This window comes from Podarcis cretensis (genome assembly GCF_951804945.1).
Source record: "Podarcis cretensis genome assembly, chromosome: 3".
Classification (NCBI taxonomy): domain Eukaryota; kingdom Metazoa; phylum Chordata; class Lepidosauria; order Squamata; family Lacertidae; genus Podarcis; species Podarcis cretensis.
Window position 1 is genome coordinate 61,893,961 of NC_137172.1, and position 144,179 is coordinate 62,038,139.

At 42.9% G+C, this 144,179-nt stretch overlaps 3 protein-coding genes and 1 long non-coding RNA gene across 5 annotated transcripts; 2 read left to right on the top strand and 2 right to left on the bottom strand.

Moving 5' to 3' along the window:
- Positions 1-12,551: 12,551 nt before the first annotated feature.
- VTA1 (vesicle trafficking 1) lies at positions 12,552-44,000 on the bottom strand. Of its 2 annotated transcripts, none has more exons than XM_079970975.1 (8): positions 43,066-44,000; positions 35,496-35,590; positions 33,030-33,157; positions 32,633-32,708; positions 22,957-23,062; positions 21,401-21,568; positions 19,426-19,506; positions 12,552-13,665 (listed from the first exon to the last, which is right to left on the bottom strand). In XM_079970975.1, exons 1-8 carry the CDS (start codon positions 43,184-43,186, stop codon positions 13,520-13,522), a joined length of 921 nt encoding a protein of 306 aa, XP_079827101.1. In that variant the 5' UTR covers positions 43,187-44,000; the 3' UTR covers positions 12,552-13,519. The 2 variants fall into 2 exon arrangements, with proteins under 2 accessions (XP_079827101.1, XP_079827102.1); XM_079970976.1 differs by having other exon boundaries at positions 42,874-43,132.
- A 5,346-nt stretch (positions 44,001-49,346) lies between these two features.
- Positions 49,347-54,630, bottom strand: GJE1 (gap junction protein epsilon 1). Its single transcript, XM_079968357.1, has 3 exons — positions 54,540-54,630; positions 51,793-51,975; positions 49,347-49,861 (listed from the first exon to the last, which is right to left on the bottom strand). The coding sequence occupies exons 1-3, from the start codon at positions 54,576-54,578 to the stop codon at positions 49,466-49,468; spliced, it is 618 nt and encodes a 205-aa protein (XP_079824483.1). The 5' UTR covers positions 54,579-54,630; the 3' UTR covers positions 49,347-49,465.
- Positions 54,631-58,518: 3,888 nt separating this feature from the next.
- On the top strand, positions 58,519-76,194 carry NMBR (neuromedin B receptor). The gene is made up of 3 exons (XM_079970972.1): positions 58,519-59,395; positions 70,351-70,699; positions 73,661-76,194. The coding sequence occupies exons 1-3, from the start codon at positions 58,947-58,949 to the stop codon at positions 74,057-74,059; spliced, it is 1,197 nt and encodes a 398-aa protein (XP_079827098.1). The 5' UTR covers positions 58,519-58,946; the 3' UTR covers positions 74,060-76,194.
- Positions 76,195-84,218: 8,024 nt separating this feature from the next.
- LOC307213483 lies at positions 84,219-89,525 on the top strand. The gene is made up of 2 exons (XR_013837536.1): positions 84,219-84,308; positions 89,319-89,525. It is a non-coding gene; the product is annotated as an uncharacterized lncRNA (long non-coding RNA).
- The last annotated feature ends 54,654 nt before the right edge of the window (positions 89,526-144,179 follow it).

Consider the following 144,179-nt stretch of genomic DNA (forward strand, 5'->3'; position numbering starts at 1 on the left):
GTAGGATTCTTGTGGGAGCCTAATGCAAAAGATGGGTTCGGGTAACACCCCCCCTGCTGTGATCTTGCATGGACTCAAAGAAATAGATTCCCCCTTCCCACCACCATAAAAGACAGACTTAATTATAGCAGCATATGGATATGAGCTTGATTTTTTTTTATGTTGAATTCATAAAACATAAATTAGTTCCAGCTACTACTGTTACAGCGGGCAACATTTTTACTCCAGACATATTCAACAGTGGAGAACACAGTTTGGTCAAAGCTATATGTATATGTGAGACACTGGTCAGTATCGTGCAGACTTTCAAGCTTCCAGAAGACATTAAAATTTTTTTATTGATTTATTTACATTGGAAGATTTGTACCCCCCCCTCCAAAGTTTGCTTCTGAATCCCAGTTGCTGTAAACCACAGCAGGGGAAATGGCTCTTGTGTTCAGGTCCTGCTTGTGGGGTTCCTATAGGCATGGTCTGTAGGTTGGTCACTGTGGGAACAGGATGCTAGACTAGATGGGCCACTGGCTTGACCCAGTAGCTTTCTCTTATATTCCAGGGTGACGTGATATATTCAATATATAATAAAAGACAGTAGTACAATGGTTTCTGGTAAAGCTGTGCTTCCCCCTTGGCTCTCTAACATTCCAGCTGCCACTCTGCAACTGAATGTCTTGGCCTAGACTGGACTGTTGAAGCAGCAGATGTTAAGACCAGGGCTTTCTCAGTGAGTTACTTCTGCTAACAACTTCAAGTTTCTAGCTGTCTGGCAGATTGAACTGAATGTACTTTGAGGCAAGTCCCAACAGTACATACAGTCCCAAGAGCAACACTAGAGAGGAGTCGGACAGTCCAAGGGTCAAATACAGATTCAGGTCCGATGCAATGAGAAAGGTTCGAAGTCAAGTCATGAAGCCAGATTCCCATCTCTGAAGATGATCCAGAGTTGAATCCTAGGGTCAGTCCCAAAATCACAGTCCAGTTTGCTCAGCTGGACACAGAGTCCTCTGCCTTTCTTCTCTTTTATTCCTCCCAGTATTACTGGGGAAACCCCATGGGAAGAAGGCTCAGAGCCAGGGGATTGGTGGTGGGATGGTGATGAGTGGTCAGAGGGAAAAGACTGGGAGGAGGTATTGGAAGCTGAAGAGGTAACAGGACTTAGTGAGGAGGTGGAGTCTGTGGAGAGAGCAGTCCAGATTCAGAGGAAGAAACTGAAGCAGGAGAGAAGGGAGGCCAAGAGGCAGAGATGAGTCTGGCTGGAACAAGCTCTCCTCTCCTCTGGTCTACTAGAACCGAGAGGCATGAAGAGGGCACAGGAGAAGCTAGCTCCACACAGGCGCAGTTTCAAATTGCTTGGGAGAAACCCTGGGGAGGAGGGGACTTGGGCAGCTGTGGGGAGGCAGGGACCTTCAATCTCAGCACCTGCTTCATAGGGGCAAGGCCTGCTGGAAATGACTTGCTGTGCTCATTAGGCATGACCCTCTTTTGCAGATCCTGTTTGTGCTAATAAATAGTTAACTCCAACTTGCTTGTGTGATTTACTGTTGTCTCTCTTCTGTCACTAGGCATTTCTAGTTTGGCCTCCAGTCTGAGCAGGCCCTTCCCTTTCCACAGCTTGCCACAATGCCCCTGTGTCACATCTTGGGAAGGAGGCAGCAGCAGCATGGTTGACTTGTTTCATGCTGATGCTGCCATATCTTCTCATTTTGACCAGCCCATTTGCATTGTACACGTTCTCTCATTCAAGGCACCATAAGATCAGGTGTGCAATACATGGAATCAGTGCTGTTTTCAATACTGGGTGAGTAGCCTTTTTTCTTAGCTATCTGACTGTCTATGGGATTAATTTCCAAAATCAGCAGCCATTGCTTTCCCAGATATTTGTACATCTGCTTGACGTGCAATTCCTTAGTCCCCATTTTCCACATCAGCCAAATATTTTTGTTGTTGTTGTTGTCAACTCTACCTCCTTTGGCGTCTACTATGGTACTTTATGCCAAGTCAAATTACCACATGAATGGATTGTGCAAAATTTTGTGGCTTTTTCCATTCTGCTTTCCAACAGATTCTCCATGAAAACTTGAAGCCATCTATTTTACAAAAGATGGGCAGCATGAACCAGTCCATTCCATTCCAGAACAAATTCATGTGAAGGTTTTTTGTTTGTTCGTTTGTTTGCAAAAGCCTGGACCTGGAAGGTTTCAGCAACTAACATTATCTTCCTGGGCAAGATATTTTAAGTGGATCATTTCTGACCAAATCCAACACTCTTGGATGAAACTGATTTTCTGGATCCATTTCAATCAGGTTCAGGGCTGGTTTTCGTGCAGAAACTGCACTGGTCACCCTATCAGATGACCCTTGCTAGGAAAGAGACAGGGGTGTTGTATGATCCTGTTAATCCTGCTGTGTCTCTCAGCAACTTTTGACACCACCTACCATGGTATCCTTCTAGACAGGTCTAAGCTAGAGGTTGGCTAGCAGTTTCTGGGCGATTCTACTGCTCTCTGGGTGGCTGATTCTATAAGGTGGCACCATTTCTACTCATCTCCTAAGAACATAAGTTGAGTCTGCTGGATCAGACCAATGGCCCATCTAGTCCATCATCCTGTTCTCACAGTAGCCAGTCAAATGCCTGCTGGAAGCCTGCAAGCAGGACATGAGTACAACAGAACTCTCCCCACTTGTGGTCCCCAGATATTGGTTTTCAGTGGCATACTGGCTCCAAAAATGGAGGCAGAACATAGCTATCATAGCTTATAGCTGCTGATAGTCTTGTCCTCCACTGATTTGTCTAATTCTCCTTGGTGTTATGCTTTGGTGTCCCAGGGTGATATATTTTTATTTTCCATGCTGGGAACGTTTGGCCCATGGACACAATTTTGCCCACCAAGTCTCCCCATTTGGCCTTCAAGGCCGTTTTGGTGAAGCCATGCCCATCTACCCACTATATAAACAAAATAACAGGTAAGGATGTGGCAAGGCTGAAAGGAAGTTTCTAGGCAATGCCTAGCTGATCTTCAGTTCTTACAATACACAGTGAAAGGAAGTCCTGACAATCAGCTGATAAACTTGCTTATTTTATTTTTATTTAATAAAATGCATATACCGCTTGGTAGTAAAAAGTAAAAAGGTGAAGGACCCCTAGACAGGTAAGTCCAGTCAAAGGTGACTATGGGGTTGCGGCGCTCATCTCACTTTCAGGCCAAGGGAACTGGTGTTTGTCCACAGACAGCTTTCCGGGTCATGTGGCCAGCATGACTAAGCCGCTTCTGGCAGTTGGTACCTATTTATCTACTTGCATTGGCATGCTTTTGAATGGCTTGGTAGTAATAGAATGTCTAAGTGGCGAATGGCAAGTTGGTGGCCCCACTCATTTGTCATACTTGGTGTGTGGGTAGGTGGGGTAGGTGTAAGGATCTGTTATATTGGCTGGATCCATTTTTGTACCCCTGATCTACATGAAACTGTTGAATGAGATCATTCAGAGATTTGGAAAGGAGTGCTGTTAATATGTAGATAACACCTATGCATTTCATACATCTATAGACTGGGACATGGTCTGTTTGGCAGATTAAAATGGTGGGCGTCCAACATGGATGGGAGCTGATCTTTGTTCCCGTTCAGAAGAGGCACTGCTGCCTGTTGCCCAAGGGCTTGCCAGGGGAGGGCTGTAAGACATGGCATGGCCCATTCAGGCCATTGAGAGGCTCTTTGAAGCCCCTGGGGCCCTCAACCAACCATTGGCACCAACCATTGGCACATGATCACCAAGTTAAATAAGCCATGTAGCTTGATAAAAATCCTCAATTTTGATTCAAGCCATACATGGACACTGCTGAATTCCCTGAGAAACTGTAAATCAGTAGCGTCATGCTGGAGTTTCCATTTGAAGTTCTTTGGTTGAAAGAGGACCACTGTAAGGTCAGCTGCAGGGTGTCCTGGTAAGTTGAAATGGTCTCCTACTGGCTTCTGGATATTGCCATTTCTGATGCCAGTGTTGTGTCTATATGCTATTCTGCGTAGACACTGTCCTGTTTGTTGTACATAGGCTGCAGAAGGACATTGATGGCAGGTGATGGCATATATTGCACTGGAAGTGTGATGGCCTGGGATTCGGATTCAGATGCTGAACCTGAGGAATCCCAGCCTACACAGGATTCCCCGCCTCCAGAACCAGCTGAGCCGGGGCTGGGGCATGAGCCTAAAGGGTCCTCACCTGTGCTGGATCCTCAGGTGCACACACCAGCTGAGTCTGCTCTGGCTCCTGAGGTGATGGAGGACCCATTGCCTGCAGGTGCTCCACTCTCAGCCCCGTCAGAGGAAGCTGAGGTTGCCTCTGGGTCCAGTAACCCTCCAGCCTCTCCTGAGCTGCAGAGGCTCAGGGCAGAGAGGCGGAAAGAACTAAGTTCCCACATGAGGAGTGCTCGCCTCTAGGTTAGGAGAGGCAAGTCTCCTGAGGATTGGGGCCGCCCTATGCCTCAGGACAGATAAAAGCCAGCCAGCCCCAGTCCGAAGTTGCGGGAGCAACATTGTTGGTAGCCAGTTCCTGCCTGAACCTTGTCCTGCTTTGCTGCCAGAGCTCCTGACCTCACCCAACTCCCGGCCCTGCACCCAGCCTCAGCTTTGACGGACTGCCTCCATATTGCACCTTCGACCTTGGACTGGACTCGGACCTTGCCTCTTGCTTAACCCATGGGACCAGCACAGGAAGGGAGGCAATCCATGAAAAGCAGAACCATGAATTAGGGAGTAAATTGTGTTCAGGAGTTATTCACCAAGCATACTTCCATGAGTGGATTCAGTTAATTCTGTGTCTTGAAAACATTCTACAGGAGTTGCTGCTGAAATGACAACTAATTTGCAGCTGTCATAAAGGAAAAAACGCACTATGATTAGATACCACCCCTCTGCCCCCAAATATAAGGCCTTCTGACCTAGGTCCTTTTACTTGGTACAGTAAGTTTGAAAAAGAGAAGTGTCAAAAGTGTGATTTGACAGAGTCCACATAGAGACAATATCTAAGTAGCCTGTATACTCAAATCTATTGCCCATGTTTAAAACATAGAGTCTTGGGCAGTTCTCTCAGAAGCACCAAAACATTTCCTGCAATAGTTCAGGTTTTTTTTGGAGAGTGATCTTAAAGCATTATTTATGGATGTAATTATTCAAATTATTATTAACAGACTCTGAGTGGAATGTGGTATAAACTCAGTTCCACTTCCAGATTGAGAAAGCTGTTAATATTCCGGGCCAGTCTTGGAAGCAAAAAAGGAATGCTTTGCAGCTTGCTCAAAGTGTAATCAAATGATGATACCCAAAAGGCTTCCCTCTCTTTCCCGTTACTCACTTCTGTCAAATGTTAACACTTCAAAACACAAGAGCTACTTTGTTGTATCAGATGAAAGATCCATCTAGTCCAACATTCTACAGTAGTCACTGCCCCAGGGAAGTGGATGAGCAGGGCATGATGGGGGCTGCAATCTGCTCTGATTGTGGGAGGTTAAGGGAGGGGTAGTACATCATGCTCCTTCTGGTCCCCACGTGCACTCAGCTCTCACCTGTGGCTCTTGGAGGCTGTCAGTATGTGACTGTGGCCACACCCTGGAAAATGGCTTTGACTGGCCAGCTAAGCCAGGTGCGAGTAGCCAATGGGCCTCAAACCCTCAGCGAGCTGAGGACTTCCCCTGCATGCAAAGATAGGGTCCAGTGCATTGAGTGGACGAGACCAACAGTGGGTCCAACAGTCAATAAGGTGGTTTTTGCATGTGCTGTAGAGGGCAGTGAGGGGCACACATTGGCAATCCTATTAATTTATTTAAGCCATTTATATCCCACCCTTCATCTAAAGTGCTCAGGGAAATAGCAAGGCTTAAGAAAAGAGAAATCAAAGCACAACATCGCAATAAAGCAATCTTGTTTTTGGCAAAATAACCCCACTGTTCAACAGAAGTCAAAGATCTTATTACTGACGGAAGAAGGAGGTCTTTAGCTGACACTGAAATACAGTCAATGTTGGTGCCAGCTCAACATCTGATAATAGTAGGGGGGGATGCAGGGGTGTCATTGCTGAGAAGACCCTGTAAGCCTCCTTTTTGCTAAGCTCAATTTTACTGCTTATAAGTTTAAATGAAATATTTGGAGTATTTGCATCTTTCTTCCTGCCCACACTCCTCTTGATAGCTGTCTGCGTAAAAGTATTTGGATGCAACATGTCTATGATGTTCCGCATCTCTATCCCCAAAAAGCCAATTTTATTTTTCTATAGGATTTAGTAAAATTACACCATGGACAAGTGAGGCTCTGGGATGTGTGCCATGCTTCTTTCGTCCTTATGTGTCATTTATCATGCTGAAGTTTCAAAGGATATAGCCTCTGTTTTCTATTATTCCCGACGAGACACAAACAGCCACTATACTGAACAGAACTGCATTTCAGCTGACACTTTGAACAATTTACAGGACATCTTCATCTTATTATAAAGTCCACATGACAGAAAATAAGTGGAGCATCTCATTAAAAAAACCAAAGGAGAAAAAAGCAACCAGTGAGCAGGAAGGAAGAGGATCCTCGTTTCTTGATGAAACAAATGAGTGCTAGGCAGTGAGAGAACTTTGATTGCAGTGCTAGGCACCCCTTTTAACAACCATCTCTGCTTTGAAAGTTTTCAGGAGAGACAAGAGTTATAGGCTTGCAAAGTATGCATACAGTTAAGGCTCCTCAGGTCTTAGGGGTCCCCTGTTATTGGTACACATGGTTAACTAAGAGGATACCTTCAAAATGTGACTACAAGCAAGAAATTGCCATTGCTGAAGTCCAGTATTTCAGTTTGTTGCATTGTTTTCACTCTTCATTTCTCCAGCTTCCTGATTGAAGATCCATTTGAGCCATGAAGCTTTTCCTTCTTTTGCATGGACCGTGCTGATCCACACTCAGGAGTGAATTTGCTATTAGTAGACGGGATGGATTTTTAAAAGGTAAAACTTCAGCATTTTGTCTTTGCTGAGATCCACAGCAATAAACATAAAATCTAATCGTTTAACTTATTCCAGTCTTCCCTTTTCCGGCCAATGAATTTAGGATTCTAAGTCCTGGCAAGCATGAAGAATGACACAACACCCAGGGCAGCAAAGCCACTTGCGCATTTTTTTTCCTGCTGAATCATTTCAGATTGGTTGTTTGCAATGCAAGGAGTATAAGGAAGGAACCTCTCCATCACCCAAATCCAGACTGGCTTGCCTAAGGGAGGGCTGCTTCATGTTTGATATTTTAGCACGATGTGATTGTACAAAGGGAAAGTTTTCTACTGGGAAACTCTTCAGGCTGGCTCAAGGCATTTTGCTGCCTGAGGCGGAGCAACACATACACAGCACTCTATGAGATCACCTAAGGCAGAAAATTTACAGTGCATATGATTATTGCATACTGTGTTTTAAGGAATTTTGTACAACACCATAGGAGGGGAATTGTGCCTTGAAATGTGATTTATAAAGCATTTAATAAATAAAATATAAATTGTGCAGGTGCCTCCCTCCCTCCCTGAAGTACACTAATGATATATTAAATCGCTAGCAACCTGTTGCCCTTTTTTGTGACACCTTATAATAATAATAATAATAATAATAATAATTTATTATTTATACCCCGCCCATCTGGCTGGGCCTCCCCAGCCACTCTGGGCGGCTTCCATAAAAACCAAAAATACAGTAAAATATCACACGTTAAAAACTTCCCTAAACAGGGCTGCCTTAAGATGTCTTCTGAATGTCAGGTAGTTGTTTATCGCTTTGACATCTGCTGGAAGGGCGTTCCACAGGGCGGGCGCCACTACCGAGAAGGCCCTCTGCCTGGTTCCCTGTAGCTTTACTTCTCGCAATGAGGGAACCGCTAGAAGGCCCTCGGCGCTGGACCTCAGCGTCCGGGCTGAATGATGGGGGTGGAGACACTCCTTCAGGTATACTGGACCGAGGCCGTTTAGGGCTTTAAAGGTCAGCACCAACACTTTGAATTGTGCTCGGAAACGTACTGGGAGCCAATGTAGGTTTTTCAAGACCGGTGTTATGTGGTCTCGGCGGCCGCCCCCAGTCACCAGTCTAGCTGCCGCGTTCTGGATTAGTTGTAGTTTCCGAGTCACCTTCAAAGGTAGCCCCACGTAGAGTGCATTGCAGTAGTCCAAGTGGGAGATAACCAGAGCATGCACCACTCTGGCGAGACAGTCCGCAGGCAGATAGGGTCTCAGCCTATGTACCAGATGGAGCTGGTAAACAGCTGCCCTGGACACAGATTTGACCTGTGCCTCCATGGACAGCTGTGAGTCCAAAATGACTCCCAGGCTGCGCACCTGGTCCTTCAGGGGCACAGTTACCCCATTCAGGACCAGGGAATCCTCCACACCTGCCCGCCTCCTGTCTCCCAAAAACAATACTTCTGTCTTGTCAGGATTCAACCTCAATCTTAAAAAATAGTTGCCTGAGGCAGCTGCTTTCATCTGTCCAGAGCTCTCCGCATTGTGAGAATAAAACCTTTTCTTTTTGCTTCCTGTCATGCACTCTCTTGCAGATTCCGAGATCATTCCTCAGGATTGAGCATCTGTATGTAAGAAGCTGCAGCAAATTGCTTTGACATGCACTTTTTTATTGTTGCACTCTAATTAAATATATCCATGTGCAGGCCCCTTGATCAGGGTGGGGGGAGAATTAGTGGACTAAGGGAAAGTCCTGGAGCTTGGGCATCTTAAAGTCATAGAACTGTAAAGGGAAGGGACCCCAAGGGTCATCTAGTCCAACCTCCTACAATGCAGGAATTCAGCACATGGTAATCCATCAAATTTGCAGCACTGTCTACATGTGACACACAAGAGAGATGTAATTTGGTACAGCTTGGGAATTACAGGTGCAAGACTATTAACATTATCGGAGACTGCATCCTGTTAATTTTAATGGAGCAGAACAGCAAGCTAGCTGGGCAGAATGCACTGCAAGATCTGGTGCTGGGTTTTCATGCACCGGAGAGAGTGAGGGAGAGCACTAACAGGAATCCTCAAACCTCTGCAAATTTTGGAGCAAATGTCTTCAACCTCCTTGCTATTGAAATTTTCTTTATACTCTTTATACAGACTTTAATTCACAGCTCCGCTTTGCTATGGCTCTTTGGAATGAAGAAAGCCAAGGCTATGGGTTTAAGTATCAGGAAGTAAAACCAAAATGTTTTGACATTTGATGTGAAAATAAACCGCTCCAAATTCTTTCTCCTGTTTGTTGTGTGCAAACAGAATAGCTCGCAGATAATGGGCAAGTGAAATTGGTTCACAAGATATTCTGTTTCATCCTGAAACAGGTGTGCATTTTGTGTCATCCAACAAACGGCATCCTTTTAGACAAGTCCCCCAGCAATAAGCAGCACCTGTGCACTTGGTAGGAAATCAAATGACACAACCACCTGGTGCCCATTCCATGTTAAAGACATTAATGGGGCCAGACAAGGAGGCAGGTGGCTACCATCTGATAGCATCATCCAGGCACATCCACTGGCTTCTGCCTGTTGACTTAATCCCCTAACTTCAGCCTTCCCACTTCCATGAGTTTCTTCTATTCATGAGTACAAAGGTAACACCACTGGAGGACGGCTAGATGAATCTGTAGGGGGTACCACTCTGGGTTAAACCAAGTGAGTGCCAGGGGGGAGTGTGGAACTTTCAAGGAAAAGGTGCTAAATAAAGAAGCCTGTTCTACTTAAAAGGTCAGAGTTCAAGGTCTTAAATGACAATCCCTGGAAGATTCCATGGGCAGAAGCAGCTTTTTGGTAAGCACAGCTCTGCTTCTGTGACTGGAAGCTTCTGTGAACGGAGCAAAAGAGATAGGAGCCAAGCCTTAACCTCCAGCACTCCCACAGAGCTTTCAACTGGCTACTGCACTTAAGTGCTCGAGAAGCAGTTGTATATCACTGGCAAAAACATTTCATTTTAGAGAGTTTTCCATGTTCAACTAACGCCAGAGAAAGTTGGAGGACGTAGTCTTCTCTATTTTTGGAATCTGCAAGTGTTCCAGGTTTTATTTGGATGAAAAATACTACAGACGTTTCTCCTGGCTTTGCTAAGCTGAGTAAAACTTGAACCTCCACACACAAAGAGAAAAGAGGATTCCCAAGTGAGTTCTTTGAAAGATGCTTACAGTTCAGGAAAGCTGAACCCAAGAAACGGATTATCTGTGCATACGTGTGTACGTGCGTGTGTGCAGCAACAATTAAAACACAGGTCTTTATCATTGCAGCAATGTATATATTTAACAAAATCAAGGTCATTCCTTGATGGGAAACATAATTCCTTATTTATGCATTAGGTCAGGAACAGCCAAAATGGTGTTTTTTTCAGTGTCCAGGGGCTATAACTCCCATAATTCCTGGACACTGAGCATGATGACTAGGGTAATAATACCCCAGCGCCGGTGAAGAGAAGGGCTCTCTGAGGTTGAATTCAATCTACTGCATAATGTAGGGGTATACAATATGGTGCCCTCCAGGTATTATTGGACTACAACTCCCATTTTTCTTTTCAACAGCCATCCTCAGTCCAAGCTGCCCTTGAGGATTCCCTGACTCTCTGAAGCAGGGGGCAGGTGGACTTTTTTGGCTCTATGGGCCAGACCCTTTTCAGGATCTGCCTCATGGGCCAAATGTCCAAGGTGGGCAGGGCTGTGAACTTGTTAAAAACCCTTTGTGTTCCACTTGAAGCGGGAAGACTCACAAAGGCTTTTGCAAGCCCCTTTCTGCCTCTTTTAAGCTCTTGATCTCTGCGGCCAAGTGCTTTAAGGCAGTTGTCATGCTTCTGTTGAAAAGCACGGGGATTCATAAAGATTCAAAGTGTTTGAAACCCTCCTCCTCCCTTAAAGAGTGGGGAGGCTGCTGTTTAAAGCAGTCCACATGCTTCCATTGGGAGTGCAGGAACTGTCTTAAAGCATCAAAGGGCCCATTTGAAGCAGCTTTCCCCCTCCTTTAAAGGGACAGGGAGACTGTTTTGAATGGTGCTTTGCGCTGCTTCTCCTGTAAGCAATAAAACAATAAACAGGATGGTAATACAATGTCTACTGCAATAGACATAAGGCAACTGTCTGTAAATAAACATCCATAAAAATGGCAGAAGTAGCTTCTTTCCCAAATCAGTTTTATCTTAAACAATGGCAAACACAGTAAATAAAGAGTTTACTTGTTATATGTCAGTGGTTCAGTTCTCATTTCTTCTCTTTCCAAAATAGATCTTGAACAATTGCAAACACAGTAATAAAGAGTCCACTTGTGATTTACCAGTGTTTCAGTGCTCAGATTTTGTTCCGGTGATCCTCCGTTTTGTCACTAGATACCTTGGTCATCGAGCCGACAAAATCTATTGTAACAGAATTCCACTGAATTAACAAGTAGAATAAGGAAAATTAAAATTAAAAATCAAAATGAGGAAAATCAATGTATTTTTAATTTTTTAGATATTTAGCGACAAAACGTTGGATTATCGGAACGACACCTGAGCACTGAACCACTAGTATATCACAAGAGGACCCTTTATTACTTGGATCTCCTATAAGAGAGCAGGCAGCAGCAGTGGCAGTGATTGGTAGAAGTGGAAGACTCTCTCATCTTCCCACCATCCATCCTTAAAGAAGGCACACACACACATGTGCTCATCAGCTGAGGCTTTTTTTAAAAGAATTGCGTGCTGGATCAGGCCAGTGGCCCCATCTAGTCCAGCATCCTATCCTCACACCTGGGTTTCCAGCAACTGGTATTCAGAAGCATATTGCCTCCAACAGTGGTGGCAGAACATAACCATCAGGGTTAATAGCCACTGATAGTCTTATCCTCCATGAATGTTTCTTTTTCTTTTTTGCATGGTCAAGTGATGGATAAAAGAATGGACAAGCCTGCTCCCTCCCAGCACATGGATGTTCTTCCTGCATGTGCAAATGATTGCTGAGTTCAAACATATTGTGGATTGGTTCTAGTTTAATGGAGTCTAAACACCTTGTGGAATATAAATGTCTGAATATATTGGGAATGTCTAGTATAATATACACTGATAGATTTAACTCAATATCCTGCTTCCAGGCAAGATTCCAGGTAAGATTGCAGTTCTAGCCTTGAGCTGATTATTCCTTTCAAAAAGTTATTAAGCTTCTAAGTCTGAACCTGGTACTCTGAACCTGGATCAACCAAAATGATCAAGGGTTGATGCCTCCATTCAACAGCCACTGAGTGGATCCTATGGGGTGGTGCATCAGGCATGGAGGAGAGCAGTGGTGACAGGCCTACAGTCTCTTGGGAAGATGCAGCCATTGATCAAGTAGGTCGCCTTTTGTGCGATTTCCCAACTTGCCTGCCCAATGTCCCACCTGGCAACTGAAGAAAGCTTTGGGCCATCCAATCCAATTCATGCTGATCTGTGGCTGTGTGTACCTGACTCATCCAAGGCCCTCCGAGTACACCTGATCTGAATCGGGCCTCAGCTGAATCCGATGCACCCCCTATCCCATTATGTAGAAAATACGCAGGTCTAAAACTAAGACTAGCAATTTAGTGCATTTGATACTAAAAGGCTTTTATTCCTTATTAAACAAGCATAGACACCTGTTAACATTATATGAATAATTCAACACCACATGTAAAGGGTGCAAGATGCTTTAATGGAGTCTACAATCTACTATTAGTTGAAAACTTAAATTTATGTAGCAATTTCCCCATCTGGCTACAGATGCAAATAAAAATACCCCCAAACCCAAATAACAGCAAATCCAGATACTTCGTTGTAGCAATGGCCTCTTTCTAAGATTCAGAACACAAATAGTCTCGAAGTTCAGGATGCAGCCGGCTTTTGGACTTCAGACACATCTTTCCTTTGATTCCTTTTATCTTCATACATGAAATAAACCGTACAAAGGGGAAAGAAACCAGAAACAAAGTACAGCATAGAGCTTTGATGAGTGCTGGAATCACACAGCATTAAGATGCTTTTGCCTCGAGTATCTTTAAAGCTCCCTACACCTTTCCAGTCCTCAAAAAAGCCTCCTTCTGCCTCTTTTTGGCATATCACAATCTTATGGTAGAATGCTCCAAAATCATCACCTGAACTTTAAAACCCTTCTGCATTTCCAAATTATTTTATTTTATACTTCAGACAAATTCCAAACGCACTAACTCCCCCTTTTCATTTTAAAATAAATAAAAATTAAATGTATTTTTTTTTTAGTAGCTCAAATGTTGGGGCATTCTGCAACATTGGACAAGAAATGCCTCAAATTTGGCATCTCGTGCTCAAACCACAGTCCCCAGATGGTTCTTGTTTCTCTGCCAATAAATGAAGACAGGCTGTAGTTCCAGACTAGACTACAGAAAGATCTGATAACAGAGACACAGATTTTGTTTTCTTGTCACAGAAATCAAAAGCTTTTGTGCAACCGTGTTTCCCCGACAGGCTGAAGGTAGGAGTAATGGACTGTTCAAGTTTTCGAAGCGCAAGTCATGAATCCGGCGGACAAAGGCATCATTCTCTGCCTGTAGTCAGTAACTTGAGGGCTTTCTGTAGATTTTGCACAGCAGTGCTCACATCTTCATATTGCAAAGCACTGCCAGCATATTTGCAATATTTCTGGGCCTTGGCAAAGTCTTCGGGACTCAAACGAATTTCCCCTGTGAAAATCAAGAGAGAGGATTAAGAATCAAGGCCACTACATTATGCACATATTTACTTAACCACTTGAAATGCTTTGGAAATATCAATGGTGAATGCTAAAGTTGTCTGATACCCTTTATGAGTAAGCCAATACTTTGAGAGAGATTTGCCCTTTATCTGAAGCCACTAAGGAAAGCTTTTAAAAACGCCACTCAGTTAAGGGTAATCATGTTACAATGTGCACAAAAACAAGGACAATGTCTCATGCGTTAACCTTACATTTCCTTCCCTCCCGCTCCAGCCTGGAACACAAACTAAGGCCATTCATGCCGCCTTGGTGTAATTTGTCTAGATACGGGAACATCCCCTGTTACAAGATACACCCATTCCTTGATGCAAGATATTCACACCGTCACATTTCTGTCCTCAGGTTAAACAGTGTCAAATATGTACTTAATGCAGCAGCAATTTAATATAGAATGATATACTTCTGCCTATTTGTATTAAAAGAAAATGTCAGGGAGGTGCTCACTTGTAATAAAATGATACAAGTTCTCCAGACTTAGAGCAAACTTGTGAAAGTTTGTTACAGTTAATGTCTCAACAAAGTACGATACAAAGCAGAAGAGGAAAGGTGGAATAAATCCTCTGGCCTGTTTTGTCAGAGTGGTATTTAGCCATTTTTTTAAAAAAAAGTTTGCTTCATTTTGTTTGCGTCATTGTTAAGTAAATCGCCTTGGGCTGATGCTTGCCTGAATGAAGATGGCATATTAAGTGGTTAGTGGCAAAGAAACAAGCCTACATAAATAAGCTAAAGTAAGAAACAGCAGATTCCTGACTTTGGATCACAAATCCCCTAACTTAACTATTAGCTGAGCTACTACAACAACACAAAATGTTCACAAATCTGCCAACAGAATGCCAACAAATGCTGCCATGTCTGAGGCTGCATTAACAGGAACAAAGGCAAACAAACCAAAGGAGTAGGCGGAGGGAAAAATCTGTTTATCTTTTATGATGTTCTGTGGTCAGGGAGACCAAGAGGGTATAGTGAAGTATATTCTGCATACTGATTTACAGAACAATCTTAAGGTGGTGGTAGATTTGAAGGTAGAGAAATTGCCACTTCTGAAGCTCGGCCAACTCATGCCAAAAGACGTGTGTGGATTTTCTGTCGTTTGTTTTCCCCCATTCAGCCTTTTAAAATTCCTCCCTTCGATGTTAATGGGAGGGAAAATAACTATGCGTGTCCCAGGACTACAGTACTTTTGGGGAACAAGGAAGCTTTGGACTGGTGGACCAAGGCCTTCCAAGATGCAGCCCAGGAGAAATGCTCCATTTTGGGCCCTCTGTCTATGCAGCACCAGCAAAGATAGAGAGAACACTTCCCGCTAAACCGGGGAGGCTGCCATCAATGGACCTCCCCCTCTCCACTGGAAAACAGCTTCCAGCAGCCCCTTCAGCTGTTGCTCCTGGAAGTTTAAGATTTATTCCTTACACTAACCCACTAGAGTTTTATTTGATTTGTAGCTTGCCCCATTCCAAAGGCTTAAGATGAGTAATAGCATGTTAAAACACCTTTACAAATCCTGAATTTCAGCAGTTATATTGCCCTAGTCCTAGCCACCAGCTGAAAGAGTATCTCACACAGCTTTTGGAAGATCCTCATATTTGAGCTTTGGTAAGTCTCCAAGGGAAAGAATATTCTACTCATATTGAAGAACGCCCCCTGAGAGGATGACTCAGCACCTCTCTGTATGCCCTTAGTTCAAAACTGGCACATGTTTTGAAAATTTAAGGCAGCAATCCCAGTCAATCTTGAGAGGTTATGACAGAACATAAAGAACCAGAAGCAGTATGTTCTAGCTGCAAGTCTCCAGTATTATGTACACATGTGTTTTTATCATATTGTGTTTAATTTATTATTGCTATTTGCCTTGGAGGATCTGTGTTGCACTCAAAGGCAGGTCAAAATGTTTTATAAAAAATAAATAGTATTTTGTATGTACAGACTACACCCAGGAAACTGCTTCAAATGTGGTAGAAAATTTTATACATACAGTTTACAATTTAAAGCTATGCCCTCCACCAAACTAATCATGCCAACAAACTGACCAGTTAAATTTATGTCAGTTCACCATCTTTTGTTTGACCACAGACAAATATTGGTAAATATTTCAAAAATCCATGATGCATATGGTACTCAAAGAATTGGCCTGTTGTCTACTTAGGCCAGCCGCCTTTAAAAACTGGTGTTTCTTATTTCAATAATTGCTGTATTTTGCTAAACATCACAATCCTAGGCATGTTTACTCAGATACAAGTCCAATGAGTCCACCTGAGGTTTAGGGGGCATTCCTAATCCTGAATACTGCCTGGTGGGACTGAACAGAGTTGTGGAACAATGGCTGTGCAAAATGGCTGAGGTGGGGAAGAATAGGCATGCCAGCCTGGAGTTGGTGCAGTGATTGGGCCCAATGCTGTTACTTGATAACAGCAGGAAAGGCTCAGGATCCAATGGATCCCCAGCTGGCATGCTTAGTATACTCTGTTTCGGGGCTTGTTGCTGGTTGCTGCCAGCAGGGATCCCACAGGTGGCACTGTTTTCTGCCCCAGCGTTCTGCTGGCAGAAGGGAAAGGTGTGTGCCACACTGGTGTCACCCTGTAGATAGTGGCTGGTAGATGCCAGCAGGGCTGGGAGGAGATATACCTCTGTTTAATTCAAACTCACTCACCACTCCCTTGACTGGGGGGGTTGGTTGGGTTGCTCTGGTACTCAGTAGTTAAGAGTGTTTGGGACTGCAGACTTGCTCGTGAAGTTTGTTCAGAGTAGCCTTTCTGAAGCTTGGGTCTCTAGATGTTGTTGGACTACAACTCCCATCATTGCTAGCCAGCATGGTCGGTGGTCAGGGATGATGGGAGTTGTAGTTCAAGAACACCTGGGGACCCAAGGTTGAGAGAAGCTTGTCTGGAGTGTTGTCTAGGATTCAATTTTAGAACAGCTGTTCAGCAGAGGCATCAATCCTGCCTGGTCAAGGGTGCTGCTTTGAGAAAGAGCACCCCATTAAATTGACACATGCATGTTGAATTAGGGTTTTTGAAAACCCTAAACAAACATTAGCCCTACCCTTGAACTAATTTGGGACAGGATCCAGGGTGGAACAGGATTTCCCCAGGTCATCCTAGGGTGGGTTAGCCAAATTCAGAATTCACACATTAAGGCCACAGGGCAAATGCATGGACTATAAACTAGCCATTCTATCAGAGCATTAAATGTTACACTAATTATTGTGTAAAATACTCAATCACTGTCAAATAGACCAAGTTCAATGCTGAATACACAGGACTTATATTACTTTCCTAATTTAAAATACTAACACAGTTCCAACTGTGACGTGCACAAACTGATGACTGTTCAAGTTCACATTTAACATTTAGTCAATAGTGACCTCTCCTCCTTTTGAAAAACACAGCAAGAACAAATTACCCCAAAGACCATCTTGAGGACATTTTGTTTTTTCATATTATGATGCCAAAAGCAACTTGAAAATCATTCTTTTAGAAAACAGCCATCAGTCCAGTATTCAATTGATTTTCTGGAACAAAGCCTAAATTAACCAATCTAATCTTATTTTTACAGTACCTACTCTATTACATGTTCTGTTGGCAACAGGCCTTATTTATTATTATTGAGGCCCACTTCAGATACCATTATAGCAACATTTCAGGAAAGGGTTTATAATATTTGTAAATGAAAGGGAGAGAAAACTGGAGTTATTTCAAAAAAATGAACATTTAGAAAGTTAGCTTACATGCTAGCTGCTTTTAAATCTGCATCATTTGAAAGGACTAAATTCTGAAATACCAAAAATATTGACACATGGGTGAAGCTGTGCTTTATGCAGCCTGAAAGAAGCCAGACTCTCTTCAAATCCAAGGATAATATTGGTATAGTAGTTATATTCATTACTTGAAATGTGACAGTGCAGAGTTAACTTCCACCAAATATGAATCTTTCAGCTAGGCAGTTAAGGACCCGATATGGAAACTGAAAATGCATTTAGATCAGGGATAAAGAAATTAGGCTAACAAGGAAGGAAAGCTTTTTAAAATGAAAACTGGTGTCTGACAAAACTTGTATCTGTTTAAAAACTGGCTTCACACTTGCTCCTCTGAGATTACAGAATTTGCTTGAAAAGCATACTTTTATTCCAAAACAGTAGTTATGTTTATCTGTGGCTGCAAACAGAGTCATGTGGTACCTTAATTATTTTTTAAAAAATTGCTGGGACATAAGCTTTTGAAGCTACAACCCACGTCATCTGATCCATTAAGAGAATTGCGTGCATTGTCTCAAGTGGTAGATGCACAAATCCAGATCAATACCTGCTATCCAATGCCCTTTTGCAAACCCAGTTCCTGATTTGCCAGGTACACATAATGTTTGTATAGTCCATATACATCCATGCCTGTGACCTTCACTCCAGCTCCATCACCCTCAAATGACCCCGCCCTCCTTTTGCTGCCTCTTCTGCTTGGAACTGCATCCCAGGACACTCTTTCAAATCCCATCTGTTCAGCGATGCCGTTAGCACAACCCCCTAAATACTCTACTGTAACCAAGCCTAAGTACATGTAACTGAAATAAGGCATTCTTTTCCTGCTTACCACTGTCTTTACTTTCCTCCCTTTCTGTTCCTCTGTATCAAATTATAGCCTGTAAACTTTATGGGAAGGGACATGCCTTTTGTGCTGTGTAAAAGCACTGTGAGCATTGATGGTACAATAGCAATAATTACTGCATTATCACATTGAATAAGAACACACAAGGGTATATTGCTGAAGGTGCTTTGCACAAGGAGAAACAAAAACTACTTCCTATTGGTGAATGGGAGATTATGGAGTGGGTTTCAGATTGTAGAACTCAGCACGTAACAGTATATATATATGGAACTCAAGTGCAAGGGATTGCGTGCCAATTACAAAAATGATTGCAGCAGTAGTTCTTGTATAGCTAGACAACCCTAGGCCCCCAAATCACATCTGTCTGCCAATGCATTATTTTGTCAGCACATTATTGCTGGACAGCTTTACGCCACACCCACAGAATGGCTGTTCTTGGAGAAAGGTTAGTAGAGAAACTCTGCGGCACATAATTTCACCAGCCCTAGTTTCCTAGTCAAACAAAAATAATGACAACACAGTATCAACAGTCTGATTCTGGTTAATAACTTGGCAAATTAAACATTTAGTATGATCTAGCAGGCAGACAATGCAAAGTTGATAGGCCGATTCTTATGCCTGTACAATAGGGCAGCCTTTAACCTATACTTAACCGTGGTTAAAGGAAGAATTTTAGCCTCAGCCAATTTTTCAGAGCTGGCGCCCTTCATCCTCTCCTCATTTTTATAGTCTACAGGACACAGAGGCTTGTTCTGAGAAAGTATTAGAAAACATACTCCTCAGTTAGCTGTAAAATTACCGAATATCCAAGGTCTACAGTGGTGGGGGTGGTTATATTTCTTAAAAAAATTGCTTTCACATATTATTATTCCTGCAAGGCCACTTTCATAACACATTACCTCTCAGGCACAAGCTGGAATGTCTAGTCCAAAGAGTATTTTCAGTTACGTGGGCAAGACTTTTGCTACTGGACTCAGCAAGACTTGCTTTCAAGTAAATAGATGTGCTTCTAGCTTTAGGTATGAAACTCTGTTTTAACGCAGGCTGCACCCAATCCTTTTTGAATTATGCAGATCACAGGGGGTGGGGCTTACCTGTAGGTTGGACATTATAAAGCGAAGGATCTACTATGGGAATATTCTGAGGTGTGGGTTGAATTGTACTGCTTGTTACACCTGTGAGTAACAAAAAAGGGAGTTGTATATTTATATCAACATTTGCAAATCATTCGTCTTCCTATTTGACTTCACAGATTCTCTGTGAGGATATTATGTTCCAGACCATTTTGGAATAATAGCCCCATGTAGATATCTTAATACCAGCCTTCTGGGATTCATAAAAATAACACATGGTAGGTGCACACGACATTCTGTGGTGAACAAGTTTATAGAACTAAGTACAAGTGACCATCTGAGCAGCCTTCCTTTGGCTCCATAAGGGTCAGAAATACCTGGTCTGAGACCACTTTACTGTGTTAAAAGAAAATTGGAAAGAAATTAAGAGATCCTCTTTGTTAAAACCTAAGTGAATGTTTTAAAAAGCCACAACAACCTTCTTACCAACTCACAATGCTAATAGTGTGAGCCCAAGCATATTTACTCAGAAGAAATCCCACTTCTCAGCTGTGCTTACTCCTAAGTAAGTGTGCGTTAGTGTTTATATATGGGCATTTCAAATTTTCCATCCCTAAATTTGTTTAAACATACAAAGTCAAGATGATGTTATTTTATTTTTTCAGACGTACCAGTGTTTAATTTAACCTTGCTTTTGGCTACTGCAAACCTTCCGATTACATTTCCCCCAAGAAAATCCACATCTCTGTTGCCAAACCTTTCCTTTCATATGTATAAAAGAAAAAGAAAAAATAGGACCTGTAGGCCAAGATGCAAAGAGTTACTTTCTTTAAGCATGGCTAAGGTCTTGGGTGTGGCCAGTAGGATTTGTGAGTTTTTCCTCTATGAACAGGAAAACCTCTTGTCCTATCACAATCCATTTCTTAAAAGTCTACCGAGTTGCAGCTTTCTGTGCAGCATGAGCAGCTGCTGTTCAAAAAATACAATGTGTGCAGAAATAGTTGCAGAGGTCTTTGGATCCAAAATATTCAATTTAAATGTCAGTATACCACACCCCGCGGGTGGCGCTGTGGGTAAAAGCCTCAGCGCCTAGGGCTTGCCGATCGAAAGGTCGGCGGTTCGAATCCCCGCGGCGGGGTGCGCTCCCGCTGCTCGGTCCCAGCGCCTGCCAACCTAGCAGTTCGAAAGCACCCCCGGGTGCAAGTAGATAAATAGGGACCACTTACTGGTGGGAAGGTAAACGGCGTTTCCGTGTGCTGCGCTGGCTCGCCAGATGCAGCTTTGTCACGCTGGCCACGTGACCCGGAAGTGTCTCCGGACAGCGCTGGCCCCCGGCCTCTTGAGTGAGATGGGCGCACAACCCCAGAGTCTGTCAAGACTGGCCCGTACGGGCAGGGGTACCTTTACCTTTACCTTTATACCACACCCCAAATACATACAAACTTTTTGCCTCTGATTGTTCTTGTGGTTACCTTTGCTTAATTGATAACCTAATTTTATTTTATGGCAGAGGATTAATAGGCAAGCAAGAAAATTATTATAGCCCAGTAACATAAAGTTGAATTGGAAAAAAAATATTGTGAAAACATCTATAACTAATATGGTGTCATATATTATTTTATATAATATCATTGCTCTTTTAATTTTATACTGGTCAACTTCACTTAAGCTTTAAATTACAGCCGTACCTTGGAAGTTGAAAGGAATCCATTCTGGAAGTCTGTTCAACTTCCAAAATGTTCAAAAACCAAAGCATGGCTTTTGATTGGCTGCAGGATGGTCCTGCAGCCAATTGGAAGCTGCGGAAGCCCCATTGGATGTTCGGCTTCCAAGGCAATGTTCGCAAACTGGAACAGTCACTTCCTGGTTTGTGACGTTCAGGAGCCAAAATGTTCGGGAATTAAGCTGTTCGACTTCCAAGGTACGACTGTATTACACATTTGACGAAATCTAACAAATGAGACTAATGGGTCTGAACATATGTAAAGAACATTACCTGTGCTATGAGGCACTTCAGCGGGAGTGTTAGCTGGAGCATGCGCACCGGGTGGGATTTGTATGCCCGTGTAGTTGCTTGTGGGCACATCGCTTGATTCAAACGCAGAAGGTGAGTGAGATCCTGGGTTCAATGGAGCAGGGGACCCAACCTCTTCATTTTCATCATCTTGTAGGTAAAGAACAGAGGCATGTTGATTTTCCCCACCCCATTAAACAGCAGTGAAATTACTTGCAAATTTATACGTATTTCATACCACTGCCTGCAAATCAATGTATTCTAGTCTAACCTACTTTACAAGATCACTGGGAAGATAGACAAAAGAACCACCCTGGAAGATTATATGCTCCATTACATGTAGAAGAGTGTGAAGGCAAGGTTTAGGCTAACAGATGACTTGAGGTACAGAGGATCAACATTCATCATCTGCACCAAAAACACTCTCTAACACTGCACTATGAAAGACTAATATCACTATGATTATTTTAATTGAACATATATCCCCAGGGAATAAGATGCTATGCTAGGGCATAGCGAAGTGCTTCAGTAAGCCCTAGAACAAAACCAGATATAGAATGCCATGTCACAGTGCAAATATTTACAATATGGTTTTCAAGAATTACAGGGAGAATAACACTTTTAGAAAACATGGAATTTTGTCAAGATACAGAAAGTTAGTTTCATTCTGTTTCAAGACTGACTTTTTCCACTTGCAGAAGAGAGAAAAAAGTGAGCAAGCAGAAAGGAATGGGGGAAGTCTCCAGTACACTTAAACAATGCTGCTTTTCTTTCCCAAATGCACAAAGCAAGAATTATGAGACGTTCTTTGGGTATTTTGGAGTACAAATACATTTCCATGCGAACTTTGGCACTAAAGAGACCCTAAACCTTCTGGGTTATGTGACACGTAAAATGGAACTACTGTATATCAACAGCCTTTAAATATGATTTTACCAGTTGTTATCCTACAGATAAAGTAAAAATAGAACATTAAGCACAACAGCAAAAAAGAAAACAGGTAATCTAGAGTATTTTAAATATCAATGCTATTTTTTTTAAAAAAGGAGTAAACATTCAGACACAGGTCTATGGTCAAAAATGTTTTCCAAGACAGCAAAGACAACCGTCTAATAATTCTAACAGAATATTTTTAATGCTATTAAAATTAAATGTGCAAAACACTCAGCAGTTTTCTCTCAAGCCAAGAAAATCAATGAAACCAGCCAAGATAATGTAGCTAGGGCCAACTAGAGTCTAAACAGATGCAATCATTAACAAGAGAGGAAAGGATGGCAACCCTCCTCTTCTGCATTGCCCAGCATATGCAATAAAAGAAAACTAAGTGGAAGATTAATATTTCTCAGTCATATTAGCACCTTTGCATCTACTGACCTAAACACTGGAAAGTGGGACTGACTGAAATTACATTGAATAATTATGCAGAATTGCTGCTTATACATCTTCTTGCATCATTTAAATGTAAATGATTTTACATTTGATTTTAAAGATAAATCAAAACTATAAGCAATATTCGATATCACAAAATAGTTACTCACATTCCCCTTCCATTCCAGTAGGTCCAGACTGTGGTGTTTCTCCATTCTTTAGACAGTTATGAATATATGCTGCCTTCCACCTGGCATATTTTCTGTGCTGAACATTCTACAAAATAAAGCAAGACGTTTATTATTAAATTATTTGATTTCTTAGTATGGGGAAGCTTGGGGCTGCACAATAATACAAGGAAAAGAAAGTTTTAAACTAAATATTTAGAGTTATACTACTTTGTTAGAACTCACCGGTACAAATCCTTCTGATAGACCACCTTATTCATGCTTTCCACAGAAATGGATTTTTATTTCTTTAATTAATTTAAGGCATTTTATATTCCAACTTTCCGGCAAAAGTGTTAAAGGAAACACAAAAAGGAACAGTTGTTCTTACCATAAATGGTACTTGTTCAAAGATTACCAGGAGTCTCCAAGCGGGTAGTGCTTGGAGCTCGGAGACAGGAAACACCCACATTCAACAGAAAACCTTCTACAGGTTCCTCATTTGAGAATAATAGTTCCTGTTTTCAGATGGAGACTGTGGCTACTGTGCCTGAAGCAAGGCCCTTGCACAGGAAGCAGATATTCTCATAGAGCTGGGCTACTATGGAGGGGTGGGGGCAGACTGGAGCAAGGGACCACAGCCACACCCTGTTGTCAGCAACAGGGCCACTGCTGTTTACCAAGAAAGCCCCTCCACAGGTGCCTTGGGAAGTTTCCTCCTCAGGGTTGTTTGCAGATAAAAATGGCGGCCACGGCAGAGGCAGACAATTCCAGTGACTAGGAACTGACTATGGCTACTGAGTATGGCCCACACCCTTGCTAGGCCTTTAGTTTAATAGGTGGTGCTTTGGATTGTGAAGCTGGCAAGGTGTTGCTCACTGTGAGGGCTGTAGGCATTAAAAAAGCCATTTTTGTCCGCCAGGAGTGGGGAGAGAAAAGACGGGGAGGGCAAAAATGGTTTGTTTGTTTGACAACTGTTAAACAATGAAAGAGAATATAACAGGGGAGGACAGAGAGAGCAAATAATCGGGAAAATATTCTGTTAGGATAAAGAGGTAACTAGCAGGAGGTGCTCCAAACTGATACAGGAAACATACTGAGCCTAAATAGGAGGGGAGGTGTTCCCTGTCTCTGAGCTGCAAGGGAGCCAGCATTACTTGCCTGGACACCTCTGCCATCCACGAGATAACCAAATCTATGCAATATGAACATAACATCACAAAACAGCAAATACCAGAATGCAAAAATACAGAAATACAATACAGCAAAGAGCTTCGGAAAATCATTTCTCCTCTTCCTTCTTGTAAGACATTAAAAACTGATTGAGTGTTGAACACTGGACAGACTAACTGTCAGGGATGCTGTAGATGCCTCCTGCACTGCAGATTCTGTATTGAGCAGTTGGATCCCATTATCTCAATGTTTCCTATTTAGACTCACAGTCAAAGGCTCAATCCAGTATAACTTAGAAATGGCTGCCAATGGGATTTCTCTATACCTAGTGTTTCCTGGATAGTGTATTTTTCCTACATTTCAAAACAAATGTCAAAGCACATTTTATAAAACCAGAAACTTTATAACTTTGGTCTTTGTTGATTGCTTCTTGATGTTTCTAATCTGTTGTTGTTTAGTCATTTAGTCGTGTCCGACTCTTCGTGACCCCATGGACCAGAGCACGCCAGGCACTTCTGTCTTCCACTGTCTCCCGCAGTTTGGTCAGACTCATGTTTGTAGCTTCAAGAACACTGTACAACCAACACGTCCTCTGTCGTCCCCTTCTCCTTGTGCCCTCCATCTTTCCCAACATCAGGGTCTTTTCCAAGGAGTCTTCTCTTCTCATGAGGTGGCCAAAGTATTGGAGCCTCAGCTTCACGATCTGTCCTTCCAGTGAGCACTCAGGGCTGATTTCCTTAAGAATGGATGCGTTTGATCTTCTTGCAGTCCACGGGACTCTCAAGAGTCTCCTCCACCACCATAATTCAAAAGCATCAATTCTTTGGCGATCAGCCTTCTTTATGGTCCAGCTCTCACTTCCATACATCACTACTGGGAAAACCATGGCTTTAACTATACGGACCTTTGTTGGTAAGGTGATGTCTCTGCTTTTTAAGATGCTGTCTAGGTTTGCCATCGCCTTTCTCCCAAGGAGCAGGCGTCTTTTAATTTCGTGACTGCTGTCACCATCTGCAGTGATCATGGAGCCCAAGAAAGTAAAATCTCTCACTGCCTCCATTTCTTCCCCTTCTATTTGCCAGGAGGTGATGGGCCCAGTGGCCATGATCTTCTTCTTTTTTATGTTGAGCTTCGGACCATATTTTGCGCTCTCCTCTTTCACCCTCATTAAAAGGTTCTTTAATTCCTCCTCACTTTCTGCCATCAAGGTTGTATCGTCTGCATATCTGAGGTTGTTGCTATTTCTTCTGGCAATCATAATTCCGGCTTGTGATTCATCAAGCGCAGCCTTTCGCATGATGAATTCTGCATATAAGTTAAATAAGCAGGGAGACAATATACAGCCTTGCCATACTCCTTTCCCAATTTTGAACCAATCAGTTGTTCCATATCCAGTTCTAACTGTAGCTTCTTGTCCCACACAGAGATTTCTCAGGAGACAGATGAGGTGATCAGGCACTCCCATTTCTTTAAGAACTTGCCATAGTTTGCTGTGGTCGACACAGTCAAAGGCTTTTGCATAGTCAATGAAGCAAAAGTAGATGTCTTTCTGGAACTCTCTAGCTTTCTCCATAATCCAGCGCATGTTTGCAATTTGGTCTCTGGTTCCTCTGCCTCTTCTAAACCCAGCTTGCACTTCTGGGAGTTCTCGGTCCATATACTGCTTGAGCCTTCCTTGTAGAATTTTAAGCATAACCTTGCTAGCGTGTGAAATGAGTGCAATTGTGCGGTAGTTGGAGCATTCTGTGGCACTGCCCTTCTTTGGGATTGGGGTGTAGACTGATCTTCTCCAATCCTCTGGCCACTGCTGAGTTTTCCAAACTTGCTGGCATATTGAGTGTAGCACCTTAACAGCATCATCTTTTAAAATTTTAAGTAGTTCAGCTGGAATACCATCACTTCCACTGGCCTTGTTATTTGCAGTGCTTTCTAAGGCCCATTTGACTTCACTCTCCAGGATGTCTGGCTCAAGGTCAGCAACCACACTACCTGGGGTGTACGAGCCATCCATATCTTTCTGGTATAATTCCTCTGTGTATTCTTGCCACCTCTTCTTGATGTCTTCTGCTTCTGTTAGGTTCTTACCACTTTTGTCCTTTATTATGGTAATCTTTGTACAAAATGTCCCTTTCATATCTCCAATTTTCTTGAACAGATCTCTGGTTCTTCCAATTCTGTTGTTTTCCTCTATTTCTTTGCACTGCTCGTTTAAGAAGGTCTTCTTGTCTCTCCTTGCTATTTTTTGGAAATCTGCATTCAATTTCCTGTATCTTTCACTATCTCCCTCGCATTTTGCTTGCCTTCTCTCCTCCGCTATTTGTAAGGCCTCGTTGGACAGCCACTTTGCTTTCTTGCATTTCCTTTTCATTGGGATGGTTTTCGTTGCTGCCTCCTGTATAATGTTGCGAGCCTCCATCCATAGTTCTTAAGGCACTCTGTCCACCAAATCTAAATCCTTAAACCTGTTCCTCACTTCCACTGTGTATTCATAAGGGATTTGACTTAGATTGTATCTTACCGGCCCAGTGGTTTTTCCTACTTTCTTCAGTTTAAGCTTGAATTTTGCTATAAGAAACTGATGATCTGAGCCACAGTCCGCTCCAGGTCTTGTTTTTGCTGACTGTATAGAGCTTCTCCATCTTTGGCTGCAGAGAATATAATCAATCTGATTTCGATGCTGCCCATCTGGTGATGTCCATGTGTAGAGTCGTCTCTTGTGTTGTTGGGAAAGAGTGTTTGTGATGACCAGCTTGTTCTCTTGGCAGAACTCTATTAGCCTTTGCCCTGCTTCGTTTTGAACTCCAAGACCAAACTTGCCAGTTGTTCCTTTTATCTCTTGACTCCCTACTTTAGCATTCCAATCCCCTATAATGAAAAGAACATCCTTCTTTGGTGTCACTTCTATAAGGTGTTGCAAGTCTTCATAGAATTGGTCAATTTCAGTTTCTCCAGCACTAGTGGTTGGTGCATAAACTTGGATTACTGTGATGTTAAAAGGTCTGCCTTGGATTCGTATCGAGATCATTCTATCATTTTTGAGATTGCATCCCAATACAGCTTTTGCCACTCTTTTGTTGACTATGAGGGCCACTCCATTTCTTTTACGGGATTCTTGCCCACAGTAGTAGATATGATGGTCATCTGAACTGAATTCGCCCATTCCCGTCCATTTTAGTTCACTGATGCCCAGGATGTCAATATTTATTCTTGCCATCTCATTTTTGACCACCTCCAACTTACCCATGTTCATGGTTCTTACATTCCAGGTTCCTATGCAATATTTTTCTTTACAGCATTGGACTTTCCTTTCGCTTCCAGGCATATCCGCAACTGAGCGTCCTTTCGGCTTTGGCCCAGCCACTTCATCAGCTCTGGATCTACTTGTACTTGTCCTCCGCTCTTCCTCAGTAGCATGTTGGACGCCTTCCGACCTGAGGGGCTCATCTTCCAGCGTCATAACTTTTATATGCCTTTTGTCTTTGTCCATGGAGTTTTCTTGGCAGGGATACTGGAGTGGCTTGCCGGTTCCAGGTGGATCACGTTTGGTCAAAACTCTCCACTATGACCTGTCAATCTTGGGTGGCCCTGCACAGCATAGCTCATGGCTTCTCTGAGTTATTCAAGCCCCTTCGCCACGGCAAGGCAGTGATCCATGAAGGGGTCTAGCATGGGCCTATTCTATAGAGACATTTTCTGTGGCTAGAAGAGCAATTTACCACATAAAATACTTCCTTATATAAAAATTATAAAATGAGTTTTAGTGTTAAAGTCCATGGAGGGTGCTTAATAACTTGTACAGGAGAGGGTTGCTAGAATTTAAGTGCTAGGATCTGGATGTGAAGAGACAATGTTTCTGGTATGTTTTCTGAAGAAATAACTTTGGTATTAATGCCTGCCAAAAGAGATTGCATGTTTTAGAAGAAACCTATAGACTCCTGAGCCTACAGATTTTTCTAAAACATGCAATCTGCAAGTGACAGCATAATACAAGCCATGAAAAGACGAAATAGACTGGTCCATCTTGTATTTATATCCCATGATGCTTCAACAACTAGATAACTTACTGCTTGTCTGTCTATACTGATTTCACAAAAAATGATTGCAGCCTTGGTGATCAAAGACATCTTGATTGTGGTGCTTGATGTACAATAGTTCTTTCATTCATGCTGCAGTCACCAAGTGTTGAGCACGTATGTACAAACAAAGTCCTTGGTGCCTTCCACATAAACATCTGGAACATCCTTCGGGTTTATACTTGTCAGTGCAATTGTTGCTTTTAGCAATATTGTTGCACTTATTGGCTTAGAACCAGAGAAGAACTGGCAGAAGGTGGCCGGGGGGGGGGGGGATCTAAAGTGCTGGGAAAGAAACTAGCTAGAATTGTGAGTTGCTAAAAGTGTGACTGGGGGAAAAAATGCATAGACACCAATTTCAGGGCTTCATTCTTTATCAAGACAATATGTTCTTCAGCCTCCCAAATCTTCAGTACAAATGAGAAACAGCCTACAGGACTTGTTTGAAAATCGTAACTTCACATGTTTTTATTTAAAGAGGCTCCCACTTAGGGAAGGTGCCTTTGCCCCATTTTCAATTATCGTCTCCTCCTTTTGCATCACAGCCCACCCCATTCAGGAACTGTTTCTTCACTCCTAAGAGAGGCTTTTTGGGGTGCAGGCTGCCAGCACGAGAAAAAACACCTTTTTCTATACCCCTTACACTGGTTCCTCTCTAGGTCTAAGTCTCTTAAATAACAGCATACTTGTGAAGTACTTTTTCTTAAATGACTGCCATAGGTTGGTTGGCTTGTTTCACACTCTGACTCAACACTTGGGAAGCTGAAATAGGTACTGCTTTGATAAAGCACGATAGAATGAGCTCCTGAGATGGGCTTTCCTGCATCCCCGCCCCCCATTAATACCTTCAGCAACTACTAATTTCTTCTGGCTATATAGTTGTTTTTTAGTTCAGCACTTTAGGGCTTGCAACATACTGCTAGCTATCCAATAATCAACACTGGACACAAGGAAAACATTTCTGAACCTTCCCTCTCTTTTCTCTTTGCTCTCAGTGTTCTGTAGCACTTAATACTGAAGCTTATTAGTTTTCTCTAATTTCTACTCTCCATGAGCTGGTTCTTTCCAAAATACGTCTTAACAGGAAACAGTCACAATAACAGGAATGCAGTCTAGTTCTTACGGATGCTGGGTTATTTGCTCCTTGGAACATTTGTAGCTGCTGAGGAGGGAAGGTCATGACTTTGAATCTCAATGGGAATCATCCCTCTAACCTCAGGGAGGCACTGAATGAAGAGACTAGTTTACTGATACATATTTTCTGAATGTGCAAAATAATGTTACGATTTAGCTATTTTACAAGCATGTACTATAAATTATCTGCAATAGGCAGTATTCTACCACCAAAACATTTTCTAGCGGGAAATTATTACAATGTACTTATGCTAACCATTTTGATTTCTTACTCTGGTTTTTGTAAAGATATGTTAGGATTTTCATTAAAAAACAAAGGCTCTTCAATCTCAGAGCTGCAGGCCTTTTTCATAAATTACAGCAAGTTCATGTATCCTGCTTCTGGGATGTGAATTACTTTAACATGGGTTTAACTAATTTTATAGTCATTCCAGAACCCCTTTGACAAGCTTTGAAATTCGCCTACTCCAACTTTATGAATTTTATACTTCTGTACAAGGCTTTCAACATTTCTGACATATTTTTTCATCCGGGCCTCTTAATTTTGACCATTTTGCACAATTCCTTCAAATTTATTTACCGAAGGACATGCCAGAAAATGGAACATCTTGTTTAGAATTTATCTGTTCCAGCATGCCTCGGATTAAACCTCCTGGTGAACATGTGTAAGCAAGAGAAATTAACTAGGGAGCTGGCACACATCTTTATTTTAAAGTAGTCTTCATGATGGTTTCCATTTCCCCCTTTTATTAGGCATACTTAACTCTAATCCTGTTCAGCCAAAATAAAGAGTCTTTGTTTAAATAAGAAATCTGCCTTGAGAAGTTGCTCAAATTATATTTACCCCAGTTATTTAAAACCAGGGAGGGGTCGCTTAATAGGCACAAGTTGCATGCAAGCCTCCAAACCCTCCTTTTACAATCACTGAGATCTTCCAGCAAAAGTGTGGCTAAAAAAAATTATTTTGCTTTGTTTAAAAAAAACATGCCTAGAGCATGATCCGACACATCTGCCATTCTTAACATACAATCTACTTAGCTGCCATGTTTTTCCTGGATCTCTAGGCCCTTTCATCAACTAAATCTACCACTTTGCACAAGGCAGTAACAGCCTTTTACCTTAAGTACCCAAGGCTTATTGTACAATATATGATATCTGGATCTTCATCACCTTTTTAAGAGTTAGTGTCTCAAATGGGACCTTCTAGAGACTAGTCCTAATGGTGACCAATGGTTATGAAATGATCCTATTTCTGATATAAGTAGAAGAAGAAGAAAAAGAAAAAGAAGAAGAGTAGTAGTAGTAGTAGTTTGGATTTGATATCCCGCCTTTCACTCCCTTTAAGGAGTCTCAAAGCGGCTAACATTCTCCTTTCCCTTCCTCCCCCACAACAAACACTCTGTGAGGTGAGTGGGGCTGAGAGACTTCAAAGAAGTGTGACTGGCCCAAGGTCACCCAGCAGCTGCATGTGGAGGAGCGGAGACGCGAACCCGGTTCCCCAGATTAGGAGACTACCGCTCTTAACCACTACACCACACTGGCTCTCTAAGTAACAGGCTTACAGGCTTAACGGCAGTGAATGGCTATGGCATATTATTTTTAAAAACACTCATTACATTTCTCCTAAAATATTTAAAGCTTTATGGGTCTAATTCTTCTGAAGACAAGCAGTTTTTAATGGGGGAACAGAAGTAGATGGCAGTAAAAAGAAGTATCTTAGTTTCTCTTCCCAATACTCCCCCAACTATTCCCTGGGGCAACCAATAGTGCAGCCATACTGTTGAACACACTACTGCACTTTGGCCCTTTCTTTTCTTATGCAAATTTCATTTATTGTCAATAATGCTAGTCCAGGTTAGATATAAGGCCCTCTAGTCCCAGCGCAAGATCCCACTGTTTGTTCCCAGTTCCTGAATCACAAGTGTATTTTACGTCTGTATTGTTCCTTGCAGAGGACTAATGAGATATATTTCTCAGTGATCCAATAGCTATTAAGAAGTGCATTCCACTCCATTACAATTCATTTTCACATATAAGTAGTGTAAGATCAACTACAGGACAATCAAAACGCCCGTACAATTTTAATGTTTATTTGGAAGGCCTTCCTCCTTGAGATACACGTCCTCCTTGCTTTGACTAGACATCAGCTGAAGTAATTTCTGTTTACCTAAGTTTTTACAAATGAAGTCAGATGGGTTAAACCAATCTGAAGCTGTTAGGTATTATGCGTGTTTTTACTGCCCTCATCATATGGACATATTCTAGTTCTATTTGGTTATTTATGTTTATTTATTAGATGTATCTTGCTGTTCTATTCTTTATACATTGCCCTGGGCTCTGCAAGATGGAAGGAAAATTCACAAATGCAATAGATAAACAAACAATACAGAATACAAGACCATTTCCTAAATACCCTGCCCCCGCCCCTGTTGTCTTGAGTCCTTCAGGGCTAAAGCAACACCTAAATAAATATAAAATTATACCTGGTTAGAGAAACGAGGGTGTTTGCCTTAAAATCAAAGCTAGTATGAATTGAGATCTTGGTTTAGTTGATCATAGTTATATTTTTCAAAAATAACTGGATTCTCAGCCACCTACTTAAGATCTTTAATTTCTTTTGAAAAAGCAAAATAGTATCATTAAGAACTGAAATTTTCATTTTGATCCACTTCATTTAGTTCCTTAATTCCGTCACTTCCTCTGATTTTATATACCAAATGAGAAGTGTGTAGAATGCTGGTTTTCTTCTTTCCCTCACTTTAAACCATCTGAATGCTGCTAACTCTGAATGCTAAACTCTGCTGCTTTTCAGTTCTATTCAATGCTACTGTAAAAACTGCAATTAGCAGCTGTTATTCTGTGAAGAAAATAGTAAACTGGGATCCTAAGAACTGTGCAAGTTCTGTGCAGCCAAGTGGACTTCATGGCTTCTGTTTCTCAAACTGCTGCTCCCAAAGTCATATAGCAAACTTGTGCGTAACTCAGAAAACTTCCAAAGGCATTTTGTAATCCAAAGATCTGCTCTTCAAAGTCAAAAATCCTACTGGCATTCCTGAACCTGAGGCAAAATAATTATGGATCCTGGACTATATTCTAACACAGAAAAGCAACAATACAGAAAAAACTACCTTGTGACTATGTGCAACAGAAGCAAATGGAACAAGTTAGTCACAGCTAACTGAAGTCCTATTGCTCTGAATGAGATTTAGTCACGACTAAGTTTAGGTGGACTAGAAACAAAAATCTGTTTCTCTATTTCATGCAATTAATGACATATACTGCTTAACCGTGTAACTTACCTCATCTGTTAGTTCTCCAAACACAGTCAGGACATCTATTAGAAGACTTGCGGTATAAAAAGACTTGATCATATTTCTGGAGGGGGGGGGGAGGAAACAATTTGAGTTTCTCAGTAAGATTAAAAACAAAACAAAAATGAATATTTTTTAGGTATTTGCATGTGAAAGAAGGCATTACTTTACCACAGAGGACAACAGATGGCCACCCCACTCCCCAATGCTTACACCTCTTTCTGCAACCTTGATCATTCAGACCAACAGATCTTCTGTATCATATAAATAAATGAGCATACGCTGGTCAATTGTTTTATATTTAACTGCAAGGTTACTTTGCTTCTATTTTATATTTATTTCAATTAGGTGTTACCGTCTACATTGCCTCTTTCCCCCCACTTACTTGTGAAATTGCCCAGCTCGGTCTTCATTATCTGCATAAAGAAACATTTTCAGTGCATAATTCTCCACATGGGCACAGCCAACTATTTCCTGAGTAATAGCTTCATTATCACCCAACTGCTTCTTTGTCTGAGAAAATTTAAAGATATATTTAGTTATTTACTAGGCCAGAGAAATGAAACTGCAAGGGCATATTCTAGATTCTTAATTCTCAAAGGTATAGCCTGAAGCCACCAACACAGCTGCAAGCACTCTCGGATTCAATCATGCTACTGTATGTCTTCAATGAGAAAACAAGACTAACTCTGTTCTCTAAACATCTTTCCTGTCAATATAAGTTAGCCATATGTTTGCATGTTCCCTCTGCTTCCCTGTGCTGTGGAGGGTGCCGATATAGAGATTTTCTATTAGTCCTTGATTTAGCATCCAGTAAATTGGTAAATTGGCTATGCCACCTCAGAGAGTAGGTAAGAACTTGCATATCTGAATGCTCTTCCATACAGAAAAATTCCTCCACAAAGAAAGGAAGCTGTTAAGAGAAGAGTTCTAGCCTAGACGATTCCTTGACATGCTAGTTTTCTGTTTATAGAAAACTATAATTTTTTCCTTGGGAAAGCTTTCTACTATTTGATCCTTGATCTACATACAACATACACACGGTTCTCTTAGCTCAGTGAGAACCATTAAACTTGTTGCCCTTTTCTCACTCATTGTTCTTATAGCTAACCGAGCCCCATGCCATATCTATCTATCTATCTATCTATCTATCTATCTAAATTCATATACCACCCTTCATCTGAAGATCTCAGGGCTGTTCACAAGATAAAAGCACAAAAAGTTACAATAACCCCTCATCCCCCATTTGATCTGGCTATATTTCTGCCACTATCTGAACAAATTACTCCTGACACAGGGAGGCCACCAAGAAGAGACTTCTGGTACTTGCTGCAACTCTTTTAAGTGTTGCTAACCATGTAGATCAACATTATCAAGTGTTATTGGCAGAAACTTAGTGGTGATGTGTAACACACACTCATTCCAAATTTCTTATGTGGGAGAGCTCCTCACAGCATTAAGCAAATATTTTTATTTGTGCAATCTATTCGGTGGGGGGGCATGTGGAGTGTTGGGGAATATATTTTTAGCAACTGAATATACATTGCAAACTAAGGAATGAAGCACATGCTACAAAGGAAGCAGTGCTTGTAAAGCACCATGCAGTCACCAACTACCAGTCATCACCATTTATCCTCACTCTGGATTTTTTTTATTGCCTAATGTTTTAAAACTTTAATCCATTACCATGAAAACTAGGAACCTTAAAAAAAATAGAAGCAAAACATATTCAGGATTTTCAAACAACAACATACTGTGCCACAGAGTCAGACTGTGGCTAAGCTGCCACAGTTCAGATTTCTAAAAGTTCTACGACACTTTTGCCTCCCTAACCCGCACTTAATAAAACTTTGTATAAAGAGTCAACACTATATAACTCATAACCTGTGTCACAGGCAGGGAAGGTCAATAGGACTCAATAGTTGCCTCCTGTAATTCAGATTGCAACATTTAATATGAATAAAGAGCTAATGAAATGAGAGTCCCTGATTCAACCTAACTGCTCTAGTGACCTGAAGATTTACGGTAATGCTTAGTCAAGCAGTGCATTGCGATTCAAAGACCTCATTTCAAAGATGTTACAGAGTACAAGAAGCTTCAGGTTTCCTAATAAAATCAGCAAAGTAAATAACACTGTTACAGTTACAACAGGTGGATTTAGGGCTCCTGAATAGACTTACTGTTGGCATTTAAAGAAACCTTAGTTTCGTCTTACAAAACAAAAACCAAGGATATTAGACTACCCTTATATTTCCTGAGCTGCCAAGAGTGTACAGAAAACATTGGGAGGGCAGTCTATTTTGCAAGTAGTACAGAAACAAAATTTAGAGGCCAGACATCTATAAACTGGCAGCACACAGTGGATAGTTTAGATCACATTCTGTTTCTTTGAATTAAGGATTGGGAACATGTCATGGCCTCATGTACTTCATATTCATCCCTTGCCTCTTCCCTTGTTTATCAAGGATGCAAAGGAGGCAGCACACACTCCCATAGCCCTATACTAACCAGAGTTACTCTGAATCAAATCTCACTGGTTTCAATGAGACTTTCTTGTAATATTGAAGCATCAATACTCCAAACGATGGTTTGTAGGATAATCGAAACTGAGCCAGAATGTGTAACAATAATACAGGAATTATGTGAGATATCTAACAGTCAAATTTAAACCTTACTGCAGTAAACAATACTATCAACATACAATGCTATATTAGGCCATTTAACTGTGCACTGCATTTGTTAAGTGTGTTCTTGTGGAACATTCACTAGCATTATGGTCAATTTATTCTCCGTGAAATCTTCTTTATATACAAGTGCCAAAAATTAACAATACAGCAACAAAACTACTTACAGCTTCAAGTTGATCCATGAGCTTGCATAAAAATTTGCGACACTCTGGGTTTTTACTATCAATCTTCATACCTGTCTGCATAGCATACAAACGGCCTGTAAAAAATAAAGCTTAATGAATGTCACTAATAAATACAGTGGTACCTCGGGTTACATACGCTTCAGGTTACATATGCTTCAGGTTACAGACTCCACTAACCCAGAAATATTACCTCTGGTTAAGAACTTTGCTTCAGGATGAGAACAGAAATCGCGTGGTGGCGGTGCGGCAGCAGCGGGAGGCCCCATTAGCTAAAGTGGTGCTTCAGGGTAAGAACAGTTTCAGGTTAAGAACAGACCTCCAGAACGAATTAAGTTCTTAACCAGAGGTACCACTGTACTATCTCCTGTACCTCAGTGAGATTTAAAAGCAAAACAGGGACCTGAATCCAAACAACTGTGCAACTAGTTTTGCTTCCCCATGGGCTTTCAGCATATATTTCTCAACACAAAAGCTCTTCTCAACCCATCCGTTGTGTGTCATGTTGCATGGCAAACTTCTGAAGCTGGAAGGATCTTCCAAAACAGTTTGTGTGACAGCCTGCTGTTTGCTCAAGGGAACAAATAAAAACCCCAGTGGAAATGCCCGAATCCTAGAGCATATCTAATGAAGCTATTTGTATCCCAGCCATGTTCTCAGTAGATGTTCCAAATTTATGGAATGCCCTACTTCTGGAAGGTTAGCTGAAACATCCTGAGTAGGACAAAGTGAAAAAAAGAAATGGAGGGGGTGAGCAAGTGAAGCAGTCAGTGAGAGTAGGACAAAAAGAGGGCAGGCAACACTGTGAAGTATACTGAGCTGCCTAGCTTTCTCAAGGAGTATTTTTCACCCTCTCTTCTCAATTCAGATCACTCCAAAGTGGCCAAAGCAGGTGACTGAAGTATGCTCCATACCTCACATGGTACTACTATCTGTAGTGCTACCACCACTCATCTTTGTTCAGCTGCTGCTGAAGAAACTCTTCAAGATAGTGGCAAATGACTGGAGTGACAGTTTCCGCTGGCATGATTTTGAACAAGAAATGAAACTATGCTCAGGGATGATGTAAAGAAATGAAATTATGCCCAGGGATGATGAATATACGCAGTGCCTCAGAAAATATAAGCCGAAACCACGGGTGTTTCAACTTTAAAATACTTTACAAAACCTACTTTGTATTTACGAAGTAAAATCAGGAGGACTGATTTCAAACCAGCATGTTTTTCTAAAAAATATGTTTTGGCAACTTAAAGACAAACTTTTGCATTCAGCCACATTTCCTAGGAGCAATAATAATAATAAATAATAAAATACCATAGAAAAAGGAGCTGCTCTGGACTCCAATGTATAAAAATTAGCCTGAGTAGAACACAGTACTAATACAATGGATCTAAAACTCAACATTAAAATTTAAACCATTTTAAGAAATCAGTTTTTATTTCTACTTAAGTTATCTGTTAACCACTCTTCAGCTGTAGTTCCCAAAGCAGTTTAGAGAAGTCACAAACTCATAAAAAGATATAATAAATCACAGAGAGAACAGTCATACCTCGGGTTACAGCCGCTTCAGGTTGCGATTTTTCAGGTTGCGGACCACCGAAACCCGGAAGTACCGGAATGGGTTACTTCTGGGTTTTGGTGGTCACGCATGCGCAGAAGCGCCGAATCGCAACCCGCGCGTGCACAGACGCGGGTTGTGAATGTGCATCCCGCATGGATCACATTCGCAACCCGAGCGTCTACTGTTGTTTAAAATTCCAGCATTAGACAATAAAGCCTTAGTAAATACGATTGTCACCTGGCACTCAAAAGAAAATAAAGATGGCACCAGGTAAGTGAATTCCTAAGGTATGCCATAAATTGAAAAGGCCTTATCTCTCATCACTGCCTTACTTCAGCTGCTGGGGTGGGGTTTGGACTTAGAGCAGCATCTTTGATGTGATCTTGAAGTCAAGATAGGTTCATTTGAGAGCAGGCGAGGGTTACCTTTAAGGTACTTGTTCCCAAGCCATTCCTTTTAAACATTCCAAAACAATAGCATTTTAAGTAATTGTTACAAAACATGATTTTGTTTTGGGGGAAAAAACCACCCAACAATTAAGAAGTGCTTGCATGCAAAACAAAGTATTGTACAAAATCAAAACACTGAAAATTGAAAAAAGCTTTAAAATACACATGCTTATTACTTAAGAAATAATAATAATAATAATAATAATAATAATAATAATAATAATAATAATCTTATAGCCAGCATATACTGTGCTTGCTTGCTCTCAGACCATTCTTGGCTTCATTTAATGTTAAAACAAAGGTTACAGAATGTTTGTCAATCTAGTCATTCAACTGTGTTTCACTTGACTGTGTTCCAATATTGTGAGAGACATGAACACTTGGCAAGCGCATGTTCAAAAGCAAACAATATATATCTCAATTTGCTACTCAAGCACTGAAGTGGCAAGATTAAACATCTTAACTAGTATGCTCTGCATTAGTGACCAGCGGGTTAAAAAGAAATGTTATACAACAAACATTGTCAAACCCTTGTTTTGTCATGGCAATATTTTTTAATGAATTTATTAACATTAGTACGTGTTAGCCACAGATTCACTTTGACAACTATTTGCAGCTTCCAAAACATAACCTTCATTGAAATCCTCATATTGGGAGTGCTTTGGAACAAGTGGCACAGCAGTCATGATCCTAGCAAGCAATCTAGGTTTGGCCAATGTCATAAAATTTGATTTTTAAGAACTAAGATCTCAAGATCTATGTGCTGCTTTAGTAATGTGCTGATACTGCCAACGTGTGGAAAGCTGTTCCAACTGCTGCTAAAGAGTTTACACACACTGAACACTAAAAGAAAGTCTGAGAGAAATCACAACAATCTGGATAGATTTTATCTTTTAACAGTTGGCTGACAAGTTCTTAAAACAGTTTATTTCCCAAATGAGCAAACATAATTCTAGAGAATAAACATAAGTAATGAATAATGAAACAAATCTGATGCACACTTGTTCCTGGATTATTTTCTGCCCTGCCGGGTTGGTGGTGCAGAGAAACATTTTCACAACTCACTGTAACTTAAAACCTGAAGTCATCAACTTATCAACTCCAAGGGTGAACTACATTGCACACAAAAATTGCCAAAAATGACAGCGCCTCCTGACGATCTCCTTCTGGATGTCCCTCTCCAAAACATCTAATACAAGTTATGCAGTAACTTCAGACCATTACAATGCCTCTTTCTACATTCACACTCTACATCACTGGAGTCAGTTCCAGAGGCTAGGAAACAAAACGTAATGCCTTCAAGACACAGGGTACATTGAAACTCACAGGGGGTTTCATTTGTTTCTCCCGGATCCGTCCCCCTACATTCTTGAGGGATGGAGATCAAGTGACGCCCAAACAATGAGCACCCCCACCCAATATGTGAACACAAGCCCTTTCTGCGCACAATGGGTTTTCTCTATATCTGTTACTTTATCTACCGTATTTTTCGCCCTATAGGACACACTTTTTCCCCTCCAAAAATGAAGGGGAAATCTGGGTGCGTCCTATGGGGCAAATGCAGGCTTTCGCTGAAGCTTGGAGAGCGAGAGGGGTGGGTGCGCACCGACCCCTCTCGCTCTCCAGGCTTCAGGAAGACATCCGCAGCCTAGGCAGCCCTGCGGGAGTTCCCGCAGGGATGTCTAGGCTGCGAATAGCAGCCTGCTTCCCGGAGCGTCGGGCGCCCTGAAAGCAGAGCGCCTGGCGCTTCGGGAACACATCTGCAGCCTAGATGAACCCAAGAGAATGCAAAAGGCAAACCACAACTACTGACAGTAATGACTCATGATCTGAAAAATGACACACAGTCACTTGAAAAATCAGAAGGTCTGCTCTTGCAGCACTTACATTAAGCTAGGGGTGTCCAAACTTTTTTCAAAGACAGCCAGATTTGATGAAGTAAACATGCATTTTTTTAGGATTGAAGTTGTTGAGGGGCCAGATTAAACTGACCGGCGGGCCAGATTAGGCCCCCGATATGGACTTTGGACATGCCTGCATTAAGCCAAGTGCTTTATTTTTACACAGAAAAAAACACCAATTTAATAAGTTCATTAGCAACAATGAATGGATGCTAATTACAAATATAATGTAAGGCAAGCTTGGCAGTGTCAGGGAGTACAGCTGTGTTTACTAAATAAAAGTAAAATAAGCATCCTAAGCTAGATCACTATCTAGGACATTATAACATTTTCCAAAGCCAAAATGCACATTTTCCTGTGCAAATTGTTCTGACTGAAGATTTTCCAGAAAACTCTTATCACAAAGCTACAATTCCCATAGTTCCCTGTGAAGAGGGACTGATCATTAAACCATTTTGAGAATTGCAGCTCTGTGAGGAAATAGGGGTCTCCTAGCAATTCTCTGCACCCTTAACAAAACTACAGTGCTATCAAAATGCTTTAAGCATACAGTGTGAATGTGGCCACAGAATAATGGAGTCTAAACTGGCAGTAGCTAAGCAGGAAAAAGATCTTTGGGTTGCTGCTCAATGAAAATGTTGATTCGGTGGGTGGCAGCTATGAAAAAGGCAAAGTTTGGCTATAATTGCCCCCTCCCAGCAACCACCACTCAGGCTGCTTGGTTCTCCAGTTCAGTCCCACTTGTCTAGCAGCAAAAACTTGCACAACTGGTTTCAGGGTAAAGGCACTCTTTTCTCTATTTGCTCATCTTCTGATAGCCACTTCACTAGTTCTGAACAGCAGTAATTAATCACATGAATTGTGACCTGAGTAGAAAACAATGGAAATATATTGTTATCAATTCAGTAGCTCTAAAAATCAATCTGCACAGCCCTTAATCAAGTCACAGGGATATAATGGATTAGTATGAAAATTGTATTTTTACATTTCCAGCTTCTGCAACCAGCTCATTTTTCTTCTATCATGTAGTGTTCTGAACAAAATTTGCTTTAGAAAAATTTCCTAGCACAGTGAACTCTCATATAATCTATTAAAAAGTGGAAAGTATATAACATTGAACACAATGAGTACCATAGCACAATACCACCTCCTTTCCCATACAGCCCTAACCATTATAGCTACTGCAACCCCATACCTACTTAAGTGAGTAATCCTTGTCAAACTCAACTTCAAAGGAGACACATAAAGAATTCCACTATAAATATAATTCGAAGAACAGTGTAACTATAGTTAAGCATGCAATGGAACCAAGTTCTACAGTTCTGGAGCAGCCACTCAAAACAAAGTATACGTCTATCAACATACCAAAGAACTGTAAATATGAAGAATGTGCTGATCTTAGAAAATGTACTGAAATGCTGGGCAGGGATAGAGATGTAGTTTCCAGAAAATTTGAAGTAATGAAAAGAAGGACTCATTTTTTTCCAGGCGAAGTCCCCCCTCCCCAGTAAAAGAAAATGCATATGCAATACTTGCTTTCTTCTTGAAGCAAAGCTTACTTTGCTATTTTAAGACCATGAAATGTATTATAACAATGTAAGACTGTACTGGTGCGTGTTCTCAATTTTGGGGGGAAATAACATATATGCTAACAGATACACCTGTTAGAGAAGGAGCTGCTAAACTCTAAAGCACTCAAACATATTTTTCCAGTTGAGCAAATGTGGTGGGTAGGAGGGGATTGAAGTTGAAAATAGAATCAACCAACTATCAAAAAACAAAGGAAGTTTTTAGTATCTTGGCTCTGAGATAGTATGCAGATTATGGTATTATCAAACATAGCCTCAGAAACTCACATGAGATCTAAAGGACATCCCAGTGTCCTGGGTTCATCAAGTGTAGTTTGGGGGTGCTCCTGGCTCCAGTACCGTCACTGGAGGTATAGGTGGCTCCAGCTCCAGCTGTTCCTGGACAAGGAATGGCTGGCCACAGTTATTCACACCCTAGATAACTTCCTGGTTCATGTACTCATGTAGCCCATGCACTCCACATGGGGCTGCCCATGAAGACATGTCTGGAAACTGGTGCAGAATGCAGTGGCAAGGACACAAAGAGGAACCACTGGCTAGATGCACATTAAAGCAGTTTTTAAAAGATCTAGAATGGTTGCCAGTTTGCTTCTGGCCCCAATTTGAGATGCTTGTTTATTATTATTATTTATTACATTTGCTAGTTGCCTTATACAAAATCTCAATGTGACTTAAGATAAAATATACACAAAAACAATTTAAACCCAGACAATTTTAAAGCAGTGTACCACACAAAAACTCTACTATTCTTATCTAATGACACAATAAAAAGGAGAAGTCCTTTTTGAGCACTACCACAAAGGCACAGCTTAGTTACGAAAGGCCTGAGTGAATAAAGCTCCTGCAGCCAATCGGAAGCCGCACCTTGGTTTTCAAACAGCTGGACAATCAAGGTACGACTGTACTCACAAACACACAATGAGAAGCACACAACCACTTTGCGTTTTAACACTTGTATGGCGCCTTAAGAGTGTTCAAAGTGTGTGTGTCCCCAATGACATCTGCATCAGCCCTGAAAGGAAGGGGAGGAAGAAAGAAAGACAACTGTTGATTCCCACCCAGGACCGGATTTAGGTTTGATGAGGCCCTAAGCTACTGAAGGTAAAGGGGCCCTTTATATGTCCAGCTGTCCTTTGTCAACAACAAATTGTCACGGTTTTTTTTTGTTTGTTTTTTTGAGTTGAATATATGCTATATGGTAATTTATGGACCAAATAGGTATTTAAAGCCATTTGTACATAACAAAATATGTATTTTATCAAAGTAATTGTTGAACTGCAATACAATTAAGAAGTATATTAATAGTGAAATACAATTAAGAAGTATATTAATAGTGAGATAATTATTAAGCTCTAACTTAAAATGATTTTTGATTCAAAACAAACTTAATAATGCAAACACATTGGCATTTGTCAATAACAAAAGTTCTTTTAGAAACACAATTTACAAAGACTTCTAATGTAGTCTCTAGAAACTTGCTATAACATGAAATAATTTGGGGGGGCCCCCAAGAGAGTGGGGCCCTAAGCTTGTTTAGCTTATTTTGTATGTAAATCCGGCACTGCAGCTGGGACACTGGAGGCTTGTCTGGGGCTGTGAATTGTGGGTGGACCTTGAACCAAAAGCTTCTTCACTCAGGACGTCGCAGTGCACACCCCCCCCCCCCCCGCGGCCACCCACCCTGTGGCAGCAGGTCGCCCATGAGCACGCGCATTTAGACGGCAGGATGGGCGGGGTGGCTGCCACGTGACAAGGAAGGCGGAGGCGAGGGGTGTGACTCCCCCCAGGCCCCTCCCGCAGAGGCTGCCAGGTTCGAAGTGGGCGGGGCCCCACAGGGCCTTTTGAGGCCCCTCCACTTACAATAATAGGCCACCACAGGCTCCCGCTTGTCGAGCTCCTGCGCGGTTCTCAGGAAGTGCTGGATGGGCTTGAACTGCGGGGGGAGCGGCGGGAGGCCCGAGGCCGCCATAGCGCTATGGACTCAACCCAAAGCAGGTAGCTCGCTAGCGAAAACCACCAGCGCCGCCGCCGCCGCCGTTACTACTAATCAACCTTTGTAAAGCCCAGTCAGTTCCGCTTCCGGCGCGGCGACACAAGGAGGGGCCCGGCCCCGCTTCGCGCATGCGGACTGGGGCGGAACAACGCGAGACCCGCGGCGTGGCTGCAGCGACATCTCGCGAGCGGGCGAGCTGGAGCAAAGCAAAGGGGCTGCAGGAGGAGCTTCCGGAGAAACTTCCGGTTCCCCTTTGGCGCTTGACGGGAGTCACCATTTGCGGGGTCGAGAGACGGAGAAAGGAACGTGAAAGTCTAAAGAGGCGCTTGCGCTGCTTTTTTGTTGCAGCGCTTTGAATGACTACGTTCAATGCCATCAGAAGAGAAAGTGCGGCGGAAGAGGGACGGCTTAAATTCTCTCGCTGACATATTTTTTATACCTGATTGTTTTAATGACACGATATAGGGGTAACTGCCAGGTTCTCCTTCGCGTTCTCGTCTTGGGAAACACCCTAGGCTGAAATGTTATGGGAGAGGCTCCAGGGCACGTTCAAGTTCGTGACGGGCTGACAGAAAGTAACAGGCACAGCATTTTCCCTATCTTTGAGATACAGCAGTGGGGAAAGCTGTAACTATGAAAGTAATATATCGCTTAATGCCCAGATGTCTTCTCAGCAGTTTACTTACTGAAATACGGCCTGAAATTTCTGTCAAAGGCACGACTGAATCCCAACACTGCGACTGTAAATGGCTAAGCCCATCCCAACAAGCACATTTGCTTAACGTGCACGCACACGCCATGCCTTTAAAGCACATTTGAAAAAACATTATTTCCCTCAAAGGTGTGCACATGAAGCACCGGGGTGCGGGTGTGTTACTGCCCCCCTCTCAGGATCATCTGCCTTCAAGATGTCTTTCTTTGCCTGCATTTATGCTTTCTCTGTGTATTTTGTACATGTTTCCAAAATACTATAAGTCTCTGAATGTGCGCTCATCTAAAGGAAACTTTATCCAGTAAACGTTCCCCTTTAACTATTCGCATAAGTGGGGAACTTGGTGGGTCAGATCTGGTGAAGGGCCATAACCCAGTGGCAAACAAAATTTTGGTCCCAGGTTCAATCTCCAGGTAGGGTTGGGAGAGACCCCTGCCTGAAATCCCAGAGAGCCACTGCCAGTCGGTGTGTAGACAATACTGATGTAGATGAACCAAGAGTTTGACTCTGAATAAGACAGCTTCTGTTGTTCCTAATTTTGCTGGCCTTTTAAAGCCATGTGAGCTAATGGGCACCCTCCATCTTACCCATCAGTTGTTTGGGTTGCTAATTGATGCTCACAGGAGAAATAGTGCTTATGCTCACTCGGGGCTCTGTCAGGAGCCAGGACACCAGGGGCCTTTACAAGGCTGCACTGCCTGCCTCCCAGGAAGAACATCAAGGCATGGAATAGACCAACTTGGCCCAAGTATTGGTTAGTAAAGAAGCAGCTGCTCCAACGCCTGTTTTCCTCTTTCTTCTTCCCTTCTTCTTTTTCCTTTTGTACCATATTAGAGTGGGAGCCTGGGGGTGGGGACTGTCTTATCTTTTAAAAGATGTACAGCACTCAGCAAATGTTGGACACCTTATTACAAATGTTAGATAATAATAAGTGTAAAGGGGTGAAGATGACAAGACTGCTACAATGCAGTTGGATTGCAGCAGGTGGGAGAGTAACCATGAGAAATGCCACCCAAGAGTGGAGCACGTTGTCAGAGTTGACCACCTTTTTCTGATAAACTGGCAGATATTCAGCTGGTGTAGTTATTCTATGCAGGAATGGTAAACTTTTTACCTACTGAAAACCTGCCCATCATACACCTTTTTCTGGCAGAAGCTCTGCCAGGAGAAAAATGGCAGCACTACAAAGCAAAAAAGAAAAAAGAAAAAAAGAAAGAAAAGCTGCTTTTAAGCGCTTCTTACGTTTTCTTTTCACACCATTAAACTCCTGTGGTTTTTGGTTGTTTGGTTTTGCAAGATAGGGGCAGGGCTACTGTGCCTCTGTGAAAGCACACATGCTGCTTTTCATGCAACTTGTTCAACCATGTGCAGAAATCAGGATGGATTTTGACATTCTCATACTTCACATTCTTATTTTCACTGGAATATGCAGTACAGGAATAGATTTCATTTAATATATTCACTCACACCATACTGTTATGCATAAAAAGTTTTATTGTACCTGAGATCATACATTAAATTGAAATAAAGCAGCTTTTGTGTATACGTACAAACATGGATGGATAGATGATACAATAATACACACATAGCAATTGAACAAAATACATCAAACCATTTAAAGTAGGATTGTCAGATAATCCAGAAACAACAGCTGTCCAGTTCCTGTCACTTTAATAAGAGTGCAATCTGGAGAAATTACCCAGTGGTGCTTTTCATAGCATTACCCCTGTTCATGTCTTCAGATCAAGCTGGTTTTAAAAGAGTTGACAAACCATCCCTGTGGTGCAGCAATAAAACTGCTGCCACATTTGCAGACCTAAGCAGAGCCCAGTATGGTTTCAAACTGGGTGGGGGAACCACATGTTGAGACTCCTGCATTGATGGGGGTTGCACTAGAGGATCCACAGGGTTTCTTCCAACTCTACATTTTTATTATTCTAAGCCTAGTTTTCTTAACATGTTACTTGCATAAAATGTGACTCCTATCCATGTAGAAACACAAAATATTCAACTATAGTAGAAACTGAATTAGAACATAGGATCACAAATGCTATATTTTTATCTATACAGGAAAGATCACTAGATATCAGTCTTGCACTCCTTTTGTACCAACTAAAAACAGTGGAGCTGATTTTGTAATTGTGGATTAAAGGGTTACCTTTACAGATTATTCAGATGTCAGATAGGAGCCAGTACGGGGCAGCAGCTTGAAACTCGTGTTCAAATCCCCACTTGTCTCTGAAGTTCATTGCATGACTTTGGGCATATCATAAACTTTCTCATAATCTAACCTATAGTGTTTCGGAAAAGTGCCACTCTGAGCCCTTTGTATAAATAATGTTTCAGCTACTGATAATAACTTCTGGGAATTTCCCCTGAGTTTTGCAAAATAAGCTAACTTTCAAATCCCTTTCTTTTAAAGTCCCTTTCTTATCTTTTATTTTAAATTCTAAGTTATGTACATAGATTGTAAAGAGGACATGGACCCCCTATGCCAGTGATAGCCAAACTTGGCCCTCCAGCTGTTTTGAGACTACAACTTCCATCATCCCTAGCTAACAGGACCAGTGGTCAGCGATGATGGGAATTGTAGTCCCAAAACAGCTGGCGGGCCAAGTTTGGCCATCACTGCCCTACGCCATGTGTGTGGGATTTGGAGATGCTACCAAGTCCAGCTTTCTCTGTTACCTTCCTTCCAACCATTGCCTACCTTGCTTGCTTATGCAAACCAATGACTACCTTTAATACTCCCTTTTTAAATTGTTTGTCTGTTGGCTTATAGAAAGACAACATGGTAGTGCAGATACTGGGAAGATGACTGCATATTGTTCATAGCTCCTGTGCGCATGCAGTTTGTTCTATGAACACTGCATTAAAAAAACCTGAAATCAGAAGCCGAGCTGCACATGGAGAAGCTTAGAATTGATAACTGAACAAGCAGAAGATACAACAGGGGCTGGAAGACAGAAAGAAGGCGTGAGAGTTACATCTCATGCTGAAGATGCACTTAGAGCAAGCATGCAAGTGCCTCATCCAAGGAAGGTTGTGCATTTGGCTTAAAGCTATGGATGTATTCTTAAGTTGAACACTGTCTGCCAGATGATGCACAACTGACCTGGTTGTATCCAGGTTGTGCATGGGTACAGCTGAGCATGGCAATTTTTCGGTTTGTCCTTGGATTTCTTCCATGCTTTGCTGTCTATTTGTAGGAAAGGGGGGCGGGGGCGGAACAAATTACATTGTATATCATGGTTATTTTTTTAGTCTGCAATGTAACATATTTCAGCCATGGTCCCTCTTTAATTCAAGGTGACTTGAAGGCTGAACTTCGCTTATTCTGTAAATTCCATATTAGATGGCAAATCTTACAAGTGCTGTCTGTGATGCGCACTCCAGTTTGTGGCAATAATTGCACTTAGTATACATGGATTAGGCTTGTAGGAATACCGCACACAGGACACAATGAGTTTGGGAGATGCTTTTTCTGACCACACAGAAAGGCCCTAAATTTAACATTTGGCCAATAAAAGAATCATTTTGAGATTATTTACTTTGCAGGTGATTAAAAAAAATCCTTAATTACTGCTGAATTGTATTCAGGTAAGGCCCAAAGGCTTTTGCTTGAGAATTCTGTGGCTCTCAGTATTGTAAGTAGCAACCCTTCTCTGTGAACACTTCAAAAACTCTTGATGACAGTAATAAATCAAGAAACAGAATGGAAAGTTAGCATGTCCAGTGAATTGCCCAAGGTCACATGTCAGGAAAATGGCAGAGGTGTTTAACCTTATTTGAAACAAGAACAATTGGCATGACAGTATTACATTGCTCTGTCCATCAGGCTAATAACCTATGCTGATATAAAACACAAACGGGTGCTATGCCATTATTTCTGCTTATCTACAGGAAATACTGCATAAGGTCTCTTTCTCCCCACCATAGATAATTTTCTGTGCATAAAATATCTCTGGCAAGTTACTATACAAGCAAGGAATATAAAACATTTGGAGTGGAGAACATTTATCAGAGTCTTATATTAAAGTTAAGCAAGTGTTAAGGCATGGAAAAATGAATAAGGTTAGCGATCTGTCTCACAACTGTGGTTTTAAAGGCACATTACAAGTGGTAAATAGCGCAGATAAGTTTACTTTGTACAGAAACAACACATAATTAAAGCAATTATTATACAGTGAAGTCTCAATATTCATCACTGATGGTTAGAGCAACACAAAATGCTTCTGGTTTGTTTATTGTTTTGTCTTTATGAGTACTAATTGTTAGTTCATTTGACTTGGGGGTTAACAAAAAAGTTTTTGACTGCTCCCCTGGGTTACCATGATGCCAAAAATTTTCATGACCCCCTCCCTGGCCTTTACTAATTAGTTTTCTTTTTACTGACTGTTCGCCTAGGTCACGCTCTGGGGTACTGTGTTGTCAAAAGTTTTAGGGCTCCCAAGGCCTCACAATTTCCCACTAAAAATATTATAATTTAGTTTTTTACTGAACAATTCCACAGGTGCTCTGCTTTGATACTTTATTGTCAGAAGCTTTTTGTGACCCTTTCCCGAGACCTCCAAAATATCTCCTAAAAATTGGCCACATCCACTTTTGCACTCTCTTTTTTGCATGCAGTCCCCAGAAGACTGACCATGGGTCACTGTGGCCACCCCAGCTTAAATGGTCACATGCAAAACATGGGATTTCCCCTTAATTGTAGAAAACACAGGATGTTAGCTAATATAGATTTCATATATTTTAAATAGATTTTCCCCCTCACTAATTTGCCTTAATCCTTATAAAATAATGTGTTCTACTTTGCCTTTCCAGAATCAGTCAGGTTATAGATGCCTGATTTTTACTGTGTGATCCAAATCCACAGATTGCCAACCCTTTCAGGGCACATTTAGATTTTTGAGTGAGTGCCATGCACACCCCTCCCTCTGGCCACTTCCAGTCAAATGAATCTAAACCTTTAAAAGCGCATAGAGCTGAAAGGGGAAGTGGGAAAGAGTGTCACTCTTCCAACTTCCTCCTTCAGCTCAATGATTTTTCAAGGGGAAAAGGGGTAACCACTGCATGACCAAGAGGGCATATGGAGGGGGTGCAGTTCAGAGGCTTCATTGTCGCCAGGGGGAGACCTCAAGGGTACCATTACATCCACATGCATCCACGTCCGAAACATCCACACTCACAATATTATACCTGTTTACTTGGGAGCAAATCCTACTGAGTTCCATGACACTTAGTTCCAGATAAGTATTCTTAGGATTGCAGACTTAGACAAGGGAGTAAGCCCAGCAGGGTTTCACATGCTATAGGTTAAGGTGCTGCATACTTTCTCTCTCTCTCTATCTATCTCTCTGTGTGTGATATATACACCATATTTTTCCGTGTATAAGACTAGGTTTTCCTCCCTAAAATATAATGTCCAATTTTTTTGGGGGGGGTCTTATACATGGGGGCCATCTCCCCCCATTTTCTTAAATTGGAGTCCCCCAAAATAGGGGGCGTCTTATACATGGGGGAGTCTTATAGATGGAAAAATATGTCATGTAAAATTTATGAGTTAAAAAAAAGTCATAATGAAGAATTCCCTGTAGAAGTTTGCTGATATTTAAATACATATTTTTAAGATGCAACTTGATTTGGTTATTTAAAGAAAGTTAATTTTGTTTCAAATGGATAACTCTGCTCTTTGTACAAAAAATGTTATGATAAACAAATAGAAATAATTCATTATAACACTGAAGTTACTGACTATTCAAGAAGCCCAACCTTCTACACAAGATCTCAAAAATCTCTGCAATACACAACATAATAGTAATCACAGTAAATGTGTACATAGCAATAAGGAAGATAGTCTTTTCAAAGTGTTCTGGTACCATGCATCTGGTAATATTAAACTTTTTATCAAGGGCTCCTGCATCACATCTGTAGAGTGGATTCACTTGGAAACCAAAGAGCTGACTCTGAAGCCAAAAGGCCACAACTTCAAGGATGATCCTTAACAGAACAGAAAGAATATAAAAAACGGTGTAGGCAGGTCTTTGGAGGATATCTTCCTGAGCGATGCTTTTACATGCAGCATAAAGGTGGAAAATGGCTCCAGGTACCAGTACGGTCACTAGCTGTAAAGCCCAGAATACCTAAAGTATAGCAGAAACTTGGCTGTCAAATCATTTATCACTATATTGTGCTACCTGATAACAGACATCAACCAGAATGTCTTGTGACTGCTTTTCTTTATCAGAGGACATAGATAATCTTAAAATACTACTTTAAAAATAGCATTCATATGAAAAATCACTGTTATCCTTTGCTCCAAAGGTTAGTTTCACAGTTCATTAACTTTTTCCTTTCAGCTGGTTCATTACTATTTGATGTTTATCAATTTAATGATAAAACCAAAAGGAAACTGCTAGTTTTCTGACTTTCTACCTTTGGAAACTCCCTTCCACGTGTTGCAGAAGATTCTGTGTCATGTTCCAGGACAGATATTTAATTCAGGCAAGGACAGCTGGCAATACTTTTTGAACGACTTCTGTTGCCTATGGAATGAAGCATGTACCAAATAACACAACCTATAGTCTCTGAGGACCTCATGTTGCTGGGAAAATTGGTAGTGGTTGATAAGTCACCACCACACCTCATTAAAGAGTCACTGTTAAGCTTCCTAAAAACTAAGGGCACAACCCTATATTCATGATAAGTCAACTGAGAGGCTACAGAATATGGCAGATGTGCTGGCATAGTGGTGGGTTGCTCTGTGAGTCAGTTTTAATGCAGTATATTTTAGCACTTGCATGACTGATTTTGTTCATATACATACTTCATTTGTTGCTTTCACCAGTTTCTTCCATTAATTTATTTTTCCATGCTTGGCTTTGCCTCCATTTCAGTGACCTTCATGTGAGGCAGAGTGAATGCCTCAAAGCAGGCATAGGCAATCTTGGCCCTCCAGATGTTTTGGGACACAACTGCCATCATCCCTGACCACTGGTTCTGTTAACTAGGGATGATGGGAGCTGTAGTCCCAAAACATCTGGAGGGCGAGTTTGCCTATGCCTGCCTCAAAGTTTCAGTTCCTGGCATGTCCAGGAAGGGCTGGGGAAGATTCGCTGCCTGAAACACTGGAAGGTCTCTGCCAGTCAATGCCAACAATACTGAGCTAGGTAGACCAATTTTCTGATTTAGTATAAGACAGCTCCTATGTCCCTTAGCTTCTTTTGTCTTGTTTTCTTGATTGTAAGCTCTTTGGAGCATGGATTTGTCTTCCGATTTTGGAAAGTGCAGTGCACATGGATGGTATTATACTAACAACAAGCACTTGCCCAGCTTTGGGAAGGAGCCAGGAGGACTCTAGGACCCTATCAGAGCTTGCACTCCTCCTTCCCAGAGTCAGGGAAGTGCTGATTAGTCTCCTTGAAAAGGCGTCTTTTTCGGCTGTGTGTCCAGTGCTCCCACACTTGTACTGCCCTAAATCTGCCTCTAACAGAGCATATGTAAACATCTGAGCTAAGATGTAGAGAGCAGTGCAAGGAAAGGGTCAGTTTCAGCAGACAAAACAGGTGTGTACCTCTGCTCATTCCCATTCTTCCTACTCAGGAGCATTCAGAAAATGCAATGAAAGTTGAGAATTTAAGAACAGACAAAACACAGCACATGGTTAAACTATGGAATTTGCTATCCCCAGATGCAGTGATGGCCACAAAGTTGGACAGATTTAAAAGAGACTTAAGACAAATGTGTAGATGGTAAGGCCGCCAGTGGCTCCAATTCTGAAGGCAATACGCATCTGCTGATCACAAATGGGAAACTGCTCTTGCATTCATGTTCTGCTTGTGGGTATTCTGATTGGCCATTCTGAGAACAGGAAGTTGGATTGGATAGGCCTTTATGCTGGTCTAGCATGTCACCACTTATGCTCTCAGTTGCCTGCCTGCAGTCTGAAGTAGCACTGCTCAAAATGCTACCATCTCAGCCTACAACTTCATTCGGTGCCCTTAAATCTTTCAGGGACATTTTGACTAATGTCATAGGCTACATCCTACCTTTTACAAGAGAAAAGAAGACTTACCGGTGGGGTTATAGGTCTGAATTGGTTGTAACAAAATAGATTAATATCCCTCTTGTCTGGCTCACAGCTGAAGTGTAAGGCTTCATTGCCGTAGACAGCAAAACCCAAAACACCAAGGAAAAACATTCGGACTGAGCCAAAGAAGAGTGTGTGGAATTGACCGACCACTGTTGGAGGCCTAAGCTGTAAAGAATCACATGGAGGTTAAGTAGGAAAAAACGGGGAGCAGGGAGGAATCAAAAGCATTAGTAGTATTCAAGATGTATCTTAATAATGTGTGTGTGTGTGTGTGTGCGTGTGTGTGTGTGTATATATATATATATATATATATATATATATATATTTTGTTCAGAATTGCAGACACTTTCTGCACACCCTTCACCAAACATTAATCTGAAAGCTCTGTTGTACTGCATAACTGAGTCAGTGAGTAAACACACTGTCAGTTTCATTGACTCAAGTCAATCTAAGGCCAGCATTGATTTGAAGGGGGCATTTCCACATAAGAGATGAGGTCTGAAGAGCCCCTCTTACAGTAAATGTCAACTGATTTTCTCTTCCAATCACAGTCCCTCTCTGACTGCATCAGATGCCTATTGGGAGGCTTTTTTTTGGACCCTGGCCAACACACGTACGGTCATGCTATAGAAGGCTCCCTTCACAGAGATTTCAGCTAAGGGATTATTTTATAAAGCTTCCCCTCCCCCTCCAGTAACCTGTGACTCATCACTCCGGGGACAACACCTATGTACTCCAGATCCATCATTTTCTTGTTCCAGTATGCAACTTCAGAAACTGGCAACCTTCATACACCAAGCTGTTCCACACATACAGACCAGCCATACAGGTTCCCATACTGTGTTTCACATACAGTTCTGATCACTTACTGATGCAACAAATACGATGATATCATTAAAATCAACTCTTATTTAGTCTTACAAGTAATGTCAGCTTATATGCAGCATTTGTAAGACTTGCTGCAGAGCAAGAGGAAAATGCTAGTAATAAAACATGCTTTCTCTGAAGAAAAATGCCATTTTGTATGCTGGGGATGTTGTTTTGAACCTCTGTAGTTCATAAATTGTTTGCGACCAACCCTGAAAACCTGTCCTCATAATGAGATTATTATTCTTTCTCTAGCACTTCTTATCCCATCCATACTTACACATCCTTCATAGAAGTTCTTGATGTAATTTAAAGACATGTCTTGTAAGATGTTCTCCTAGTGCAATTGTGGTATAATCCCTACGCCTCATTGCCAATTTGCTGTCCTCGGGCTCATTCTGATGCTATTACTCTCTCCTGACCTTTCCTATGAAAAACTCTTGTCACTGCACAATTATAATTTTTTTTTATCTCTGGGGCCCCAATTAACCTTACATTTTCAGGGAGGGAGAAGAAAAGGCCCAAACAAAGGCTGTGTACATGTGGCCTGCCCAATAATCCCCACTGAACGTTGTCAGCAAAAACCTTCGCCCAAACCCCATAAACTAGCAGCTGGCGACACAATAGGATGGAGAACGTGCAACTGGCCACAGAATCCCCTTGTTGTGCTAGAAACACATGACCCTCCTGGCTTGGCTCCTAGGGCCTGTTCAGATGCCTGCTTTGCCCACCGTTAATGTAACATAGCAGAAACAGCAGGAGCTGGTGCAGTGCCCTGAGAAAGAGATAGCCCGGGAGAGTCATTATTTAATTTTCAAGCAGACTTTATTTTGGGCTGGTGCCACCCGCACTGTTCCTGAAAGCACCCCATGTGCACTGGCAAATGCTGGTTGAGCAGACAGACTCATTTGGAAGAGCTCCAGAAGACAGAAGAAAAAAGCCTCTAGAAACTACATTTGCCTTGCAACACATTCTGGGCAAAATTAAGTTTGAGGATGAAAACGTCTCAGCTAGTATTGGTGGTAGTAGTAGTAGTATTGAATTGTTATTATTAATATTAAATGTATTAGCTTCCTCCTCACCCACCCCATTACAGGCAACTTACCATATGAAAGATTAGTAATGTGGGATGCCATGAGGATTGTAGTTGGAAACGAATTTCAAGCAACAGGGAAAGCAATTCCCCCAGCCCTCTGTGACTTGCCAGGATTCCTTTTCAAACATCTCCACCTCCCAGGTGGCATCGTGTTCTGTAAACCTCAACATGGTTCTTGAGATCTATGACCATCTCCCCTCATTACCAAACCGAATACACCACTGAAGATTACTTGTATGCTGCTTTGATAGGACAACTTTCCTGAAAGCTGGTGGGAAGGCCAAACAGGCAGAGGGCCTTCTTGGTGGAACGCCCTCCCATCAGATGTCAAGGAAATAAACAACTATCTGACTTTTAGAAGACATCTGAAGGCAGCCCTGTTTAGGGAAGTTTTTAATGTTTGATGTTGTGTTGCTTTATTATTATTATTATTATTATTATTATTATTCTGTTGGGAGCTGCCAGGAGTGGCTGGGGAAACCCAGCCAGATGGGCAGGGTATAAACAAACAAACAAATAAATAATAAACGTCGCCTTAGCTCCCTTACCTACATTGACCCTGCTCGGATCTTGGTCTTCCCTCCCTCCATCGAGGCCTCAGCTCACACAGGACCTCACAGCAAACTCTCCTGAGCCTTCTTTGCTCTCTGTCGGGCGGAGGCCACCCAGTCCAGCTTCCCTGCCCGGGCTACTTCCCTTTCCCCTTCCGCCCCTGGAAGCGAAACCTCGGAAGCAGGTAGGACAAGAGGAGACGCGAGATACGCACCAGCCGCAGCCCCGGCGTGGCATTGTTGGGGGGCCCCATCCAGGCGCCTGCCTGCTGCTCCGCGGCGACCGTCCGGGGAGGCGCGTCGCGATCATCCTGGAGGGGAAATGCGCTCCTGCCCGAGCCGAGAGCTCCAGGGGCGGCTATCCCCCGCCCAGAGGACGCTCGCCCAAAGGGAGCGAGCCGGAGAGGGAGGAGGGAGATCCAGCCTGGCAGCCGTCCAGGCCGGAGGATCCCGCCGCCCAGCGCGTGGCTTTGGCTCTCCTGGGACGCTCATAGTTGCGCAGCCGAACCCAGACGACTCAAGAAGGAAGCGCGCGTCTCTCACGACACTTTCATCAAGAGCCAGCTCCCCAATTCCAGATGGGCACGAAAGGGGAGGTCAAAGCTCCCAAAGGGATCTGTTAGGACAGCCTTCGCCAGCCGGGCTCCCTCCAGATATAGACGAACTAAAAATCCCAGCAAGCCCGTGAGCCATGCAGGCTGAGGAGGGGAGTTCTAGTTCAGCAACGTCTGGAAGGAAGGCAGCGGGTGTGCGAGCGCCGAGGGAAGAACAAAGGAGGGCTTCCTACGACCCAGGGCTCCTTGGGGACCCATTAAGTTAGGTGTTAAAATCTAGCAACGATTCTAGGTTCGAAATGGGTAGGCGGAGGTTCGAAGTCTTTGACCTCTTCCAGTCACTCTGATTATGATAAGTCAATGATCATGGGATGGAATGAAGACGCGTTAGCTGAGGTTGGGTGTGTAGCTTTTCTCTAAGGAGAGCGGCATCCCTGGGCAAGGGGAGTTTGCTCAAAGGAGGAGGAAGGATGGGGGACCCTGCGGGACCCTGGAGAGAGGCGTCCTGAGGCCTCAGGCAAGCTCCCGCCTCTCGGTTCCCCAACAGTAAAGGAGCAATTTCCGTGAGCTGCGTCGCAGGCAGCAGCGCTCTTCGAAGAGAGTGCCAGCCGATTAATGCACCACTTCAATTCAATAATTTATTGGCTTAAAACCAAAGGTCAGCGCAAAACCAGCCAACAAGTAGCAATAAAAAATAGCAGCAAAAGAGAAAACAGAAGTATCTGCCTATCTATCTATCTATCTATCTATCTATCATCTATCTATCTACTATCTATCTGTAGCTATCATCTATCTATCTATCTATCTATCTATCTATCTATCTATCTATCTATCTATCTATCTATCTGTTTATCTTTCGCCATGGGGTTCCAGGATGGCCTTCTTATTGTATAAGAATATACAACCAAATGCAGACGCTTCCATAGTTGGTAAGGTGTGATTTTGTGCGTGACGCTCGCCCCCCCCCTTTCAGTGTAGGATTAACCCCCTACTACATCTTCCTTTTCATTGCAATACGACATTGCCCCCACCCGACTGGATTGGCTTCCTTGTGGCCTCAGTAACCTCAGGTGTGGTGCTTGGCTCACTTACCTCACTCTCCTGAGTTCCTATAGTGAGATATCGAGATACCTCCGCTGCAGCTTCATCTCTGCCTCCCTCGCCCCCGGTCCCGCTGCCAGGGATCCTGCTCCTTTGACAGTAAAAAAGTAGAAGAGGAAGGGAGGGAGGGAGGGAGGGAGGGAGGAAGGAAGGAAGGAAAAGAAAGAAAGAAAGAAAGAAAGAAAGAAAGAAAGAAAGAAAGACGGCCTCTGAGCTTGCAGTCTCCTCTCCACACAATCCAAATTCTGGGGGAAGAAGTCCCGAAGTCCTGGTGATTTAAACCCTGGCAACAACACACTGTGATGGAAAAGGTGGGGACTTCGCGGCCCTCCAGGTGTTCGGACTCTGACTCGCATCTCCCCTGCCCACTGGCCAGGCAGGCTGTAGCCTAACAACATCTGGAGGGCCACGGGGGCCGGCGTTTGCTTTAACCTTAACTACATGAGAGGTGGGGCAAGTCCTGTGCTGCACTGTAGCGAGAGCGAGGCCCGCGTCTCTCAGGGAATTGGCGTCTCTCAATCTCCTTTGCCTCGCACGACTGTGTGGTGTTCAAATGGCTCCTTGCGGCTCCTTGGAGGTGGAAAAGTATCGGGTGCCCATACACGCAATGCAGCAATAATGCCGACGGCAACGAGAGACCCCTCCAAATCGTGCTTAGGAGGATGTGGGTTGAGGTTGGACTGAAACCTCCGTCCTCCTGACCAGGGATGCCCTTTGGAAAGGAATTTTCCTTTGGCCTTTCTTTTGCTTAAAAATAACACTGCACGGGGATGTGGCATCGCTGGGATGGGTAAATATTATAAAACGAACGAAAAGTGAGATTTTTGGCAGCCGCCTGGGTACACCTAGTAAGCAGAAGTGAGTAATCAAAACGGGGGTGTAATTAAAGTCATTTCCTTGGCTTGGGGGTTCTGCCCGCTCTTCTTCCCACCCTGTTATTCTGCTCTCTCGCCATTTCGACAACTCCGGCGCCAGAACGGGACAAAACGGCAAATCCTTTGCTGGAGCTTTTGGACAGCGCTACGACCTGACCAAGCAACCCTAAGGGATATTAACTCAGAAGTAAGTCCCATTGAGTCCAATGTGTCTAACTCCCAGGTAAGACACACCATTTCAGCGGCCCAGTTCTTTATGTTGGAAACAATGTCTTATCTTCATCACCCGTAACACACAAAAACACACAGAGTGACAGTTATTGATCGTTTGAATGTGTGGAAATCAAATCCGTGTGTATTTCATTATGACAAATCTGTTCCTGTCTGCAGAGAACGAGGGGGGGGGGGGGAAGAAGACGCTTTAACACATGCGGCGCAATCCTAAAGCCATTCATTCATCTGGGAGCAAGGCCCCATTGAACTTAATGGGATATACTTCGGGACAGGAATGTATAGGATTGCGCAGATGTATGTTTACGAAACGTGATGACCTCCCCCTTGTGCTGCTTGTGGTCGCACAACATTAGTCCTGCAGCTGGCAAGACCAAAAACTTTGCTCACACACACCGCGCAAAGACTGGAAAGAATGCTGTCCAGGAACGCTAAGGAAAACCGCAAGATCTCGGTTTATAGTGTCATGCAGATGGCTCGCAGCTTGAACCTAGCCATGGCCATGTTTTCTCCAAATTGGGGGGGCTTTACTTCCAAAAGCATATTCAGGAGTGCAGCCGAGATGGCCCCCGGGGTCCCTTCCAATTCTATGGTTCTATGATGTCCCTGTACAGTGGTACCTCAGGTTAAGTACCTAATTCGTTCCGGAGGTCCGTACTTAACCTGAAACTGTTCTTAACCTGAAGCACCAATTTAGCTAATGGGACCTCCTGCTGCTGCCGCGCCGCTGGAGCACGATTTCTGTTCTCATCCTGAAGCCAAGTTCTTAACCTGAAGCACTATTTCTGGGTTAGCGGAGTATGTAACCTGACGCGTATGTAACCTGAGGTACCACTGTAGTTTAAAGCTAAGACGGGGAGAGGCTCCGGAGTAATTTTCAGCACCAAGAGACGGACAGCTCCATTTCCTTGGCCTCCCCCGGACATTTGAACCTTCAGGCTGAAAAGCGCCTCCTTCCGCCCGGCGCTCTCTGTCACCCCGGCACTCTTGTGTCTGCCCGTTTGGGGTCTCAAGGAACATTCCTACAGAGCTTTGCAGCCCAGTCCTATGCAGGCTGACTCAGAAGTCAATTCCAAGACAGTATGCATAGGATCGGAGCCTGGAAGCGCCATGCTGTCCACGTCTGCTGAGTTCACTAGGGCTTAGACGTGCCGTTACGCCCGAACCCATAAACTCGACCAGGCAAGTCCAGCAGCTTGGAAAACCTTTTGGAGCCGCAGCCTCTTGTGGTCACTTCCCCCGCCCCTGTCGCGGGGAAAGCCTCTGTCTTTAACTTGGGTGCTACTCAAAGGAGGAGAGCCGCCCCCTCCATTCAGCGCCAAGAGACCAAGTTGGTGGCTTTTCTCTAACTGTTCGCTCCTCCTTGCGGAGGCGGACCCTCGCGCGTATAAAGGGCTGGTGTTGCGCGGAAAGTAGGGAAAATAGAACCCGGCTTCTGCCCGGCAGGAGCTGTCCAACCTCAGCTGCTCGACGCTCTGGAGAGAGGAGCAGAGCCGTCCAGGCTTTCCTAGAAAGAGGAGCCGCCAGCATCGCCCAGCAGAATCGCGCGACTCTTTTCGCCTGCTTCACCTCGCAAAAGACCCAACAGACTGGATACCGATTTCTTGACTTAGATCCTATCTAAACAGCACTTACTTGAACAGAAAGCCTTTGGGACTCCCGAGGGACTTCCTTCTGCAGAAGCATCCCAGAAAAGCTTGCCCCTACGGTCGTCTGGGTTGTCCAAAACCTGGGCACTGCTTTGGAAGAAGAGACAGGTTTGCCTTTGAGCACATCGTCCTGTGCCTGTCCGTCTGGGGGTGCGGGAAGGCGCAGAAGTCTGAGCACCGGAGAGAGCCCCGATCCTTCGACGGGCGAGGCTATGTCGTTCAGCTGGACGGGGCTGGGCAGCAGCGCGTCCGCCTGGGGCAACCTGACGGCGGAGGGCAACGGCAGCGGCGAGGCGGACCCGGCTCCTGGCCAGGCGTCAGAGTGGCTGCCCTCGTCGCAGCAAGCCCGGGCGCTCTTCATCATCCGCTGCGTGGTGCCCTCGCTGTACCTGCTGATCATGGCGGTGGGCTTGCTGGGCAACGCCACCCTGCTGAAGATCTTCGTGGGCAGGAGCGCCGTGCGCAGCGTGCCCAACATCTTCATCTCCAGCTTGGCCGCCGGCGACCTGCTGCTGCTGCTCACCTGCGTGCCCGTCGACGCCTCGCGCTTCTTCCTCGAGGACTGGCTCTTCGGCGAGGTGGGCTGCAAACTGCTGCCGGCCATCCAGCTCACCTCGGTGGGCGTCTCCGTCTTCACGCTCACTGCCCTCAGCGCCGACAGGTAAGACGAGGCGAGGGGCAGGCGGGAGAGGAGACCCCGGGGAGAGAGAGAGAGAGAGAGAGAGAGAGAGAGAGAGAGAGAGAGAGACAGACAGACAGACAGACAGACAGACAGACAGACAGACGAACAGTCTTAGAGTCATAGAACTGGAGAGTTGGAAGGGACCACGAAAGACATCGAGTCCAACTCCCTGCAATGCTGGAATTTATTTTGGCAGAACCGTACAGAGAGACACAGAGAGGAAGAAAGTCACTGCCAGCCACAAAAGACTGAAGGGGGGGGGGGAAGGAAGAGAGAGATTCTTTCACATTTAACCCACACCTAGGCTACTCCTGCAGAGGGTTGGACTAGAAGATCCTTTGGGTCCCTTCCAACTCCACAATTCTATGAATCTCCGTTTGTCCTGGTCGGCGTATCCTGTCTTTCATAGTTCCACCAGAGCCAGTCCAATGGGTGAATAATTTTCCTGTCTCTGGTAAAGGAAAACGCTTTCTTAGGCGAATTTCTGGCCCTTGTTAAAGGCACGGATGCTCTGCTGAGATGGCCATCGGAGCAGGACTTCAAACTTAGTATGTTGGTTCAGATGTAAGGTTACCCACCAAGAAGGGCTGGATTAGAGTTCTGCCTCCCTAAAGGCTCAGCGCACTGGATCATGTCTTGACTGCAAGGGGAAGGGGGTGTGTAGGAGGTGAACCTGGCCCTGTGCAGCAGGTGTGCTCTCCAGAATTCCCATCCATCACTGGTCCCACTGCCTGAGGCTGATGGGCATTCAAAACCCACAGCATCAGAAAGGCACCTGCTGGCTGTCCATGGTCTGCAGTGTCCTTCTCTGGACCACTAATCAACCACAGATGATGGAAATGAACCACTGCTCCTGTGTGGCTGTGCTTATGTTGTAGCAATCCCATTCTTAATTTTTTCTTTGGAGGTGAAGCATCTCTTAACAAACACACACACACACACACACACACACACTTTTCCATATCACACATAAATAATGTGTGGAAATTGCTGAGACAAAGGATGGGACTTGCTCATTCACCTGGCATTAAAGATGGCTTATTTTATTTCATTCTTTGTTTATATACTACATTTTCCTCCAAGAATCTCAAGGTGGTGTACATGGTTCTTCCTTCTCCCTTTTATCCTTACAACAACCCTGTGAGGTAGTCAAAACAAAATAAAAAAATTCCTTCCAGTAGCACCTTAAAGACCAACTAAGTTAGTTCTTGGTATGAGCTTTCGTGTGCATGCACACTTCTTCAGATACACACTTCTTCAGCTTAAGTGTGCATGCACACGAAAGCTCATACCAAGAACTAACTTAGTTGGTCTTTAAGGTGCTACTGGAAGGATTTTTTTTTATTTTGTTTTGACTATGGCAGACCAACACGGCTACCTATCTGTACCTGTGAGGTAGGTTAGGCTTAGAGATAGTGACTAGCTTGCGGTCACCCAGTGAGCTTCATGGCTGAGTGGGGATTCGAATCCCGATCTTCCAGGTCATAGTCCAACACCCTAACCATTGCACCACACTGACTCTTGACAACTGCATGAAGAAACATGGCCATCAGTCACAATATATAAATGGAGCTTCCCTAGTTAGAGGAAGTGCACTTTTGAACTCCAGGTGTTACAGGGGAGAAACAGGAGCCAGTGGTTGCCTTTGTGCCCTGCTTGTGAGCATCTGAGAGGCATCTGACTGGACGCAGGTGTAAACAGACTGCAGGACACAAAGAATTAGGAAGGCTCTTACCCTTCTTTCAAATCTGGAGTGCTGTGTTCAATTATGGGTGCCACCTTTTAAGAAGGACATTGACAAATTGGAGTGTGTCCAAAGGACTGTGAGAGGTTCCAGAACAAAGTCCTTTCAGGAACACTTTAAAGAGCTGGGAATGTTTATGCTAAAGGGGAGCTGTCTTCAAATATTTTGAAGGCTGTCGTGCATGAGATGGAACAGATTTATCCCCTGTCATTCAAAAGGGCAGAACTGAAATCCATCATTAGAAACCACAGGAAATAAGATATAGGCACAGCACTGAGGAGAAATGTCCTAATGGTACAAGCTGTTTGGCAGGGGAACAGGCTGCCTTGGGAGGTGGTGGGCTTACCTGCACTGGAGGCATTTAAGCAAAGGCTGGATGACCACCTGTCAGGGATGCTGCAGATGCATCTTGCTCTGTCAATCTATCACTGAATATTGGGCTAGCTGACCCCCAGGATTCCTCCCAATGCTATGATTCTATGAAATATTTGGCTCTTCAATGTACTGGGAACGGAATCTTCCACTCTTGATCTGAACTAAACACAGTGTGAGCCGAAATTAATGACCAGAAGTGAGTTCTGTGCGATACTCAAAGGACTGGGATATAAACCATCCATCCCCATTTATATAAAAAGTGAACCAGGTTGTTAATAATCATTAGTGTTCAGGACTTTATGCAACTGCCTAAATGCAAAGAAGAATCTCACTCCCTATGAGGCTGACAGAATTAAGAATATACATAGACTCAAGGGAGAGTGGCGAAGATCAGCAATGACCAAGCAAGCATTTTAATACATGTACATCAAGTAGGGTTCATCAACAATGCTGGCACCAACTTGCTTTCTTATTGAAGCTGAACAAACTGTAGCTTAGGTAGCAAAGGAGGTTGCAGCCTATATTTGAAGACACTGTGGGGCCACTTCCTTTGAAAGAAAAAAGTATTTTCCAAAGTAGCAAACCATAGAACTGAACTTTGAAAGGCAAAATAAAATAACATCATGCACAATATATACCACACACACCACATTGTGAGTTAGTGATTCTCCTTCGAAAAAGAACGAGAGGTCATTTATAAATTGCCATTATCACAGAAACCAAGTGTTACTATACCAAAAGGACTCCTGCCTTGTAGGAGGCCAAATGCCCTGCACACCCATGTTTACAAAAGTTATGAATGGAAACCAAGAAGAGTCAAATCTTCTTGTTCCCCTGGATGCTCTATTTTTGACAGCCACATGCTCTCTTCTGGGTAAGTGAAGTATCACCATATTCATAGTATATGGCAACATGGAAAAAGGAACCAGCCCTTTTATTTTGGGGGAGCTGTCTCCCGCCCTTGGTTTTCTGTCAACCTTAAACTGATCCTAAGGGTAAGCTGAGCTGGCAGTTTTCAAGAGGATGGAGATGCAGCCTTCAATTCCTTTATCATAGTCATTTTATAAAGACATTTAACAGCAACAGGTCCAGGACAGAAATGTGCAGCACTCTACTTGTCAGTTTTTTTCCAGGATGATGAGGAACTATACACAACTATACACAAGCACTCTTTGGGTTTGGTCAGTCAGCCAGCTACAAATCCACCTAACCATTGCCTCATCCAGTCCACATTTTACCAGCTTCTCTGCAATAATATCATGGGGGACTTTGTCAAAAGCCTAACTGAAATCAAGATACTCTATGTCCACAGCATTCCCCTGATCCATTCTTTTTTAGAAAAAGAAATGAGATTCATCTGACATGACTTGTTTTTGAGAAACCTATGCTAAGTCATAGTAATCACAGCATCCTTTTCTAAGTGCTCACAGACCTCAAGGACCTTTCCTGGTATTAACATCAAGCTGATGATACCTAAAACCTCTGGATCAGAGTTCCCCAACCGGAAGCCATATGGCTCCCTGCCCCCCCCCCCGATATTTCAAGAGGGGCACAGGTGAAAAATGCATAAATGGGGGCCACAGCATGAGGCTAGGGGGGGTCACAGAGGGAAGTGAGAAGTGGAGAGGGGAAATCATACATGTATATTTAAATCCTGATTGGCTGGCTATCTGCTTGGCCAATCACAAGCGAGTAAGGGAGCGCCCCACCAGGGCCTAGAGCCAGCGGTGTAGTGTGGGTTGTCAGCACCCGGGGCAAGGCAAGTAATTTGCGCCCCTACCCCCTAACCTGCCGCCACTGCCAACTTCTTCTTGCTGCTGCCTGGGCTGGTCGGATGTGGTTCTCTCCCGTGCTCAGCACTGCGGTGGGCGGCCGCTGCACTGTCCCTCCCCCAGATAGTCCCTCCCTCGCTCTCTCTCCGCTCCGCACCGCACCGCACGTCTGGCACCCTCCCCCTCCACAGTGGGCAGCGACCCGGCAGCTCGGATTGGATTCGCACAGCCAGCACTGCAGTGAGAGAGAGTGAGTGAGCCAGGTAGGGGCAGAGAGCTGCGAGTGCGAGCGCCCCCCCCAAATGTTGCGCCCGGTGCGGCTGGCCCCCCCTGCACCCCCCACGCTACGCCACTGCCTAGAGCTCCTTTTTGCCACATGGGTTTTCTTGGGACAGTCCTGGTTTGTTTCCGGCAGGAGAAGGCAATCGCTGAGGCTCCCATTTTGACCAATAGAGCCTGTGATCCAGAACCCCCAGGTCAAGTAAGTGCGGTGGTGGGGTGGCAATCGGTAGGGCTGGGTGAGCTGGAGCTGCTTGTTGCTGCCACCAGTGCTGGGCCCGGTGGGCCTGACTCTGCAAAGCACAGGGTGCAATCCCCCCAGCATCTAGTGGATCAGGGCCTTTGGATGTTGCCGAGGGGTGCAGGGTCTATTGGCAGCATCAGCCCAGCTCTGCAGGGTGCAGGGTGATATCCACCCCAGCGCCTAGCCAAGCGGGGTTGTCTGGTGCTGCTGACTTGCATCTTGTAAATAATTACTGTAAGTGTCTACTCAGAAGAATGTTGCACTGAGTTCAGTGGGTGTCTTACTCCCAGGTAAGGATGTGGCGGGCTATAGTATTTTATCTAGGCAGCCAGGACTCCTCTAGATGACAATATCTTTTTGCACCAGGGCAGTGAGGACTACTTGCTTTTTAAAATTCTCCCATATATACAGAACTCTCTGTGCACCTTTTAGACTGTATCTGTAGATTTCCCCCTCTGTGTCAAATAACTGGGGTGAAATAAGCGTTGTTTACTTTTTATGATACATGGAAGATGGATTTCACTAAGGAAGTTCTGGACTCTCCTTCCTTTGAGGTTTCTAAGCAGAGGTTGGATGGCCATCCGTCATGGATGCTTTAACAGAGTTTCCTACATAGCAGGGGGTTGCACTAGAAAGAAGAACCTTGAGGTCCCTTCCAGCTCCATGATTCTATGTTTTCCTGATTCAACAATATTTCATTATGTTCCTATCATTTTGTGTAATTGCATTTTGTATATATTATAAAAAGTATGAACAAAACAAAACATTTAAATACCTACCTTTCTACCAGTGGGGGGCATGGACAGAGCCAGGATTTTTGTTAGGGTGGCAGGCTTTTGTTGGGGGCAGAATTCAGATTTGTATTGACCTGTATTGATTTTTACTTATTTTGGGGGCATCTGCCCTCCTGCCCCCCTTGGTTATGCCCATGGGGGGGCCATGGGAAGGAAACAAGGTCGGAAGGGGGGAAAGATTGGGAAACACTGCTCTGGATGGCCTTTTAAAAGTTTTGTGTATTATCCTTATCACAATTCTTCTTACTAAGATTTCTTACCTGTTCTTCACTCTAAGGATCCAATGTAGGTCAGAACAAAAAAATAATATGACGATATGGAACTGTGGTCCCCACTACTACTTTCTGGGCTTTTAGCTCCAGAAAGGACTGAAGCCTCCACAACACACTGCACCTCCTAGTTCTAGTATTGCCAGGCAGCCCAGAAGGCTCTCATGGTTGATGATACTGCAAGATGCCAAGCGGTCCAGCTTCTCTGTATACAGCATAATGCAGGAAGTGGTCCTCCCAGAGGTATTTTGTTGCTGTGCGATACCCAGCAAGGTTTAAGAACGTAAGATGAATCCTGCTGGATCAAGCCAATAGCACACCTAGTCCACCTTCTTCTCATACTGGCCAGCTTTATGGCTATTTAAGTACGCAAGCACAACCTGATTAAAGAGCACTCTCCCCTCTCCTTGCTCCCAGAAACTGCTTTTCATATTTAACTAGCCATCTGCCATGGATGCTTTAGCTGAGTTTCCGGCATTGCAGGGGGTTGGACTAGATGACCCTTGGGATTCCTTCCAACTCTACAATTCTTTGATTCTATGAACTGTCACGTGGGGAGTGGATTAAAGTCAGGGGTATTTTTTTATTTCCATGCTAGGCCCAGTTTCTCCTTAGTTCACAGTGCTCAATACAGTGTCTCATACTTTCCTTTCTTGGACACTGTTTTTTTTTGTGAAATGGAGAACCAATGTCAATCCAAACAAGGTTTTAACAGGTGGCAAGATTCTAGGATTTTGTCTAACTCCACAGAATCATTTTGTCAATAGGAGTATGAAATTGTCATTCAGCTGGACAGGCATTTTTGCTGAGTGGCATTCACATTATGTTCCAGACAAAATGAGATCCAAAATACATTTTGTTTTGTTTTGTTAACTTTCACTTATATGTAGACCTAATTATTCTTTACATATTCATTTCCCATTTCCTTATTAATTAATTGGTCCTGGACATTTTCTGTGTTGCAAGCCTTTTGGGAAAACATTCTTACACTTTTGTTTCCATGCTATTTAGAATTCATAGCCATGACTCATCAAAAATGTGCCTCCATCTGAATGCCAATTTCATTGAGAAATGGAAAGGCACGAAGTTCCACACAAAAAATGAATACTGATTGAACCTAACCACTTCTCTAGCCATTTCACATGAACCCTTTCAGATTATCTATGAACATATAAATCGTTTATTTGTGCTGGTAGTAGGGTTGCATTACTTCCCTGCAATTTCCCTGTTCTTCAAAAGTGTCCGGACAGAAAATGTATTTGTTTGTAAAAATGGGTATACTTAGAAATTAACCTCCAGAGTTTATAGAACTACTCTAAGTAAAGTATCCTGAAAACTGACCATCCGTTTTCCCTTCTGGAGATCATTAGTAAGAGATTTGTTTAATGGAGCCATACACTTACCTATCAAAACTCCCCCATATAACTAAAACAGCAACACTCACAAACAAGAGGGAGGTCTATTAGCAGGCTTGGGGGAATCCTGAGGTCTGCAGAAGTACAAAAACAAAAACAAAAACATGTTGGGGAAAAGTTGGAGGAAGCCCCCAAACAGTTCACTAAGGACTGAGCATGCTCAGTGGGTATGGAATGTTCACTGCCTGCTGTGGGTAGGACAGAAACATTGGGTGTGGGAGGGACTTGAATGGAACCTCTTGCATGGCCGGCTGGAATCTCAAATTCAATTCTGTTGAAGTTTCCATTTGCTAAGATACTCGACATACTAAACATATTATGTGGCATTATCTCTTCCTCTGTGAATGAGTATTGCACTTTCTGAGTGAGCAGAAAGAAGAAAAAGAAATGAAAAGGAGACAGCAAGCTTCTTTCAATAAAGATAGGTAATAGTTCATCTCCACTGAAGAACAGATATATTTTGCACATTTCATTTATTCTGGCACTCTATGTATCCAGGCTACGGCTCTGAAATCTCCCCACCAATTTGCATGGCAAGCCTGTTTACTATCGCAGCCCTAGCCGTCAGCATTCTGCAATATCACAGGGAGACTTTATCTCATTCCTCCTTTTAAATTCTTGTACCTGCCACAGACCCTTTCAACGCCCAGAGAGGAAACATGTCGCATGGTCCCATGGCATCAATAATATTACAAGGTTAGAAAACCAGCATTTCCTCCATGACTGGCCTCACCTTTCAGCTATTTGTGCTTGCAAGCAACTGATATGCGGAGCTGACCTTCTTTGCTAGTAATTATGTCTCTAGGAGATAGGCATTGATCTTGCTTATCTGAGCATGTCTGCTTCAAGATGCTTGATTCGTCTCTATGCAATTGGAAGAGCCTGTGCACACAGCCAACTATATCAAACTTTTTAATGGCATTCGGAGTAGCATCCACACTGGGAAACACTGATAGGCTGAAACATTTTCACTTCCTGGTCTGCAATGTACCGTGTCTGCTTCAGGGCACTGTAAGGAACTTGTTTAGCTTCTCAGCTTTGAAGTAGCCATGCCACTCATGAGAAGGAACAGTAACACATTGGGGCTGCTATGCAGGGGGTGCTTCCAGGGGCTGTGTGGGGTGGCTGATGAGCCTTTCGTCTTTTGCCACTCACCCTGCAGATTACATGGTCATCTCCAGAACACAACAGACCTTTTCTGTGACCTGTTTGCAGCAGTGCAAAGCAAACTGCCTGATTGGGCTTCCTACAGTAAGCACAGGCTTTTCTGTCGGGGCTTCATTTCCGTTTTCAATCTGTGTGGGGGATTCCTTTCTTTGGTGACAAGATTCTCTGCAGGACTGAAAGGCTCGTGTTTATGTCATTTATATTTTTAGCTGGTGCAGGAGCCCCTACAAGTTAAAGACACCCTCCCCTTTCCCACAGACTTGACCCAGCTTGCTACACCCCCCCCCAAATATTTGGGCGGGGGGAGAAAGCATACATTCCAGGGCTAAAGCTGAATAACTTCCTGTTTAATTTGGCCTTTAGATATAATGAATAGGGCTGTGCACAGACCCCTGATGCACCCTGTGGCCCCCATCTGTGGCCCCTGGATCAGACCATTTTGTCTTTCACTGGGAGCCACCCATCCCAGATCTGTCCCTGAAGCAATTTGGGGGCAAGGCTAATGGATTTTAAAGGGTTTTTATAAATGCTATTTTAGTATACAATTAAAATAGGATATGGAAAAGGTCTGGAGGGGTTACACCAGCATTCTGAGGGATCAGATACTCTGTAGAGAGGGTGGGAAGGAGAGGTCTGGCAGGAAAGGCACCCACCCCGCATTTCTGCACAAAGATGCAGCCATCCAGTAGGCTTCTCTTTCTTCTGGCTTCTCTGTATTCTTCTCACTTATGCCTGCTTCTCCTCCTTGCTTGATGCCCTGCCACATGACAGCCCTGGATGGCTATGGGCTTGTTGGTTTGTAGTGGGGGAGGGAGAGAAATAAGGAAGAATGGGACTGAACAAAGCCGGCAATCATGGACCCTTGAATTTCACTCCAAGCCCTGAAAGAGCATGCACATTTTATGGGGAGCGAAACACTGCCTCAACCAGCCTTGAACATGGCACAGTTCCCTCCAAATAAGCCCGGTTTGTCTCAGGTTTAGGGCCTTGGCTGAATTAGGGCTGAACACAGCCCTAATAACTGAAGACGTAAGAGCAATAACTGAAGACATAAGAGCATCTTCTGTGGCTACTTTCCCCCCACATGTACAGACTCCGCAGTGCTCAGACATTCACCACAGATCAAACAGTCTAGTCCCTTTGTGTAATAAAATGGCATCTGTGCCTGTGGCATACATATTGTCGCCCTGCCTTAGAACCAGCACGTTAGCCAGAAATTTAAGTCTCCCCTGCTATTCCTAAGTGGTGCTCCTGGATAAGCAGGAGCATTTTGTACATCCCTCAGTATTTAGGACGATTATTTGCATTTGATAGTTTCCTCTCTAGCCCGTAATATACTTCAAGGAAGGGTTTCAGCACCAAACAAGTTAACCACCATGGTCTTCTGTTCATGAACATTAAATAGTAATACTGCTAACATAAGCTTTGGTCTGTAAGCTGTACATGCATACAACTCTTGACGGAGTTCTCATTTGCCCTTGTATGGCACCAGAGCATCTCTCTTGTGAGCATGTGAGATTTTGGAGCCTGTGTTTTTTCCTCTCTCCCACAACGCTCTGCAAAGGGCTGTCTAGATTTACAAGGGGATTTAGACTAACTAAGGGGATTTCCTAATCTAATCAACATGCTTATCGGTTAGCACAATGGTTAATAAAAGGAACAAATCTCCAGCTCCAAATTCCTGGACATCACTAATCATATCTGTTACCGCTGGGAAAGTGTTTAAAAGTGTATTTGTTTTTGTTTAAAAGCAAATAAAAAATGTGAGGAAGAAAAAGAAAAGAAAGCTTGAAGGCACTTGCTGCTCGAGGGCTGAAGACAAATAGTTTTCATTACACTTGCCAGACTGGGGTAGAAATAATTGCAGAGGGCGGGGGAGCTTGTCTCTGTTATGTGAAGCTGAAATGCATGTCCTTAGGGACCAATTTACAGATCAACTGGGGTTAGTCCTCCATGTAATGAATTTTCATGAAGGGTTGCAATGGCATTATTTCAACATCCTGAAGTGAGTCAAATGCCAACTGTACTATTGGCGTTAGCTGTGCTAAAGGGAAACTAGTTCTAATGTTTGTATTTAATTTAAAAAGGATTAATTTATAAAATAAAATGGATAAGCAGGAGATCAGGGCTAGTTGAACGTTGTGTTCCATGATGTCGATGTCTTCTCCCCCACTCCCAAATGTGGGAAGGCTGTCAGAAGATACTCAGTGGTGAAGAGGTGGCACTCTGCACATGTTCATAGTTTCCAGGGGAAGGGTTGTAGCTCAGTGGTAGAGCCCCTGCTTTGCAGGCAGAAGGTCCCTCGTTCAGTCCTTGGCCTCTCCAGGTTCTACTGGGAGAGATCCCCACCTGAGAGCTGCTGCCAGTTAGTGCAGACAATGCTGAACTGGTGGACCAATGGTCTGAGCTTCCTTTGTCCTACTATATTATTACTTCACAAAGGCATAGACCTTGGTAATTTTGGTAGCATGGCACCCTGTCTGAGGCTGAAATTTGGAACCCCCAAATGAGTTTTCTTAATGATGGATCTTCTCAATTTTGTGCCCCTTTCACTTGGTGCCCTGTGCGGGGGAACCACCCGCATCTCCCTTATAGCCAGTCAATTAGACCCTTCTATACATTGCTAAATGTGGTGACTACATGTCTTTTCTGTAGCCAGTCACTTGTTCATTTGTTGCATTCTTCCCTGTGTCTTTCTCTGCTTCCAATTCTGCCCGCTTCCTGCAATACAGAAGCAGATGGGGAATGTCTCGTCAGGTCTCTTGAATGGACATACGAGGCTCCTATTTGTTAACTGCAGGACGCCATCTCCTTTCAATAAAAGCTGCATTCTTTGAAAAAGAATTGACTCTAATTTTCCCTCATACGCTTTTAGGTACAAAGCAATTGTCAATCCAATGGATATTCAGGCACCCAACGCAGTCCTGTGGACCTGTATCAAAGCTATTGCCATCTGGATAATATCCATTCTGCTAGCAATTCCTGAAGCAGTATTCTCTGAAGTAGCAAACATCAACGACGCGGATAACGTCAGTTTCACAGAATGCATACGGTATCCCTTGAAGGATGATTTGCACCCAAGGATCCATTCAGTGATGATACTTTTGGTATACCTCCTTATCCCGCTCACCATCATTAGTGTTTACTATTACCATATTGCAAGGACTTTAATTAAGAGTGCACACAATCTGCCTGGAGAAAACAGTGCACAATCTAAAAGACAGGTAAGTGGCCCATATGTAAGCTAGAACCTCTTATGTTCATGCAAGCCAGGCCACTTATTATTTCAAAGTACTAAGTGGTTACTAAGGCATTCCTACTTATATTTTTGCTCATATATTACCCCTGAGAGCCAACTCCCTCTCCACCACCAACTTGGCTTGAGAAATACTGTGCCACATTGACTGTCTGCTGAATGGCAATGAAAGAAGGATAAAAATATTTGCTCAAGGCAGAATTCTTGCTGGACTTTGTAATTTAGACTAGTCTGAACCTGTAGTGGATTTTCACGGGTTCCTGCAGCTTCCATTGCAGGATTTGCCTGGGTATAACATGATCCCCCTAGTGCCTAGGCCCTGCACAGCAATGAAATAATATTCTGTGTCAACATCAAGAGGCCTCTGCAAAGGTCTAGCGGGGCTCCTAGATGTCAGGGGCCCCCTGGATTCCAGTTGTATTCTGGTTTGGAGCCCATTACTGATTGTGTTTCAGATTTCTCTGCTGTACTTTTCCCTACTCCAGCTAATAAGAGACACAATAGTTGTTGCTTTTTACAAGTCTGAATTACATGTTTAATGAGAGGAGTAGATATTGGTTTAGTAATGGTGATTGGTTTCATGAAAATGAAAATGAAAACAGATGGAGTAGGCAATTTATACAGCCCTAAGGGAAGCACTGGAAATAGATCACAAACCAGTGGACTGTAGATAATTTGCACACAGCTGTTATAGGCTACTGCTTTGAGCACTCTTCATTAGAAGTAAAGTCCACCCAAATCAATGTGTCTTGTACCAAGAGGAACTGCTGTGGAATAATGTATTTGGACAAATACAATCTGCATGAAATTTTTATAAAATTCTCATATTTGTGAACAAAGTTAATATAAGACTATATTTATTAGTAGAATGTGCTGCACTATTTCACAATAAAAAAATTGCAGGACTTCACTTTTTTGGACCTATTTAGGCCAATGGAGAACTATCCTGTAAATGGCAAGAAACCCTCAGAAAAGGGTTATTTCTTTACCTTTGTCCCTCTACTGAGTTCTCATCAGTCTATAAACAATTGTTGGATGGTCCAGTGCTGCATACACAGCGATTCTTGTCTAATTATGCCTCCGTGTGTGTCCTCTAATGCAGACTTCTTCATTTTTGGGTTCCAAGATGTTGGACTCTCAACTTGCATCATCCATGACCATTCTTTGGGGTGATGGGAGTTGTGGTTCAACAATATCTGGGGACCCAAGGTTGAAAATGTCTGCTCTAACAGAAGTTTGGCAGAAGGTGTGCTTTGACCTTTTTGGGATGGGTGGAAGAACTGCATCAAAGGATGCCCCATGCTCCCTTTTAACAGGTAGTTGGTGAAATTAAAGATACAGTCCTTGAACGCCTTGGTACTCGTCTGTTTTGGCTCCCAAACGCCGCAAACCTGGAAGTAAGTGTTCCAGTTTGAGGATATTTTTTTGGAAGCCGAACGTCTGACATGGCTTCTGTGGCTTCCAATTGAGTGCCGGAAGCTCCTGCAGCCAATCAGAAGCCACACCTTGGTTTTCAAACTTTTTGGAAGTCAAAAGGACTTCCGGAATGGATTCCGTTCAAGAACCAAGGTATGACTGTACAGTAGGATGATACAAAGTAGAATATGCAGCTTAATGTATCTGTACCTGAAAACATCTTAGAATTTATTAATGCAAATGGGTTTCATTGGCTTCTGATGCTACTCACTTTACTAACTGTATCTTTTTTTTTAAAAAAAATAATTTTTATTAACCGGCCAATCAAATCAAATTAAATCATATCACATAAATTCCGAATTACAAAGCCAAATTTTAATTTTTGTTGGGGGGGCCCATATTTCAAGATCCGAAGGGGGATTCTGATCATCTTCTTGCTACTGCGTTAATGTCCAAATCAATCCAAATCAGTCCAAACAGAGTTCATAATTCTATCCAGTTTTATCTTGCTGTTTCCACATCACATCTTGTTCATATATTTTCTCTTTTTTCTTTATGATCTCTTCTGATAGTCTCCTTAAGCCGATAAACACCAATAATAATCCTGTGTGAATTTTCCATTCTTCCAATCCTCAAATCGAGATGGTTTCCATATATCATCACCTTCATAGATAACAGCGCTCTTTCCATCATTAATTACAGAACTGTCATTCTTAAGTCCCACTGAGGAGTTTCACCCATAATATAAAAACAGCTCTATTTCTCTATTTCTCCTCTCAGACTTAAGTCCTCCGACAGAACTTCCCAATATGGCGACGGCATTTTTAACTGCGTCATTCCAAACCTCTTATACATTCCACGCTCTTCTTAAAACATGCTTTGGTTTGAAAGTTTATCTCCACACAGCCTTAAATCCACAGCTTAAGTCCTTAAAATGACAGTTCTGACTCGTGAGGGAAGGGGATTCTTGTTTAATCACATAAGGAAAGAAAGGAAAGTTTCCCCCCCTTCCCCATCAGTCATTTGCCATACCGTATCTTGGCGTATCTTCTCATGTTTTATTCTTGTCTTGTTTTATAAGAGATCTCTTCTGTTAGCAGTCTTTACTCCCCCTCCTTCCTTGAGATATGTGCATTCCTTCATCCAAATTGTTTCTTTTGAAGTTCTTGCAGCTAGTGGCGTGGATCAGGGACGGCATCCAGGAGTGTCGGAATCCCACAGGAGGGCTTTGTGCCTAGTGCCCCCATCCCCACAAATTCGAGGGGGGTATAGGGCACAGCAGGCAAGGGCAGTCCCCCCCCCACCATCCTGGGGGGGGGGTAGGGAGGCTAATTACTCCCATCATAGCCTCCAAATTACCTCGTGTGGGTCGGAGAGATGTTATTGTCAGCCATCTTCCGATGCGCCCCCTAGTGGTCCCCCTTACTAACTGTATCTGAATGCATTGTGAAAGCTCATGTGGAGCATAACATTGTACTGTGACTGATTATTTCTTCTCATTTCATCTTTTTAGATGGAAACACGAAAGCGCCTGGCCAAAATTGTGCTGGTCTTCGTTGGGCTTTTTGCAGTATGCTGGTTGCCTACCCATGTCCTATACATGTACCGGTCCTTTAACTACATGAAGATCGACCCATCACTTGGCCATATGGTTGTTACGCTGGTAGCCCGAGTGCTCAGCTTCTGCAATTCTTGCGTAAACCCATTTGCCCTCTACTTCCTTAGCGAGAGCTTCAGGCGGCATTTCAACAGTCAGCTTTGCTGTCGCATGATGCCTCGTCCACAGAGATCTGCCAGCTACCTGCACAGTTCCTCGGCCATTCGAATGACTTCAATGGAGAATGCCAGGAACACTGTTACCATGACAACACTACTGAATGGACACAGCCCAAAACAAGATATAGCATTGTGATTTAACCAGTGCAATGAATGAGCTTGGAATGAGCTGGGTTTAAGCTATATATTTTTGTTGCCAATCAAAATTCCTTAAAACAGAAAATTGATGAGCGGTCCCTGATACAGGGATGATTGTTTTAAAATTTATCTTCATGTTGGTTTTGTAGGAATTAGGAATACTATTCCTCACTTAAAAAGGTATTTGGTTGGTTGGAATTGCTGAACATAAAATAAGAAAAATGCACACTATAAAAAGAAACACGCATGATAGGTTGTTTTTTAAGAAATGAAAAAGTACTGATTTACTTAAATGATAACTTGAAGGTGGGGACGCTTTGGAAACTGTGGCTGGGTTTAATATCTTCTCACAAAAGATTATTCTTTCAATCCAGAAAATAAGATATGTATACTCTGTTAATGTGCATGTATATCAATTTGTAGCTTCACATAGCTATGCTTCTCCAGTCACCATTGAACGTAATACACATATCTAATGAGGATGGGAAAATACATCCTGATTCAGGTCACAAGACATGTAGAACAAAGCAGGATTAGAGATGAATCAGTGCCTATATATGCAAACGGAACAGCTACATATTATGCATGGTTAGGTTAGGTAGCACTGATAAATTAGGAACATGCACTAGGATTATTGGCTCTTGATTCTGCCTATGGGGCACAGTGTTAACCGGCTGCCAACTGTCATCATAAAGGCTAATTCTTCTCACCCACTGCACATACTAAGATTTTAGGTGTATCCAACAGGCATTGCAGTGGACAACAGGTGAAGCAGTTTGATCATTTTGCCAGAAGGCTGGATTGCCTGACGACTACAATGAGTTGTGCAAGCTTTTTATAACACCTCAGCTTACAGAAAATCCACACCACTCATTATTTCACTTTGCTTCATTTCTCCGGCTTGCCAGCTCCTCGTCCTTCCAACCTCATCTGATACCATCACACGCTTTATTTGTTTTACTGCATTATGTTTTGCACCAGAGAGCAGTGAACATCTGTGGTCATTTAACAATGAACGAATGAATAAATGGATAGTTATAAATAATTCATTGAGAACAACGCTGTTAAGTGTACCTAACTCTGACAGACAGGCTCCTCTGTTGCGACGCAGGTCATTTCATACGTGTGTCATTTTTCAGAAAGTTTACGGCTCTTTTTAAGGCCTTAAAACTTTAAATGCCTCTTCCTCTGTGTTCCATTTTAATCAATGTCAAATCCCTCCTTGGTGTTCCTCCCCATCTCTTAGACGAATAGTCCCATATGCTGTTGGTCAGAAAGGATTGTGGCATGTAACCATTCTTAGCGCGCTGAAACTATCAGGCAACCTCAGAACACTAGAAAGTCTCTTCTTCTCAAAGACACTTGGTGGACTTAGCACACCGATTGAAATTAGAGCTCTTCTCACCACAGGATCCCATCTATAGCAATGTTTTGCAATATCTCCAGTGGACAAAATTGCACAATGTCCCGGCCAAAAGCAGCTTTTGTGCTAAGGCAATTTATCTCACCTCTCAGCCCTAAATCCATCCATCTCACTTTTTAGGGCTTGCCAAGTCCTCTGAATCTGCCCCACTACCTTTGTCTCTTCACTATCTTTGTCAAATTCCTCTGCATTTATGCCACCTCTTCTGGTAGCCTCTATCTCACTAGCAACTCCATTGAACTCGACTCCTTTTCCTCTAACCTCCACTCAGCACAAGGGGCTGGAGTCAGTAGGGGGATGCAGTGTTGAGGTGGGACTGCTGGAGGGGTATGGCATCAATGGAGGGATGGGGCCAGTGGAGGAGCATGGCATCAGTGTGGGCCTAGCAACACCCCAGTTCATTTTCTCCTCACAAAGCCCCTTTATGTGTATAAAACACACAGAGGATTTCAGTTGTAAACAGCAGCATTTTTGAGGTCATAGAATCATAGAATCATAGAGTTGGAAGAGACCACAAGGGCCATCGAGTCCAACCCCCTGCCAAGCAGGAAACACCATCAGAGCACTCCTGACATATGGTTGTCAAGCATCTGCTTAAAGACCTCCAAAGAAGGAGACTCCACCACACTCCTTGGCAGCAAATTCCACTGTCAAACAGCTCTTACTGTCAGGAAGTTCTTCCTAATGTTTAGGTGGAATCTTCTTTCTTGTAGTTTGTAACCATTGCGCCGTGTCCGCTTCTCTGGAGCAGCAGAAAACAACCTTTCTCCCTCCTCTATGTGACATCCTTTTATATATTTGAACATGGCTATCATATCACCCCTTAACCTCCTCTTCTCCAGGCTAAACATGCCCAGCTCCCTTAGCCGTTCCTCATAAGGCATCGTTTCCAGGCCTTTGACCATTTTGGTTGCCCTCCTCTGGACACGTTCCAGTTTGTCAGTGTCCTTCTTGAACTGTGGTGCCCAGAACTGGACACAGTACTCCAGGTGAGGTCTGACCAGAGCAGAATACAGTGGCACTATTACTTCCCTTGATCTAGATGCTATACTCCTATTGATGCAGCCCAGAATTGCATTGGCTTTTTTAACTGCCGCGTCACACTGTTGGCTCATGTCAAGTTTGTGGTCAACCAAGACTCCTAGATCCTTTTCACATGTACTGCTCTCAAGCCAGGTGTCACCCATCTTGTATTTGTGCCTCTCATTTTTTTTGCCCAAGTGCAATACTTTACATTTCTCCCTGTTAAAATTCATCTTGTTTGTTTTGGGCCAGTTCTCTAATCTGTCAAGGTCGTTTTGAAGTGTGATCCTGTCCTCTGGGGTGTTAGCCACCCCTCCCAGTTTGGTGTCATCTGCAAATTTGATCAGGATGCCCTTGAGTCCATCATCCAAGTCGTTGATAAAGATGTTGAATAAGACTGGGCCCAAGACAGAACCCTGTGGCACCCCACTAGTCACTCTTCTCCAGGATGAAGAGGAACCATTGATGAGCACCCTTTGGGTTCAGTCAGTCAGCCAGTTACAAATCCACTGAGTGGTAGCATAGTCAAGTCTGCATTTTATCAGCTTCTTTACAAGAATATCATGGGGCACCTTCTCAAATGCCTTGCTGAAATCAAGGTAGGCTACATCCACTGCGCTCCCTTCATCTACCAGGCTTGTAATTCTGTCAAAAAACGAGATCAGGTTAGTCTGACATGACTTATTTTTCAGAAATCCATGCTGACTATTGGTGATCACAGTATTCCTTTCTAGGTGCTCACAGACTGTTTGCTTAATTATCTGCTCCAGAATCTTCCCTGGTATTGATGTCAGACTAACTGGGCGGTAATTATTTGGGTCCTCTCTTTCCCCCTTTTTGAAAATAGGGACAACATTTGCCCTCCTCCAGTCTGCCGGGACTTCGCCTGTTCTCCATGAATTCTCAAAGATGACTGCCAGTGGTTCTGAGATCACATCTGCCAGTTCTTTTAATACTCTTGGATGCAGTTCATCTGGCCCTGGAGACTTGAATACATCTAAACTAGCCAAGTATACTTGTACTATCTCCTTAGTTATTCTGGGCTGTGTTTCCTCTATGTCATTTCAGAGTTGGGATGTTGCCAAACATTTCTGGCCAGAGTGTTCCTTGGTGAAAGCAGCATCTTTAATAGGAAAGAATGGCCAGCTTTAATGACTGGCATTTATTACTTCTTTCATTTTCTGTGGCCTGATCAGCATGAGCAAAGTTCTTCCCATGGATGGATGGAACATGAGCTAAATGGGTGCAGAGTATGATGAGGGTAGAAGAGACTGAAGAGGTGTGACCCTCAGATCTTGGCAGAAGACAAAAACACAACAGCAACCAACATTGTCACAGCTGTGCGCTTATAGCTCCTTGTGGACAGGAAATGAGCACATCTTGACTGCATTGAACTGCAAACATCTTGTCCCAAGTTCAATGTGAGCAAAATAAATGGGTTTTCCATGCTGCGTGACATCTGTGAATTGCCCTGAAGTTCTATGGAAAGTTTTTAATTGTTGTGTTGGTATAAAATGGTGTCTTGTCTTTCCCCATCACTGTAGCTTGTGGTTCAGTAAAGTTTGTCAATGTTCAGATTTATTTGTGAGCTGACTCTATATACTAATAATAATAAATTAAGCATGGACGGACTGTTTTCTATTAGCAAGTTTGCTACAACACACACACACATACACACACACACACTTAATAATCCCCAATCTGGAAAGATTTAGTTGCGCTTAAGGCTGAAATCCTATGCACTGTCTTGAACAAAGTGGGACTTACTTCTGAGTAAATGAGTAAACATGCATAGGGTTGAGCTGCATGGCCCACTGAAGACAATGTGATAAACCTGCTGCAGCTAGAGATGCTGGATGCTTGGGTCCAGTTATAAGTTTCCAGGTCTCCTCTCAGAGGAGAAATGATCATAATGGAGCCCCTCAGACCATGCAAACTCCTTTCCCTTATCCAACAATGGCAGCAACAGCAATGTTCATGGAAAGAGGCAGGGAGAGCTGATCTCTTTTTGCTTAGCCTCTAATGCACCAATGCGGGAGGTGGGGGAATGCTGGATCTAGACACATCAAAGAAACGTTTCAGTTAAATGCGTTGTAAACTAGGGTTGCCATATTTCAAAAACCAGGACACCCCGAAAGTTGTTATTTTAGGAAGCCCTGTCTAAACTTTGTAGGAGGTTGGCAAAAACAGAACTCCACAGCACCATCTGTGTCACAGTGTGTGGCGTTCATATGGAGCTCCCGGTTGTCTCATGGACTATTGACCCATACACCACTAATCCACTGCCACCAACCAGGTCCTCCCCGGTAAAATCACTTAGTCTCAGTCAGGTTCTCAAGGTAACAAAGAAGAGTGTAGTTTACTGGAGACACAAACAAACTTTTACTGCATTCCAAACATTGTTACTCTTTACCTTCTTAGTCTTATTTTATCCTGTCTCTATCTCTTCTATCTCCCCTCACACAAGAACCCACTGCACTAACTGTCTCTCTATTTCCAACTGCCTGCCAACCACTCTTCCAACTGCCTTTCCCAACCAACCAACTCACTAAAACCAACCAACTACCCACCATCAACTAACTCAAACCTCGGGCTAAGCCCTTTTATAAACAGGTAGGCTCCACCTCTGGCTTCCCTATTGGTCTACATTTTTAACCCTTTCTCTCCCTGCTGTACAGACAGTTTCTAAATGAACTGGCAAATGCCACACAGTGTTATAGTGCATAAACAATGTATATAAAGAACTTTTTCCTGGCCAATGTAGCTGAGTCCACAGATTTTGGGAGCTTGCCTCAATTGATTAAAATCTAGGCCTAACAACAATTAAAATCTGCACACCTTCAGACATCACTAGTACTAGTGCTAGGGCTGGCCCAATGCATTTTGCTGCCTGAAACATCACCTCCTGTTCCATGTGCAGAAGCTGACCAGACTGGCTGCTGAATCTGCCAATAGGTCAGTGTGTGGGGTTCACCTAATGAGCCCCGTCAGTGGAAGCCCTGAGCAAGGACTTCTGCTTGTGCAAAGGGGCTTCCCTTTTCTCCTCTCCCTGAGTGCCCCAAAATTGGCTGAAGGGGAGTGTCAGCAGAATCCTCAGAGCAGCACATGGAATAAAGAGACGGGAGGGGGAATCAATCTGTATCGTATAGTTGGAAAAGGTTCATAAATGGACGACCAAGGGAATGGAGCTTTCTTCCGCTATGAAGAAAGGTTGCAGAATTCAGGACTTTTTAGTTCAGAGGAAAGGCAAGTAAGAGGCGAGAAGACAGAAGTTTATAAAATTATGCATGGCATGGAGTAAGTGACTAGAAAAAAGTTTCCCCCTTTCATAACACTAGGACTCATGGACATCCAACGAAGCAGAGTGTTGGAAGATCCAGGGCAGAAAAAAGAAAGGACTTCACCACACAGCACAGAGTCAAAGGATGGTACCTGTTCCTTCAAGTAGCAGTGATGGCCACCAGCCTGGGAGGGAGCAAATCCTATCAACTCTGAATGATAGGATTCTCAGGGTCACAATTCATTTATTAGCCATTTGACAATACAGTAGTTATCTACTTTTTCTCCATATACTATATCCCTCAATAAGATCTGCAACAGTGTGGCTTGCACTGAAGCCTGATCAAGGGGCCCACGCCCCATCATAGCATCCATCACATCTGCGAGGGTAAGATTAGTATTATTCCCTCTTTTTTTAAAATAATATTTATTAAAGTTTTTTAAAACAATAAAAAGCATACATAATAACATAGTATTTTCCAATATCCACATTTCATTCTCATCCTAGGACTTCCTCACACCTCTTGTTCCTGCATTCTAAACTCATAAATTTTGCTGGCAAATTATTAAGATGATTCCATTCATATAATATAATTTCCCAAGATTAAATCTCAAATTTTGGAATTTAAAATCACTCTTTTAGAGATTTAATTATAAAATACTATTTAACCAAAATTTATCTTTTCTTCCAATTACACTTAAATTTGTATTCTTTATAACTAATTTGTTGAAGCCATATTATTACTAGTCTTACATCTTTCTTAACATTCATACAATTTACAATATTTTTGTAGATAATCCTTAAATTTCTTCCAGTCCTCCTCCACCAGTTCTTCTCCCAGGTCTCGAATTCTGCCAGTCATCTCCGCCAGTTCCATATAGTCCATCAGTTGCATCTGCCATTCTTCCAGTGTGGGCAAATCTTGGGTTTTCCAGCATTTAGCGATAAGTATCCTTGCTGCTGTCGTAGCATACATAAAAAAAGTTCGATCCTTCTTTTGCACACTCTGGCCGACAATGCCCAAGAGAAAGGCCTCTGGTTTCTTAGGGAAGGTATACTTAAATACCTTTTTCAACTCATTATATATCATTTCCCAGAAAACCTTCACCCTAGGGCAAGTCCACCAGAGGTGAAAGAAAGTTCCTTCAGCTTCTTTACACTTCCAACATTTATTGTCAGATAAATGGTATATCTTTGCAAGCTTGACTGGAGTCATGTACCACCTATATATCATTTTCATAATATTTTCTTTCAAGGCATTACATGCCGTAAATCTCAAACCTGTGGTCCATAACTTTTCCCAGTCAGCAAACATAATGTTATACCCTATGTCCTGTGCCCATTTTATCATCGCTGATTTGACTGTTTCATCCTGTGTATTCCATTTTAACAGCAGGTTATACATTCTTGAAAGTATCTTAGAGCTGGGTTCTAACAGTTCTGTTTCTAACTTTGATTTTTCCACCTGGAATCCTATCTTTTTGTCCAACTTAAAAACTTCTTTAATCTGAGCATAATGTAACCAATCTCGCACTTTATCCTTTATTTTCTCCATACTCTGCAACCTCCAATTGTCTCCATCTTTTTCTATTATTTCCCAATATTTCGGCCATTTGGCCTCCATATTGAGTCTTTTCGGGGCCTTAGCCTCCATTGGTGATAACCACCTTGGGGTCTTGTTTTCCAATAAATCTTTATATTTCGACCAGACATTAAACACTGCTTTTCTGACAACATGATTCTTGAAAGCCTTATGTATTTTAACCTTGTCATACCACAAATATGCATGCCAACCAAAAGCATTGTTAAATCCTTCCAAATCCAAAACATCAGTGTTTTCAAGAAGTAGCCAATCCTTCAACCAGCAGAAAGCTGCTGATTCATAGTACAACTTTAAGTCCGGCAGGGCAAAGCCCCCTCTTTCTTTAGCATCGGTTAATATCTTAAACTTGATTCTGGGCTTTTTGCCCTGCCAGACAAATTTAGAAATATCTCTCTGCCACCTCCCAAAACACTCCATTTTATCCACAATCTGCAAAGTTTGGAACAAAAACAGCATTTTTGGCAATACATTCATCTTAACAGCAGCAATACGTCCTGACAAGGAAAGTTTCAATCTTGACCAAACATCTAGATCCCTTTTGATTTCAGACCAACATTTTTCATAATTATCTTTATATAAGTTCCTGTTCTTCGCTGTTATGTTTACCCCTAGATATCTTACTTTTTTGACCACATTTAAATCTGTCTCTTTCTGAAACCTAGGATTATTCCCTCTTGCTTGTTGCAGTAAAGCAGGAGCATAAGCACGACAGGCAATTTCCCATTCATGGGCAAACAATACACCAGCTGATGGGGGTAAAACTGTACGTGCCAAAAGCTTGATGTCATCTGGAACCAACAGCTGGGCTAATGTAGCTTCCAAAAGAGCTTGTGTAAATGGAGCTTGCAGTCCATTTGTCCTAACTGACAATTGCAGTTCTTTCAAGATTTTAAAGTCAAAAGGTTGGTGCTGGGCTTGAGTTCCTGCTGGAGCACCAGCAGGGGGCACAATAACAGGGAATGCCATAGTATCCTGTGATAAGGAACAGGCAAGTACTGCACGTTGAAAGGGGGTAGCTTGTTCTGCCGCTGAAAGAGCAGGGTCATTTCCAGCCAGACCACTGTATTTTTGCAGGATTGGGTCCTCTGGTGAGGCACTGTAATCTGGAGGTTTGGGGTCTGGGGCTGCTGGCAAAACAAGTGCTGGAACACATGGCATAACAGCATGCTGAATTAAGGAAGTTGAAGGTTGTTTTGGCAATGCAGCCATGGAGATATTTTTTGGTGATAAAGAGCCCATAGCATAACGAATCTTGCACCATGCATTTAAAATTCGAACACCAAAACTGGGATGTCCATGAAAATGTGCTCCAATTTTATCCCATTGTGTTAGTTCCCATGTGCCCTCTGCTGGAAACCAAGGACAATGCTCATCAATGGCCAGAATGAGCTGTATCAAATCACCCTCAGGAACTTCCAATTTGTTGGAGGAGAGGAGAAATTGTAAGTCTTTTAAAAATTTCTGTTGCGGAGATGACAGGGAATTGCCCATATTTCTAAAATCAATATAATAGGGATCGACTCACCAGGGATCCGTAGATGAAATCAGCGCTGTGTAACCCTTTCCGGGCGCGATGAGTCGATGATTGAGAAGCCTCTTACGGTTTCCTTTGAAGTTTGAAGTCAGCCTCAACTGCTTCCTTTAGCCTTTGAAGTCCGCCTCAACTGCTTTCTTTAGTCAGCCTCTTTTCTTTTAAGTTTTCCTCTTCTTTTAATTGAGCCTCAGAGAGGGCACCACTTGTCGGAATCCTGCCGTCATAGATGGTGCTTAGCATAGCATAAAAAGAAGACACAATGAGGCAGAGAGTATTTTCATAATACTGGAGGGCTGCTCCTTCCAGCCTTTCTCCTCCAGCAACTTTTTATTATCTCCTTTGTTCTCCCAGCCGCATGGCCGTTTTCCAAAGTCTCCTGTTACCTCATCCGGTCAAGGCTTGACACTCCCCTCTCCCTATAAGGTAATCATTGCCCAGAGGAATGTCAGGGGGCCCCTGCAGTATTTACAAGCCTCTGCCTTAGCTGTATGACTCCCACACTATATTTCTGTAAGAAAAATGGTCGTCATGCTGTAATATCAACTTCATGCATTGATGACAGAACAGCAGGCAAGCGAGCAAGTAAGGGAGGTGATAAGTGAGTCCAGGCAAGCTGCTGAGGAAGGAGTGGCATTTAAAGGAGAGCAGAAGGAACTTCACAGAGTGGTTTTCCATTAAATGGTGCTGGAGTGGCGTTTAAAGGAAGGTGGGAAGCAATTTGGCCAAGTGCTCTATGAAGTGATGCTTAAGGAGGGTGGGAGAACATATACAGGGGAATCATAGCTATATTATAACATTACACTATATACAAAGTCAGAACAGTTTCTTTCAAGCTCCTTTGGATGCTTGCTGTTCAATTTCATCAAAATTAGCTTGAGTGTTTGATACAAATTGCAATAGCTGTAAATATTTGCACATATGCTCCATGAAACTTGCAGACCTTGGAATGCCTTGCTAACTTTGCTAAATAGGTCTGGCAGATATGTTCAAAGGTGAAGCATGAAAATAAGCTCAAATTCTTGTGGGAAGGTTTACTTTAGCAGAGTAAAACAATCCCCTTTATAAGCTTATGCAGGGATTAGCTTGTTGCTGACTCGTCTGAGTTCTACTAATAAAGATGCCTTCTTGGTTAAAAATCCTTTTGAATCCCTCTTAAAGAATACACACACAAATCTGATTCATGTTACTATAAAACTATTTTACTCTCAGATTCATTCAGGTTTACAGAACTGTACCTGAAGGCAGGCTTAGGTTACATAACAAGCAAGTAAACTATACCAAGCAAGTAAACTATATTCTTTCATTTTCTGCAGAAGATTTTCAGCCTATCATCTAGTATCTCCTTTTTCCATTTCATCGCAGTATGGCTGAGGGTTTCAACAACGTAAGCATAACTTCTGCTAATAGCTGCATTAGCTTTGGTTTGAGCCTCCCATCTTGTGTCTGATACGTGTTTAGGAACTTTTGACTCAAGAGACAATAATTTTTTTAGCACTGCCCAACTATCTATAAAAGCTGAGGAAAATCAAGAAAGCTCATTTATTGTGTGTGTGTGTGTGTGTGTGTGTGGAATCACTGCATCCAGGCACGAGTCAACTGTGGTACATTCAACTAGATTTAGCGAATGTCCAGCCATGGAATAAACTTTGCTAACTTGTTCCTTTCCAGAATGTTTTTGTTGACTGCTGCCATACTTTCCAGCCATATTTGCTCTATTGCCATATGGTTTTCCTCTACATTTACTGACATCTGTTTCAAGGTCACTGAAGCAGCTCAGTCATACTTTCACCAGTGTGATCTTTCATTTAAAATAAAACCTCAGAAACTATTCAACTGGTAATCCATCACTAGGAGAAATATATCTAACAATGATAGTCAGTTGATCAACACAGGAAACATCAGGAGTTGAATCGACTGATAAACTAAAATAACTTGCCTGTTTGATGTTGCTCAGTATTGCTTCTCAAATTGTATCAGCCATCAACTAGATAATGTCTTCACATATGGTTTTGAATAAGTTGACTAAAACCTTTACTTCCACACTGATTTTTGTGAGCACACAGGAAGGGACCAAATGTTTCATCATTTCCCTTGGAGAGAGAAGCTTGGCATCTTAACACTACAATTGCATGGGTCAACCTTTAGACTGCTTGACATATTCAGCTGTGTCATTACCCTCTTATATCTTGCATAAACCTAGATCTGGAAACTTCAGATAGAGACATTCCTCTTCTCTGGGAATCACTTTATTGAAATGCTAAGTACAATTATTTCAAGTGTTTAAGACTAACAACAACTTCCAAAGTTTTGTAATTAAAGGAATGGGTACCACTTCATTTGCTATTCCTCTGTGTTAATTTTGAGAGCATAGAATTTATTAGCAAATATATTAAAATAATACAGCACAGATTACAATCTGGAAAAAGAGGGGAACTCATTTTTCTGAGATCTTTTGTCTGTGATTTTTGTCTGATCAGTAACTTTGCTACTATGTGGAGGATTATATGTATTTATGATTAAATCAATAGCTCTAAAATTGAAAAGTGCTCAACAACTGAGAATAGCAATGTAAATCACAGCAGAGGCTATTTCATTTCATGGTGAAAAACAGTAAAAATCTATGTCAAAGTTTAATACAGAATAGATCATGATATATTTATGGGGAATGAAAAGCAAAGAAATCATTTGAAATATTTGTCTTATTGGGAGTATAATTAGGAAAGAAAATTGGATCACTGGAAGATCTTTAGAAAAGGTAAGTGCAAAATGCATTTTAAAAAAATGAACAAATGAATGAGTCTAAGATAAAGGGCAGAATTTAGGATTTATCATTAGCTTAGATTTGGAGCAGAATCCTATTCTTTCCTAATACCACCATAGGAAAGGACACTGTAAGATTCAGGAAAATTGAGATCAAGTGATCTAAGCTTGATCTGTTAGCCTGAGCATGAGTCAGTATGTTGTCCTGAGGCAGCTAATTGGAAGCTGTGTTGCATCAACATCGGACAATTATAATTATGCAGCCATGCCAGCCTATTAACATAGCTACTTAGAACGAAGTTTTAAAAATGAGCAGGGAAAGAGAGGCAAATTATTCATTATCCTCAGATGGAGATGACATCTTGTGCTTACAAAAAGCATGGATCGGAAGTAAAAGCATACCATATCCATTGCTTAGTTCCAGAGTCCCTGTTTTTACCATTCACTTACTGGCTATAAGATAGGAGTGCAACTAGCCCAGAAATCAAGCCCAGAACAACGCAGGGCAGACATAAGCTGCAACAAAGCATTACAGCTCGTTCCCCAAGACTTTGGACTCCCATGCCTGAGAGCAGAGGAAGAAAGCCGTGACTGGAAACAAAGGCAAGAGCACAAAGCGCTTGGCAGAAGCAGAATGCTTGCAAAAACAATAACATCTGACCAAGGAGAACAGAGCACCACAGAATATTTGAAGTGAGCCATACCCACCAATGAAGCACATGAAACTCAGAGTGGTGGGGGAGGGGATTGTGAGCTTTCTCCTTTAGAGATTAAGTCAACAGGATGAAAACAAGAAGTGCAAGAGAGAAACAGGCATGTTAAGTGCCCTGATATGAAATAGCTCAGTCAGTAGAGCATGAGACTCTTACTCTCAGGACTGTGGGTTCGTCCCCACATTGCAGGAGCTTGGACTAGATGACCCTTCTGGTGCCTTCCAACTCTACAATCCTATGATTCTATGAAAGTGAGGACTACAATATTGTAATCATAGCATTTTAAGCTAGCCAATATATTCAACCATCCCCATTTATATGTCACTTACTATTCACAGATCTTGGATTTACATTGAAAATTCAAAAACATTATCAACATATACAGACATATAATAAGCACAATTCCAGATTATTTGCCTTAAGAAAAATCAAAACACATAAACATACCACAACCCCAACAACTATATTAAAAAGCATCATGTCTGAATGAGGCATATACCTCTTTCAAAAGCAGCTTTATACATCCATTTTCGACTAACATGCAAAGCTTTTGAATCCATAGGTGCCCTGTTCTGTTCAATGGCATTAATAGATAATGTTTTGTAAAAATGAAGAATTTTCTCTTATACAAAATACAATGTGAAGTTCTTCTGTGTGCAAGACCACAAATTACATGGTGTATCTTATCATAACATGTCTTACAACATTACGGTGATGATGTACTTGTGAAGATCAACTGTGTTTGGACAAGGCAAGCAGATAAATACCGTATTTTTCACCCTATAGGACGCACTTTCCCCCCTCCAAAAATGAAGGGGAAATGTGTGTGCATCCTATGGGGCGAATGCAAGCTTTCGCTGAAGCCTGGAGAGTGAGGGGGGTCGTGCGCACTGACCCCTCTTGCTCTCCAGGCTTCAGGAAGCTCTCTGCTAGCTGTGGGAGAGCTGCGCGAAGTCTTGCAGCTCTCCCACGGCTAGCGGAGAGCTTGCCTGTTCTGGGGGCTGGCGTCGGGGGAAGCTCGGGCTTCCCCCGCCCCAGCCCTGCACCTGGGGGGAAAAAAATAATTTTCCCCCTTTATTCCCCCCCCAAAAAAAACTAGGTGCGTCCTATGGGCCGGTGTGCCCTATGGGGTGAAAAATACGGTAGGTACCACTGTGGTGGGAAGGTAAGTGGCATTTCTGTGTGCTCTGGTTTCCATCACGGTGTTCCGTTGCGCCAGAAGCGGTTTAGTCCTGCTGGCCACAAGACCCCGAAAGCTGTCTGTGGACAAACGCTGGCTCCCTCAGCCTGCAGTGAGATGAGACCACACCCCATAATTGCCTTTGACTGGACTTAACCGTCCAGGGGTCCTTTACATTTACCTTTACCTAGATGCCATCACTCCCATGGCGCTGTTCATTTCAGTAATGAAATATGTTGGGTCTGATAACAACATTCTATCTGTATGGTTTTGCAAATAAGTGCTGCCAGGATAGAAGCACATAGAACTCCCATGTACTATGATTCTATACTCTCTCTTGAAAGACCTTATTTTCATTTCTATGTCATCTCACCTTGTTCTATTTTCTTATTATCTATTTCCTCTGATTAGATAAATGGAAGGTATTTCTCTCTTCTCCCCCAAGTCATTTAGGCTGCACTTCTGTTGGCCTTGAGAAGATGTCCTAGGAGCCATAAGACAGAGGTTGACTTTCAGAGAGTGTGAACTGACCTCATGGGGCCCCTCCCTATCACTGCAGGGACCTGTACAGGGACCCTTGCCCTCCTAAGGTCAAAGCTTCAGTGGTGTCAGAGGCAAAAAGGAACTGAGCAGGCCAGGGATGGGTCAGGGGAAGAAGTGGACCAAAAGAATCAATAGCCTTCCCATGCTCCAGTGACAAAGCTTAGTGTGTGCAACCCCCGCTCTCTCTGCTTGTGTGTCAGTGCCATAAGGGAACAGAACACCCAAATGGGGCTCATGTAAGTCTAAGACAATAATAGACAGACTGGACCATCGCAGTCACCTTTTCCACAGTGTGAGCAATGGAAAACAATGGAACACAATGGGAAACAGAAGAAATAACCAAATGATTACAGAATCTGTTGTGTTTCCCCTTATTCTTTCAGTTGTGAACACGAGGGATGAAAGATTAATGGTAATGTTTCTGTCACAATGTACAGCTGCAGATGTTGCTGGTAAATACAGAATGCCTTGGCTTAATTTGCCTTTGGCTTTTGTTCATTTGTGTCTCAACCTTAGTATCATTTTTCAATACAATGCTCAATTATATTTGCCAAAAGAACAGCTTTATGGATTTTTTCCATTGTCTTCACATGAAAAGCCACAATCGTTTGTGACATCAAGACAATAACTCAGCAAGAAACCAAAATACTACAATGGTTTGTTAGCTACCGATGAGCGGGAGGGAGGGTGGGAGGAGAGTTTCTCGTTTAACAACAGAGAACAATAATCTTTTACTGAATTTTGATAAACATAACAACATAAAGGAAGAAAGAACAAGGCTGGTATGCTGCTCCATATATGATGCGATGCAGAACATTGTAATATGGCATGTACACAAGTATGTATCTGTATGCAAAAAATGTTGAGTGCAACATGGGGTGTACACGGGGCTCAGGTGAAATGATGGAATTCTGATCAAAGCTTTCCCACTCCGTGAAAAGTGAATTTTGGGGCACTATACACAGGGAGAAAAGCATTGATCCATTCAGGGTGAGGACAAAGTTTCATGCTCTCACTCTGAAGTGCCTTTGTGGCACATTCAGATGGGACCCATTGAAATTAATGGACCCAAGTTAGTCATGTCCATTAACTTCAGAGATGGATTTACTCTGACTAGCATTGCATACAACTTTATGTAGCCGGACAGATTTGAATAGGTAGCATCATGATATCACACTCGTTCTATGATTCTTGACAGGTTGAGATTAAACAGCGAAGGAGAAAAAAAACCTGAAAAATGGTGTCAAAGCAGCAGCAGAGAAGGGAAAACACTGGTTGCAACTCAGAAAAGGCTTTTGAGGCACATTTTGTATTCCTGAAAATGTTATTTCCATGCCAATAATATTCACAAGTTAAAACACAGCATAGGGTGGACAAATAAATTCAGGGTTTTGTATTTGCAGGAGAGACTCTTCATGCAGACTATACATATTGGTTCTTTTTGTTGTGATATGGAATGTAAGGAGGTTTGATGAATTCATTTTTTTTTCTTATTCTGGGGTGAACCAACCACCCAGACTAATAATGTGGATCATCACATAAGTTACCATTTCAGGTTTGCACTTCTCCAAATTGTGCAATGTTATCAGCTCAAAAACACACCGAGTACATTTTAAAATGTATATTTTAAGATTGAAAAAATATATAGAAAAAAAGGATAGAACTTTATTTATGTATGCAACAACGGCAGCAAGAATACTTATTGCAAAGTATTGGAAGACACAAGATCTACCCACCCTGGAAGAGTGGCAGATGAAGGTGATGGACTATATGGAATTAGCGGAAATGACTGGCAGAATCCGAGACCTGGGAGAAGAGTTGGTGGAAGAAGATTGGAAGAAATTTAAAGATTATTTGCAGAAACACTGTAAAATTAATGAATGTTAAAATGATGTTGGACTGAAAATAAGTGGCATTAGCAACAAAGTTAAAAAGAGCATGCAAAAATGAATTAAAAATTTGGTGAAATTATAGGGTTAAAATATGCTAAGATTCAGAGTTAAGATAAATGGAAGAGGGTAAGGATTTGCTGATTTGAATATTTTAATGGGAATACAAAAAGGGGAGGTGTGAGGAAGTCAAAGAAATAAGCTAATGAGTTCAAAGTTATAAAAAATGGCTTTGTTTTAACTTTCTTTTTTCTATTTCTCTATTTTTCTTGTTTTTTGTATCTTGTATTTTTGTTCGAGAGTTTTCTTCTTTTTTGTGTTTTTCTATGCATTTTTGTACTTTTGATTTTGTAAAATCTTAATAAATATTTTTAAAAAAGAAAAAAGAAAAAAATATATAGAAATGTGTATTTTGTGAAAACATAAATGTTCATGCAGACTCCCCCCCACCAAAAAATGCAGATTAAGGTGGGAACAGCACATGACAGAATGATGATGAATGAACACATGTGAAAGTGGCTAGAGAAAGACAGATCCATCCATCCCCATTGAAAGGGGCTTCAGATTTTAATCTTGGAATCAGCTCTAGATACAACATTGCCCTGAGGCAATGTGTGAAGTTATATATGAGGCTTCATCTGCACTGTACAGATTCAGCCCATCACCTCAGTTTCCATCTGGTCTCAATGCATAGATAAGTAAGAATGGCTCTCCCTCTTCTCTTCCCCTTTGCCCATTGCCCTGATTTCAGATTCATGTCCAAAGCATAGGCTGTTGCCTTCTAGAAAACCCCTTGCACTAGCCATGTACATTTCTATAGCACCTATATAGCCGCTAGCTGCATCATCGTTAGTGAGAATGGCAGAAAACTCTTCAAGACTGCATGGAAATCAGGCTGTTTGAAAGCCCAGTAACATTTTTAATTAATCCCGCCAAGCTCTCTGGTGTACGGTATTAGCAAGTCTAAATGGAAGGAGATCAACCTACTAATTACTGAAGCCTGTTAACTGTGCCTGGCCTTGTAAACCAACCTCATGCAGCCAGATGCATCTTTTGGGCAAAGGGGACATTAATTCTTTTCTTTTGGCAAGTCATGTGCAGTGGTAAAAGAAACCCAGATTGAAGTGGGAGTTCCTCTTACCCTCACTGTTTTTTTATTTTTTTGGAAACGACACTCTGAGACTAGATTACCTGATTTGCTTGCTTGCCTCCAATAACAAATTCAATATTAACTAATGAGCATGTACACACTTATACCAAGGACATGCCTATGGGTTTGTTCATTTGGGTCTTGATTAGATTTATGCAGTACATTGGATCTTTGCAGTCCATATATGCAAGAGGATTCAGATCATGCTCTCGCTCCCCACTGCCCAGCAGCCCAATACACACAATGCACAGAGATGATTGCAGGCTGTCAGAATTAACTTTCCCAGCTCTGTGAGTCTTGGCAAAATAGATCTCATTGACATTTTGCCTCTGGGAGATTTGCTAGATGACAGGTGGGCTGAGCTTTGGCTTGTCATGCCTGGAGCCAAGGTTGTAACTGCTAAGGAGTATTCAACATTGTACCAGCAAGGCTGCCAAGAACTGAACTTTTTAGAACAGGAAAAGGTATGATCAGCCCTCCATGATGATAGGCCTCACTGTGCATGCATCAATTTCACAGTGAAGAGTGTTTATGGTGTCTAGAATCCTATGTGACGTTGCAGATGATTCACATTCCCTGCTGCGGTTCGGAGTCCTGATTGCAATCCCTGCACAAGCAGCTCTTACACATTGGGAGCTCATGCTGATGATTCCAACAGACACAGGTGCTTCTTTCTGTGCTGTCGTTTTACTGCTTCCCATTGAAATGGAAAGGGCAGTCCCTCCCATATGGGAGAGTTCCATTTGTGCATTAAAGGATCTGACCCCATAAGCATTTATTAGATTGCGGTTCATGTCCTTAAAACCAAAATCCATTCTCATTCTGCATACATAGTATACAGTTATGCAGGGCACATACAGTAGAATGCTTCCCACAAAAATGAAAGGCGTTTGTTTTCCACAGGCCTCTGGGATTTGTACCTCTGTGATGACTGTGAGATGAATGTGTGATACAGGAGATTGAGTCCACTGCTGTAATGCAGTTCTACTCGATTCCTTATTATTCAGTCTAAAGAGTACAATAACACATCCCTTTGGAGTGGGTGGGTGGGGAGTACAATTAGACAGGTGCTGTAGCATCTGCGGAGCAAGAGGTTTAAGTGTAAATACGTCATGGTAATCATTCGGCACAAGAAAAATGGGGATGTGTTTGTAATTGCATTTGTTGATGATCAAGGAGTTTCTCCTGGAGGAGTAATTTTAGCCTTTCATGATGGAACTGAGAAAGGCAGTTTCACACAGCAAGCTCACACAGATGCTGGGAGGAAATGCACATTAAAGATCTGGTTGCAAATTCAAGACATCAGAGGGTGACTGAGCATTTCATTTCCTCATGACATGTAATTTAGAGCATCTCCTAAATAGGTCTTATTTTTCCCTTAATGTGGTTGCCAAAACGACAACTGATCAGGCCTAGCAATCAATATGCCATTGATCTTTTTGTTTGTTTCTAGGGTGATGACCATGCTGAACTCCCTACCCCTTAAAAACCATTCAAAGCACCAGATTTTCTCCAATTAGTAGGTAGCCCAGTCCCTGACTGACAAACAGTTTGCATCCACAAGCTCCCAGGGGTTTTGTAGACTGGCTGCTGCCTTAGCGTAAGATACCAGGCTGCTAATGTTTTCCCCTGAGCCTTGCCGATAAGATTTAAAAACACTGAGTTTTTGCTAATCTCTTGAATTTGTAAACCATATACAATGCTTTGCTCACACTATTTGTCTTTCATCCACATCTCTGTTCTTGTATGCATACCATGCTGTTATGTTCATAATTTAAGACCTATTTTATTAATTTTATTAATTAATTATTCATCATTTAAGACCTATTAAGACTGAATGCATTCAAAATGGTTAGCCATCACTGTGTAGGCAGACCGAATAGCCATCAGGAGCTATCAGTCTGAAGATCTCACCTGCTTCTTCTTCTTAGAAAGAGAGGAGGATACTTAGAGACTCTTGCCCAAGGAAGTGCTCAGATTTGATATTAGGCTTGGTGGAGGACAGCAGAAGAAACACAGAGTGAGTGAGAGTGTGGGGGAGATGCTCCCCATACAGACATGCCACATCAACAGATATGAAACCTCTGCATTCCACACCTTGACCGCCATTTCCCCCCCCAATCAGAGCAAAAAGTAAGTCAATACCATTTTTATTAAAATAGTACATTACTTGTTTTTCATGGAGTGAAGCCATCAGAAGGGCAGAGGAAGTTTTTTCAGCCTGAAAGCCACATTTTCTAGTGAGTCACATGCCAGGAAACACATAACACTGCTCGAAAAAACAATAGGCAAACACAGGCAGAACAACAAATGTGACTCTTAGCTTTGTCCAGTAGGCTACATTCCCATCAGGCAAAAATAAGACATTTCAATGCACTCTCTCTTTCTCCATCACCCTCTTTTATCATTCACACAGACAAGCTCAAAGACACATTCCCACATTCAATGAGGATGCAGAGGGTGTGGTATGAGGAAAGGCCTGAGAGTCAGATTTGAAAGTCCACATTTGACACAGGCCAGAGGTTCCCTAGCCTACTGTGGAACAACATTGGGAAGTGTTCAAACACCACAGGCTATTTTTTTTATTATAAAAAAGCACAGAACACATACTTCTCTTATAACATCCTTTCAATGAAACAGTAGGAGGTAGCCTGCCTGAGCGAAGATCAAATGCAGATCCAATTCTTATCACTGAGGCACAAAAACTACATGTTATATAATGCAAGATCCCATAAAATATGAAAGAGTAGAAACAACCTTCACATTTATGCCAACAGAATTGATTTTGGGTGAGTTGAAAAATTGTTTGAAAGATCAAAGGGTCAGTGTGATTGCTGTTAGAGCTTCAGACAAAAGTGCTGGGATGTCAGCGGGAGATTTTGGCTCAGTATGTGCAGCACAACATGTCTAAATAGGATTCAGAGTACATCTTTTCAGAATAATTCCATCAGAACAGGCAGGTTGCATAGAAAGTGATTAGACTGACAAGGGTGCATAGCTTTGCTTACTGTATCCATGCCTCTTAATGGGCCATCAAATGACAGGAAATTATGACAGGAAGGCCAAGAGGGAAATTTAATTAGAAGGCCAAATAACTGTAATCTTTACACATTACTGTATTTTTATTTGCATGATGCATTTGCAGCCTCTCTTCATTGTATAATTATGCTAACAGAATCATTAGCAGCTAAATGATTCACAAGAGCAGCCCAAGCTGATGCAGCTAGTTCTCCTGTTCCATTATACAAACAATTTCTGAGATCACAACAGTTTCAAGCATTTTCTAAATCATATAATGCACAAAAAACTTATTTTAAAAAATGAAATGAAATGAAATAATCCTCTGCTAGCAGGTTATACACATGAGTAGTTTATATTTTACATCTTAGTCTAGGATGTCTTCTCAATAAACCCTAATTGTTATGAAAAATTCCATTTGAGCAAAGCAATCAACTCACGGAATCAAGCAAGTGCTAGTGAATTGGAGCCGGATTCATAATTGAATCTATGCTATAAATCATATTTCCCTTATCTTTCTGTTGTCTTTTTGACAATGGCTGAATAAAGGAATATAGAGTTTTATGAGTTCTGGCAACTCATAAACAAAATTCAGTCTTCTGTCACTGATGATTTAACTAAGAACAAAATACTCAGCCTAGCAGAATGCGATTGAGATAAATTAATTTTCTGTCAAAACAGCTTTTGGTCATGCTTTGAGTTGTTCCAGGTTCTTTGAATTATCCTTTCGGAGAAGGCAAGGGATATAAAAGGCTTGTGACTGCAATTTGCTTATTATTATTTCTAATGCTACAATAAATAGTAAGCTACAGTTATTTTAATTTAATGGGTTACTGAAAGTAGGTTGTGGAGCTGAATGAAAATGCTCGGAGGGTATGAATATTGGGTACTGATGTGGGATCAGTTTCAGTGTTGCGGTCTGAGAACATGGGCACGATGCTTGCTGTGGTGAGGTCAACTTCCAGATCCTGGCCTATAGTAGGAAAGGATTGACTGGACTGGCCCAGAGAGTGCCCAAGGCCTTGAAAAAAGTCCTTCCTGGATCCAGATGTTTTAGAAAACTATTACCCAGCTTTTATCATTCTCTTTCTGGACGAGGTGATGGAGACGATGGTGGTCAGCCAGGTGCAGGTACTCCTGGAGATTAGACCCATTGCAATTTGGCTTCTACGCTTCCCAACCAAATAAAACACAGACAAAAAAAAGAGGAGGCCATCACCACCCTCCCCTCAAACAGGAATTTCCTCCAACCAAGAAGCAACCAAAAATTCCCCTTAAAAATAAAAAATAGAACATTTGAGGAGCAGGAGACCTTGACAAGTCCAAATGGGTGTGTCCAAGGGTGCCATATGGCCCTTGGGTGCCATATTGGGGACCACAGCTGTAGAGCATTCATATCAGGAAAGATACAGATCTTTTGCTTTAATTCTTATTTATTCTGTGTATTGGAACTGCTGTTATATATACACACCACCCTGGCAATGGCCTTATACCAGTTCTCTCTGATTGTTATATTTATAACGAACTTGCCATTTTTATTCCAAAGACTTATCATATTCCTCCTAGAAATATTTCTTCCTCTTTTTGTGCCCATTTTACTAATGTGCTCTGGCTTCATCCTTCAACAATAATAGTTTATAAAAGGTTGCTAATGATTTGTATTTTATTTTTCGTTTTCCAAATTTGGTCATCTCACATATTTGTTGACTTGCTCTTCTGCTCCAAAAGGGCTTCTTCTGTTCAGAGAAATTAATACGACTCAGTGGAGGCTCCTGATGAGAAAGACAGTTTTCATTCTCCATTCCCTTCTCCCCCAACCTTCCATAACAAATTGTCAGGGAACATATGAGGAAGGGGAAGGAGGAATAGGGGGGAAAAAATTGTCCCCCTTTCCCATGAATAGAGTTCTACTCATTGAAAGTCTGGACTGAACCCAGTAAAAACTGCTCTGAAACCTAAAAGGGGGGGGGGGAATCTTGAAGACAATTAAAAGTAAAGCATGAATGAAAAAGATGGATTTTAATAGAAGCCTAAAATATATCAATGATGACACGAAATGAACATGTTGGTCTCTGCTTGTACCAAGGCTGAGATGAAATGGCTATCTTTTATTCCCTTGAATTTAATGAGAGAATAAGGAGGAGAATGCTACTGTATTCCATCTGTCAGGAAAACAGAAGCAGTTACTATCTGCACTTTTTCAAGTACAAAGGAAAGAAGAAACAAACTACTGGTAAATGGTCCTGCACTGGGCTACTGCAGTTTCCTGAGTGAAAACTCTCCAGGGTTAGAGCTACATTTAGCAGTAGCTTCAGCAGAATATAGGGATGGGGAATAAATGCAATTCAGTTCACAATTTGTTGTTTTTTTTTATAAAATTTTTATTAGGTTTTCACATTTTATACACACACACAAAACAAAAACAAAAACAAAAACAAAACATGTATAATTTCATACTCTTACTTTCTTTACCCCCTTTCCCTGACTTCCCCCACCCCCTCTTCATACATCCCAATCCCAATAATTAATTCAACAAGTTCTTGTCTCCCATCTTTAACATATTATTATTATTTTTAAACTTAGCTCTTTTTACTTATCCACATTTAACTTATCTAATTCTCTTATAAACATTAAATCCTTTTTCTAAGGTCGACCTAATTTCCCTTCCACGAATTTCTCCCTTTATATATTAATTAATTATATGTCCTAATAGCCAAATACAAAAATCATAAAAATTTTGAGATTCTGTTCTCCCCTCCCTCCCTACCCCGGTTTCCATCCCTTCCCAAGCAAATGTCCACAGTTCCTAGCCTGGATTCCTCACATCCGAGGCCTTCAAATCTCTGTCCGTCTCTCTCTGCCGATTTTGTTGGTAATCCTTCTTGTTGGACCTCAGGTCTCAAAGGAGTTCTGTCACAGTCACATCAGATTTTCTTCCATCCAAGATACTTAAAAGCAGTGAGCATAGTACAAGTTCCTTAGGATCTGGCTGAAATGACCGGCAGAATTCGAGATCAAGGAGAAGAGCAGGTGGAAGAGGACTGGAAGAAGTTTAAAGCCTATTTACAAAAACACTGTAAAATCTTTGAATGTTGAGGACATTGAAAAAGAAAAGAAGGGGTTCTAGTGACTGAGTTAATTAAGAGCACAAAGGGAGGGATTAAGAGTCAAAATGAACAAAATTGAGCTTGCTGAACTAATTATTACATAGAATACAAGATCGGGAGGCGGGTGGAAGCAAAGAAAATAAGGTTTTGAAGGTTATAATTGGAAAGTGAGTTTATTTTTATGTCAAAATTTCCTTTTTCTTTTTTTCGTCTTATTTTTTGTCTATGCTGTTTTCTTTTCTTTTTTGTATAATGTTTGTGAAAATTTTTCTTTTGTAATGTTTGTGAAAATATGCTTTTTTTGTTCTTTTTGTGGAAAATGTAATAAAAATTATTTTAAAAAAAAAAGATACTTAAAAGCAGTTGCTGCAAAAGGTCAGCTGATCTCCCATACTCAAAGAGGAAGTCCCAATCATATTTCTTTATTCTTTTAAATTCCAGCATTCCAGGTATTCCAGGGACTTCCTCCTTCATCTTTCTCATCTTTCGCAGATTTGTAATCCAAAGATCTTCTTCTTTATTTCCTGACAATATAGACTCCTGATTGGTATTTTCCTGTACTTTTTCCACTCCTTCTTTCCTTTCCACCAGTTCCAAAAATGTCTCTTCTGGTTCAGCTGCAGATTTCTTATCAGTCCCTTCCTTTACACATTCAGCAGAGTTGTTTGTTTTAGGATTCAAGGTCATAAGTTCTTTGTTCATAGCCGTACTCTGCTCTTGCAGGATTCCCACAAGAAAAAACATTTTTTCTAACTCTGCCAGTAATTTTCCCTCTGCAGCCATTGTAATGTCTCTAGTTCCCCCTAGGGGGATTCCAGTTGCTTAATAGTCCTTTTCCAACAGTCCGTTACTTTGTTGTTTATAGCTACGTTGTTTCCGACCACCTCAATTCAAATACAACACTTTTAGTTCAGAGAGTTATTAAGTAACAAAGTTCTTAACTTTCACCGCCCGTTTGACAGCTCCTTTGACAGCTGTCAAACTCCTTATTCTTTTTCCTCCGGCTCACGCACAGGACGCTCCCGGGTTCGGGGGGGGGGGGGTTACACAAAAACTTCCAAAATTCCTCACTTTCTCTCCAGCACAAAGACTTCTTCTGTCAAATTCATGGAAATACCTTTTATCTGACACCAAAAACAATACTCTCCACCTTAATTCTCCGATCCTTGCTTTAGATCGTTTGTAGGTAGGGGGGGGTGCGGACTTCCCTTTAGCACATCCCCCGGTTGTACCGAATTCAAAGATATAAATTTTAGAGTCCAGATTCCATTCTACTCACGGGTTGTTTGTTTTCCAGTCCGAATTTTGGGAAAAAAGTCAGCGCTCTCCGGCCATGGCTCGCGGCTTCACTCCACTGAAGTAGCGGTCTACTCACAGCACCATGCCGCTCCCCGTACCCTCTCCGTAGCCTTTAAAAAGGCTCTTCGTGGGTCGGGGAAGGCGCTTAAAGGTGCCCGCCGAGTCACCAAGTCCGCAGGCTTCCGCGCCTGCGGTTTCTAAGGGTCCCCGCGTCGCCGGCGCGGTAAGACCCGTCTTCAGCAGAGCCGATTCCCTCCGGAGCTCGGAGGGAATCCGCCATTAGCCGATCGCGCTAACCCGGAAGTCTCAGTTCACAATTTGAGGTGAACCTCCCTAAGTTGAAAGAATACCCAGTCATCCTTTGAAACTCACTTCTTCACTGAATTTTGCAAATCATTTCTTCGACCAAGTACTGTGTACATGAATGCATATAACTAGGACAAAGTGTGCATATAAATTCATATATTAGTGAATATAATAGAGAAAATGCATTCGAGAAAATTGATTTACCAAAATGTGTCTATTAGGAGAAGTTCACACTAAAATGCTGTTGAATTTTCATGAGGACTTTAAAAAAAATATTCACAAACTGAAATGGTAAAGTGGAGAACTGAATTTAAGATTGAATAAATGATAAACCAATGGAAGCTGAAATTGTCAATTTGCCCATCCTGAGCTGAAAATACATTGAATAAATTGACGGCACAATATACCAAGTGTTGCCTGTGTGGTTGGAGTGGAGATACCTTATGACCAAGACCCCATGTACAACCTTCTGTTGCCTATGAGGATTTATGGATTGGGACCCTAGTCTCACAGCAGCAACCAAACAAATCTTCCTACATAGCGTGGTTAATCACTTCACATTACATTAGATTCATGAGGTTTTCTACATTTGGTAATATAAGCTCGCTATAGTTTAACATATTTTGAAATAGCTTTTACAATGATGCTCTTTTAATTAACACGGCAACAGCTGATGCTCTTCTGTTTGTCATTCATTTTGTGGCAGAAGCCAAACCAAGTGATGAGAATCACACAGATTAGCAAAGTAATTTGATTACATACTTTCCTTTTAACTTGTTTGCTATCGCTAATGTCTGTAAGTCTTAAAAAAGAAGAAGAAGGAAATTTGCTCAAATTAACTGTGAAATAATAAAACAAAAGAAGTCCCCAAAACTGGGTAAATCACTAGTAGGATCCAGTTTTGCTCCTATATGGATGACTAAGTGTGGAACAAACAAATATTACTAAAAATGCAATGTTTATCACAGCAGCGTTCAAAATGGCTGCAGTGCTGCCATTCTCTGTGGTGTTTTAGATCCCACCCTCAGCTTCATGTACTCACTAATGGAACAGTTTTGCTCTTATTATCCCCACAGGAACCGTGTGGGTAGAACAGTCTCAACTACCACTTGCAGCACTAAACCTAGGGTTGCCATATTTCCAAAACTGAAAATCCAGACAGAGTTGTTGAGCATTTTTTTTTGGGGGGTGGTGGTGGTGGTGATGGACCCTGCCATCTTCCCAAAGCCTGCCTGACTTTGAGAAGGTAGCATAAGGGCTCTTGGATGCTCCCATGGCACTGCTTTTCCAAGGAGAGACCTCCCTGCATCTCCTTTCCCCTCGCTCCAAACTGCACTGCCTGAAGGTGCCAAGGAAGCCCTCAGAGGGAGAGGGAGTCTGGGAAGCAGGCAAAGGGAGAGAATGGGAGAGAGATCCCAGCAGCAGGGAGAGGGAAGGAAAGGAAGAGGGTCTGGAGGAGGAGGAGGAGGAGGCAGAGAGGGTGCTGGGGGGAGGGGAGTCCCTAGCTAGCAGGACCCATGGTCAGGGATGATGAAAGCTGTAGTCCAAAAACAACTGGAGACCCAAGTTTGGGAAACCCTGATTTAGATCAAAAAATATTGTTTAAAATGTAATTCCAATAAAATGAGATAACTATCTTCTGGGCTGTTTAAATATTCTCCAGCTGATCTTATTGAATCTCAAAACAACTTTCCATTAATATTTTGACTTCCTACAAGCCTCAGTAGAATAAAAGTCCTGTATTGGGAGGATTACTGAAGACACAGGTAAGGGGGCTCATTAAGATTCAAGATGAAATCTCGGCACAGCCCTAATGTATTTGAAATAATGTCAATTGTGAAAAAGCAATTTGAATTTGAACATCCTACTAGAAAGTAAATCTGTTATGATTAGGGGAGAAATGTGGGAGAGTGCTAAGCAGATATTACTTGGATATTTGAAGCAGAAATATTGCTCAAGACAGCATTAGAACAAAGATTGTGGAGAGGAGACCTAATTCCATGGCAGAGCACATGTTTTTCATGTCAAGGTTCTGAAGTTCAACCCCTGACTTCTCCAGATAGAGATGGGGAGAAAATTCCTGGAGAGATGCTGCTTGTCTGTGGTAGACAACAGTGAACTAGATGGATCAATGGGCTGGCTTGATATAAGGAAGAAGAGGAAGAAGAAGAGTTTGGATTTGATATCCCGCTTTATCACTACCCGAAGGAGTCTCAAAGCGGCTAACATTCTCCTTTCCCTTCCTCCCCCACAACAAACACTCTGTGAGGTGAGTGAGGCTGAGAGACTTCAGAGAAGTGTGACTGGCCCAAGGTCACCCAGCAGCTGCATGTGGAGGAGCGGAGACGCAAATCCGGTTCCCCAGATTACGAGTCTATCGCTCTTAACCACTACACCACACTGGCTCTCCTTGTTTTCCTATCCCTCTACAAAATGCACAGGCAATTTGTCCTGTGTAAACCCACAGATTCTCAATATGTGAGATGATGTACACTGACCTTGTTCCTGACCTTAAGCAATACTGCACTAAGGCTAAGCATAAGCAGACCTGAATGCATGTCACATGTACAAAGTCTACAGCTTGTATGTAGCTCAGGTAGATGGACCAATCAACAGGGTCAAACAACAATTCCCAGCATTCTTTGGTGGAAGGCACGGCTGTGATGATATGCTTTAAATGTATACTGCAGATGAGGTCTAAGTTATAGAAGGGATATTCAATCTGTCACAAGCCTAGTTTGTAAAGAAGCCTCATATTCCTGACTTTAATAATAATGTCACAGAAGGAGGTTTGCAATAAAGTATTATTTTGTGTTAATGTTTAGTCGTGTCCGACTCTTCGTAACCCCATGGACCAGAGCACGCCAGGAACTCCTGTCTTCCACTGCCTCCCACAGTTCGGTCAAACTTATGTTTGTAGCTTCAAGAACACCATCCAACCATCTCGTCCTCTGTCGTCCCCTTCTCCTTGTGCCCTTCATCTTTTCCAACATCAGGATCTTTTCCAGGGAGTCTTCTCTTCTCATGAGGTGGCCAAAGTATTGGAGCCTCAGCTTCACGATCTGTCCTTCCAGTGAGCACTCAGGGCTGATTTCCTTCAGAATGGATAGGTTTGATCTTCTTGCACTCCATGGGACTCTCAAGAGTCTCCTCCAGCACCATAATTCAAAAGCATCCCCCCCTCACTGAAGAACTGAAAAAAGTATTATTTAGCCTCAGGCACATTGTTCTCCATGATGGGTATTTAGTATTATAAGTGCTCATTAGCAGGACATGGTTTTGTGTTCCTTAAAATTAAGGACATTCATGGGCTTCTTGGACCAACATCAGGTAAATTCCAGAATACATTCCCCTGAAAACTAAATGAAAAGTCTGAAGTCTTGAGGTGTTTTTAGAAGCAACAAAGCATATATGCCATGATATGCTTATTAAGTTTGATGGGGCATTTTAATTTCCTCCCTATTGTTCAAAAAAGGAGGCAAATACCAAGCAACATGTTCATTCAGTTTCTCTTGAGGTATTTTCTACTTTTTGTTTTTATGATACTTGAGTGTTGCCATTCACTGTACAGTGGTACCCCGGGTTACAGATGCTTCAGGTTACATACGCTTCAGGTAATAGACTCCGCTAACCCAGAAATAGTACCTCGGGTTAAGAACTTTGTTTCAAGATGAGAACAGAAATCGTGCTCTAGCGGCGCGGCAGCAGCAGGAGACCCCATTAGCTAAAGTGGTACCTCAGGTTAAGAACAGTTTCAGGTTAAGAACGGACCTCCAGAACGAATTAAGTTATTAACCAGAGGTACCACTGTACCTATAGGGACGTGGGTGGCGCTGTGGGTAAAACCTCAGCACCTAGGACTTGCCGATCGTATGGTCGGCGGTTCAAATCCCTGCGGCGGGGTGCGCTCCCGTCGTTCGGTCCCAGCGCCTGCCAACCTAGCAGTTTGAAAGCACCCCCGGGTGCAAGTAGATAAATAGGGACCGCTTACCAGCGGGAAGGTAAACGGCGTTCCGTGTGCTGTGCTGGCTTGCCAGATGCAGTTTGTCACGCTGGCCACGTGACCCGGAAGTGTCTGCGGACAGCGCTGGCTCCCGGCCTCTAGAGTGAGATGAGCGCACAACCCTAGAGTCTGGCAAGACTGGCCCGTACGGGCAGGGGTACCTTTACCTTTACCTTTACCACTGTACCTGTGAATAGCTGTGGCAGAACAGTCCCACAACTGACCCCCTGGCTCTGAGCCTTCTTCCCTTCCTCTGCATCCAACCAGTCCATGACAGTTAATATTTACATGTGCTTCCAGTCCCAGATGAATAATCACTTGGCTTCCATAACATGTTCTAAAAGTGTTCATTTATATTTTATACCTACATAATGTCCACTGAATGAACATAAACCCACAAATTACAAGAACCACAAGTAGATGATCACTCCAACTCTGCAGCTTTTTTTAGACATTCATAAAAGTTGTCAGCATTTACCAAGTTTTATACATGCCCCTGCATTTGCTGCAGCATAATGCAATTTTCTTCATTTTACCAAATTGATTTCACATTATGTTCCCTGGAAAGAGGGACTGATAGTTAAACCAACCTGGAAATGGTAGCAATGTGAAAGATGTGCAGCTCTCAGCACCCTTAATAAATGACAGTTCCCAGGATTCTTTGTGGGAAGCCACAACTGTTGAAAGTGGTATAATACTGCTTTAAATATATAGTGTGGATGGGGCTTGTTGCGCAGGAATATCTGCATATCCCCAGCTGTAACTAAGGATTGTCTGCACAGAAGGGAACAGATGGTTGGTCCTTGGAGGTCTCAGCAACTGTTTTCGGCTGGATGGGAGTAAAACGTTCTGCTGTAAACATCAGGCAAGATGTGTGGAACCAACAACACTTTGTGGACATTATGATGGAGATCAAAAAATGGGTGAGGTAGGATTAGTTTCATTGTCTTTCCTCTGCCCTCATGGGCATTCAGTATAACTTCTAAAAGAACCCACTGGTGGAGGAAGAGGGGTGTGGGGGCAGCGCGATCCCGGTGGGGTGCCATCGCGGCTACCCCCTGCCCGCGCTGGGCGCCACGCCCCTGCAGGCAATGTGCCACGCCCCCTGCTGCTCTCCGCCTCCTGGTGCTGGAGCATGAAGCTCTGCCACTGAAAGAAGCTTTCTGTGAACAAATGCTGGTCTATCTCAGTGTGGGATCATAGCCCTTGTCCCCCCCTGCCCCGTCTTGCACAGACAGAGACTGCAATCACACAGACTGTATAGGACCAGGTTATTTCAGAATTTATGCTGAACACACATAAACAGTGGCAGCAAGGATGGCAGAGAGTGTGATCGTACTGCCCTATTCTATGAACGCTTGTTACATGTAAAGAGGGCTTCCTGGTCTGATGGCTACATTTTGTAACTTTAGACCTTCCTTAAACATGTTGTAACAGGAAGGGGGATGAGTCACTGCAGGGTGGCTATTTTCCATGGCCTCTTCATGGGAAACTAATGTGTTTTCCAGCTTTAAAAGGATGGTCACTGAGTGTTTGGCTAAGCAGTTAGGATGCCAGGTTCTCATTCATGGGCAGAATGCCTCTCTAGCTAACAACAGCCATCCACATAATTGAGTAACAGAGAACGATATGTCAATCCTTTCTGTGCCTCAGTCAGTTGACATTTATTGAGACTAGAAAGGAAGTCACAGTATGGAACTAATAAGCTTGTTGGGAAAGAAAGACTGCAGCGACTCTTGATGAGGATCTGTAAAACTCCTTGATTTATTCTCCATGGCTCATCAAAGGCTCTAATTCTTCTGAACTGTTCCCCCACAAAATCCAATTACAGCTTTTTCACCTTTCCCAGGACAAGGGAAGCCTAACTGTTTCTGATTTCAGAATAATATTGTATAAGAGCTAGCCAGCCATCTATCAATAAAAACACAAATTAAAGGAAGAAATGGCACAATGGCTCATAGGGAAGCTGGAGCTATAGCTTCATATTTCACGGGGCCCTTGGGAGCACATTTTTCCAGTGCTATACCAGCTGCACTGGCTCCCGGTGGAGTACAGGATCAGGTTTAAGGTGCTCGTTTAAACCTTTAAAGCCCTATATGGCCTAGGACCTTTGTACCTACAGGACTGCCTCTCCTGGTATGCCCCACGGAGGACCTTATGGTATGCAAATAATAACACCCTGAAGATCCCAGGCCCCAGGGAGATTAGACTGGCCTCAACCAGAGTCATGGCTTTTTCGGCTGTGGCCCTGGCCTGGTGGAATGCTATCTCACAAGAGACCAGGATCCTGCGGGATTTGATATCTTTCCACAGGGCCTACAAGACGGAGCTGTTCCACCAGGCCTTTGGTCGGGGTTCAGTCTGATTCTTTTCTTTCTGTATAAGAACAAGCATTAAAGAGGCCTCCTAGCCAGCTCACTGGTCCTTTATAAGACTAGTGGTAACAGCTGGCCCTGGAGAATATTAACCACTCTTAATTTTACCTGTGGACTGCCATCTGTTCAGATTTTAATTTGTTCTGAAATAATTTTAAGATGTATTTTAATTACTATTATTACTATTACTGTTATTACATCAATGCTCATGACTATCAAGATATAATTTTCTCCCACTATTATGTACTGAAGTTCTCACCCTGGGCCAGCAGGGGGATACTGTAGATAGTTTTCACTCAGGTCTGCTTATGCAAATAAGGAGTAGAAAGTGACGTTCAGTGATTGGATAGTTACAGAAAGTTGTTACTGTTGCTTTGTAGTTGAACGCTATATAAGCAGGTTGGCTGAACCCTTCAGCCCAGTTCTGTTCTGGGCCTGTGAATAAACAAGAGCTGTTTGAAGAATCGCTGTGTCGTCTGATATGTTGTTAACCCACAACTTAATACCCACATTTAGGAATGTACTTAGAAAAAGACCAAAAGCATAGGTGCCTTTCACTGCATCTTATTATCAGAGGTATGTTGTACATTATGGTATACAGTACTGAGTTTATAGTTATGATTTTAAATGTGAGTTGCTTGAAGATCTTTTAGGCAGCAAGCATCTAGTAAGTTTCATAACAACATTTAGGCAAAATTCCATTTCTGACCATTTGCTGGGTGGAAGGGCCAAAACAAAACCCTCCAACAAATTCATGGAGTGGGGTGAGGTGGGGAGGGGAGGGGAGAGAAAATGTCCTCCTGGCCTGGATGTTGATGGGTCTTATTGAGGGGAGCGGGCAAGAAAGTGCTTCAGGGAGGAACTGCTCTTTGTCAAAACAAGCACAGCCAGAATAATCACAAACACTGGCAACATCTGTTTGAGTCTGCATTCCATTCTCCCTGCCCATTCCCTTTTCTACATTTAGATTTTGAGCCTCATAGCAGGTACCGCCTTAGAACTAATTTTTGTAACCCTTTCTAAAAGCCTCCCCCCCAAAGGGTTGAGTAGAAATACCATAAATGAATAATAACAGCATATAGTAGTAAAATTATCCATTGTTTTGGGATCAAGGTTGCTGCTTACCCTACTTAACCTTATGCGGTGCCTAAGGGTTTTCCATTTTTTCTTGGCTTTGACTTTTTTTTTAAAGCCCTGCTCCACTCACAGTGGTACAATGCACTCTCTTTAGCTTCCAGCTGGCTATACTTTTTTGAGTTCCTTGGGACTGCTGCCACATCACCCATTTTTCAAAACAGTTCCTTCATTGATTAAAGCTGCTGTTCTGTTAGACACTTATCTGGGATTAAGCCCCACTGAAGTTAATGGGGTATACTTCTGAGATGCATGATTGCTCTAGAAAAGCAAAAGATGCAGAGTTAGATTTCCAGCAATGGTGTTTATTTTCAAGCTGGGGTGGAAAGTGCCCTCAGTAAACAGGGGAGTGTCTTCCTATATATTGTAGGGAATGCATATTCAACAACATTGCTTGTATTAAAATTAAAATACTGAAAAGGGCACATTAATTTTCACAATCCAAATCCTCTCGCTTGATTTTTCCATGGAAGAAGGAAACAGTGGAAGCTCCAATCTTTGAGGAAAACTGAATTATTCTGAGTCTCCCAAAGCCTCCAGCAGAAATGATTCATGCAATCAATCTTACTAGATACATTATTCTTTCTGAAATTCTTTTAGAACCTCTCGGTCATAAATCTAACAGGCCTATTTGGGCAGTTGCTAACATCTTAAAGAGATAATGTTGATTTCCTCAAATGATCAGCTCTTAAGAGCAACCATGCAACCTTTATTATAATAAATGATTTAATAGTTCCCCTTTCTAAATTTGCAGATAATTTAATCTGTATTTTAGCTTCATGATTCCGTGGTTGATAGCTCAGTCCAAGTTTTAAAAGTTTTCTGGCAAATAAAATAAAACTTTAAATGACACATGGCATTATGGAGTTTGGTTTGATCTGAAAACTTGCATTTGATTAGAACCCAAAGTGCTATATTCAACCGTTAAGAATACTTTATGAAGTTAATTTTGCAGATAGCTCCTCTATCTTTGTAGGTCAGGACATCCTGCAGATGCAGTCAGTCCCTTGAGCATGTGTTTTCTTGATGGATTTGGTCTGCATTCACCAATATAACATGCTGCATGGTGGGAAAAACTCATTTAAGACCCAGTGTTCACATAGGTGCAAGGCTCCCACGGCTGAATCCCCATTGCATATGAATGTGCATTGCAGATGAATGTGCATGTTAACTTTGACGGCACCTATCCTTTTTTCTTGTTCTTTTTTGGAGAATGGAGAGGTTGAATCCATCTCTTTATTTCTCAACAGGGAATCAGTGTCATCAGAGCTGACAGCACCTGCAAGCTGCCACATGTGCAGATCCTTAGGTGCATTCGTAAAATAGGTTTTGTGATACTGATAGTCCAATCTTGTGTTTTACGGTATTCAACAAGACTTACTCCCAGGAAAACGAGCACTGTGTTGCAGCTGGAATAATTTTTTGTTTGGAGCAATAATATCTAAACTTAAATTCAGAACTGCTATCTAAACACTGAATTAACCACCATAAACCATCACTCTGTTTTTGGTTGCATGTACACCATACATTTAAGCTCATCCCTCCCCTGAAAAAGAATCTTGGGAGCTGTAGTTTACCCTCAACAGAGCTACAATTCCCAGCACTCTTAACAAGCTACAGTTTCCATTATTCTTTTTTTTTTTTTTTGGGAGTGGGGAGTGGGTTTAAATGCACAATGTGTATGCATCATTATTTATAATTTTGTGCTTATCATGCACTGAGATAAGCATAGCAAGTTCCTTCTGTTTATAGTTATGCCTTATACTCAAAGAATACAAACACTTCTCTTTTGAAGGACCTTCTACAATAATCTCATAAAATGGTATTGTTTGCTACAAGATAAGAAACAGATGTCATAATAATGTTTGCCCCACAGCTGAATCTTGGCTCATTTTGTGAAAAAGGGGAAAGATGAATTTTTGGCTGCCGGCTCCTAGAAATCTTTGGAACACATACAATAGGCATATTACACACACTTGAGCACATTTCTAATGACAGGGCCTTAAGCCCCAAATTATGCTACTATCAGTTATTAATTTTCACTTAGCAGCTAATACAATACAATAAAAAGATGTACAGATGGTAGCGATGTCATAATATTCCCTTTGAGGAATCAAGCTATGTTGATCTTAGAAATATATTCACAGATTAGAAGTCTCTCTTTCCAAAGAATATGCAAGGGTTCAAACAGGGTAGAGGTCATGGGTATGATTCTGCTGCTACCAGAGACACCAAGCATGCGACTGCAGGCATGCTGCTAATAAGAGGAAATTTCCAGACAACTATATCTGGAGAGCCAGTGTGGTGTAGTGGTTAAGAGTAATCTGGTGAACCGGGTTTGCGTCTCCACTCCTCCACATGCAGCTGCTGGGTGACCTTGGGCTAGTCACACTTCTCTGAAGTCTCTCAGCCCCACTCACCTCACAGAGTGTTTGTTGTGGGGAGGAAGGGAAAGGAGATTGTTAACCGCTTTCAGACTCCTCAGGGTAGTGATAAAGTGGAATATCAAATCCAAACTCTTCTTCTTCTCTTCTATCTTATTCTGCAGCTATTATTGCTTTTGCCTGAAAATTGGGTGTGGGGAGTTTCTTCGTATGGGAAGAAAGCTAGAACTGCCATGCCCAATATTCTTCCAGAACATTATTGAGTTGGACAGCCAACAGGTTGTTTTGCTGTTCATATCACAGTGCAGGAGGAAGCTATATAAATTCTGGTTGTGCTGGCATTTAGGCAAAATACCATACCCTTATCACAACATCAGCTACTGGGCCAGTTCTGGTCTACGAGGCCTCCTCATATAGCCTGTTTAGAATATAAAACTAGAGTACAACTCAACAGTTCAAAGTCCAGATATTTCTCTCTCTTTACTCCTCAGTTGTTTAATAGCCCTCTCCTCACTCCTAAAGGACCATAAGCCCAGTTTTCCCAAGTCTGAACATAATGAGTAACCACGGTTCGTTGGAAATTGAAGCGAAAACCTCCCAATCTCATTTTTGCAGCAGTGCTTTAGGAGGAAACAGCCTGAGGCTGCTTGTGCAAGTCGCACTATGCTATGGTTCAGCATTAAATGTGACTGCAGGCAATGTTTTATCTCTAGGCAATATACCTAGAATACAAATGGTTTTACATTTGGATATTATTATTTCCGGGTGGGTGCTTTTATGTATCAATATTCTTGTATGCGAAGACAATTAGCTATCCAGATGCTTGATGGAGAGGATGGATTATAATTAAATCTACTAAAAATATATATCCCTTGAGTAAAACTGCTATTGCTCAGCTTGGTGTGCCCACAATTGACTCAAAATATATAAATCCTCTTTCCTGTATAAAAATGTGCTCCCAGTACGTTTCCGAGCACAATTCAAAGTGTTGGTGCTGACCTTTAAAGCCCCAAACGGCCTGGGACCTGTATACCTGAAGGAGTGTCTCCACCCCCATTGTTCAGCCCGGACACTGAGGTCCAGCGCCGAAGGCCTTCTGGCAGTTCCCTCATTGCGAGAAGTAAGGTTACAGGGAACCAGGCAGAGGGCCTTCTTGGTAGTGGCGCCTGCCCTGTGGAATGCCCTCCCAGCACATGTCAAGGCAATAAACAACTATTTTACAACTGAAGGTGGCCCTGTTTAGGGGAGTTTTTAATGTTTAATGCTGTATTGTGTTTTTAATATTTGATTGGGAGCCGCCCAGAGTGGCTGGGGAAATTCAGCAGATGGGTGATGTATAAATAATAAATTATTATTATTATTATTATTATTATTATTATTACTAAACTGTATACAAGCCAAAAAGAGTTATACCTTATGTTCCCTTTGCTCTGAGCTTTTCCCTCAAGGAGTCTAGTTCATATGATTCTTGCCCCTCTCCCCCAGTGTGCAACCAGCGCGGGGAGGGAGCACTTTAGAGACTAGCGAGCTTATCTTAAGCTATGTGGGTAGAGCTCAGTGAAAATGTAGAATTATTTCCCTCTAAAAGTTTCAGGAGGATGAGGGAACAGATTTTTTTAAAAACCTGTAATAAACGTCTGAGATATCTTAAAAATGTGTAAAGTAAAGAAAAAATGGGTTAAAATCAGAGCTGGCTAACCTTTTCTGGCCTGACTTCAACACACCAAGGGCTGTGTGTTAGTGGTGATGAACAGGGCTGATGAAGACATAAATGCTCTTGGGTGCACCTGCTGTGTGCATGGACACAAAAATAGGCATGTACACATCCACCATAGTTCTGAGTATGGTGGAGGTGTTTAAACCTTTCTCAGTCCAACACTATGATGGAATAATTTACTGATCTAAAAGCACATCCTACCCCGCCATTGCTGCCCAAAGGTTGGCTCTGATGAATGATATTGTCAGGGGCTCAGGAGCAGAAGCACAGGGAAGAGGGGAGATGGAGAGCGAAGGGGAAGAATCTGAGGGCAGCGTAGGGGAAGATGACAGTGGCCCGAGAGATTCCATGAGCCTCTCCAGCGAATCGGAAGATTCACAGAAGGGGGCTCCGATGGCCAGGGCAAGGGGGGTCCCGGGAGTGACGCACCAGAAGCTAGGGGCCAGCAGCGACTCCCAAAGCAGCAGCTGGAGATCGGGACCAGTTTCCCCACCAGAGCGTAGCGGGGGGGAAGAGTCCCATGAGTCAGGGCTGACCACGCCCCTATCGCTGAGTGAGGGAACAGAGGGGAAGTCAGATCCAGCTAGCCCCCCCGAAGGGGGAAGCAGTGACAGGAGCAGTGTAACGGTCAGGAGGAAGGTGGCCGGGTGGGCGCGCGCGCCAAGTTCAAATGTACAGGCGCGCGGGACAGCAGGGAGCTTGGATTGGGAGCCAGGTCCTAAAGCACGCCGGAGGCAGGGGGAAGAATCCGGGGACTCTTCAGCATCAGAAGAGTCCAGAAAGGGCAACACCCCGGCGGGCAGACGGACCCAGAGGAGGAAAGAACAACGGAAGAGGTGGAGTAAGGCTAGAGTCTTAAACTGGTGTCTAGGGGGAGGAGACTCAGACGGAACTTCGGCGGTCTAGGGTTTAAGATGTAGAGCTGCGCGCTACGGCTTTGGAATGGAAACTGAACTTCAATAAAGACTTTTGTATATAACCACGACCTGGCGTTGGTCCTCTGTGAGCTGGGACCTTGGGCAGCTCTGACAGATATGATCTTTCTTGCGTCCTGTTGTTGTTTAGTCGTTTAGTCGTGTCCGACTCTTCGTGACCCCATGGACCAGAGCACGCCAGACACTCCTGTCTTCCATTGTCTCTTGCAGTTTGGTCTTGCGTCTTTCCAAGTTACAAAAAGCTTGCTTACCAAAGGTTTCCAGGCACTCAGAAGCCCTCTTGAACAAGGCAGGCAACTTTTCAGAATTTATTGCTCATGGGGGCATTTTGAGTGCTAAGGGTCCCCCTCCCCAAAGCCTGTGGAACTACTTCGTATGCCATCAGGGAACAGGGAATATTAAAAAAAGAAGTCACAACACATTTGAATGAGTTTGTTGAGGGCACAGGAAACCACTTTGGGGACAGGTATGGCCTGTGAGCTGGCCACCCCTTCTTACCATCATTAGGGTAAAGGTAAAGGGACCCCTGACCATTAGGTCCAGTAGTGGCTGACTCTGGGGTTGCGGCGCTCATCTCACTTTACTGGCCGAGGGAGCCGGCATACAGCTTCTGGGTCATGTGGCCAGCATGACTAAGCTGCTTCTGGCGAACCAGAGCAGCGCACAGAAATGCCGTTTACCTTCCCACTGGAGCGGTACCTATTTATCTACTTGCACTTTGATGTGCTTTCGAACTGCTAGGTTGGCAGGAGCAGGGACTGAGCAACAGGAGCTCACCCCTTGTTGCAGGGATTCGAACCGCCGACCTTCTGATTGGCAAGTCCTAGGCTCAGTGGTTTAACCCACAGCACCACCCGTGTCCTTACAGACATACAAAAGAAGCTGGTGCTTGCAATCCTTAAGCATGGCCAAAAGAGAACCCCTCACAGAAGCCTGGAAAAAAATTGTTTTGGTTTTGTCTTGCACAGTTCTTCATCTTTGGATACTTCCCCAAGTTTACCTCTGACTCTCTTCTCCTTTCACACAGACCCCTTAAAAATAAATCTACACTTACAGACTTAAAGCCTATTCACTCTGCAATCGTCAGAGCAGCCTTTCCCAACTCCGAAACCTCCTGATGTTGTTGGACTACAACTTCCATCATTCCTGACCATAGGCCATGTTGGCTTGGCCTTATGGGAGCTGGGAGCACAGCGACGTCCGGAAAGCATCAGGTTGGAGGAGGCTGGCTTAGAGTAATAGAACAAGGCAGTGGCTGCAGCTTTTACTGAACAAGCTGCTCAGATTTATGCTGGTAGGACTCCCTTATTGTAGTTGGTGTTGTTGTAAAGTCAAGTGAAACATTTTTATCCCTGAGCTACAAAGCTCTACTCGCTTGATAAATTGAGGACACAGTCTCTGTATTAACAGCTATAGCACTGCCAGGCTCAAACCTTTGAAGATTCCCAGAGATGGTTGAAAATGGATGCAAGATGACAGAAGGTCACTGAGAGGGGAAAGGAAAGGAGATGGGAGGAAAATGGAGTGGCCTAAATAAGAAAGCAACGTTCAAAAACCAATTACAAGCTACTTTTGGATTCCAAACAAGTTCTCATCACAGAGGAATACCAAATGTTTCACTTTCCTTCCTGTCAAGATTAAATTTTATATAAACTTAAAAAAAAAAACTTCCTGCCTTTCATTTAGTAGTATCTGCTTGGGAGTATGCTAGATAACAGCAATGCCTTGAGAACACAACATTTTTCCTGTCACTGAGAGCTTTCAATAATAATCCTCCGATGCAGCTGAGGATGCAGGTTCCAGTGAATGATGGGGCCACACATGTTCTCTCCAGCATCGGGAGAGGCTGCAGTTCTTACTATGCTCTTGCTTGGGACTAAGCCTTTGAGGGTCAATAGGATGCCTGCCATCCTTTCTTCAGCCTTTGAGCTGAAGAAAGTTTTGCACAAAGGTAACCCCAGTTCTGCAGCAAGAATGGCAGAATTTCTGAAAACAAAATCAGAAAGAATGCAAACATTTATCTGCCTGAAATCTGCAGTGATGTTATATGTTTTATGGAAGAACTGTACCGTGGGATTTTGCAGAATTTTGTGTGGATAATTATTATAGTTTTGGCTATTAAAATGTGTTCGTCCTGTCTCTTGCATCAAAATTGTTTCCAAGGAGGCTCACCAATTTAAATCCCCAAACAGCAACTATGACAGCTATTGCTTTCATTATAATTCTTAATGTCTTAAACTGGCTGAGTGAGACCACTGGTCTACTTAACTCATTATTGTTTGCCCTGACTGGCAGCACGTCTCCAGGATTTCAGACACAGGGCTCTCTCCCAACCTTACCTGGACATGCCATCAGAGACTGAACCTGAGGGCTTCTGCATGCAAAGCAGATGCTCCACCGCTGACCTATGGGCCTTCCCCAATGACAAATTCCTGCAAGCAAATTCAGATTAGGAGAGACTGCTGGAGAATTTCTCCCTCCTGGAAATTTGTGAGTCTTGGAATAGAGCAATGTTCTTAGCCAGGTTTAAATGAGGTCATTTCTGGAGAAGGGTGGGGGGCAAAATGTCAAAGCAAATAGAGGTTAATATCTCATTTGGAAGGTTCAGAGAAGACACCCTGGCATATTAAAGTCTTTGCTGCCTTAAGCACCAACAGAGGGGTGGTGGATGAGCAACTTTCTCCAGCAATGTCTGGAGGGCATCAAGTTGGGAAAGTTGACATGCAAGGACAACAGCAAACTAAACATCCACCCACTGACTAGGGCAAGTGGCAGCTTTCCAGGATTTCAGAAAGAGGCTTTCTCAGACAGAGAAGGATATTGACAAGCTGGAACATGTGCAGAGGAGGTCAAGACCAAGATGATCAAGGGCTGGAAACCAAGCCTTATGAGGAATGGTTGAGGGAGTTAGGTATGTTAAGCCTGGAAAAGAGGAGACTGAGAGGAGGTATAATAGCAATCTTCAAATATCTAAAGGTCTCTCACATGGAATATGGAGACAGCTTGCTTTCTCCTGCTCCAGTGGGTAGGACCTGAACCAATGGATTCAAGTTTCAAGAAAGGAGTTTCTGACTAAGCATCAGAAAGAACTTTCTGACAGTAAGAGCTGTTTGACAGTGGAACAGACTCCTATGAGAGGTGGTGGAATCTCCTTCCTTGGAGGTTTTTAAGGAGAGGTTAGATGATCATCTGTCATGTATGTTCTAGCTATGATTCCTGCATTGCAGGGGGTTGGGCTAGATGACTCGTAGGGGCCCTCCGAACTCTACCATTCTGTGATTCTGTGATTCTGAGTGGACACATGTAAGTGTGGCATTTCAGGACCACCCCAAAAGACCATGGAGGACACCAGGTTGGTCACCCATCTGTTCCACTGAGCCCAGATTTCCATGAACAATGCTCAATAATCTGCTACCAGCACCTACCAAGTTCCAGAGAGCATAGGACTTTCTCTCTTTATGCTCAAATGTGTATATCAACACAAGGGGTCATGGGTTCATTTCAAGAATTGATCCAGAACACCTTCATTAATTTAATAACATTAAACATTTTTTAAAAAAAAATTATACAAAACAACATCAGAACAAAGAGCCAATTGACAAAGAGTAAGAAATAGCTTTACCAACCTCTCTTGGTGTACCATACCCAACTCCTCTTTTTATAGTTATTTTATTTTTAAAATCCTTGTCTTCCTCTCTCCCTGCACTGCCCATCTCTCTCTTTTAAATGAAATTATCAACAGACACTTTACACCTGTCCCTCCCTCTGACTCCACCCGGCATTTCATCACTCTCCTCAGTTGTCAGTGCAGGATTGCACTGCTGTAAGTTGCTCACCTGGAAATAGCCAAAAAAACCTCTCTAGGGAGAAAGAGAAAGAGAGAGTCCCACAACCTAAGTGCATTAGGAAAAGCACAATTCAGGTCATTGTACTCCGATCCATCCCATCCTATCCTATCCCCAAACAATTCAGTCACAGAAGGTCACATGATGTGTCTCGGATTTTCAGGGAAATACACATAATTATTTCTGTGTTTTGCAATTTTTTTTTCTAACCTAAAAAGAAAATCAATCCTTTTCACTATAAGCAAACTGAGGTCATTTTGAATATTTTGAGAAAATGATGCGGTCTGACATTCAGTGGGAGTTGTTTGGAACCATCTCTAATGCAATTAATTTGTTCCTAAATAAACCATTCAGCAAATTGATGGAGTATTGAATGAACAGCATAGGAACATTCACCAAGCAGAGTCATAATTGCAAAGGAGATAGACATGTCAGTATATCCCCTGCCTCCTGAGATGGTGGGAAGCTATTTGCTTATATTTTACAGCAATTGCTGTTCCCAAGTGTATTTTTCTTTCTTTATCTACGACACATTCTATGACACATCTCATCCAATTCAAGATGTGCAGGCTATTCAAGCTGGGATATATCATCACAGCCCTGCATTCTCTCGGTTTGTGGATCAGAAAGCCAGTTTCCAGAATTGCCTCACAGATGCAGAAAGGACAGCTGATTGGTTGGGATTGGTTGGGATAACCATCCAGTCTCCTTGCCAGGCAATGGCTAACTAACCCGCTACTCTTCTGTCCAAAGCTCCATGAGGCTTCACTTCACACATGCCACTCTATGTCAGTAGACACTTGCCCATTCATTTCAGTGTCTGGCGAGACACTGGGCAAATGGAATACTCCCTGAGAAAGAGGTGAATGGGGAAGCCCCAGTCAGAACTGATACACACCACTTCATCAGGACTCCTCAGCTCTCATGTCTCTTCTTCTGAATATTGGTACTATCAGCCAATAAGCCAGTGTTTTGAGATGGTGTTCCCTGATAAATATACCAGTATCTTTGCTGAATGTCTATAGATAGGACATTTTCATTCCAACGAAACACCACAAAGGTTTTATCAGAAAATCAGCTGTCGCAGTTCAGTGTTTGAGCCCTTGTTTTTATTAATACTAGAATAAAAGAAGAATTGTATGGTAGATTATTTCATGTTTACCCCAAACAAAATGTAGATCTAATTTCATAACAATGCAGTATCTGTAAACAGCATTGGTTATATGGGCTTTCCATTTTGAGTTCAGAGCTGTAGGGTCTCTGCTGTTCTAGAGATGAAGTTGTTATCCAAAGAACTGTAAAGGAAATGCCTTTTTCAGGAATGCCAATTAATATCCTCTTTCGTATTCAGTGAGAAAAGAAATTGTAAAAAAATTGAGAATGGCCACCACGTTTGCCTCCTCCAACCTCTGATCGGTTGGGTTTATATAAAATATGCACAATTCATTCTTTGCCTCCTAGCGCTTGGTCAGCATACAGAATCAAGGTGGGGTAGTGATGTTAGGAGTTCCATGGAGCTGTCATAGAAGGGATCGTTGGATTCTTAGGACGAATGCGAAGAGCTCAGGGAGTCGGAGCTGGAAAACTGTGAGGGAGGTCCTACCTAGATGGGGGAGCTGTCTGAACCCAGAAAAGAGACCAGTAGTCTTGGGAATGAAGACCTGGATCCAGAGGCGGGTCTAAGCAGGAATGGTCCACCTCTGTGACATCGGACATCTCTAGTCAGATACCTCTTGCTGTAGAGTGGCTCTTGATGCCAGTTTCTGTCAGGGCAGAGCCTGAGAGTAAATTGGATTCTGAGTCTCCTCTGTCCAGAGATGCCATGAACAACCCATGTACATGCAACATTTGACTATTCTGAAGAACTAGGTAAAGGTAAAGGACCCTTGGACAGTTAAGTCCAGACAAAGGTGACTATGGGGTTGTGACACTCATCTTGCTTTCAGGCCAAGGGAGCCGGCGTTTGTCCGCAGACAGCTTTTCAGGTCATGTAGCCAGCATGACTAAACTGCTTCTGGCACAACAGGACACCATGATGGAAACCAGAGCGCACAGAAACGCCGTCTACCTTCCTGCCACAGCAGTACCTATTTATCTACTTGCACTGGTGTGATTTTGAACTACTAGGTTGGCAGGAGCTGGGACAGAGCAACAGGAGCTCACCGTGTAGCAGGGATTCGAACCGCTGACCTTCTGATAGGCGAGCCCAAGAGGCTCAGTGGTTTGATGTATATATCATTGACAGATGGATAGTTGGAAGTCCTTTTTACCTTTTTCTTTTCTGTTCTTCCCTCCTTTATTCTCTTTTTTCTTCAATACTTTCTATTTCTCTTTCTTTATTCTTTCCTTCTCTTTAGATTACTTTGACTTCTATTGTATTTTATGTTGAAAACTTTTAATAAAAAAATGATGAAAGAAAGAAAGAAAGGATGGAAGGATGGAAGGATGGAAGGATGGAAGGATGGAAGGAAGGAAGGAAGGAAGGAAGGAAGGAAGGACACTCAGTAGGACTCTGAAACAAATAAGACTTGGACAGGACTTGGAGCCAGAGAGGTTCTGGTGGAAGGGAGCTGTCAGAAGGTACCTCCCCAATGCTCTTTGCTCCTCTCTCCTCACAGTCCCAGAGTCTTGCTCATTGAAAGTATGCCCATTTTTTCCAGTAGCCCTCAACCCCCTGTGTCACAGTCTACCCTATCTAGAAAGGTCTCCTGACCATCAGGTGAGGCTTTTCAGGGGGCTTGGGGCGCTTTCTGCCAGCCACCTTCCACTGACATCCGAATAATGATCTCTCATACCTGGGCAGCCCTCTGTAAACTATTTTATCCAGGAACTACTGTAGCATTCCTATTTCATTCCTCAGAGAGCCTGCTTTTTATCTCAACATCTCTTACCTTTTCCCTGTTTTTCTTTGGCATATTACATCTTTGCCCTTCAGAAAGCAGTTCACTTTGATGCCTGGAAGCAACAGATCTTTAGTTTCACAGCTTTATTTTATAGCACAGATACCTCAGGGGATATAATAGGTTCTGGGTGGAATATTGGGTGGAAAAGCATTACCTCTGTGCTTCAAAGGTTTTGCGCTATATGAAAACATATTAGAGTTAATGCACATTTATTTATTACGCAGTATTACATACATGCTGGTGCTCAGTTGTCCCCTATCAGCCAGGGCAGGGATGGGGAACATTTTTGGGTCTGCTAAGGGCCACATCTCCTTCTGGGCAACATTTTAGGGGGTCACATGACAGTGGTGGGTGGGATCAAAGGCAAAAGGGAGCAGAGCAATGAAGCTGGATTTTATCTTTGTATAGTGGTTATTTCCTATGCACACTCACAGAGCCCTCTCTATCCTTCATTTTGGCAAGCAAGAATGAATGAATGAATGAATGAATGATAGCAATAAAAAAGAGTCATTATCAGAGTTAAAGACACATTCCAGTCAGGAAAAAGCACTCAAAGAAAGCTAAAGTGGCCAGGGAGAGGGGATGCTTTTATTCCCTAGCCCTGAGGTTCCCTGGGGTAGGGACACTTTGTGAGTTAATCAAGCAGTCTTCTCTTAAAGGTACACTGCCAATTATTATCATGCTTTACCGTGAATCCAAAACTCATGCTAGTTTTTAAATAAATATGGGTCAGTTAATTCATGTATCAACTGGCAACCCTCTATATGTGGCAGGACACCAATACTGTTATCTGTTTGTTTCTGCCACCACCAACGTAACTACACAGACAGCAGCCACCATCTTTAGGCTCTATCTTCCCCCAGGCAAGCTCTATAAATTGCTATTATATGGAATGCCATAGCACTACCCTTACTAAGCAGAGGTAGTTTAGGCTTCCCCGGGGCCTACATCTCTCCTTAATGTTCCCTATTTTGAGTCGTTTCTTTAAAAAATGTTAGCTGCCATGGAATTTTTTTCCTGGAATGCATGTTAGAAAACTTCTAAATAATTCATAGAGCAATCCAATGTTGGTCTATTCAGAAGTAATTTATTCTGAGTTCAGTGGAACTTACTCTCAGGTAAGTACAGGCAGTGACAATTTTTCACATTTTGATTGATGTGCACCCACTGACAGTCGGCCCCTGGTGAAGCTCCCCAGCTGGCAAAGCCCTCTGAGGCCCAGGGCAAGTGTACCTGGCTATCCCCCTCACCCCCCGTCTGTCAGTATTCATGCATATTTTTAACCTTGTCACAAAACTCTTTAAACCTTTCTAAGGCTTCTTTCGGTCTCTCCAAAAGATAAATCCAGACAAAACCTGTAAAAGAATCAACACATATTAGGTAATACTTTGCATTGCCTCTAGATGGTGCTAAAGGACCAATCACATCAGCATACACCCGCTGAAATGCCTTGTCGACCCTCGAGGTGACCTGCTTGGCGTTCTTCTTGGCTACACCTGCAAAAGAAATCATGTTAGAATCACAAGAATTACATTCCATGTAATCACTTTGATCAAAAGTCAACAAATACAGTCCATCTTTCTCTTCGGCAGAAAGATACAACTCTCCATCTTTGTAGATCTCGCAATGTTGATCATCATAGGACAATTTTAGTCCCTTCTTGGCAATCTGCGAAACGCTGAGCAGATTGTACTTCAACTCTGGAACCAAATAAACATTGTTTATAGTCAAGTTCAGACTTTTCAGATACACAGTCCCAATTCCGGTGGCTTCCAGCTCTTGACCGTTGGCTTGTTGTACAACGAAGCTTTGCTTCTTAAACGACGAAAACAAATCCCTACGATGGGTCATGTGAACCGTCGCTCCCGTGTCTAAAACGAAAGAATTCCCCACTTGTGGTGTGGCTTTTAGGGACATCAAAGCCTTTGCAGGCTTCGCCTGTGACTTGGCATGACTTCTGCCTGACGCCTCAGACTTCGTGGAGCTTCCCTTGGCTCCTTTGTTCTGACGTGGCTTCTTGCAGTACCGCTGAAGATGCCCAGTCTGTCCACAATTGTGGCATCGGACAACGTTCAAAGCTACGGCGTCTAACCCAGTAGCTACAGCAGTGGGGGTGTCTGAACTCCGTTCTTCCCTCCCCCTGTCCTTGACCTCCAGGGCGGCAAGTCTGTCATGTTCGTTCAGAACCACGGCAAAGACCCTGTCCGACGTTAGATCTTGCGCTGGGAGAGACCCCAGCTGACTGGCAACCGTTTTGTAAGTCCGATTCAGGCTGTTGATCACCATGAAGCAAAACACTTCCTCCTGCAGACGGAAATTGCGTTCCACCATCTGCTGACACAGAAATTTCATTTCCGTCAGGTGCGCTTGAACATCTCCATCAGGCGCAAGCCTCAGGTTAGTCAGCTTTTCAAAATACAGCAACGCTGAAGAACCTGCATCTCTCTGATGTGTCCTTCTCAGCGTGTCCCAAACATCTTTCGCGTGCGGTAAATCTTGTATATGAATAAGCTGAGAGTCTGACACGCACAGAATTATAGCAGTTCTGGCCTTCATATCCTGTGACTCCCAAGAACGCGTTGGTGCTGCAGGGATGGGGTTCTCAATCACCCCAAACAGTCTCTGATTCTGCAGCAAGGCCTTCATCTTGATAGACCAAGATGCATAATTGTCACTGGTCAAAAGGGGTGGAGAAGGCAGGCTTCCCTTCTTGACATCCATTTTGAGTCCTTGCATTGACTCTCAAACACAAGCCTCTAAAATCCAATAGCTGGCTTGTTTACACTCTGTGCACCTGGCAGCAATAACACTGGCTGCTTGGAAAGTCCCTTTCACAGTTCCTTTGTAAGGGCCTAGTCAAAACACGAGCTTCTCTGGGCATAGCCTGACTTCCAGCCCTTATCTTGAAACTGGCCTGCGTTGCTAAGCAACCACATTCCTTTCCTTGGACAGGAAAAACCACAGGAATGTTTGGAATGCAGACTCTTCTCTCTCGGAGCTGTTTTTCCCAAACGTTGCTCCCATGAAGCAGAGAATTAATCCATCTGCATTCACACTCTTAAGCCCGAAAAACTCATACCTGGGCTCCGTAGCTTGGCTTTCAGCTTCTTCTGGTCAGCTTCTAGCTGCAGAGAATCAGCCTCCATCTCAGGCTTCCATGGAGAGGGATGAATACAGTCTCCTTGATGCAGACTCCCATGGATCGTAGAAACCATCCTCTGCTACCAATGTTAAAATTCAGGCTCGGTCAGAGGTATGTGCCTATCTCTCCAGGCACCGGCTTTGACCTCCCTCCGGCGACTCCCGGCAGTAAAAACACACGAGGTCCGTTCCGGCGATTTTCCTCAGGCTGTGAGAAAAACACACCAACTGCTCTCCTCCTCCCTGCTCTCCAGCATATCCCCAGGGAGGGGAATCAGACTCAGACAGAAATGTAACTACATTGCTTTTATTCCTGTCTTTCACTTCAGTACAGAGAAAACATGTCTGCTCTCACCAACAAACAGAGAGAAACTCCTCACTCCACCTATGTACATCCTGTACAGGTCATATGACACACACACACTGAGCTAACATCCGGTGCTCAGTACAGAATGGACTGCCCCTTTGTTTCCATGGCAACAGTCACACACTTCCTGTTTGGCTTTCCAGCCACAAGCAGCTGACTTGGCTGCTGGAGCCTTTGCTTGCTGCAGCATTGCTGCTTTAGAATAACACCGTCAACTCTGCCTGGGCCTGGATGGTGGTAATGCGTATTTCAATGGATCTTCTCTGAGTAAGGCCAGCATTGGATACCACCCTGGACTGACTGGGGTCACATTGATGTATATTTATACTACAACATATGTATGTGGAGTTATGTGCTCAGAAATATGTCAGGAATAATTTTGGCAGCACTTGGAATAGCTTATTTCTTGAATCGCAGCAGATGTAAATTTCATATTAGCTAAACTTCTCCCACTATTCCCAGCTATAGATTTCTGCTCTGTTGCATTTCTAATCTGGGTGTTGTATATGGAAGGGGAACGAACACATGGAACAAAAATATAATTTCAGAGTTTTATGCTGCTTCAATTTGTATTCTTGTTACTTCCTCTGGCAGTGTGAATTATTTGACCTTAAATGTGTTTTCCCAGCCACATTGATATGTTTGTCTCTGATATCACAAAATGGAATAAGAAACAAAGGAAGCCTCTGGTCTAGTTCATTCTTGACATAACACAAAGATACGTATTGCCATCGGCACAAATCACTTTTTAGAGTGCAGCAAGAACTTTTGCAATGGCTTTCCTACTTTCCAGACAGATCAAACGTGTCTCTGTCTTATTTTGTAAAACCAAATTGAAATTCTGCTTGGGTTTCATTCATGCTCGGTTAATGTAGATATTATACAGCAGAGTCAGAAACAAATAACTGAGAAACTTATATTCATCACCAGCTCCTGTTGTTCCAGGGACCTTTGTACTCTGATATGCATAGACTCTTGCTTACTTGAATGCATGTCCAAGTTCTTCTTAGGTGAAAGATGAATTTGTGCAGCTTGTATTTTAAGAACTGTTCGCTATAATGTGGCATTTTAAAAAACCCATCAGCTGTATTATTTTAGGGTAAATGTTGTTCCCCTGAGAGCTTCAGCAGGAAGAAGAAACTAGTGAAAATCACACTCCCCTCCTTTCAGCCTCTCTACGCATCTCATGAGCAAAGTTTTCTTCCCAGGAATTTAGGATCCAATCCCACCTTCCAGCCAGGAGCAGCAGGGCTGAAACCATGAATGCTCTTGCCATAATAAATTAGTCTTTAAGGAAGCCTTTGCCAACCTAATTCTCTCCAGATGTTTTGGACTACAACTCTCAGCACATCTCTTCTTTAAGGCATCACTAGATTTTGTTACTATTGACCACTAGAATCTGGGAAGCATGTCGGTGGATTCTAGATTACTGTGTTCTACCTCCACTGTCGGAGGCAAACATCAGTTGCTGGGAATTGCAAGTGGGAAGAATGCTGTTGAACTCAAGCCCTGGTTGTGGGCTTCCTATGGGCATCTTATGAACTGAACATTGCCATTTGTAGGAGAAACAAAATAGAATAAACTTGTGACCTCATTTTAACTAGAGCTGTCTTTCAAATCTACCTTCATTCTGTGGTCCAGAGGCAGATGCCATTTACATATTTTTCTGCCAAATGAAATTATAGATTTACATAAAATAAATATGATTTTAAAGAGTATAAAAGGAGTTCTGAAAAAGTAACCATGCTTATATTGGATGTCGTTTTCTTAAAATGCATTGTCTGTACTGAATTTCCTTTCCAGTAATGCTATTAATTCAGGTAAGTTAGAAGTTGATGCTTTTCTTCAGAGCAATGGAAGATTAAATGACACTTGAATATTAGTTAGCACCGATCTGCTTCTATTTCAGGAGCTGGGTTAGATATAGATAATGAGTTTTCATCCACAATGGATTGTTTGCTCTGTGCTGTTAGATTTGCTGCAAGATAGCCCAGTGAAACAAATACAATCTTATCATTTGGAAGACACTTTCCTTGCAGTGATAAGTGTACTTCCTACTTCACAGAAAATCTGTTCCATGTGTTAGAATTTAAATTTGTTCATGATAGACTTATTTACATACTTAAGAACAGATAAGGAAGAATCTTTCCTGAAGGAGGGTTACATACTTTTATTTTATCACTGAATGTTTAGAAATTTGTTTATGTTGTTTGAATAAAACATATGTTACCTGAAAGTTATTAGTTAGAACTTATTAAATACAATTCTCTCTGTTTGGTAAAAAAACCCATTATGAAAGCTTGTTTATTTTAAAAGGCTTAATCCACTTTTCAGGGGGTATGGCCCTTATACAGTGGTTTACAAAATGTTGTACCAACCAGGGTGAAATCAGATTGTGGCAGTCCTCTCATGCCGTTCCATTAGCACAGCATAACAGCCAAATACAGGTGGTGTCTTCAGGCTTGTGGAAGCTGATACACGCACTTTGTGACAGTTAAACTCAGTACTTCTTTTCTAAAAAAATGTTTAGGGTTGATGTTGACTCAAGAAAATCACCATTTTATAGTTCAAATTGGGGAAAATAAATACAGTAATTGGACAAAAGTACAAAGAACATGCATTACCTTATATTACCTCATATTATCACACACCCACATTCCACACTACTTCACACATTAAACGTTTGCTTCCATCTGAGACTCAGGAAACACCGGGAAAGGAAATGAAGCCACCATCAGAGGTGTTAACAGCGAAACTGACTGATCACAGTGCTAGATTCCAACTCCTACTTTACATATTAAATGCTCGTTTCCGTCTGAGACTCAGGAAACACCATGACAGGAAATGAGGCCGCCATCGGGGGTAGCAATGGAACTGACAATTCACCGTGCTAAAGAAGAAACTATTTTTTTAAAAAATTGTTTCTTCTCCCATTAAATTCACAAAATGTTTAGGGGTATGCGTACCCCAAGAAAAAAAGCACTGGTTAAACTGATGTGTTGCACTTGCACATTTGCTCTCAAACTTCTCATATCATGAGCAACATAATTTACTGATTCACCATTAATTAAATGCTGCTGCAGCAACATATTTAAAACTCTAATATTAATTTTAGTATTTTAAGACTGGGCATGTATAGGCTACAGCTGAAAGCATACATGAAACTTGAAATGGTTTCTTCAAGATCCACCCATAAGCACATTTCCTCATCAGGCTGCTACATATCGCTTGCTATCTGTGATGCTTTGGTATTAGAAATACACACACACACACACACACATGTTATTGGTTTATAGGTAAGCATATAACATTCAACAATCAAACCCTTCTTTCTTGTCTGCCTACTAGATATTTGGCAACATAGAAGGAAAAAGAAGAACGTCACCACAGAATACCACCAGAGGTACCACTGTATCCCCATCTGCACTATGCATTTAAAGCAGTATCATGCTACTTTAAACAATTATGGCTTCCCCAAAGAATCCTGGGAAGTTTGTTAAGGGTGCTGAGGGTTATCAGCAGAGAGCCCTATTCCTCTCACAGAGCTACAATTCCCAGAGCCATTTAACAATCCCTCTTCTCTGAGAACTCTGGGAATTGTAGTTCTGTGAGGGGAATAGGGCTGTCTCCTAATAACCCTCAGCACCCTTAACAAACTTCAGTTCCTAGGCCTGTGTTAAATGTGCAGATGGGGCCAGAGAGAGCGGTGTTCATACCACTTACTCTCCATTTTATATGGAGGAACTATTCTCACACATAGGATAGGAGGGGTATATCAGTCTTAATCTGAGAAATGTTGGCTGCTATGCAAGTGGCTGGGCTTCCCTGCAGGCTTGCGATATAACAAATCACAAATGAAAAAGAATTAAAAAAATAAAAATAAAATCCAAATGAGATGGAATTCACGACTCATTTCAATTTCACTTCAAGGCAGCCTGGCACTCTTGTAACAGACCTGTTAGCACTGATAACATGATCAAACTCGTTCAGACAGAAATGTCTACCAAATCATCTGCATGCCTCCCCGAACTGTCAAGTGAACATGTGTTCCTTTTCCTTTCTATCTTCATTATGTCATTCTTAAAATTACTCACTTTTCAATAGTGGGCAAATAGCAAGGAAATACATTTCCTGTCTCATCATCATCAATTTCGTTTCTAGCTGAGTGGCATTTTTCTCCATGAGACAATCTTCTTTAAGCCAAACTTGCAGCATTTTAGAATGATTTAACTAGCAAATATAGTTGAACTTTCAGTACATCTTCAGACTGCACAAAAAGGACAAAGCAGTGATGTGATAGTGGCAAAATAAAACCTGTTCCTTAAAATCTGAAAGCTTTGTTTCAGATTCTTATTTCTAAGCTGCTGTTGTCTCATTACAACAATACATAGGGTCAGAACTCTGGTACTTCACTTGTAAATAACACAACTTAGTGGCAGAGTCATGGTTTTTGCCTGCTAAAGATCTCCAGGCGGGGCTGGGAAAGATCACTATCTGAAAACCTGGAAAGATGCTGAAAGCCAATGCAGACAATATTGACTCAGCTGAACCCAGACTTGGTACAAACCCGCTTTCTATGTACTAAATATTAAAGGAATCCATTTTTGTAGTAGGAAGAAAGTGAGGAATTTTCTCTGTAGGTAAAGAGCAAAAACCACTACTGTTTAAGCTGCCCTTGTATCATGTGATAAGTTTGCTTGCTTGAACAATTTGGCTATATACATATTATCAAAGCAAATATGTGCCCTGAACGTGCCACAGGTATGGGTTATTTTTGTTTCATCCATTTTCTGTGTCTGACTTACTACAATGTAGATAAATTGTCTTCCAGCTTTTTCTGACCCAGCACCCTTCTTTAATCTGCAAAATAAGGAGCAATTCTATTTTTTAAAAAATGCCCCCCCTTTTAACCTCCCCACCTCTCAGATGACCTAATCCAAAGGAGGACAGGGATCCTACAAATTTGAATGGCTCTCCATGAGACAAAGCCTATGGTGTTGGAATATGTAACCTTCAGTTTCTACCTTGCCCTGTAACATTATGATTCTTCTAATTAAAGGGCAGTAATGGGCAAGAGCACAAGTTTCCTAGCTATATTATGCTGGGAAGACTGGCAGTAACAGAATTACTGCTATTGTGTATGGACATTGAGCTATGTCCAAATGTCAACAGATTGTACCTTTTGCATTTCATGGCTTTTGGGGCCCACTATCTGCAACAGTTTATTTCCTCCCCACCGTGTGTACGTGTGTGGCCAATTGAGAATATTTCATGCATCTCATAGACTTGATGAAGTTTATGAAATCTTATGCCACAGTAAATTGGGTTAGTATCTGTCAGGGGTTCAGGAGCAGAGGCACAGGGAAGAGAGGAGATGGAGAGCGAAGGGGAAGAATCCGAGGGGAGCGTAGGAGAAGAGGACAGTGGACCGAGGGATTCCATGAGCCTCTCCAGTGAATCAGAAGATTCACAGAAGGGGGCGCCAGTGGCCAGGGGTAGGGGGTTCCCAAGGGGAACGCCTCAGGAGCAAGGGGGCAGCGGGGACTCCCAGAGCAGTAGTTGGAAATCAGGACCAGCTTCCCCACGAGAGCAGAGTGGGGGGGGAAGAGTCCCAAGGATCGGGGCCAGTGCATTCCCCACCAGGGAGAGAAGATAAGGCAGGGCTGACCACACCTTCATCGGAGAGTCAGACAACGGAGGGGAGGTCAGATCCGGCCAGTATCCCGGAAGAGGGAAGCAGTGACAGAAGTAGTGTAACGGTCAGGAGGAAGGTCACTGGGTTGGCGCGAGAGGCAAGTTCAAATGTACAGGAGCGCGGGACAGCAGAGAATGAGGATTGGGAACCGGGTCCTAAAGCCCGCCGGAGGGAGGGGGAGGAGCTAAGCGACTCAGCGTCAGAAGAGTCCAGAAAGGGCAATGCCTCAGCGGGCAGGAGGACCCAGAGGAGGAGAGAGCAGCGTAAAAGGTGGAGCAGGGCTAGGATCTTAAACTGGTGTCATAGGGGAGGAGACTCAGACGGTACTTCGCCGGTCTAGGGTTAAGACGTAGAGCTGCGCGCTGCGGCTTTGAAATGAAAACTGAACCTCAATAAAGACTTTTGTACATAACGACAGCCTTGCGTTGGTCCTCTGTGAGCTGGGACCTAGGGGCAGCTCTGACAGTATCACTTTTAAATTGCCTCAGGACTTCAGAGTAGGTTTCTCACTCAAGCCAAGTACATCACAGTAGAAATAGAGCCTTAGGCATCTATTATTTTTAAAACCTTGCAGTAAAGGTGTATCGATTCTGGTCAGAGATGTCATGATGGAATGGAGCAGTCACAAAAAAATGAGTTGCCCTTTTCAATTTCCAATAATTATGTGCAGTCTGAGCAGAGCCTTCCATGACCGATTGTGGTGTGTGTAGCATTACTTTCCCACCAGGGCTGCTGAGATTTGTAGTTCCAGTCCCTTCTGGAATGTTAATCTTTTAAAATCGAGGATCAGCCATTCTGTTTGCGTGTTCAGACCTTTAAACCTCCCCCTTAAATAAATTCAGACAAGACTCAAATTTTGGTTTGGTTTTTGGCAGAATTTAGACCTTTAAACCTCCCCCTTAAATAAATTCAGACAAGACTCAAATTTTGGTTTGGTTTTTGGCAGAATTTGACAGCTTTATTGATTACAGCAAGTGAGTGGTTGCATAGGCTCTGGTTCGACTAGCTCCCTGCACCGTTGCAGGTAGCGCTGACCCAGGGCACCAGCATAGGTCTGCCAAGGCTGAACACCTGGATCAGTGGAAAGCCGGGAACAGGTAATCTCTGCCCCCAAATGCCCCCCTGGACTCAGGCACGGGCACAACCCCCTCACAGGGGTTGACCAAACTATCGAGTCCCTTTAATGGAAAAGCCTTCACATAGGGATGGCGAGAGCGTTCTCCCATCCCTATCACCTGAACCAGAGCCTATCTGCAACCTTACAAGTTGTGACGATTTGCTATGTGGCAGGCGAAACCCAAATGGCACCAGCCAATCAGCCAATCAGAGGTGGGTGAGTGTTCCGATGCACGCACCGAAAGAGGAAGTTCTGGGTCACGTGCATGGGTATATATAGCCCTTGATCCATTTAGCTTGCATCCCATTGGCCTGATTAAACCCAGCATCAAGGGACCTACCAATTGGGTGTTGTGGATATTCATTCAAACCCACCCACAACACAGGGTTTGGTTGCCAGGTCTCATCGCAACACATGCCCTCTTTAAGGGACGACCCTCAAGGGACCCTTTAAGGGAGGATTTCTCAATCAAGCAAATGTGGATGTAACCTGCATAACTCCTAGAAGAGGCTAATTCAAAGTCTGCAGTCCCTTCATACATCCCAAATAGTATGAATCATGTAATCACACATCTTCAAAAATGCTTGATTTGCCCTGTATGGCATCAGCTACTCTGCTGAGATAAGTATTCAAGTGAGACAATAATTCAAATCCTGGATATCTTGTATTTTTCACATGTATTTTATTGGACTATATTTGTATACAGGAACCTCTGGTTGAAGGGCAGTTTTAAAATATAACTACAATAATAATCCCTATGCACTTGACGTGAAAAATGAAATAATAGGCAAGTTTACTTAGAATAAATTTCAATGGAGTTCACTAGGATTTTCTTTCCAGTCGATGTGTCTAGGGATGCAGCCTAATAATCGGACCCTTTTGTTACAATCACAGACTGCACATAAGGATGCATTCTTCTGAAAGTTTTAGGCAACCTGTGCTTATGAAAAGAATTAAACGTTTTGCATTATCTGATTGTTAGCCACCTTGAAACTTGTGAAAAAGTAGTCCTTTGTATAATGACCGCTCCCCACTTAAAACGGGGGGCGCCTTTTGCGTGGATGCGTGCAGCCCTGGATCTGGAGTGGCCCCATCAGCATAGGCTTTGCCTTCCCTCAGGTGGGATACCTGGAGGTCCCCCCCTACCCCAGTGAGTTGTCCAATCCCACCTGGGGGAAGCGTTGCCAGGGAAACCAGGCCAGGTAAGGGGAGGGATTACCTGCCCACACAATAGAGGGTGGATCTTACTTGTTAATCCTCACTTGGCTCCAGAGCTGATAAAGTAGCTGATATTATACAGAGCAAATGAAACATTTTTGAAAATCTGATCTTCCAGACTAGGATAACTGCTTAGGTCTTTTTAAAAAATCAGTTTTATTTCTGTTTCCTAGCCACTGAGAACAGGGCAGCAACAGAAGAGGTGGAAGTTGCAGGGCAGACTCAGTATAGGGAGCAAGTAGAAATAGTTTATGCAGGAAACCCATGCAAATGGAGGGGGGAGTTGCTAGTTATCCACAAGATAATGTTTAAATCCAAACAATGAAAGCAAAATTCATTTAGTATGCATCTCAAATGTGGTATTTAACTCATGAGCCCAGTATGTTCCTGTCTCCAGCAGTGTCTCTCTTAGAATCACCATCAGAAGAAAGTCTTGTTGTCCCAAGACTTGGAACAAAATAATATTGTTGGACCCAGGTAAGTTATTGGGAAAATTTAAGTAGTTTGTCCAAGGACAGGTGGCACATAGAAAACCATTTCACTTATCTCTATGCAGAGCTGAATTTGGTTAGAAAAGAGGGAAGAAAACTGAAAATGTAATGAAACTAGAGATTTCTTTTAAAAATGCCATGATCCATGTCTAGGAAAATAATGCCCAGAACTGCCTCCTTTGTCCTCATTTTACTAGTACGTTAATGGTTATAGCAAGTGCTGACTTTATATGTTTTAGAAAAGTCATGGGTGAAATTGAAACTAGTGGTCCAGTAAAATTATCTGGGATACAGGCAGACATCCAAAACATTGAGAATGGGAGTTAATTCCATGAGAAAGAAGTTATTACACTTATTGGCTCAAATATATTGTGGACCTTGTGAGGTATCTATTGGAAAAATGTTTGGCACTGCTACCAAAAAACCAGCAAGGAAAAAAAAGGGGGGATATTGTGTGTTTAAGGCAGGGTAGGAAACCTGTAGACCTCCAAATGCTTATGGATTGCAACTCTCATCAACCCAGACAATTGGAAATGCTGGCTGGGACTCCATAGATTTCCAACCTGTGGTCTAATATGGTGTCCATCCAGCCAAACTGGATTGGAGTGAACATGTTGAACATCAGAAGACATTCTTCTGAATAAGCAGGGATTGAACTGCATTGTAAAAGTACAATTGGGTGCGGCCACTATGAATTTTGGGGCAAGGTATCTCCAGTATGTTGATGACACACAGCTCTACTTCTCCATAACACGTGAATTGCAAAAGGCTGTGAAGGCTCTGGAACAGTGTTTGTATGCAGTGGCGGACTGGATGAGAGTCAATAAGTCCTGTGCTTGAGTCCTGGGAAGACAGGCTCTTTAGGTGGGTGTGTCCCATGTTCGGGAGATACATATCTGTTCTGGATGGGGTTGCACTTCTTCTGAAGGAATAGCTAACTTTTCAATATGGTTTTCATTGTATATGTTTTATGTAAAGCAGTGACGGAGCTTCAAGCTCCGGCGGGGTGGCAGTGGAGAGCAGTGCATCCTGGGGGCATGGTTTGCCACCCGCAGGGGCGTGGCACACATACTGGGGGCATGCCACGCCACCCACAGGGGGGTGGCACCGAGCGCACATGGGGGGGCAGCCCACTGGGATCATGCCGCTGGGGGCGGTACACTCCCCCTGCACCCCTGTTCCTCCGCCAGTGATGTAAAGTTGTTGTGAACCACTTTGATATTTTCTTTATGAATGAGTGGCATTTAGATATAGTTATAATAAACTGATCCTCCAGTTGCAATACTGGTAAGAAGTCTAGGGTAGTCAAGAAGGTGTCCTTCAGATTTTGTGTACTACAACTTCCTGCAGCTTCAGTTAGCATGATCAATGGTCTCTGATGATGGATGCTGAAGAGTACAATATCTGTGGGGTATCATGCTGGCTATCACTGGGGAAGGATCTCACCTAAGTGGTCTTGATTCAGCTTGAAACCCTTGCAGCATTGCAAGAAATTGGCCTGCCACTTGCACCATTTTTATTGCACTTAGTTCAAGCTACTATCATGCATCTATAAATAAAAAAAATGGAAACTTGCACCTAGAAAAAATTTAAGAACCCCATAAAGGGCTTTTGTTGTTGTTCTACTTCTACTTTTACTGCAAAGTACAGTAAACTGTTACTGCAGGAGGAGTACAGTCTTTTTAGAAATTTCTTTGAGGAAATCAGCAAAGTACTCATTTCAATCAGATATTGGAAGATATTTGTAGGAGTCCAAAATACCATTCTGAGAATAGAAGATCTAGCAGAAAATAGTCTTTACACCTTTGAAAATACTGGAGGCTCCTGCTGAATCTGAAGTTTGCTTGTATGTAGTCAAGGCAGAGTATGTAAGTTTTAAATTCTAAGGCTGTAATTCTGTGCAAAGTCACCTGAGAGTGTGCTCTGTTGGCTTACTTCTGAGTAAAGATATATAGGATTGCACTGCACTGCTGCAATCCCGTGCAAACACAATCCAGTGAACTCAGTGGGATTTATTTCTGAGTCAATAAAACTTGGAAGCAACATGTGTCAGATAGGGGACACCTGCCCTGGATAAGAGAATATTATCATCTTGCAGCTATCTGCCTAGTTTCTCAAGTCTGCAGGAGGATTGGGGGAGGGACGTCTTCTGGCTCTTTTGTTCCTGTGAAATTTGATCCCTTCACCCTTGATTGACAGTGCTAAGCAGGTAGACAACATTGGTAGGCTTTATCTCCATGGCTGATGTCCCTTCAACACCTGACCAAAGGCAATGTCTTCCAGGCAGCAGCTTCTCTTTAAGTCTGTGGCCACCCAGTCTATAACTTCTTTTATCCCTGGTTATTAACTATGCTGGCTGGGGCTAATGGAAATTGTGGTCCAAAAACATCTGGATGGCCATAGTGTCTCCATCCTTTTGTTTGAATGGCCCCTAAGGCTGTGTGTGTGTGTGTGTGTGTAAGCAGATGGGAAAATCTCTGCTCTTGATCTGCCAGGAATCTTCACAGGAAGCAATACCTTCCGATTAAATTAAATGCCTCTATTTTTTATATATCAGTGGACTTTATTTGAAACCAAGAAGATAAAAACTCCATTCTCCATAGGATTTCTATCCTATCTCATTAAAACACATAGGCTGTACATTTACTTAAAAATACTTACCTGGGAGTAAGTGTAATTGAATTCTATGGGACTTTTGTATCAGCTTAAGTATGGCACTGATACACCTTAAACCTTTTTTGTATGAGACAAATTTCCAGGCTGAGGAAATTTTGAGTGAATTACTACTAGACTTTTAGTGGTTTGGCCATTATTATTTAATATTCTGATTTCAATAAGTAAATGAGGAGTCAGATTAATCCTACTGTTCTGTTAGTTTTCCCCCTACCTGTGTTGGATGATCCAAATGATTTAGTTGATTAAAATTAACTACAGCTGCATTTATTACAATAAAGCAATTTATTTCAGTCACTGACCAGAGCGCAAAATATACAACAACAGAGAGCATACAAACATAAATAGATTAAAATTAAGCTCTAGGAGCTAATACACAATAAATAATTCAGATATGTGGCTTTCATTACATACAGTGGTACCTCGGGTTACATATGCTTCAGGTTACATACGCTTCAGGTGACAGACTACGCTAACCCAGAAACAGTACCTTGGGTTAAGAACTTTACCTCAGGATGAGAACAGAAATCGCGTGGCGGCAGCGTGAGGCCCCATTAGCTAAAGTGGTGCTTCAGGTTAAGAACAGTTTCAGGTTAAGTACGGACCTCCGGAACGAATTAAGTACTTAACCCGAGGTACCACTGTATTTAACAGTTGGCCATGAATGTGCAAGTTCTGGAGCCTCTCTCTCCCTGCCCTGATGACCTGAACTCTCAGACCAAGGTATTTGGCATTTGATAATATTCACTCTTTGCTGAGATGTGAATTATAGTGTGCTCATAGTGTGTCATCTATTGAACGGTGTCAACATCACACAAACTAATCTAAAGCGAATTGAGTGGGACTACAAATAAAAAACACCAGATGCAAAACAGCTCTTTCTACCACTCTTTCCACAGAGAGAAGGAGAGAGAGAGAGAGAATGGGTGTGAGAGAGGCACAGTGCCAATCTATCCTATCCAGTCTAGGTTCAAGCCTAGATTTGGGACTGAAATGGCCGTGGCCACATTGATGGATGACCTATGCTAGGAACTAGTCGGGGAAAGTGGAACCCTATTTGTTCTGCTTGACATACTTAACTATTCTCTTGGAATAGATGACACTTTGAACTGCTTATCTTTGGCTGCACTCATAATAGTTCATTTCCATGTAGAGCTTACGAATGGTCACTGCATGGTAAGCTTCTGTTCTTGGCTGAGATCCAATTTAAAGCTTTGTGATTCAAACGGACACCTTAAAGGAGGATGAGGAATGCTGGGGCCCCAGATGTTGGTGGACTCAAACTCCCATCAGTAGGGTTGCCATATGTCCTCTTTCCCCAGGACATGTCCTCTTTTTCATGATGAGAATCTCCATAGAGATCCAAAGTTAAAAGTTGAAGTTGGCAAATGTGTCCTTTTTTTTGCTCTTCAAAATATGGCAACCTTACCCATCAGTCCCAGACATGTATGGTTAATGGACAAGGATGATGGTGGACTCAAAGTCCAACTGCTGCATATTCATTAACCTGCCCCTTTCATCACATAAATTGTATTGTCCTTTTTGGAATTCAGTTGCATGCAGCAGTGAAAACAGCTGACAAGTCCTATTTTTATAAAGCTATTTGTTTTGTATTTATAATGAGCTTTCTGTTGGCATGTTTGTGTTTTCTGGTTTATGATGCCCTGCCTTCTACATAGCTATAACTCAAATACATTATTAACTTATCTTTAGCTTTCACAGTATGATCACAAACCTTATTATCTGATTTATAACACCCACTTATACAATTATATCGTTACAGTCATCAGATAAAAGGAAAAGTGCAAGGGTTAGCTTTCTACTTCCAGTTATATTTTCCAAAGGCTAAAAAGAAGCCACCAACTGGCTCCTGGATGGGTGACCACTGGACTCTATGACAGAAAAATATCAGGATAAACATGTATGTATGTCAGGGGCTCAGGAGCAGAGGCACAGGGGAGAGAGGAAATGGAGAGCGAAGGGGAAGAATCTGAGGGCAGCGTAGGGGAGTATGAGAGTGGCCCGAGAGATTCCATGAGCTTCTCCAGCGAATCAGAAGATTCCCAGAGGGGGGCGCCGACGGCCAGGGCAAGGGGGGTCCCAGGGGGGACACACCAGAAGCAAGGGGCCAGCGGGGACTCCCAAAGCAGCAGCGAGAGATCAGGACCAGCTCCTCCACCAGAGCGTAGTGGGGGGGAAGAGTCCCATGTATCAGGACCAGCTTCTCCTCCAGCAGGGAGAGAAGATGAATCAGGGCTGGCCATGCCTCCATCGCAGAGTGAGGGAACGGAGGGGAGGTCAGGTCCAGCTAGCCTCTCCGAAGGGGGAAGCAGTGACAGGAGCAGTGTAACGGTCAGGAGGAAGGTTGCCGGCTGGGCGCGCGCGCCAAGTTCGAATGTACAGGCGCGCAGCACAGCAGGTAACCCGGACTGGGAACCAGGTCCTAAAGCCCGCCGGAGGGAGGGGGAACACTCAGGGGACTCAGCGTCAGAAGAGTCTAGAAAGGGCAAGACCCCAGCGGACAGGCGGACCCAGAGGAGGAAAGAGCAAAGGAAGAGGTGGAGCAAGGCTAGAGTCTTAAACTGGTGTCTGGGGGGAGGAGATTCAGACGGAGCTTCAGCGGTCTAGGGTTTAAGACGTAGGGCTGCACGCCGCGGCTTTGAAATCGAAACTGCGTTTCAATAAATACTTTTGTACATAACAACGGACTGGCGTTGGTCCTTTGTGAGCTGGGACCTCAGGCAGCTCTGACAGTGTATTTTAAAATTAAAAATTACATTTTCCTCGGTATGTTTATATAGCTTGCAATCTGTTCAGTTGCTATACTGTAGTACAGCCGATGTTGGTTAGAGCAACAGGTGGAGTTTCGTATGAATTTCACATGGCAAACTTAATTATTTTCGAAGTCATTTGACCCTGGCACCACACATTTAGAAACTTAGGATAGTATCCAATTAATATGTCTTGTCAGCGCAGGGATTTCCACCTGCACAATGGAACTTCCCCTCTCTTTCCTCCCTATGCCCTCCTCAAAACTTATGCAAAGGGTTGGGGGGCCCCTTGGAACAGATTTAGGGAGCATGTGAAGAAAGAGGGGGACAGTTCTCTTGGGTAAGTGGGAATTCTTGTGCTAATGGGGCGCATTATTTGGATACCACTCAAAACCAAGGGTGCTTAATTTTTTTTGTAAAATATTCTAAGGGAGCAATAACTGGTCTCAAAGTTTATCTGTGCTGGGTTGGGCTATTTTCAGCTGGAACTTGCTGGAACTCAGTTCAGGCACCTCTCAGGTAGGCACCATTGCCATTTTAAGAGAACGGGGGGAGGTGTGCATGGTGAGTTCTGGCCCCTCTTTTTCTAGAAAAATAGCACTGTCTAAGAGTGTTCCAAAGCCTTTTAAAAGTATAACCTGCCTTGAAAATACAAAGAACTGACAGTTGGGGCAGAAAATGCTAAAAGAAAAAAGAAAATAAGAGAGTTGGATCACCTTGTGAATATTTAAGGAATTTTCTACGAGCTCTGATAATATATGGACAGGGATGTACCTGTGAAGGACACACACTTCTGTATTACTTGTTGAACATTTAGCCCTGTTTGGTACAGAGGAGCTCATCAGAATGCTGCAGGATAGACTACAGGAACTTCATTTCCTTCCTGGCTTTATAGTTCAGTAATCCCCTGCTTTTGATACTTTCCTCATATAGCAGCGCAAGAGATGGGTAAGTCAGTTTTCCCCTTGATAATTTAAGAGTCTCACAAATTCTGAGAACAGTCTTGTTTAAAGTCTTAAGTGTTTTCAAGGAAGCTGTAAAGTTCAGCTGAATGTGTGTTTTATATTCAGCAAGGGAACTGGCCTGGGATGGAAAAAAACATTTCTCTAGCAGATTTTACCACTGTGTCAGTGAGACACAAAATCAATCTAGGTAGTGACCTGCACAGGGAATAGCTGACATAGTTCAGAAAGGATTTTAAATAGGCTTATGAAACTATAATCAGCTTTTTTTATTAAAAGAAATCCTGAGTGTTGTTCATTTGACTGGAATGGAATTTGGATTTTGGGCAAGAAATAAAATTAAGTATTCATTTTTATCTATCACACATATACCCTATATTTATTTCAATTATTTGCAATAATACAAATTTAACAGCACTAACAGAGCCGGCTCTGCTATTAGACAAACTGAGGCAACCACCTCGGGTGGCAGTGATAGCAGCTCCTTGGCTGTTCCTCCTAAGCCTGTCATAGCCATTTTTCCCTTTTAGAGGACAGAGGTGTATATGCTACATGGCATATCCTGCACTCCCTAAACTAGCTTACAGCTTCAGGTGTGGTAGAGGATGTGATCTCTTCAGCAGTGCTGAATTAAGATTAAACTGCCAGTCCAGTCAGCTTTCTTTTCCTCCTGCTATATGTTTGCTTGTGTGCTGGTCAATAAAAAGCAACAGTTAGGTCCTACGTATATCCTGACTTGCTTTGAAGATTATGGCAACAAGAATCTGTTGGCTCTGTTATACATCAAGGCTCTCTCCCAAGTCACTACAAATTAAGCAGAAGTAATTACAAGGATTTGGAAGCATAGGCAGAGAGCATATAGGAACTATTGATCCAATAGGGAAAATCCTTATTTTTACTTAACAGAAGTATTGATGGGTGTGGAGAAGAAGCAATTACTTTAAAACCAGAGGACTTACTTCTTCTTTTTTTTAAGGTAAGAGACTCACTGTTAATATAACTCTGCTTTATATTTCAGAGAACTTCTTAGGTTCTTGAGAATAAGGATTCCATCCTGCAAATATTTTGACTACTATAATAGTTTTTTGAGTGTGGATATGAGCAGGAGGTTCAGGGAGAAATTCCCTGCCCCCCCCAATGCCTTCAAGGTTGTGGTGGGGCTGAACTGAGTGAGTTTTAATTTCTTCCCTTCCCATTTGCCATATATAAACTGTGATTTATCATAGATTTTGCCACCCTGATTAAAAGGCATTATTAACAATTATACCCCCCCTCAGGATTTATCTGTAGATGACCATAGTAAAGCATAGCTGCCAATGTTTCCCTTTTTTTAAGGGAAATTCCCTTATTCCAAATAGGATTCCTCGCAAGAAAAGGGAAAAGTTGACAGCTATGCAGTAAAGGAGAAAAAAGTGATATTTGTGTCTTATTTATCAGCCCATGCTAAGATGTTTTTTGGCAGTCACTTCAGCAAGAAATTCTGAGGTAGATTGATTTCAGAGGCAGAACTTTTGAGCTGAAGTGCCTGTGTACATTTCCAACTGAATCAGGAACTAGATCCAAACAAAGCTCCTCTCCTGTAATGCGCAGGCCCATTCATTTATGCAGATAAACAGACCCAGAAAGAAGCACTGACAACTTTTTCAGTTTGATAATTGTGTTATCTCACGGAACAGTACGGCTAGAAGAACCATGTCATTCACTGGAAACCAATATATGATGCCTTTGAGCAAGCAACAAAGCAAAATAACAAAGCCATCCAGACCAGCAGCATTTCAATTTCCCATACAGGCAAGCACAATGTGTGCAAATATTTTGGCTCTATCTGAGGTTTTTGCTGAGGTTATCTGCTGTCTCCTGTTTTGGAAAGCTGAGTCATTCACAACCATTTGTCATTCTGAAATTTTTCCCACTTGCTCTCTATATGCTGAATGAACATCCTGATTCATCAGTAAAACTATTGACTGTAGGTGAGACACATGCTGTTGTGTATGAAGAGCAGTAGACATATTTAAGCATTTTATTTCAGGGAAGGGAAATCACAGGAGAACTACCAATGGGTCAACTGTCCCTGCTCACCACAGACAGAACCTAATCTCTGCTACCCAACCTGCTAAAGCATTGCCCCTATTTTTGCATTTGGGGCAGTTTATGGGATCTCTTTTTAAAACTTTATTCACCAATGTCTGCATGCAGTGGAATCCTTCAGATTTCAGCCAGTTTCTTGGCTCTCTGTAGTAATGCAAAAGTATTGGGAGAGAAGCAGTTCACAGGTGCACGCAGGCCCAGCCCAGGACATTTTGGTACAAGAGACAAACTACCAAACGGTCTCCCCACCTGCAGGGAAGAAGGGGCAAGTGAAGATCTACATCAGGGACAAGGGAGGAATAAAGATCTACACTGGGATCTGCTGCCGCTGTGGATCCTGCCACTTGAGGTGGTCACCACACCAGGCCTCACAGGTGGGCCTGTGAAGAGCTAATGTTTTGATAAAGAATGCAGACTATTGAGAAATAAAATTGAGAAGATCGATAATGGAAAATCCAAGTTTCAGCACACCCTGAGAGCCAGACTACTAAACGGACTCTACAGTGAAATTATAAGCAGCTAATTGCAGCCAAAAAAGTCAACATTAATTCTGGATTGATTTTGAATCGGCAGCCACAAGGACAAAGTCAGTGGATTGGTGGTAACTTCACCCCCTCTTTGGCTGGGCTTGGGTTTCCCTTTCTAGTATGGCTTGCTGCACTACAAAGAAAAAAATGGGTCCCTTGATGTTATAGTGATGTTAAGAGATTAACAGGTAGGTGGGCCCAATCCGCTTATCAGGAACAGGTTGACTGGATCTAGTTCTCCACTGCTACATTACAGGATCCAACTCTGGATTTTACCAGGGCTATGATACCATTGGCCAGACTTTCTCTGTCCAGGAAAGGCACAGCAGCCTAAGCTGATAAAGAGGTTTCCCCTCCATCATACTGCTTTGAGTACTCTAATTCCCAGCAGGATTGAAAGCTATTTAGACCTTTCATCATGGGTTTAGGCAAACATAGTGTTTATTTTGGCTCTATCTGATGAGACACATCCCATAGTTCCTGGGTTTGCTGTGATGAATTTTAAGTGGCTCTGCCTTGCCTGCTGCTTAAGAAATTTAGTTGGTTCCTTACCTTAGGGAGATAGGCCGTGCTATAATTTCCACAAGTGTTATTTATTTGTTTATGTTTACCTCACCTTAAAAAGTCCGGCAAATTATAGATAAAATCAACAAGTCCTCCAGAGAATTCTTCTTCTGCCATCTTGGAAAACAATTGGTGGAGCTTATGACTGATGTGGCAGGCCACTGTCTTTTAGACTCCCAGGGGAGATCTGTCAGTTCCCTTCCCTGAGCATGTACAGACTGAACTTACAGGCACTTTTATTTGTTCAGGCATTTGGAAGGAGATAGGAACATCCAGACACTGCAGATTTTAAAGCTGTCATTCTGTCAGACCCTGATGTTGGTTTTAGTAAGATTTTGTTAGTTGGTTTGAGTGACCTTCTGAGAGGAGTCCCTTCATGCATGCGATGAAACATCAAGTTTGGGATTGTATGCCATGGTGCCATGCCACACATTTCAGCCCATTCAGCTGTAGAATGACCCTGCAGTGCAGTGGGCCTTATTGAAGCAGTGGCTGCAAAGCTTGGGAGCTGCACAGAAATTGTGCAAGCTTTGGAACTGCACAGGTTGACAATGGGAAAATGAGAGGGCTCTTGTAAGAGCACTTGGTCTGGGGTGAAGTCCCAGAAGCTGCATTGTGCAAGTGCTTGCTGGCTAAAGGGGAGGGAACAAGCAAGTATATAATATATAATTCTACTTGTATTGCGTATAGTTAAAGCCATGGTTTTCCCAGTAGTAATGTATGGAAGCGAGAGCTGGACCATAAAGAAGGCTGATTGCCGAAGAATTGATGCTTTTGAATTATGGTGCTGGAGGAGACTCTTGAGAGTCCCATGGACTGCAAGAAGATCAAACGTATCCATTCTTAAGGAAATCAGCCCTGAGTGCTCACTGGAAGGACAGATCATGAAGCTGAGGCTCCAAAACTTTGGCCACCTCATGAGAAGAGAAGACTCCCTGGAAAAGACCCTGATGTTGGGAAAGATGGAGGGCACAAGGAGAAGGGGACGACAGAGGATGAGATGGTTGGATGGTGTTCTTGAAGCTACCAGCATGAGTTTGATCAAACTGCGGGAGGCAGTGGAGGACAGAAGTGCCTGGCGTGCTCTGGTCCATAGGGTCACGAAGAGTCGGACACGACTAAACGACTAAACAACAACAACAACTTGTATTGACCCAGAGTGGAACTCCAACGTATAGTTAGCAGAGTAAAAACTTAAATACGTTGCAGGATTCCCAAAAACTAAACCTGAGACCATTGTATTTTATCCAGCAGAGTTTACTGCTGCTACTGAAGGTAAATGAGCATAATGGTCACAATGACCGCTCCCCACTTAAAACGGGGGGCGCCTTTTGCGTGGACGCGTGCAGCCCTGGATCTGGAGTGGCCCCATCAGCATAGGCTTTGCCTTCCCTCAGGTGGGATACCTGGAGGTCCCCGCCTACCCCAGTGAGTTGTCCAATCCCACCTGGGGGAAGCGTTGCCAGGGAAACCAGGCCAGGTAAGGGGAGGGATTACCTGCCCACACAATAGAGGGTGGATCTTACTTGTTAATCCTCACTTGGCTCCAGAGCTTCTCCTGGAAGGACTTTGCTGTACTTCCTTGCTCCAAAAGGTAAGCCTGGGGCCTTTGGCCTCCCCCCCCCCCCGCGATTGGGTTCCAAAGGCTAGCGGGGGGGGGGGGGTTAATGGATTCCAGGATCCCCTTTTAAAAAGGGGATCCTTTTCCCTAGGCGGGCCCTGATGCCCTGGGGTGCTGGGCGATGGCATGGGGGCCCCTCTGGCTGCCCCCCCATGCCTGCTGGTCACAAATCCATACATTCAGGACTGGCACTGTGCATAAGAAATCCAGTTGCAGCAAACTTAAGCTAAACTTACAATAACTTGGAACAAGACTAAAACCTAGCACTTAAGCATACGATATACAGAACACCACACCAGAAGGAAAGAACGACAGAAAATTGAAACTCAGGCTCCTTCTGGCGTATTATTATAAGCATGACCTTGAGTGAAAGAGGTAACAGAACCAGTCCAAACCAGCTGCTCAGCTTCTCTGAAGGCATAACCCAAACATCAGGAACCTTCTGCCTGTTTTCTAGGCAGAATAGAAACTTGCTTGGCGGCTAGAAACTTCCAGTTTGCACTAGCTTGTATCACATAGAGAAGCTTACAGAACCCTCTTGAATCAATTAGAATAGGAAAGATCTCTGCACATCAGATCAGTGCTCCCTACACCAAAAAATGCAAACTGACAAATACTCCTGGTCTAGGGGGCTGCACATAGGTGGGCCCAGAAGTAGCAGTGGCAGTGGCTCTCTGCCTCCCTCTCTCTGCATACTGGGTGGCAGCAGCAACTTTTCAGTCAGGGGACTCCCCTGCATGCTGGGCTGAAAATGATTGGTTGGCTGGCAGTCTCTGGGGAAAGGTTGCTTTGAGCTGCCAGGCTTGGCATTGCACAGCTCCAGAAATGAACTTGGGAGAACTTGGGAAGGGAGACCCAAGGGAGAGCAGTCACAGAGTCCTTTCTCCTCCTCTCCTTCATCCACACGTGCAAAGCCCTGGCCCTCCCCCCGTAGAAGTCACTGCTGGGCAGTGTGGCTGTGCGGGCAGTAAAGCACTGCAGACCAGACAGCTCTAAGAAAATTCAAATGAAGAGGAGAGCATAGGGCAGAGGAAGGCCATCTGTGGAGATGGTGTTGCAAAATTTCTTGCTGCCCATGATGGGGGAACGGGTCTTGTTCCTAGTGCTTGAGACAGAGGAGGCGACAACTGCTCTGGTGTTGGTCAAATAACATACATTTGGGATTGCTGTTGCAATTTTCACCTCCGGTAAAGCAACACAGAGTTGGATTTGCTCATTTTGCCAGATGAAAACAGCCACACACACACACAAGTCAGGAGGGGTGGGAGAGGGGGTTGGTGCGAGAATGTGCAAAATGAGGCAAAATATTTTTATAGGGCACGAGTAAACGTCACTGCAGTTGCATTTAGACTTATTTTTCAGGAAGTCATCTACAAAGGGATTTTAGAAGCTACAAAGAAAAGCAGACCCCACAAGACCCTCCATTAGCTTCAAGTATTCTTTCTTCCCAGAGAGAGAGTCAATTACCACACCTACTTTCTTTCTGTGGTTTCAAAGTTAATGGTAGTGAATATCCAAAGCAGAAGGGAGCCCACACAAGGCAATAAAGTGGACCCTCTTTTTAAAAGGAGTGAAAGGGAAAATTCATGGACAATAGGCTGCTCTTATGAACTATCTGCAGCATTTTAGGCTAAGTGGGATGGCTTGGGGTGGAAAGAAGGAACTCGCTCAGAAGTTTCAAAGCAAAACTTTATAAAGTTCCTATTATGTTTCCCTGTTAGAATTGGAAAAATCGAGAAGAGTTCCAATCAATTTGCTAGATTTCCTGAAGGATCTAGGCAAAGCTCCCCTCCCCATCTACCACATACAATCGCAAACAATAAGCATTTTGTCCAACACAGTATTTTAAAATATTCAGGCATGAGAGTGGTGTGATGGCTGGGTCATTTCCCCTTATGTGAAGAAAGCAGCAAGAGGAAGGGCTTGTACAGCTTTGGGCAGGAGACTTGAAGGCTCTGACCAGGTCCTAGAGTCCACCCAAGTTCTTCCTAAAGCCTTGTAAGCACTAACTAGGCTTTGGGAAGGAGCTCTCAAACCTTCTTCCCAATGCTGCTGCCACGCCAGGAACTGCTTTCATGGTCCCTGTCCACTGGCTGGAGGAAATTAGGGCTCCCCGGGATAAACTCAGAAGCTGTGATGGCTTTAGATGTTCTGGGGCTGGGCTGGCCAAATCAGGACAGTTGAGGGCTATGTGGTGCCACATCTTTCCCATTCATGGAAAGTTATTTTAGCCAGTAGAGGCCTCTGCTAACCAAAGCCAGGTGTGGGGTAGGGAGATGACTTTTGTATATTTCCCTAGTCCCCTGTGCAACTTGAAAATATGCTCTGGAGAGCTGTGGGACGTTCCATAGCAGCATGGAAGGTAGTTTGGGGCTCTTTAGAGGGAAATCAGTGAAACTGCAACCTCCATTCCATTAATGGAGGGACCTGCTAGATCAAAGAGCCTTCCAGAATTGGAAGGACTCCTCTTCACAGAGGGGCACCATCAGATATACCCCTAGTGGGTTCTAGCAATTTAATAAATAAAAGGTCCTTTCTGCATCTCCTTTACCTGCAAATGATGAGCTCAGAATAACCCTCCATTTGTAAAGCAAACAAAATAAGAAAGCAGAAACAACCCTCTTATCACAGCTTTTAAACCCTCAAAAATCAACACATCTTTATGATAATCTGAACAACCACTTCTAGAAGTCATCATTAGGAGTGGCAACATCACAACATACTCATCTCCCATCCATCATATGTTCTTGTTAATTCCA

Excerpts from the sequence above, each read along its gene's own strand:
- NMBR (XM_079970972.1), top strand. The coding sequence starts at position 58,947 with ATGTCGTTCAGCTGGACGGGGCTGGGCAGCAGCGCGTCCGCCTGGGGC. Across the intron at positions 59,396-70,350 it reads ACTGCCCTCAGCGCCGACAG|GTACAAAGCAATTGTCAATC; the intron begins GTAAGACGAGGC and ends ATACGCTTTTAG. Across the intron at positions 70,700-73,660 it reads GTGCACAATCTAAAAGACAG|ATGGAAACACGAAAGCGCCT; the intron begins GTAAGTGGCCCA and ends TCATCTTTTTAG.
- GJE1 (XM_079968357.1), bottom strand. The coding sequence starts at position 54,578 with ATGGGGCCCCCCAACAATGCCACGCCGGGGCTGCGGCTG. Across the intron at positions 51,976-54,539 it reads CCACGCCGGGGCTGCGGCTG|CTTAGGCCTCCAACAGTGGT; the intron begins GTGCGTATCTCG and ends GATTCTTTACAG. Across the intron at positions 49,862-51,792 it reads TCAGACCTATAACCCCACCG|GTATTCTGGGCTTTACAGCT; the intron begins GTAAGTCTTCTT and ends GCTATACTTTAG.
- VTA1 (XM_079970975.1), bottom strand. The coding sequence starts at position 43,186 with ATGTCGCTGCAGCCACGCCGCGGGTCTCGCGTTGTTCCGCCCCAGTCC. Across the intron at positions 33,158-35,495 it reads TCATGGATCAACTTGAAGCT|ACAAAGAAGCAGTTGGGTGA; the intron begins GTAAGTAGTTTT and ends AAATTTTCTCAG. Across the intron at positions 13,666-19,425 it reads TTATAATGTCCAACCTACAG|GGGAAATTCGTTTGAGTCCC; the intron begins GTAAGCCCCACC and ends TGATTTTCACAG.